General features: G+C 40.8%; 3 protein-coding genes across 4 annotated transcripts; 2 read left to right on the top strand and 1 right to left on the bottom strand.

The window, feature by feature from the left end:
• Positions 1-13,521: 13,521 nt before the first annotated feature.
• Positions 13,522-41,044, top strand: ADSS1 (adenylosuccinate synthase 1; the record flags this gene model as incomplete). Of its 2 annotated transcripts, none has more annotated exons than XM_081999815.1 (13): positions 13,522-14,015; positions 28,518-28,620; positions 30,039-30,101; positions 30,876-30,926; positions 31,271-31,337; positions 32,473-32,580; positions 32,943-33,024; positions 34,003-34,129; positions 35,299-35,453; positions 36,645-36,769; positions 38,754-38,851; positions 39,341-39,490; positions 40,992-41,044. In XM_081999815.1, exons 1-13 carry the CDS (start codon positions 13,833-13,835, stop codon positions 41,042-41,044), a joined length of 1,365 nt encoding a protein of 454 aa, XP_081855941.1. In that variant the 5' UTR covers positions 13,522-13,832. The 2 variants fall into 2 exon arrangements, with proteins under 2 accessions (XP_081855941.1, XP_081855940.1); XM_081999814.1 differs by having other exon boundaries at positions 30,039-30,105; positions 30,874-30,926.
• Positions 41,045-56,689: 15,645 nt separating this feature from the next.
• Positions 56,690-58,483, top strand: SIVA1 (SIVA1 apoptosis inducing factor; the record flags this gene model as incomplete). Its single annotated transcript, XM_082000825.1, has 4 exons — positions 56,690-56,807; positions 56,980-57,189; positions 57,602-57,758; positions 58,240-58,483. 4 exons carry the CDS (start codon positions 56,690-56,692, stop codon positions 58,295-58,297), a joined length of 543 nt encoding a protein of 180 aa, XP_081856951.1. The 3' UTR covers positions 58,298-58,483.
• Positions 58,484-77,201: 18,718 nt separating this feature from the next.
• AKT1 (AKT serine/threonine kinase 1) lies at positions 77,202-143,473 on the bottom strand (the record flags this gene model as incomplete). Its single annotated transcript, XM_082000698.1, has 13 exons — positions 77,202-77,281; positions 77,997-78,099; positions 82,859-82,946; positions 91,342-91,556; positions 95,807-95,935; positions 97,277-97,402; positions 98,125-98,193; positions 99,841-99,906; positions 100,073-100,204; positions 101,894-102,041; positions 104,655-104,766; positions 111,296-111,424; positions 143,428-143,473. 13 exons carry the CDS (start codon positions 143,471-143,473, stop codon positions 77,202-77,204), a joined length of 1,443 nt encoding a protein of 480 aa, XP_081856824.1.
• Between the last annotated feature and the right edge of the window lie 706 nt (positions 143,474-144,179).

Genomic DNA, 144,179 nt, shown 5'->3' with positions numbered 1-144,179 from the left:
ACTCCCGTGCTGACTCCAGGAGAGCCCCAGACTGGATCTGCCTTCTATAGAGGGAATCATCCACATGATGAGAAATATTGCAAAAATACAGACAATTATGCTGGGTTATGTCAAGGCAAGAGAGGCTGAAGGAGTGCTTTAGGGCAGATCGTAGTTTCAGATGAAAACAAAGGAGCTTCTGAGGAAGTGTTGGAAAATGAGAGATGAAAAATATATGCCGTGAGGCACTGGGCTTAAATTTTGCAAGCAATACAGCCACCCAGGCTCCGAAACAATGCAGTAGCACCACAGAGTCTGCAAAATAAACCTGGAAACCTTTGGCAATACACTTGACCCTTAGAGCTCCTGAAAATCTAGGCAGGAAGGTAAGAATTAAGAGTCAAGAACATCATGGCTCAGCATCTGTGAAAAGCTACACTGGAAAATTGCTGTGAAGGGTAAATCCAGCAACTGCAGTTCTTTTAAGAAACAGGCCCAATAAAGGTTGTGTAGTGTCCTAAGACACTGTCCTAGCTGCAGAAGATTTAAACTACTTTTTTGTGTGCTGCTTGTTCACAGCCAGGTTGAAGCAACTAGACAGAAGCTTCATTTTATCTACCCAACATATAAACTCCCTTTCATCCTACTTTCAGTTCCATTTCTCAGCAGCACCTCACCTCAAAGGCACCGTAGTTGTTAGCCACATTGTTTGCATCTCTGTTACCTCTGTTGCTGACCTGTAATGTAATCTCCTCTCCCTTCTTGCTGTACTTTCTCCCTGTCACTGTAGTAAAGATATTGTCTGTGCTTGAAACAGCAACATGCTGAAAAGTTGAAGGTTTTAATTTTTAAAGCATCTTTTTGGTTTGTGATTTTGATTTTTACGCTAGAAACAGCCACATGCATCATCTCTTCCCAGTGCCATGTGATGTTAAGCTTTAAGGCTAAGGTCTAACTTTTGAGATGAGTCTTCTGTGTAAAGCAGGTCTCTTAGCACTACCAAAACCATTACTGCTATCTTTCCATTCTCACATCAAATAAGAAGGGAAATAATTTTGATAAACAGTGATCACGGCTCCTAAACTTACCTAAGAGGTTTTGGTTTTGTTTTGCTACTTCTTTGGTTAAACAAAGTCTTTCTCCATTCCCTGAGGGTTCTTTCTGGTCTCTTATCCTTCAGGTAACAAAACCTGAGCTACACAAATGAAATTACTATAATAACAATCTGCACTCTTCCTCTCCATCTACTTGAAGAGATGGAAAAAAAAAAAAAAAAAAAAAAAGCTTTTTGAACACCCAAATGATACCCAAAACTGACACAGTGAAAAAGAGCTGGTTCGTCACCCAGGACAGATAACTGTTTCACCAATTCTCAAAAAATAGAAGGAGCAGATGGCAGGAGGAAGGAGATGGGGATAAAATAGCTTCCCAGCTCAAAGACAAAAAAATAGAATTGGAGATACACTGAGAACCGAGTTGTAAAATTGCAGGGGAAAACACCACTGTGTGATTATAGGGGATGGGGAGAAACATTTTATTTCCCTTAGCACTTGCAGCTGTTCAACGAGGGGAGCTCCCAACAAAAAGGCTATCTAATCTCAGGAAAAGGAGGAAAAAAAAGTTAAAATCTGCTCTAGGAAGTACTCGGTTGATGACAGCGGCTATACCGCCAGCGCTGAGTGCTGCCCTAGGAGAGCGAGGCTGGAGCAGCTGCTCCTCAGTAGGGTCCATATGGTGTTGGAACAGGGTGTGCTCTAGATAGTGTGGGGATAAGCAGTTGTCATGGAGCGTCTTTTAATTCAAAGATCAAGCAAGTATCTAACCCCACAAAGTGAAAATCCAAAGTGACACCCCTCTTTCATTTAATCTCATGCATACAGCTGCCTTCAGTAATCCAGGAGATGGAGAAGAGGTTATGAATATTCATTCCTCTGCCTTGCTACCACTTTACCTTGTTGGGCTTTCTTGTGTTGCAGAAACTCTGTTAACAGTGTGTTCGTGTCAAATCGTTATGTTGGGGTTTTTTTAAATTTCTCTGAACAATTCATCTCAGGCTTGCTCAATCCATAAATTTATTCCTAATGTGGTTTTGTTCTCGGTTCTGTGTGTGTGCTGCTCAAGTAGCAAATGTATCTCTGAATTCACCTTCTTTGTTTCTTGCAGCATGTTACATAGAGACGTTCTCCCAGGGTCCACAGATCTGCAAGTCTCTCAACAGCCGTAATATCTCAAAGACATGATGCTAAGACACAGCAGGAATTTATCAGGCAAGCCCGTAGAAGGCATACAGTGATGAAAGGCTTTTAGCTTCTCCATAAGACTTCACCACCTATACTTCATTCTTTCAGAAGCACCCTCCATTCAGAGCAAATATATAATTTTCTTTCTCTGTCAAGAGTATACCATTTTTCTCTCCTTTAGGCATCCAGTGAAGGTCCCCATAACATTGAGCCTATAATGCTCCTATATTTCAGAGAGACTAGCTCTATTAATGTTCACAAGTTTTCTTTATTTGTCTGGAAATTTCTTTGGACCAAAGGATCCTAGGCTTTTGCTTTCTATAAAGGCTCTAAGAAACTTGTGCATTTTCTTGGGACTTCTTCACGCCATCTTATGGAAATAGTGGCAGATGATCCGTAGCAATCAACCTTCTATCTAGCAATCTATCACTATGAGGGGAAAATGTCTTTGCTGCTGCCAAACTCTCTGAAAAGGAGACCAGACATGTCTCATCAAGAATGCTATCTGCATCAAGTCATCACCATCTTCCTGGACATTATTAAATTTTGTAATATGACACAGTATCCTCCTCCTCTTAACATCACAAATCTCTATGACAGCAGACCCAATAACTACTGATCTACCTACAACACGTAGATTAGCTACTGACTGGTTGCAATCAAAATCAGGCAAGCTTCCAGGTGGTGGCGGCAATGTTCTGATGATGACTGCAGCTCTGGATCAAAGACTGCATAAGCTTTTAAGAAAATGGCTTTTGTCATCATGATGTTCGGCTACAGTTACCCCAGTTGTTCAGAACTACCCTCTCCTATGATTGTGCTACTTATCAAAACCCAGAAATACTCTTCCACTGAGTAAAGGTCTTCCTTACTAGGAGTAATCTTTCAATTTCTTTCTCTTCCTTCTGTTAATCATATCATCCCAGTACCAGCAGCTCTGTGGAAACCAGAGTCCTGCCTATCTGTGTAAAGCCCAACGGGATTTATGCCATCCTGGCAGTTGTGTGACTGGTACCAACAGAGACCCAGCTGGGACTCTGACACTGAACACTAATGCAGAAATACAGCTGCCAAATTTAACGGGTGCCTGAAGAGAAACTGTGAAATGCTGTTTAACACAGTTGAAGAGTTCCTGAAATTTCTGGTAGAAATCCCTGAATACAAACAATATAAAATCAAGGTTGCTATGAGATAAATCTCTAGAATGCTAATTAGGTTAAACTAATGTTCTGGTTTCTGGACAAAGGGAGTAATTATGAAGAATGCATTTCAATCCATAGTTGAACATTCCAGTTAAAGCTAATGGAATAGTTTGCTGGTAAGATCATCATACGGAGAAGGCCAAAGGGACTGAGCAGGAAGCTCTGTTCTATTTGCCCTCAAACCCCAGCAGCTGAGAGTTTTAAGTGTGCATAGGGCATATTCAGAATAGCTATTCATTGCAAATGGAGTGTTTCTTAACCAGCTTTTCTTTCAGTAACTCCTCTTATTAATTTCTTTATTTGTTGTTCTGTCTAAATGCAGGAAAATCAAGAAAGGAAGGAACAAGCTGCAAAGTCTGAGAAAAGGAAGAAACAGCTTAAAGAAGAAGATACAAAGAGGCTAAAGGGAGAGTATGGAAAGAGCAGTACATTTAACAAAAACTAGTTCTGGTTTTGTTAGCCCATCTTTTGTTAATTAGGAGGTAATTATCTGTTTAGCTGTGGCTGATCTAATGCAATGAGGGATTTAGCCACTGATGATGTAGATGTCAAGCAGATAGTACAGTGATACATCCATTTTCAAGTGCATGTGAATGTTTCGAAGAAATCATGATAGGGATGTTAGAAAAAATATCACTCCCCATGAGCACGTTTTTGCTTAGAGGTGGCTGATTTCCTGCTATTGCTCTGAATAGCTGTTGGAAAACTTTTAGGGGTATAGAAAGTTGCACATACTTGAACTTCAAGCTGCGCTGTGTCACTGTGGTTGGCAAGTTGCATCACGTGTTGCTGTTACCACAACATTTTCTTTTTTCTGCTTAGAGGTCTGATTCCTTAAAGCAGTTAAGTGTGTGCTTAGAGGAGCGCCTGTGCTTTGCTTGAAGAACGGCTGATTGACATAAATGCAGAAAATCGTTTGCTGTGCGGCGCCTACCTGGGTGTGAAGCATTTCTATGGCTAACATGGGCATCTGTATATTTTAAAATTTTAGTTTGGCAAATACTTGACATCCACTTTGCTTGACGATTTCTGCCAGTAACATTTGGTTGTGATTCTTGATTCTTCAGAGAACCACTGCAAAAATGGCATTAGTAAATCTGAGTGGAGTTCATGTAAATATTACATTAGATGTTCACCCCTTGGAAGACTGTGTTTTTCCTTGTATCTGATGTCTATGTAAATGGCCTTCTTTTAGCTCCTCTTTCACAGTTGCTCATCTTTAGAAATATATTTTAAAAATACATAAAATTAAATGAAAACTGACAAAAAGTTTTCAATATTATCTTGACAAGCTGTACTGCAAATATATTTTACGTACTTTGCAATTGTAACATGCTTGATGTAAAGCTGCAGATTAAAACAATAAACCTTTTTGCTGTGAATACAGAAAAGTAACTTAGTATATGGTAAAATAAAATTCTAAAGCAGCTGCAAGGATTAAAGATGTGCTTCAGCCCTGTGAAGAGAAGGAGCACCAGCCCAGAAGAACCTTCTGCACTTCCAACACACAGTTTAGATGGAAATGTTGTTATTTTTGGTCCTTTGTGAGAAGGTGTATTTAATTCATGGGGTACAAACTTAAACATGAGAGAGCATTTAGACTCTGAATTATTTTTCAGTACTTATTTTAGAAAACTGTGTGTAACACTGGTGGCAATGAGAATCAGGCATTTTTTTAAATCTATTTTAATCTCCATCAGGATATGGTGACAAATTATAGAGGGTATCAGATCTAGTCTGGCAGGATGTTGGAGCTCATCTTAACATTCTTCAGTCTATGTAAAACCTCTTTTTTTTTTTTAATCATATAAGTAGCAAGTTAAGTAATTATTTTCTGTATTTATTTTCTGCAGGAGGGAATGAAGAGACAGTAAATCCCGTGAAACCCTATTAGCATGTGCTTACAGGATTATCAAGGCCTGGTTCCACAAAGAATTAAGTACACCTTTAATTTTGCAGGTATCTCCCTTGAAGCCAGCGATACACAGGACACGGGATAATCCTGCATGCAAATCTTTAAGGCCCCAGTGCTGCAGTCTTTGAGTCTCTGACCTTAACTCCATCCACATGCTCCGTCAGGGTCAATATCTGGTTTATCCAGTTGTCTGAGGATCATTTCTCTACAGTTGACAGCTCTGCTGTGGACAGCACACAGCAGGAAAGTCTCTTAGGGCAGGCAATAATCTCGCTCTCCTGAGTTCAAACAGAAGAGGTGAAGGCAGAAGCACCCATTACTGATGTATTATTAAGGATTACAAGGGAGGGCTTGCAGCTACTGACAATTGCTGAGAACCAAGCTGAGTCAGAAATTGTTACCAAAATTCAAATGTACAGCATGATTAAGAGAACAAAGTAATATCATACTTGATTCCATGTATTAAAAGCAGCTTTTCTGTGAATAAAATTTAAGACACAATTTCCTAAAAAAGTTTGGTGACAGGCTTCTGCTGATTCGAGAGTCTCAGATATCTAGGGGTTTTTTAGCTGCTCTGAACATATTTACATATGTATTTACATTAAAATGTCTTTTCCTGTGCTTGATAATGGATTAAGCAACTATCCTGCTTTATTCAGCTTCTCTTGCAGCAGCTTCTGTTACTGAAGAAATTTAAATTTCTTCAGGTGAATTGTATCAGATACTTGCAAAGACCAATTCCGAATATTCTTTCAAGAGAAATAACTAATATAATATAATATACATATGTTATTTCAGGAAAAACAACATATAGAGGTTTCTTTATCTAACCAAGTGGAAAAATTAGCTCCTTCTAATGAAAATTTGGGGACACAGCTAATGACCAGTGTAAGCAACAGAACAAAAACACTTTAAGAACAAAAAGTGTAAATGTGCAGTTAAATATCTGGTGAGAATTTATGTATGTAGCTCTAATACTGTAACTGCAGCAGAAAAGGAAATACTATTAAAAGATGAAGAGTGAGTAAATTTTGATGAACTGTACAGGAGTTCCACAGCATAACTACCATCGATACATATAGAAACCGACTGCAAAAGCAGACACCCCCAGTCCAATTTCTTATGTTGATATATTCAGCATCAAATACAAGAGCTTTTCTCTGGCAAAATTCTTACTACCTCTACACAGGACTTACTCATGTGGCTGTAAGTAACAAACAGATACATCATAAAATGCCATTAGCATAAATTGGTCTTGCAATAGTAAAAGCCTCAGGTCTTCAAGAGCTGGGGAAATAAGCAAATGTTCTGCTGCTAAAAGCTTGTGCTTACTCGGTTGTTGTCTTTCTTGGATTTGCTTTTTGAAAGCATGCAATAATGGTTTAAAAACTGTGTATCCAGGACATGTCCAATGTTCAACGCAGTTTAGTTACAACTGCATTGTACTCCAGTATATACTTGTAATCCAGGATGTATTTCACTTTTGTATATGTTCATTTTAGTAAACAGAGCTAAACAAATGTACCTGAATCTGTAAGGCTTATTCACTGTGTTTTTAAATCACGTACTAGCAAATAAGATCCCGAGCAACTGCTTTTCGTGTGCTGATTGTGAATACTGTTGTGGTATTTTTATTTTATTTATTTTTAAGCGCAACTGCAAGGATAGACTATCTGGATCTTAATCTCTTCAATAAGATGGTGAATAAATGAGAAAAAGCTTCTTAATTGCATTTGGCAATATAAAACTGGTATGCAGTTAAATTAATTCCACATTAATTCTAGAAAACTGCAAGGATTATTTTTTTTAAAAGCCTGACCCTGCACCCCAGAGTTCAATTAGTTTGCCACAGTTCTTTTACTGGGAGCCCAGCAGACTTCAGGCCGTGCTCTCACAGGTATAAAGGAGCATAACCATATTGCAATGCTCCTTAAATCTCTTTTTTAAAATATAAATTGCCCTGCAGAATCTCCAACTCATTATATTTGCTAAAGAGGTGACTCAAATTGATCTAATTTCATTAAAAGGTGGTTTTAAATCTTTTCATAGGTTTTATGCAATCTCTCAACCAGCTGAAATAATGTGAATCAGCCTCCAGTTTTGGTATCAGCTTGATTATTTGTTAGGCAGAGCAAGGTGCTACATAATTCAGCTATTAGAGGGCTCACCCTAGGATGCCAGAGCCTAAAGTTCCTGTTCACGTCTCTATTCAGGTGAAAAAAGACAGTTTTGAACCATGTCTGTCATATCACAGCTGAGACGCTTAACTCCTCAGCCAGTCTGTGGTGATGGTCCAAATACAATGGGGGGGGCATTTCCTCTGGTTTATACATTCATGGTTCGGGAGGGAGGAACCTGGTAGCACAGCGAATACCCGATGCAAGACCCTTCTCATAGCTTGGCACAACAAGCTGACCTGTGGGATAAATTGCCTGTGCCCACCCACAGACACCTAGGTGGCAGCTCAGCAGCTTTTTAAGTGCTGCTTAAGTATTCAACCTGGGTGTCTAAACAAATGGATACAGACTTTTTGAGGGTTTGGGCCAAAGTCTTGTCCCTACAGCACTAGGACTTAGAGTTAGTAAAGCTGGTCTAAGTCAAAGCAGTTAATGCTGAATCATTTTTGCCTAATCTCTTCTCAAAGAATGAGCAAGAACACAGGAATCCTGCAACCTGGACAAGCTGCTGCTGTGCTAAGATGGTGCTAAAATGATGCTGTTCTAAAATGCCATCCTTAGGAGTAGTGTTGGAGCAAAGCTGGTCTTACTCACAGCTTCTGTTTCAAGCTTAATAAAGCTTTATATGCCTTCAAATCCATCCACGTTTATCGGATCAGTTGGTTTAGCCTAGTAAAAGATGCAAACTCTTTTCATTTCATCCTATCCACCACAAAGAAAACACAATACCACTCCGTTTTAATTTGCAGCAGCCTTTTATGTATTTGGAGGCTGTTACCATGCCACCTCTGGTCTTTTTCTTCCTAGACTAAACAACCCCAGCCCTTTCAGTTTTTCATTCTGGGGCTTTCCTAGTGTCTTCATCCTAGGGTTTTCCAAAACTATGTTGGCGCACTTGTGGCACTCGATTAGATTTTCTTCAGCTGGATCTCACCTTCCTCAAAGTACAGTGCTGGATCTCCAGCTGGGCAGTTCAGCAGGACTGAGGAGAATGAAAGGACATCTTCCTGCATTTTACGGGTTGTTGTTCCCTCTCAGCGTGATGTTTGACTCCTTTTGCAGCCATATAACATTTTGACTCCTATTCAGAGAAACATCCTGGTCTCCAGCATGATTGTTGTTGCTTCCAGCTTCATGCCATCCGCACATTCAGTAAGTGCACTCTCTATTGCACGCTCCAAGCCTTTCATGGAAGCAGAAAAAAATTTGAACCACAAACCGAGCCTTTACAATTTGATGTGTGCTTTGTCCAAATAAATCATTCTTTACTACTCTCCGAATATAGTTCTTCATATGCTTTTGCACCAGTTTTTATCAGGGCTGTGAACAAACAAGTGCTTGGTAAAAATGTAGTTCTGAAAAGAAACAGAATGGTTTTGGTTAATTTATTCTGCAGTAAAACTAAAGTGCAGTGCTTTAATCATGTGGACATATTTTGCTCCTATTAGTTGCCCTAAAGTAAAAAGCACTGTGTTTTTTTATCTGAGAAGGCAAATGCTTGACAGTTTTTCTGTGAAATTGCAAAGGTCAAGTGTTGCCAGGTGAATTGGTTTTAAGGGAAGGCGGCATACCTGCAGCCCTTACAAGTCGCGTGTCACTCTGCATGATCTCACTGTTAATTTCATGTATTACTCAATTTAAAAGCCAAACATTTGCTTTTAACTAAGCAAAATCTACCCTGAGGATTTGATTTTTTTTTTCCATCTCACACATCAAAATGGATTTAAATCTATTGATTTCGGTGGACTTGAGTTTGCTTTTAAATTGGTATAAGAAGAATAAATCACTTCAACTAACGAACTGCTTCATATTATTTTTATGCTGAGTTACATGATTTGAACTTTTACAAAGCGAAGTCTTCCCTGGGTTGATTAGTTTGCTTGCAAAGCGTTCAGCATCTTTTTGATTTAAAACGGTTTACAGAAATCCAAGGTTCAACATTGTTGGCACTGGGAAAAAAAGTAGAGCTGGAGTTTCTGACAATCTCAGAATGACAGTGGATCTGATTACAAAAATGCTGAAGAAAACATAAAAAATATTTCAAGTTTGCTACATCTGTAATAATATAACTCCAGAATACTTTCATATAATTTCTGGCTATTAAGAGCACAAAAACTGCACCTTTCTTTGCACAAAAAACTGCAGAATTTTCCACCAAGCCAGTCACTTTGAAAATATATGAAAGTTATTAACATATTCTTTGTGGCTGACAGCCACAAAGAACAAATAGCTGAAAACACTGTCATCTGTTAAAAAGGCTAGATTCTGTCCTTAAGCAGGGCAATTCACATATAGTCATGCCAGGATGATTTGCTTTTTAAAAAAAAAAAAAAAAAACAGATAGAGCATAACCAAAAATCAACTAACCAAACAAAAGAACAGCATAACATGTGTCTGGAAAAAGATTTGAGTTCCTATGCTAATAGGTGTATAGTATGATAAGGAGAGGAAAAAAAGCCATGCAAGTATGGGATCCTCTCTGACTCCAAACTGTAGCTGTATACAGGTTCTCCTGCAGAGGAACAGCACCAGGAATATGTATTTCTTGCAGCAAAGGGGTTTTTTTTATATTCTATCTGTGTGGAACTGACTCACAAGCCGTCAGTTTTGAGGAAAATTAGTGTGTGAGGGAACTGAGTGACAGCACCGCTACACTTTGCTGTCCTTGGTGCTCATGTTTTCAAATTGTAAAAACAACTGTAAACGTAATGCCTGACAAATACTTATTTCACAATGAGATGACACAATTTTTATTATTTAATGGACAAAATGATTCTGTTATTAAGCAGCAAAAAAATCTGAAAGACTTGATGGAACAGTAAGGAAAGTTTTAGAGGAAATTTTGAAAGAAAATAAAATCCTGGAGGGGAATGATACTGGGATAAATTACAAAACGGATGAGCAGAAACAAGAAGTAGTAGTAGAAACAGATCACTCTGGCACCAGCTTCCTTTGCCAACTATCAAGATAGACTAAATGCATTAGACATGGACTTCATTAAGACAGTCAATGTGGGGCAGAGTATAGTGTGAGTACAGAGAGGACAAAGGTATCAAGTAAAGAGAAGTTTAAGTCATTAACAAGAACTTCTGTTGCACAGCAGGACCAGGCTGCAAATGATTGAGGAGATGACAGATGAGTGCAGAAGTTTTTCAGATGAGGTCCATGAGCTGTCAGTGCGTGGCTGTTAAGAGAAACATGGCCAGCACTGGCTGTTCCCATCTCAGGTGGAAAAAATTCAAGCTCGACTGGTCTGGGATGCTGGGCAGCTCCAGACTGGCTGGTACCAGGGCAAGAAGGCCAGAGTCTGGCGTAAAGCCTATGCTTGAGGAGTTGTGGCCAGACATTTAGACCACAGGAACCTAATGTCTTAAAAGACTTCACAATAACCTTCCATCGTTACAATTGAAGTAATGGTCAAAATAAAAGTAAAGGTTAAAATTCTATAATGCAAAATTCTGAAACCCTAGCTGGAGGCTTGTCTTTAGGCCGTGTTAGATCACACGTGGCATCTGGCTGTGAATATACATGTGAAATGCCACGCAGCTGTATTGTGCATGTGAAGTGCCAGTGGCAGAAAGAGGTAGCAGCATTTCAGCGTGTGAGATACCAGCAGAAGTGTGGGAGAGGAGCTGACTTCTGTCACGTATGTGAAACTTGAGAAGTCCAGGAATGTCTTCAGTGAGATATTTCCAGAGGAAAGGAGAAAACATTAATTCCCAAGTAGAGGGTAGTAAGGAACTTTAGAGTACAATTCTAGCTGCCTATATTCAAGAAACATGATCCAAATTCAGAACAGGTGCAGGGCACGCAGATGAGAATGACCAGCAAATTGAGGGCCGGTCTTTAGAGGAGAGGAGTAAAAAAATCTTGTGTTTTTCTGCCGAGCAAAACAAAGCCAGCACCTGGATGTAATTCCTCCTATAAATATATACACAGGAAAGGGAGAAGTATTTAAACTAAATGACAACGTCATCACAGAACATATGGATGTAAATTGGCTAAAAGCCTGGAAATTTGCAGAGGTTTCTAACTAGAACAGCTCTGGAACAGTTATTCAGTAGGAACAGTGAGGTGTTGTATGATTTAGTTGACTGCAGCAGTGAGGAAACCAGGCTCAAACACCAGGAGCTCCCTTCCAGCCCTTTCTTGCATGTTTCTCACCTCTGCTGATTGATGCTAAGTACTCAGCTGGAGCATACAGAGTGTTAAATCCTCCCCACCTCCTTTTCCTAGAGGAATTATTGCAAATGCAAGAAATGAAGCAGAGAAAATGTCTGCTCTGTTTGCCACCATGGATGCTTACAAGATGCTGGAGTCTGGAATATGTCCTATACCACTTCTACACATGCACACACACAAGCTCATACATATATGTGTATATACATGGGTAGATGCTTGTATACATGCATACACACACACATACAGAGCTCACCTATGTATGTGTGTGAAATGGGCTGTACACACTGTTCTGTTTCTCAGGAGTTCATTCAAGTATTCCAGCACTTTCTTTTCATCCTTACACCAGTGTAACGGACTGTACAAGCACCTATCTGCATTTTGGCCGCTGCGTACACAATGTGTTTGAGTGATCCCATAAATACCGTGGTACCTTGTCTGAGCCACAGTGTAAGAGAAGGAACGTTTCACTTCAAAATGTGGAATTTCTGTCGCTTGCTCTCTCAATAGGAATTGCATGTATTTGCCGGGAGGCGCGTGCAAGCAGTGGCTGGTGCAGTTCCTCCTGCCTGAAGCTGCAACCTGGTATGTTCTGCTGGTGTTCTGCTTCTGCGCATGCACGTGTGTGCAGGCGTGTATGTGCATATACACGCCTCGTACTAACACAGTTGACCATGCCTGAGACTCATCTGTAAGGTTATACTTTTCAAGCTGCTTTTTTTAAGGACGCAGTGCCACATGCCTGGAACTAGAGGACGCGTGTTACAGAAAAAGTCCCGCTTCGCTTATGGCTTGTGCATGGGGACGGGGTGGTGGGTGCCAGGCACTGCCTGCTCGCCTGTCACACCAGGGAAGCGGGTGTGTAATCTGTCCCCGTGACACAGCTCCACACGCTTCACTTATTTGTCTCACAGCGACAGTCCTGTGTTTTTTTCAGGTCAGTGTGTGTGTGGGTGTGCGCGTGTGCCTCACCAAAATGGTCTCAGGTGTCTCAGGCCACCAGGACAGGGCATGTATGTGCCTGTCTTCATGGCATGTGCCAGGTCAGTAACAACAGCCATATGTATTTTAGGCTAGTGCGTTCTGTCAAGCTCCGAGTGCGCCTGCCCGTGTCTCTCAGGCCAGCGGGTGGATGTTTGTGTCTCATGACCCATGTGTGCTGGAGTAGCTTGTGTGCCTGTCCTCCGACTGTTACATACCACAGGGCACTCTGGAGCGCACGTGTGCACGTGTCACGCTACTCTGCGTGTGCAATTCTCTCGGTGTCTGACAGTGACAGTCCCAAATGCCTCAGAGCAACATCTGTCTTGCAGTGACACACGCCCACGTTCCTCAGGCCAGTGTCTGTCCGTCTGGCAGCAACACAGGCTCACGCGCCTCAGGACTGTGCGTCTGTCTCACAGCAATGCAGCCCCTGTGCCTAAGACCGGCGCGTGCGTCTGTCTTGTTGTGTCACTGTCATACACACCTCAGCACTGCTCATGTGTCTCACAGCAACAGTCATGCACCTTGGGACGGCACGTGCCCATAGCCCGTGATGCAGCCCCACGGGCCTCAGACGCCATGACCACCACACGCTCCGAACCCATGTGTTGTGTGTCTCCATCACAGCCACACGCCTCAGACCTGCGTCAGTGACACAGCCACACATCTCAGACCCGTGCGTGAGCGTGCCTTGCAGCGACACAGCCCCGCGTGACCCAGCCCAACGTCTGTCTGTCTTTCTGTGCCACAGGCCCGACTGCCTCAGAGAAGCCCGCGTGCGGGTGACGTTAGCCCAACGTCCGTCTGAGGTGCCCCCGTCACACGCGTGCCTCAGCACTGCGTGCGCCTCGCGGCGCCGCCGCCGCGGTGCCTCAGAGGCCGGTGTGTGCGCGTGTGCGGGGCCACTGCGCATGTGGGCGTCTGCGGACCGTGCCTCTGCGCGTGCGTCTGCGCGCGGAGACTCGGCGCGCGCGAGCACGACCACGCGCGGTGGCGGCGCAGCCGGGCCCGCACGTCAGCGCGCCGCGCGGGGCGGGCGGCGGCGCCGTTAAAGGCGCGCGGCGCGCGGGGGCTGGGCTCGGCTCGGCGCGGCGCTGGCGGGGGAGCGAGGCAGAGGCTGCAGCCGCCCGCCTGCCCTCCCTCTCTCCCTCCCGCCATGTCGGGCACCCGAGCGTCCAACGACCGCAGCAGCCACCCCGGCGGCGGGCTGAAGCGGGCGCGCAGCGAACCGGGCGGTAACAAAGTGACGGTGGTGCTGGGGGCGCAATGGGGGGACGAAGGCAAGGGCAAGGTGGTCGACCTGCTGGCCACCGAGTCGGACATTGTGTGCCGGTGCCAGGTGGGTGCCGGGCCGGCTCTGCCCGCCGCTCCCCCTCGGCGCTTCCCCGCCCTGCGTTTCGTGCTCTCCTCGGCCCCTGCTTTACCCCCCCTTTTCCCTGTCGGGTGTCCCCCCTCTCTTCCCCGTGTTGCTCTCCCTTTTCTCCCCCACCCATCCCCGTTTCCCTCCGCCTTTATCTTCTGCTGCTCTTCGCCCCTCTTGGGTTTTCTTCCTCCCCTCCCCGCTCCTTATCCCTCCTCCCCGTCCGCTCTCCCGCAGCGAGCGGTGGGAGCCCGACGTGGCCCCCTGGGCAGCCATGCGCCCCCCTCCCCCCGCCCCCCATCTGCCCCTAGAAATGCCACTCGGAAAGAAAAAGCCCTGAACTATAAATATAAATAGCTGACCCTTCGCGATAAGCGACACAAGATCCCGAGGTGCCGGGGGGAGCACGGGGGCCGTCTGCCTGGGGCGGGCAGGCAGCGCTGCCGGCGGCCGCTGCCAGCTGCTGCCCGGCGCTGGGTTGTCTTGGGAAGCCACGCCGGTCGCTTGCGGGGCTGTAACGCTGCCTGCGAGGGGGTCGGTGGCCCCGGGGCCGCTGCTTCTGTGGGGAAAAAGCGTTGTGAGCCGGCCTGAAGAGCAGCCGCTAATGAGTAACATCAGCTTTCCCAAGTTCTGCTGCAGAGGCGGTTTTTTGGATAGGCTGGTTGTGTTCGTTTTAAAACGCCTGGCAGTTTATTCTAAAAAAAATATTTTGAAATGGAGTATGAGTAAAATGGAAGAAACAAGTTATGTAAAAGTACAAGATTTAAAAAGTTTGATGAAAACGGGAAGTGTCTTGCGTGCCTTTGCTTATATATATTTTTGAATTAAATATAATGCAAGGATTCTTAAAACGACCTATTTGCCTACTATAAACCAAATTAGGCACAAAAGTGATCCCAAGTAATAATAATAACAACTTTTAAAAGAACTTCTCAAACCTTAGTTATGAACATCTTAGATCAAAGCAGCAGATAATCTGTTCTGTTGTCCCTGTAAACTATGTGACAGCATGAATAAGTCAACTTAGTTCAGCTCACTTAGTATGTACCATGAAATTTATTCTGCTTTAAAATGCATGATAGCTACTGAAAAGGCACTGATATCCTTGAATCTGAGATGATAAATCCAAGGACGTTTCTGTCATTAAGTATATTATGTAAATAAATGTTGTCGTGCGAGTTAAATATTCAGAAGGTGGAGGAAGTATTTTCAGTTGGAACATTAAACTCCCAAGATCTTGAATCACCTTGGGGAGAAGTTTCCGTGCAAAAGTTAGCTAATGAATATGTATTATCAGGACTATAGCTACTTTTCCATCTTTATTTCTTCCCCCCCCCCGTTTGTTGCTAGGAATTTAAACATAATTGCTTTGGTGAGAAAACAAAACTGAAAAGTTTTAGCTGAGGAGGAGCATTTTATACAGGCCACAGTCAAACAGTGCTTTTTCTTGGGTTTACTGTTATTACTGCAAGAAATCATATTAGTTCTTTTAAACTCACTTTTGAGGGACACTCTGAGGCTGCTTTCAGGAGGGATTTGCTGTCCATCCAGAGAACTAATTTGCAAGCATGGCCCCCAGGTGCAGCCTCAGAATACCCTTTGGAGGATACAGGACGCTGCGTGCATGAGCGTGCCGGAGGGGTTAGTGTGTTAGCAGCAGGCTGGATGGTTCAGATGGTTTAGTATGCTGCCGGGCACATCTAGATCATCTTTCTGTAGCATGATGATGAGACCACGATGGACGGAAGGCAGGAGGATCTAGAAGAGCTCTGGACTCTTCAGAATAGTGTTCACTAGTACACGCATGCACACCGTGTGTATGAGACTACAATAGGATTACTAATACATTGATTTCATGGAAGTGTCTTCAAGATCAGAGTTTAGGGAAGAATATAAAACATCTGAAAGAGAAAACATGAATGAAGATTTACTTTTGAGTAGCAAAAATTATACAACTTAAGTGAGAAGTGTTTGGGTTTTTTAATATTTAAGTGGGGGTTTTGTGCATCAGGCAATTTTGAGGATGCTTTATAAAAAGATGACATTTTAATAAATTAATATTTCACACTTTCAAAGCCAATCATGCAAGTAGATAATGGTGTATGATTTTTGCCTCTTAGAACTCAGATGGGACTGTTAAGGTTTACTAAAAGATGTGCACATATCTAAGCATGCTGATGTAGTACTGATAGTACTGTAGTACTGATAGTACTGATGAGTTCTCTCTGTGATAATGGGAGGTCATTAACTTATAGGCATGAGCAGTTTGAGAGGGACTTCATTAATGCTGTGTATTGCCACGAAAAACCTCAGAGTTTGGACCAGAATCTTGCTTGCTTCACATTCCTCCTAGAAACTAAGAAAAACGCCTAGTGCAGTAGCACTTGTGTAGTAGAAGAGATTGCTTAAACAAGAAACACTGAATGTCTGGCTTATTAGAGACTTTAGAGAAATGTCAGAAAAAGTTCCATCAGGAATTTTTTTGTGGTTTAGAATATGGTGATTGACAAGGTTATTTCCTGATGTCCTATCTGCTCCATTTTCTGAGACATTGATGGAAATGGTGTTCAACAGCTTGTTTTAATCTGCAGTGAAATTAAAGTCCCGAAAGCTAGAAAATGAATGTCTGAAAGGGGAATGTTTATGACTTTTAAAACAATGTCTTGGTTAGATTAATTCTTCCTTGCAGTTAGCTCCACCCCTCTTCTAAATAGGAATTTAAATTCAGGGCCAAATTTGAGTTTGAAGAGCTTTCTCAAAATAGTATTTTCCTAATATTTCTGTGAAAGGAAATAATTTTCATTATATGTTTCTCAAGTATTTTTAGTGTGTTGATTTCATGAGAAAAGTCTGTGACAGCTAGATTGCTACAGAGGAAATGATATTTCCTGAGATACTGGAAAGAAAGGCAAGCGGGCAAATGGGAATAGGAAGTCCTTCACAGGCACAAGGGAGGCTTCAAATTATGTTTAATGAAGAAAATTCTGCATGAAATCCCTGGCCTCTTTAATTTTCCTGAGCTTTCAGAATGTAATTTCACGTGAATTGAAGAGTCTCAATTTGTTGATCATGTTGTTTCAGTCTTTCTCAGTACTTGGATTATACACAGCCCAAGTCCAAACAAATTGAGTACGCACCATAATTCACTTAATTTTTCACATTAGCGACACTGAAATATGTGACATAATTTGAATATGAAATCTTAGTCCACGTGAAGTAATTGATTTCATTTCACCTGTATACTTGAAGCATTCTTTGTGAAGGACGATGTTTCAGTAAGGGGAAAAGGTGCCCGGGTATTCTTATAGATGATGCGGAAAAAAGCTTTTCACAGGCTGCTTTTATTAAAATACCAGATACATGGGCACACATACCCATATAAACAAGTAGAAAAGGTATTTCTAAATAAATTAATAACAGACAGTTTAGGTCTGTTAAGGAACTGAGTAGGTTTGCCTATGTTTGGGTTATTAATGGAGAACATCAAGAACATGCTCCTTCAGCAAGCAAAGGCATTCAGAAGCAGAACGATAGAGGCTAATATTTCTTTCTTATTCTGGTCTCCTGGGGCATAGAACAGTCACATTATGCTATGCAATACTTTTAATCACTGGTATATTTTTGGGGAAGGGTACAATCAAAGAGTTCCACCACAAATGTTTCATTTTGATGTTTCCTTTAAAAACAGGTTTTGTGCCTTTGTTTAAAGCTGTTAACTTCCCTCTTTGTCTGACACTCTTATCAGTTCACTTTCTACCTAGTTTCTCAGCACGTTGTCATAGAATAAGAAGTTCTAATGCAAGCTTGAAGTAATTTGGATACATATAGCGTACTAATGAAGAGAGGTTTGGCACTGTTCAAAATGCAGCTTCAAATCGTGGTTTCTTCAGTGGCAGCTCTCATTCCAGCTGTACATTTCTCAAATCACTTCATGTGTTGTTGTGTGGCTACCTTCAGAACTAGAGTTTGTGGCTGCTTTTATCTGCCAGGGTTTTAATTAGATAATTTCTCAGATCTGGTTTGGAGCATGAGCAAACAAATAGTCAACTGTTACAACTGCCGAGGTGATGTGCCTCCAGAGGCACCACAAACTAGATTTGGTCCCAAAAAGTCATATGTAGAACTGCAGTAGTAAGTTCACGGTTAACTGAGGACAGCTGGTGGTCAAACAGTTCTCGCTGCTTCCTTAAGTTGAGACTATGTAAGGTATACTTGTAATAAGAATTTTTCGCTGAGCATATTTACTGTACAGCTCTGTATGGGTGTGGAAAAGGAAATAGTGTGCGTTGTATATGGCAGAAGTACCATGCATCTTTGCCAGTAATGGTAAATTACTCATGAAACACTTTCCCTTTTATAATTTAGGTGTATGCCAAGAATGCCTAGGAATTCCTGTTCTAATGGAGAGTAAACAATTCTTCATTTCCTGGTGAAGTTTTCTTGTGCAGTGAATTGTTTTTCAACAAAACATCCAAAAGCACTGTAGGAAAATGCCCCATAAACAATTTGATAAAAAATTTGAAGGGGAAGAAAGAGAAAAAGATTTTTTTTAAAAGCTCAATGTGAAAGACACAAAAAATATTGCTAGTAAATTAGTAGAGCCCCTGTAATAATAATCATTACCTGCAGTGCATTTGATCTCGGTTACTGAATAGATTGGTAAAACAATTGCAGCACAAATGCATGTCTTGCCTCCATTTCATACCGAAACCAGTGGCAATGATTCAGCAGCAGGGACTAGTCCAAAACAATTTTTAAGATTCCCTCCCCCCCCCCCGCCCCGCAAGCCTTCATTTGGCACTGCTGTTCCTGTGTTGCTCATGGCAATGCTGGGTGTGTCAGACCTGTGACACTTCTGCCTTCTGGAAGTCTGGAAACAATCTGCCTGATGTTATCAGCATTCCCTGAAGAACTGGCATTGAAGAAACAACACCAAACTGTAAGAATGTGATTGTAGTAAGAGGAGCTGTTACTAGATTTCTTAAGCTTCTCCTATTATGTGCTTTTATTTTTCACTAAATAGGCAATCACTTTTTCAAATGTTTCCTCTATCCAAGTCAGTGTACTTTCAAGTTAAGAATTGCTTTTGCTTTAAAAAGGAATCATCTGATCTTTTGGATCAGATGGACAAAAATTATAGTTGATGTGAACACTGAAGAAAAGTGGAGGAGATTGAAAAAGGTACCAGAAAAACTTGCTGTTTAGGTCTTTTGTGGTTGAGTAGTTTGCAGTCATTTGGACAGAAGAGATTTAACTGAGTTGTACAGCAAGGACATTGAGTGGCTGGCTTTCTCAATGTAGTGGATGTCAACAAGTAAGATTGAGAGGAGCTAACCAGTAAGAAAAGCCTAGCAATGTTTTGGGTTTGAGATGCCATTGCAACATTAGAGGATGATCTAGGAAAGGGTGAAGGGACATGACCAACACTTACGGTACAAATAATTGTGTGTTATTGCCAGCTTCTTTATTTCCTTGTTCTAATGAATGCAAAGTAAATACCATATATATTAGAAATGGTACTTGGAGGAATGCAAAGGAATATACTGTGGGCAAGTGATCAAATAATAAAACCCAAACATGTCAGCAATACCAGATGAGAAGTTTTTCTCGGTGGTTTAGGTGCAAGACAGGGCAGTTTCCTTTGGTCCTCTGTTGTGCTATTGACATGGCAGGGCAAGGCAGCCACAGTGTGACTGTCCCTGTTGGTCATGGGCTGCTGCAACCGCTTGCAGCAGGGATTAAATTAGGGCAGTTTTACGTGATGATTACGTGGAGTTACAGGGGCTTGTTGGCTACTACTTTTCTCTGTGTGTATGTATCATGTTGCTCTCCTTTCAGTGAGATTTAACTCTGATATTTAGTATAATTTTTCCCTACAGAATAAAGTAGCATGTGAAGACTTTAATGATTTAGTGCTTGGTGATCTTCAGTGAAGAGATTGATGACCTTGGAGTTATGACTGTGCAGTGACTGCAGGACTGTTTTTGATTTCTCTAATATTTGGGAAGGCTGATAATCCCATTTGCACATATGTGTACCTTCATACAGGCATATTTTGAAGTAATTTTTTGCAAGATTGCCTGCAAAGAAGGAAGTAGGTTTTATTTTGCTATTCAACACAGGAGAGGATACATTGGGAGTGATTTCCTTAGCTGCAGTAAAGAAGTTCACCCTTTAAAAATTGAAACTTTTTTTGTAGCCATCTGTCACTTAGAAGGTATTTTATCTAAATTTTATTTTTCATTTTGCTTATACATACTTGCATGCTATCCTGTATCATTTTAGGCTTAGAACAACATGGTAACATTGCTATTTTAAACTAGCCTCTCCTTTGGGCATCAGTGAGATCATCTCAGGACCACCAGGATTATAAATACTGTATGAGAAGGTCAGGTTTAAAGTTTCCAGATCTCCATAAGAAAGCAAGCTTAATTTGCAGTCCCCTTTATAAAGCCTGATAAATTTATTATCCTCTACAAGCATCAGAAGAAAGCAGCTGAAAATTAAACTGAAATGACATCTGTTCTATTTCATTCGTGTTGTAACTCACTAGCTGTTGTTAACTTGTTTACAGATTATAAGAAAAGTTATGTTCATATCCTTGGATCGTATTTCCCACAGGGACATGACTATACTTCTTCAGAAGATAGGACTAAAGATCAGCAGTCGTGTCTAGGTTTTTCATGTTTGATTTCCTTTATTTTACGATTCTGCTAACATTAGTCAGAATGCTTTTTCCACTATAGCATTTTCTATAAATACACTGTGCTTTTTTTTTTTTACATCTTCTGCTGGAGTTAAGTGTGTGTTTTGTTGTAGTGATCTGTCATAGTAGATTGTTTTTATGTCGTTTGACAAAACTTTAAATTCAATTCTCTACTGAGAGAGAAAATAACTAGAGTTTAAAAGTGTCTAGTTTGTCTACACTGACTGCTGTTTAAAAATGTATTTGGATTAGACCTGGCTTTTCCAGTTCCCTTTTTCAGATATTTAGGACCAAGGTCTCCATATAAGTTAGGGTCTCCCTTAATTTCTGGTAAGGGAAGAATACTATATCATTAGTGCAGAATAAGATATGAGCTTCCATTTTATATGTTTGCATTAGAAATATTTTATATATTTTAAAAGGCCAAAAATTTTTCTCAGTTCTTAAGAGCATTTGTGTCTATAATCATGCTAATAATCTCATTAGGCTTTACAAGGTCATCTGGGAATTCAGGAGTTTCTGAAGAGATCACTATTGTAGTTAGGAAGGTGCAATCTCTTTATGAGACAGTGAGAAGGGACACAGCAGGAACACACTTGAACAGATACAGGAATCGGACATAGCAGTTCTGTGCGGAGTTGTTCTTCAAACTGTTACTGCACATGTATTTGGGAAGAAGAGCAAGGCAAACTAGATCTGGCTGATGAGGGTTGGTGTCAAGGGGTGAATACTTGCAACTCACTCCAGCTCCTTGTCACCAGCATAGTTTTAAAAATCACTGGTCCCTCAGTTCTTCTAGTCTACTTCAGATTATTCCCTAACCCATCTCTTTCCAATGACTTGGGTTAGGGAAAAAAAAAAGTCACGATCCGCTTCTTGGAACTGAGTTGGGATTAGAGGCTGTCCGGCCATAGTTTAACTGGAAAAATTAGCAAGAAAAAAACTGCAGTAAAGGAAACTGTAACAAGAACCTATGACCCCAGCCTCCCTGCAGAGCACTTCCAGTCATCTGACAGAAGCTTTCACACAGGTGACTTTGTGACACTGTGTCTAAGGGTCTGACTGTTCAAAGCACTTAATGCACTGCATTTGTCTGTCTTGCACTTTTCTCTTGATTTACATCACTGGTTTAAAAAAAAATACCATGAAAGGCAATGGATTTACATTATTATATCATCGTAGTAAAAGTCAATTATACTGGTAACACTTCAGCTACACTTACTCAAGTTAGTTCCATGCACTTGCTAATGTAAGTTAGAAATAACCATCATTAATTGAATTGTAAAGAGAAAGAAGAAACAATTTTCGTAACAGTCCTCCTTCTCATTTATTCAGAATTACATATGAAATGCTGTAAATGGAAGAAAGTTGCTCAATCCAGATAAGAAAATGGAAGTATTTAATAGTCTGTTTTGTAGTACGATGAGAAGTATTTGGTCTGCAGATGCAATTGAATGTTAGAAAATGTTTTGCTTCATCAGTGGATGGAATCAATAGACCTGGGACCCATACAATGGAAAGAGATGGTCAGGAATTATAGCATTTGTTTTCAGATGCAGACTTCACAAACTACTGGTTTGTAGCTGGCAATCCAATTCATAGATTATAAATGCATAGATTATAATGCCAAAGGGGATCATGTAATCTTGTCCGAGTACCAAGGACACAGTATTCCAGTAGCAGTTGCACCACTGCAAAGCGAGAGGTAATACAATCCCTCTACTCCTACTTGATATTCCCATTTATACGTGCGAGGTTTGCCTCAGGCATATCAGCCAGTACTGAAACTGTGTTCAGACATCTCCACATGCATCCTAGCATAGATAACTCCCATCCAAAGTTTGGCCAACCTTTTTGTTTCTATATCATTTATTCTAAAGCTGGTTGTGACATTTTGGACTTTCAGTGCTTATACCAGTTGGCTAAGGAGCTTGGGCTGCTGCGTACTGCTGGTGCACCACTCAAACCACAGTGGTGTCAGCTGCAGATCTTCAATAACGAGTTTCTATTTTTTCCCCCATTGCATTGATTAACATTGCTAACTCTTAAGAGAATGAGAACTGGTCACTGTGGGACTCATCAGAAACATACCTGTTTCATCCTCTAGTTAAGATTTGAAACTTATCTGGTTTTAAGGCATTTTATATGTGCTCTGGTGATTCTTCGTATCAGTCTAGTTTATTAAGTTATGTTTGGACATTGTGGGAAGCACTGAGCAAAGGAAAGATGTACTACCCAGTGGAAACCAGCAGAGCGTCTGGAAACACTCCTCCCACGTATGCAGAATGCCATCTCCTGCACATGACCTGGCTGGCAAAAGCAAACATATATATCTGAGCATCAGGACACATTTAATTCCTATTCAAATATGTATCATACGGCTCACTGGGAGGAAGAGTTCCTGTTGCAGCTGAAACGGTTGTTCCTGAACAGCCTCACTGCTGCTCTGAATAGAAATTCTGTTGCTACTTTGGGATGTTTCCGCTGCAGAGAACAGAAGAGAGGATTAAAAAAAAAAAAAAAAAAACACGCAAAAAACCCACCAAAAAACCCTCCACAGAACAAAACATCAGCCTTGAGATGTCCGAGCTCTTTAGAAAGTGGATTTGTGTCTTGATTATTTTGTAAGTTCTACTAACAAGATAAAGACTGTTCTCCTCTGCCAGCTGTTCATAGTAATTATTAATTCCCTGAAAGACAGTATTTTTACAAGCATACAGTTGTTAACACTGATAATATGGAATAGCGTCTCAATTTAGTGTATTGATGCAATGCTTATGTTCACATACTACAGAATAGTAATCAAAGTACATCAGTACAAGAATCCAATATCACAAATAGGTCAGCACATAAAAACCTTGGAAAAATATTTTATTTTTTAATAAAGTACTTGAAAAGAACATTCAGATGTTTTAAGATACAGCTTAAGTTCCTGTAGCTCCTTCTGGTACTGGGACAACATGTAGCTTTACACTTTGATTTATTAGAAGTCTGAAGACATAGATTAAAATCTTCCAGAAAAAAATGCCATTTTTATTTGAGTCCAACTTAAACGTTTTTTAAAAATACCCAAACCTCACCATAAAGGATTACTCTGCTCTGAAAATAATGCCTGGCATGTTTGCTTTTTAACTCTTGAAAACAACATGTTGCAACTGTTTCCATTAACTTAAAGTCTGTTTTCCAGCCTGGAATGACAGGCATTTTAGTTTGTTGAATTTAAACCACATTGCTGGTGGTCTGCTAGATTTTAGAAGAAACGAGGCATAACTTGCAGCACCACAAAGAAAAAGAGCATTCCTTAGGCAAGATATATTTAAATAGGTATATTTCATGTTGTTAATGGAGCCTCACCTTCTAGCGCTTTCAAAGTTAATAAAAACGGATTTGTTAAGCGATATAGGTACTTTCAAAAGGCTGAATACTAATTTTTCACTGCATGCTAGGAATGACTTCAGTGAAAGTTGTTTTTTCTTAGGTGCCTGATTTAAATGTGAGGAATTTGTAACACCTACCAAATACTGTTAGAAACAAGCTTTTATCTGTCCTAAAACTTCAATATAGCTAATACAAAGAACAACAGCTGTGGCTGCGCAGTCAAAAAGTATTGCTCTATCTAGGCAGTGCCTCAAAGGAAGGATTTTTGTGTGCTCTTTGGAGATGAGCTTCCTCAATGATATTTAGGTCTTTTTATTACTACAGTAAGATACTGATCATGTTGTCTTTGGCATGCTTAATACTTTCTAGTTCTCAAGTCCCATTTCCTTGCTGCAGTTTGCTGTAATTGATAGCCTGCGCCTGGTGGGTTTCCTGCATTTGGTACAGTTTTAATAGAGTCACTGAAGATTTAAGTGGCTTAACAGAAGGGACACAAGTGCTACTGAACATGTTGGAATCACTGCAGGAGCAGTAAGGAAGGTTTCAGGTTGAAGTGAATGCTAATGTTAAAGACACTGCTGTCATCTCAGTTACACTCTTGGCCTTCTGGAGCTTCAGCAGCTCACCCCATGGTTCCCTCTTCCCAACAGAACTTCCCGTGCCAGTGGTTTAATGGGAATGCCCAGGCTTCCCATATTTTGGAAATGAATGCTAATTGTTATTTCTGGTCATACCATCATTTTGCAATACAGATGATGCCAAAGTGACACTGGCGATTAATCTGTCCCAAGTTGTTGCCTTAACATTCCCTTAATTAGAGAAGTTTTTGAAGAACCACAAAAGAAGGCAGGCACCAGCTCTAGAGACCTAGGAAAGTGCAAATGATGAAAGATAAGTAAAATTCAGGTGAGATCAGTGGTGCACAGCAGAGATTCTGTGAGCTGGGTCTGGATATTGAATGGAAGCTCATTATGCAGAGCTGCTTTTGAAGCAAGAGCCAAGCAGAGAAACCAAAGGTTTCTTGGTCCAAGTGGAAGCACCCTGAGGGTCCAGAGAATACTGTCACTAGGTGTGTTAGTGTTGACACCACTTTAATTGAATAACATTTGAGGAAAAGAAGGGAGCTTACATAGTTGCAGTGTACCAGGTGGTTCTCTGCACCTTCAATCATGTAGTCTTCAGATTAAGCCCATACAAGCTTTTAGATTCCCCTTATACTTCATTAGCAAAAGAAATGGCTCATATAAACCCTATATTGACTCTTTAGAACTCAAGTAAAATTAGGAAAGGAATAGATGTCTTTAATATCTGAGCTATTAGGCAGCCAATATGCAGTTAGAGTATCTATGAAACTGAACATGAGAAATTACTTAAGATGACCAGATAATGAATAGAAGGTATCTCATCAGACCAGCAGTATCTTTTGCAAGTTAGATCATGTCTGTCAGACAATTCAATGCTCTGCTACTGCTTTATTTATATTTGTAAAAATGTAATTAATTGAGCTGTAAAAATATACTCAGAAGACACTTGTTTAGGAAATGCAGGACAACATGAGCAGTGCACAAAACCAGTTCCAGAGCTGTCAACACTAGCTTTAGATTAGAGAAATGCTGTTTTATAAGGTCTGTCACTGAATTCTTGGTTTATATTCTCTGTCCAGAGGGACTGAAAGTGGATTCAGAGATTTTGGCAATTAAAGGATGTATCATATCTGCTGATATTTCTGTGCTTCAGCTTTTCTTTAATGTATGGCAGCTTTCACAGCTGGTTGATTCATGTCCCTTTTTAAGCATTTGCTGAAGAAAGAAACAGCATTTGTCTGGGTATCAGTAGTTCAGGAAAATTTCCAAAATCATAAACTATCTTTTTATAAAGATTCTCATGCTGATATATCCCACCTTCTAAAATACTAGGATCCAAGAAAACACTTCTGACTACAATTTAAGAGTGCTGTGAGTCGTCAAGCCTGATTTCATTTGTTCATATTCATGTTGGTTAAGAAAAGCAGAATATAACTGTAGTATTAGTGACAACAGATACTTTTGAAGGAGCCTGGTTCCCTATTTTCTATGGAAGCGTGAAAAGTTGTTCTTTGTAGTAGAGATTAAATCAGTGTTAAATGATGGAGTTCGTTCTTTTAAAGTTTCCCTCTTGCCATCTACTATAGGCAAGCAGAAAAGGAAAGCTGATTGTCTGTCCTGGTTTCAGCTGGGGTAGAGTTAATTTTCTTCCTAGTAGCTGGTATAGTGCTGTGTTTTGCATTTAGTATGAGAATGATGTTGATAACACACCGATGTTTTTGTTGTTGCTAAGTAGTGCTCACACTGGTCAAGGACTCCTCAGCTTCTCGTGCCCTGCCAGCGAGAAGCTGGGAAGGGGCACAGCCAGGACAGCTGACCCAGGCTAGCCAAAGGGATATTCCATACCATATGACATCATGCTCAGTATATAAACTGGGGGAAGTTGGCCAAGGGCACCACAGCTCAGGAACTGGCTGGGCATCGGGTGGTGAGCAATTGTATTGTGGGTTACTTATTTTGTATATTCTTTTATCATTATTACTATTTCCTCTTCCCTTGCTGTCCTATTAAACTGTCTTTATCTCAACCCATGAGTTTTAACTTTTTTTTTTTTTTACTTTCTCCTCCCCATCCCACTGAGGGGGTGTAGGAGTGAGCGAGCGGATGTGTGGTGCTTAGTTGTCGGCTGGGGTTAAACCACAACAGTACCTCGGCAGTTACTAGCCTCTTTCTCAAGCCTGATACCGCTATAATGAAATAAATGAGTGTTTCAACCAGTGTAATCCATCCAGTCTCCGACCTCTTAAATATGTTGTAAGGGGCTCTCCTGCATGATTTATTAGCCTCCTAGATCCTTTGGTACCTTTAACTAGATCCAGGTTCCTACAACTGGCTTGTTGGGAGTCTGGGAGGCAACCTAAATACCCAGGACGGTTCTGCTTTTGCTGAGCTCGCGTCTTTCAAAACATGATAAGTACTTTTGTCATACGTAACGGCATATTTCTTAATGTTTTCCTCCACCCCACTGCTTAAAAAAAATTGACCCGTAGCTTTTATTTTCTTAATGTTGTGTTTCAGCATATGTCCACATTTAGAAGGGAATGTCGATTGCCATTTTCCGTTATATTACATGCAAACAAATGGGCGAATGAGTAAATGAAATGAAACTCTGGAAGAACGTGTTTATATTATTAATTTTTATAAATGACTGTCCTTTCTCAGAGTTTTCATAAAACAACTCCACTCGTTCAGCCAACAGTCTTCATTATTTGCAAATTACTAGTGACAGTCTCAGTTCTCCTTCCAGCAGATGCCCTCATTCTAGACATGGATGTAATCCACCCAGTCTTCAACCTCTTCAGCGTTATGTAAGGGGGTCTCCTGCATGATTTATTAGCCTGCTAGATCCTTCGGTACCTTTAACCTTACCCTTACATTTAACCTTAACCCTCTACATCATTCAGACCTCCTATCGTATCCAGGAAGATTTGTAATCATTTTGGAAAATGGAAGGCCTGTAGCACCAGAGCAGACAAGCAGTCAGGAGAAAAAGTTAGATCAGGACAGAACAGCAACAAACATTAAGCTTGTTGAGAAAACTGGACCTTTAATTTTTAAAACTCTTTACTGTTTCTGTTCAGATCAACTCATGACCGTGATTTACTTGCCTCTTCCCAAGTTTGTGTGTTGTCTCATCATTGTTTTTTAAAACCATTTGTGAAACATCAGTTTATTTTGGAAAGTACCAGCTCCCATTCTCAGATCTGGTAGGTGGTCATATTATAAGATATGAATTGTAGCAGACTCCATAAAGTGATGGTAGTGTTAATTGGGAAGATCATCCCTTGACAGGGAGATTCTGTGGAGCTGCAAAGACTACACATCCCCCGACTTCATACAGACCTTCCATCTTGAACACCTAGAGAAGCAGTAGCTGTTGGTGGGTGGCCAGGCAGGAAGAGCTTCTATTCAAAAGGGAATATTGGGCATTGTAGGCTTAAACCCAAAGAAATGACCATGCACAGAAGATGCAAAAAGGATGCAGGTGGTAGTTCAATCCAGTTTTGTTCCAGAAAGCTTCAGTTCTCTTCTAGCTTCTACCACCACTCCTGCATTTACGCTTGCTCTGCCCCAATCCTGCCTTGACTCCATGAGTGCTTTGTAACTTTACACGGTCCCGCTGAAATTCCGCAGCCCCTTAATTGTTCTGTCTGAGTCCTTTTTGCGATACTATAGCACTTCAAGAAACTATAATGTGGAGAAAGCAGCGATCTAAGACATGAATGTATAAATAAAAAAGATGATCTCAAATTGCTGAGAGTTGAGAGTGGTGGTATAAGACCATTAATCTTCAGGTGTTTCTTTCTGTTGCAGGGTGGGAATAACGCGGGCCATACTGTGGTCGTTGATGGGAAAGAATATGATTTTCACCTGTTTCCTAGTGGTATCATTAATCCAAAGGCAATTTCTTTCATTGGTAAGACAATTTTGGAACTTGTTAAATAAAATAACAATTCATGGTGGGTAGCTGCAACCATATTTTATAGTAGCAAGCAAATTAAAACATGGGTGACTGTCAGTCGGATTTGCTTTAGCTTCAGCTGTCTGACTTTTATTTCACTGCAGCTTTAACATGAAGAGTTATTCTACTTTCAGTGTCAGTTTAGTTTCTGCTACTGGAAACCTGAAAGTAAGAACCCTCTCTTTCTATCATGTTGCTCTTTCTTAGACTTTATGGTACAAGTTTGGATCCCATCCTCTTACTTGCACATTCCTTTTATACTGTCAGAAATATATATGCTATGTTTTGAGGACACAAAACCCAGCACTTAGGCTAAATAAATAATATAATTTATCCGTGGCATCTCTTTACTGACTTTCCAGAAATAGGCCCCAGGATACAGGTCTCTGCTTGGATAGTTATCATTCAGTCTCCTTTTGTTTGCATTACCAGCCTTTTCAGGTGATGTATTTCACTCTAAAGGTACTCGATGCAGATGTCATAATAAAAAAGTTTGCGTTGCTTACTGGACATTAAACTCATATTTAAGTGATAGGAAAATTTAAACCTTTTACTTGTCCAAAATTATGATTCTTTCTGACAGAAAAAAAATGTATACAGAATGTGTAAGTTTTAGTGAGCCATGGAGTTTCAATTTTGTTCCATTTCATAATCTCCAAATGGATGATTGAAATATATGAAACATATTTTTTCTCTCTGCTAAATGTGGTATATTGTCTTGATTTCCAACTTACTCCCTTGTCAGATAGTAAAGACTATAACTTAAGTTATCCTAGATTTAGGCTGAGACAGACTCTTGCAGGTATTTCTGATGTTCCCAAGAAGGAAGCAGCAGCTGTTTCCAGCCCACAACATCACTAATCCTCCACATCTCATCAGTAATGCTCTGTATTGCTTGTGGATTTTATATTGTAGCTCAAAAGCAGGGAGAAGGCATTGCTAGTGTGTTACAGCATAGCTTGAGCTGAATTTGAAACAAATACAATATTGAAGAAAATTTAAATACTGTTTTGTCAGTGTTGTAAGGCCATGGATTTTTTTGAGCTTTTACCAGTGAACAACTGAGGCTGAAGTTGTGGTACAAAGTCCACCACAAACAAAGACAAGAATCCGCTTGCCTCAGCTGGCTTCAGAGCAGGCTTGGTATTTACATCTGAAACAAGCAAGCTCTGTTTTTTCTGATTTTAACAGACTTGTAGCTGCTTACCCCAAATGAGGATTTATTCAAGAAGTTCTCAAAATCACTTTGTGAGAAATGTGAGAAACTTAGTCTCACTTTTTAAATAAAATTTCAGACAGCAAGTGTTTACATGCCTTGCATCCTATGGGTGTTTTATTTCTTGCTTTAAAATAAATCATTTATGTTCCCAAAGGTAATGGAGTGGTTATACATTTACCAGGCCTGTTTGAAGAAGCTGAAAAGAATGAAAAGAAAGGTTTGTATCAAGTAATTTTTAACCTTTCTTTATGTTGGCAGCCAGGTTGAGGGGGTTTTTAAGCCTTTGTTTCTGACCATAAATAATCGGTGCAATAACATTCTGGATTTTAAATAATGAGGAAAACAGTGTTTAAAATGTTGAATGGTGTTATAGTCTCCAGGCACATTTTCTAAAGCAGTCTTTTCGTGGGTTTTCATGGAGTTCTATGCTATTTGATACCACATTAGAAAATAAAATCCTAAAGTGTGTGGTAAAGCTCCCTTTAACCTCAAACTGAGATGAATTAACCCAGAGTTTTTGTGTCCCCATTTCTGTGCCCAAGTGTAAGCTCAGATGGTTCTGCTTTGAGCGATGCTTTGGACCAGATGACCTTCTAAGGTCACTTACATCTTAAATTGTTTTCTGATTCTGCATATATAAATTCTCTATTTTCTGAGGCACAAATAGATTTTAAGTGATTTATCGTAGAACGAGTTAAACAAGAAACTTTCCTTAAAATAAGAATTGCGTGTCAGCCACAGCATTCTGACATTAACAAGTGAGTATCTTCGTCCATACCAAAATGAGAAAGCTGAAAAAATGAAAAATGAGAACAGATTTTTACCAAAAACATTGCTGATATTTGCTATTCACTTATGTTTTATCCATTTTGTCTACAGTCTTCTTAACAAAAAGATACATAACTAGAAGACAGACATAGAAAAACTAAAAGCAAATCTCAAAGTTTGACCAGTCAGCGCAGCTGAAATCTTGCTTTTCATCTTCTGACAGGTTTAAAAGATTGGGAGAAAAGACTGATTATATCAGACAGAGCACATATAGGTAAGTGATAATTGAAGGGGGGAAAAACTCACAAATGATTGCTTAGCCCATGGTGCTAAACTACATTATTACTCCACAGAGCGGTCACATATTTGATCTAATGTGGCTTCTTTATATGTTGTGTATGTGAACCATAATAATGGAATTTGTATCCACTAAAGAGTGATGTTTTACATGTTTTCACAGTGTTCAAGGAATACTCACTCTGTTTTCACATGAGGAGGCCTGTGCACTATCAATGATAACAAAGGAACTTTGTCTTGAAATTATATCACATGTCTGTGATTTAAAGAATGTTTTTCTCCTTTGGTCTCCCACTATGTCCGTTTGATTTTCCATTGCAGTGTTTGATTTTCACCAGGCAGTAGATGGGCTCCAGGAAGTGCAACGGCAAGCACAAGAAGGAAAAAAGTAAATATTTTCAGCACCTTCATTTCATTAATAATTATGCAAATTTGAAAAATTGGTGTAATTTTGGGAAACGGAAATGCATTGTATCTCTACAGAGCCTTGCTGATGTTACTAATGCTGTGACTCTGTTCTGTTCCTGCTTATGTTAGTGAACAAACTCTGAGGTATTAACGAAAAGGCAGGGTATGAATTCTTACATATTTCCGTTTTCCAATTCTCTGCAATGTATAGAGACATTTTGAAATTCCTACCAAATCCTCAAAACTAATTTCCATTAAAATCATATTTCCAATCCAGTTTGATATCAGACTAGTGATGCTCTTTTGAATCAGGTCTGAAGTGTTGGCACAATTAGGTTCCATCCTCGTAATCTATTATTGTATATTGACTTATAGTTCACGGAGGTATTAGTTTCTATTTTAATTTTAATCTTACACTTTAGCACAGCATGTAACAGTTCATACTTCATTATTCTGGTTTCTGAAAGAACAAAGGTTTATGTGAACACCCTGTATCTTTCTCTCTGTTAGTCTGTTAGTTTTTGACCCCATTGGACAATTTCAGCCAAACTTAACATACAGAGATCTCAAAATTACTGCCTTTCTAAAATGTACATGAAAATAGGCATGCGGCTAGGGAAACCATTTTATTTTTATCCTCATCAAGGTAAAGGCTGCAGCAACAGTTCATAGGGACAGAGATGGTATGAATAATGCCAAAGCCATAAGAAGCCATAGTCTACAGCTATAGACAGTGCTGCAACTGTGAAAATGTGAAAATTACATTTGTTTCCTATTGATTTTGTTAAAGAATGTAGTATTACCACAGGATAGTATGGTAACCGTTATTACTGTATAATATATGTATATACACACATCGTTTCAACTAAACTTGTCTCAGCCAGACTCAAGGCTTAATGCTTTACTGCATACCATGAATGTTAGCAGTACTTATGCAAATCCACTGAAGCATGAGAGTTCCTACGTATTTGTTATTATAGAACTTTAGTCTTTTTCTATGTCTCAGATCTTCTGCCCAGTATGTGGTATATTGCAGAGCTTTACAAAATTACTTAACATAAAGCATATTTTTGCATACACTTATACATGTTTTGGGGGGGGTTCTTTTTAATTAGTATTGGCACAACAAAGAAGGGAATTGGACCAACATATTCTTCCAAAGCTGCAAGAACAGGCCTTCGAATTTGTGACCTCCTTTCTGACTTTGACGAATTTTCTTCAAGGTACAACTATTTTCATTTCTAAATATTATGTTAAGGAGTGATGCATTTCGGCTGACAGTTTTGCTTTTAAGGAGATGTTTTTAAAATATGTGTCTGAATTTTGTACATAAATTGTCTAGAAGGAGAAAAAAACTGGAAAGAATGTGCGCGTGTGTGTGTATTTCCTGTACTTCACAGAGATTCTCATGATTTGAAATGTAATTTTGTACATTGCTAAATGCACTAGTTGAGGAGTTCTGGGTATTTTCTCCCTATAGCTCTCAGTGTATACTGTGTATAATATAAGCTGAGTTCTTGCCAAGGGTTCTATGAACAGTAACTCAAAAGATATTCTTCATAGATACAATTTCAATATTTTACAGATTTAAAAATCTGGCACAACAATACAAGTCAATGTTTCCCACATTGGAAATAGATATAGAAGGACAATTGAAAAAGCTAAAGGTAAGGATTTAACACCTGTAATATTTGTTCAGTTTCAGGGAGAGTATAGAAGAAACCAGTAATATTTATTTTAATTTAAAAAAGTAAAAATGAAGTGTACCAGAACTACTACTTATTACAGTAATTAATTTAAATGAAAAATTCATATCTTCATTATTATAAAACCTTTTCATAAACAGTAGCTGTGCTTTGTAATAGAATGTTCTTTTATTGTGGGCATTAAAATAGATGTTGTGAATTATTTAATCCTCCTATAACTCTTTGCTTTTTTGGCATTAAAAAACCTGTTATATTAAAGTAGCCAAGAGAATGCAGGGTGACATTTCCAGTTAGCAGTCTACAGCCATGACTGATCTAGTCTGTCTGAGAGGCTTCCATGCTTACTGAAGAATTGTTTGTGGAAGCTGTGTTTCAAGATCCTGGTATTACAAGAAAAATGTCTTTTTATAAATAAATTTAGAGGAACCACTGGTGAAACATCTTTCCTGAACGTGTAAGCAAAGAAGATGCTAAAAAAATCTCTTGCCCTTTCCTATGTTTTGTCTGTTACTTGTTCCGACCTGACACCGTACCTTTACAGATATTTTTTTTAATATTTGTAAGTAGTGATTTTTTTTTTCTTTTGGAGCTTGCATTATTTCTAAGTCCTACTCTCCGTGTCTCTAGACTATAGACACGCTATATAGAGACTATATCAACAAAATGAGGTAGGTATACGACATGTCTGTGAATAGAAGTAGTACAGAAATGATGGCATTCTAATGCCATAACAAGTCATGTTTTCTTATGTGAGTGGTTCAATACATTGGTTTTTTGTCAATAGAATATAAGATAATGGTTGTATTTTTCAGGTGAAACACAGTTATTGAAGCTGGCATGTTAGGATTATCTGTGTGTTCCATGTTTCAAAAGTGAACACAGCGTTACTTGCTTCCAGCTGTTGCCTGGGGAAGTTGACATTTCTGCTCAAATTTGCAGGGATATGCTGAAAAAATAAGACCCATGGTTCGAGATGGCGTGTATTTTATGTATGAAGCTCTTCATGGCTCCCCAAAGAAGATTCTTGTTGAAGGAGCCAATGCAGCATTACTTGATATTGACTTTGGTAAGTTAAATTCTAAACTCAATTTAACTCGTAAGAGATTAGTTTTATTTTGATTTGTGTTGATATCAACTTTGCAAGAAAATAGAGAAACAAAAGAGTCTTTCCTTTAATAGGAACAGATCTCTCAAAGGTAAAACACAGTAAGCCAGAGATTGGATCATTAACAGGATTAAGTTCTTAGGGCTTAAATATTTATTTTTACTGAAGTTTATTCCAATGGAGTTGAAATTTCACTCCAGATATTCCTATCTTTATTACTTCTAAATGTGTGTGTACATTGCCATACATTCCAGGCACTCACTGCAGTGCTGCTGAGATAATTCCTCTGCAGTGGACGGAGGATTAAACTAGTGCAGGTAACCTGTAAGTCTAGCTTCTTCAGTTGATCTCTGCTCTACTTTCTTACCAAAAGTCTAATTAAACCACTTAGGTCTCCATGAAGATGAAAAGAAGAACTGGAGAGATGCTTCAATCCAGATTCACAGTGTAGAGATAAGCTCTGAAGGCTTAGAAAACTTGCTGCAGATTTTCAGAGCGACTTGTGTAGAGCACTGGGCATGGCAGATTGTGACCTTTCCAACAAGCTCTCCATGGATGTTGCAGAAATACTTTCTGTGATACACAGGACAGTGAAAAAAGCTTTACACACCAGCAGCATCCTGTAATAGATCCAGTGTCTAATGGAAGGAGCGTTGAGATGCTTTTAAATTTCTCCCTTGTGGGCAATCCTCAGTGAAAGTTGCAAAGGATGAATGCAGAAAAGCTTACGCATTGGGACAGATCACACATGCTTGATACCTCTTTAAGTGTAAGAAAGTAGTATATTTTCTTATTTGTCTTGCTGACTAATAATAGGCTTATACAAATTGCCAGGATAAGTCAGCTATTTGAATGGAAAAAATCCTTCATTTTGGGGGGATTTCTGTGGAGCTTCAGGAATCTAAATACATATTATTCACTACAGGAGGAAACGATTTGGGGAAGAACAGCGTAATTTGTTCTTTTGAAAGCAAAATGGGAAGAATTTGCCCTGCTCTTTGTCTGCTATTTCAGTTTAGCTTTAAAGCCAAACATACAGGTGAAAATGTCCTTTCAACTCATAAAGCAGAATCGGTCTTTCTTTCTTGTCATTGCTGAAACAGGGTTGTGCTGTTGTGTTTTTCTGACAGGCACGTATCCTTTCGTGACTTCATCGAACTGCACCGTAGGTGGTGTATGCACCGGGCTTGGTGTTCCTCCCCAGCATGTTGGTGATGTGTATGGTGTGGTGAAGGCGTATACTACTCGGGTGGGAATTGGAGCCTTCCCCACTGAGCAGATTAATGTAGGTTTAATGTTACAAAATGCAGTATATACAGTTGCCAAAAAATAAGGTCAATGGAATGTGGTAAGGGTATACCAGTGATAAATAAGCACCATAATAATAATGACAAGCAATTGCACTCACAAAGAGAGAATTACATTATAGACTTAAGGTATTTTTCTTCAGAGGAGAGAAACATGAATGTGATGATGTTATATTACAGTGAGCACACTTCTGTTGTAACGAATGATGTGAAAACAGATTTCGTAATTTTGTGTAATATCGTTAGGTGCACTTCAGTGGCAAGAGTTTGTTCTAGACTGGAACTGGCAGTGCATTGTAGGAAAGTTTAAATTACAAGACACAACTTCCGTGCCTAACAGCCTGTGTTCTGTGTTATTTATAAAATAAATGTGGTGTGTGCATCAGCCAGTCATGCACAAATTGATCAATGAAAATAAGGGGAAAGATTTTGATTCTTTTAAACTGTCTATTATATTTTCGTTATCAAGAAACTAGAAAGCTCAGGGTGTTCATTATGAGCTATGCACACAGCATTCTCTTAGGTCAGAGATCCGAATCTAATTTAAGGATTTAGTCACTAAAATCTTTTCTCTAATGGCTCAAATGAATTGGTGATATCCTTTTGTTTTATGAATGATGAGCTTAAAGTTTCTTTCTTTATTTTTAACGCATTATAAATGCTGCCAGCCCAAAGGGAACAGTTGGCAGTCTCATACTGTGGTAGAACCAAGGAGCCCTAGGCATGGTCGAGGAGTCTGTTGACCCAGACATTGTAGAAGCATTGATTTTGTCCCAGGCATTTACAGCCTTGCCCCCCAAAACAATAGATGCCAAAAGATCAGATGAAGAAAGTAAACCCATACAAAATTTTAAAAAGGGATGAATTGTCAAGGAAATCTTCCTACTAGCTGAAGAAGGAAGAAAGGGTGTCTCCTTGTAGCATGAAATAGTCATATTAAAGAAGTATTTTGGAAGCGCTAGTGATTGAAATACAGAAATCCTGTGCACGAGGGGCTTTACTGTCCACCTAAGTCCCCTCCTAATAAAACTTAATTCTTTTTTTCCTACAAAAAAGCCTTGGGATTGAACAACTGTATTTTTCTTGCTATTCATCTATGTTTGTTTAGATTTTGTTTTCCTTCTATTTTTCAGTTAAATACCATCAGCATTCTTTCTGTCTTCCTTTAGGAAATTGGAGATCTTTTACAGTCCCGTGGCCACGAATGGGGAGTAACTACAGGGAGAAAGAGACGCTGTGGCTGGTTAGATCTTGTCATTTTGAAATATGCTCATATGATCAACGGATTCACTGCGTAAGCATCACAGATTTTGCGCTACATTTGGAAGTGATAATTTTGTGCTTCGCAGAATAAATATGTAGGTAACATTAATGTAAGTCCAGTAAAGTGTTACATTTTAAGCAATAAAATAAGTCACAATGGGCAACTGAAATTTGTATTAATGCTAATAATAATCTAATTCTTTTGACCTTTTTTTTTCAAATCAAGTGAATTTACAACATTATAGCAGTGATTTTTTTCATACATGTTTTCACCTTGCTTACATCAGATGGGCAATGTAGACTGAATCAACGTATCCGCTTTCTAACAGTTTGCTCTAGTGTTCTTGATCCAGTGCTTTCATGCTGATTTATGTCATGATCTAAAACCCACTGGTTTTGAGCTTTGGTTGACTCTAGGGGATCATATTTGTAGGACCAATTCTGCATCGTTCAGAACCACTACCTCTTTATGTGAAATAAGTGGGATAACATAAAGTGTACAGCAACTGGTATAGCTTTCATTCCAGTCCTGACAGGTTCATTTATTTACAAAGGTGTAGTCTAATATCGTATTATAAATGCTACTTTTAATGGGCTGAGTTTTATTTTCATTGCGACTGAGCAACTTACTTGGTTGATAAATTATTTTGTAATTCTATATATATATTAAATTGACATTTTAAAGGAAAAGTGGCTGTTTAAAGGAACTGTTCAAGAGCGTAATGCCATCAAGCTAGCGTATGTCTAATGCTGAAATGCTAGTAACTATCACAAGCCATTAATTTGTAACTAATTACCAATCTGTATTGTCAGAAAAAGTTGCAAAAGTTTCGTTACAGTTTTGTCATATAAAGTGTAGACATACTCCTGCATTCAGGCAGACTTGTTCATATATGCAAACACATAACCCTGGGCATTTTAATACCTTATAAATTGAGACTTAACTTAATATTGTTTATGCTCCTAATGTTACAAAGGAACAATGATCTTTGTTAATTAATTTGTCAGAAGATTTTTGAAAAATTTTTTTATACTTGGGTTTATATTTTGCTTTAACTTACACAGCTCTAGTTTATGTGGAAATAGTATTAGGAAAGCATTATGTTTCCTTCCATTTCAGTTCTATACAATTACTGCACTTCTATCACTAAAACTATGTCATCTCTGGTAACTGTGAGTTAAAAACCATGGGGAGACAAAAACTTAAAAGTTGAAGAACTATGTCTACACTGCTTCTTTCCCAAAAGGGCTTTTCATTTAATTGTTGCATTCATCCTATATCTACTGAGTACATACAGCATGGACTATTAAGCATATATCTGTGTAAATCCTTAGCTACTCATATTTTTGCCAAGCTATGTCTGGCGTATTGTTTCTAGAGAATTTGACTAGTTTTAACATGCAGTTTTATTCTGATCAGTGAATACTATGGTGTCTTTTTGAGGTTCCGTTTTTATGTTCCAGTGTGTTCATTCACAAGATGAAAAAGGTTTATTAAACTGACAAACCTGATAGCACAGCCCGGGCACTGAAATTCAGGCTGGGATCCTTCCTGCTGAACTGTATACGAGATTTTAGTAGCCAGATTATGCTTGTGAAGTCTGTTTTAAACGTGTAATTTAGCAAATAAGTCTGTCTTATAGTTGTTGTGAATCAGTAGGAGTAACAGAAATAATCGCTAGTAGTGACGTAAAGTGACATACCGTCATACACACCCAAACCAAATCCAGTAAGTGCCACTTTACGTAGTCAGCTTGCATTTTCATGCACTGAACACTGTGCACCTGTATGAGCAGCCAAGCGTTTAGAACTGTGTCTTTCAGTCACATATTCATCCCAGAGGTGTGAATTTAATTAACAGTGTTCATAGTTTAATATATTTGTGTATTTCTGCTTGCTGGTTGCCTCAGCTGTATTTGTGAATACAAAACTAGAAAGGGAAAAAAAATGACAGGTAGAAAGTACTAAAGAGGAAATTCATCATGTGTGTGACTAACCAATGTTTTTCTGCACAGTTTGGCATTAACAAAACTGGATATTCTCGATGTCCTCGATGAAATTAAAATTGGTGTTGCTTACAAATTGGGTGGAAAAAGAATTCCATATTTTCCAGGTATGTTGTTAAATATCTGTGTTCATTTTTCTCTTTCCTGCCTGTTGGGAAAGACTGCTTTTTAAAATCAGGCTTGACTTCTTTTTCGCTAGACCTTCTGTAGAAATTTGCAGGACTGTAGTATCAGTATAAAGACTGCTGTATCAGTACATTAGCATTTTCCATTCACTGTGCGTCTCTGTATGTGATGAGAAGAAGCTCAGAGCAAATGAAATCTTGTGTTAGGGCCTTATGTCTTGTCCCATTAGATTTTTTGATTGGCAACACCAGGGATTCCTGGGTCCTCTTAAATCAGTTATCTTCCTAAGTAACAGAACTTAATCTAAATTAAGAATTAATGAATGAATGAACCAACCAGTAGAAATACTGTTTTTTCATATATCAGATTTTAAATGTTGACAAAAAGTCTTTGTTGGTCAAGAACCACAGGTATGTTCTTTTAAGATGGAGCAGCTAAAATTAACTGTGATAAAAATTGTTCTCCCTCAGCTAATCAGGAGATACTACAGAAGGTGGAGGTAGAGTATGAAACAATGCCTGGGTGGAAGACTGACACAACCGGTGCACGAAAATGGGAGGACCTCCCACCCAAGGCCCAGAATTACATCCGATGTGTGGAGAACCATGTTGGAGTGCCAGGTAAATCTTTCTGTAGGTGTGCATTTGAGGATGGCACAGCAGACAGGAACAGCTATGTAAAAGTGCTCAATTCATTAGTCAGGGAGTGGCTTGATTTGGGCAGGAGGCAACAGAGGCACCTGTGGTTGGGCTGATGATTGTAAATGACAGCTTTCCCAGAAGCAGCAAAGGGTGGTGTTCTGCAGGCAGGTCTGCACTCTTGCAGAGAGCTCCAAGCTGCTGACAAGGCTTTAACCAGAGGAACAGTAAACATGTCCTGTTCTTGGCAAACTGCCACTTTCTGTCAGTGAAAACTTTGGGATCTTTGCACCGTGCTTTAGTGCATCATTAGGCTAATGTTCTCTAATTTATTTTTACTTTTTAATTTACTAATTTTAATAATCAGTTCCTTTCACTTTACTTCCTGCACTGCATCCCTGTTTGAACATAGACTTCTCTTTTTTCTTATTTTTTTCCTTTCTTCCATATTTACCCATATAAAGCTATGCGTTGCGTAACGGATACAAGATTGTTTAGACCAATTTTGCTGCTTTGGGAAAAATAAGAATTTTAACATGATCATCTCCAAAATTTAAGCCGTCCAGTTTTTTTGCAAATCTAATTGCTAGAGCTCTAGAGGTGCCAAGAGCTAGGTATGGCATGAATGGTGGAGTTTGGAAAGGAATTTCCACAGTAGCAAACTCAGAAAGCTAGTATGTGTGCTTTTGTTTTCCATAAAGCACCTCAAAGGTCACATTTGGGAAGTGTGAGCTAGTTGCAGCTGTGGCAGTTCCAGCATTGTTCGTGGATTAGGAAGCAGATATGGCAGATGATAGCAGAGTCTGAAACTTGGTGGATGGCCTGTGTGTGGTCATGGACACAGACGTGAGTGATGGGATGCGTAAATAAAGCTCCCCTTACCTTATTTCTGAGGTTCTTAGTGTGAAGGCAGGGTGTCTTGGTGGGTTTGATGGCTAAAGGAGACCTATCTACAGTCAGTTCTGTAGTATTCATGGGCAATAAAAATAGTAGTGGGACAATTATAGTACAGTATTTGGGGTGGCTGCTCACACTGGATAATGTTTTTAATTGCAGCCTTATGTTTAACAATATTATAGCATGTGTGCATCATTGTCTCTTGGTCCACATCAAGAAAACTTCAGTCTGGCAGAGCTCTCGCTTCCTCTCTGCAGGGATTGAGCTAGATATCCTATCACACAAGACAGCAGCAGTTAAACCTGCAATAAACATGCTTGACCTTCTGTTAGTCCTTCCATCTGCAGTGCTTTGTGTTTATGGTATAGTTACTTCATGCTTTCAGACTTCAGTATATTGCACTTCTAGTCTGGTAATGCAACAGGAGCAAAGTGATTTTTTGAAAGTAAAACATCCCAGCATTGTGTTTCAGCACAAAGTTGGCCAGTTTGTAGTGAAGCGTAATAAAAGATGAAAATTATTCCAATTCATTGTTCATAATATTTACTCTCAGTAATTGATCTAATAGATGTTTTTTCTTCCCTAGTTAAATGGGTCGGAGTTGGAAAATCAAGAGAGTCGATAATCCAGCTATTTTAAACAAATGAAGAACTTCAGTGATGAGAAGCACAATTTAGGTTTCATTTGTTCCTTACTGCTTCATCTTTAAATGGAGATGTTATTTAAAACCATCATGTTCTTCTAGGAATTGAATAGAAACAAAACATATATTCTGTATTGTAACATTTTATTTATCTTTAAGTTCTCAGTAAATTCAGTGTAAAATATATTTGGTGGCCATCATCAAAAAAAAATCAGAAAAAATATTCTTAACAAAGTAAGGAAAAGATATTTTTTTAAATGAGCTATGTTACTATTTGAAAGTATTTTACATCCATATAGAGTTATTTCTTCTTGCTGAAACCAGTATTAAGCTTTTTCCAGTAGTTACTGGGTGACTTTAGAATTGTGAAGCTTGGATTTGTTCTTCAACTTCAATTAAAATATCTATGTATCTTGGTTGGCAGTAATAAGACAGATACTGTGCATTTAAATTGATGGGATTATACAGATTTTCAGTTTCTAAAATACAGTAAAGTTAGGTAGGTAATTTTGTGCAAAGCAAATGCAATTCTCTATAATTTTTATATAATGTTTTTTTAATACCCCATTAAAATGAATGGAGAGCAGCTAAAGTATTTTTGTTGCAAAGCCTATTCTAGTAATTGAGATAACATCTGTAGAGGGGCCAAACTGGAGAAAGTTGACCTGTCTGATAATTCTTTCACATAACCTGTGTACTAACAGACAATCCCTGTGGAGACTGTCAGGTGTACAGTCTTTATTTTATGCAGTAGGGAAGGAGTGAGTGAAGGTGGAAGGAAGGGAGTCCTCAGGGTACAAAACACATGGGGAGAGTGGAGCTGAGACGGTAGAGCTGTGTTTTCTCAGTGAACCTGAGACATTTCTTCCTGCTAATGCAGTGATTGTAACTTCCAAAGTTTTTCTCTAGTTATCTGTTGAGGAACATGGGACTTGCAGCTCTCTAAGGCAGACTTGCTTCCACAGCTCCTAGGTTTCCAAGAATAAATCAATGCATGACTTAATGATGACTGCTGCAGTATTTACACCCCTCACACATTTTGACCTTCCTCAGCAAAATCCCTATTTATAGAAGGGGATGACATGTGGCAGCCAGGACTGGGACATGTAGAAGCTGTGGCTCCAAGAATCTTCAAGAATGCACTTGGATTTCTTTGTGGATCTTCTAATTTATAATGGTTATACTTCAAGAGCTCTCAAAAAAGGCCTACCTCTTGTAGAGGAAAAAGAATACATTAGAAACGGAGTTATTCCATAACTGTGGAATTTTCCAAGTAAATGTCCCTTGTCTATGTATGTCTCAGAGAGCTGTAACAATATTTTTGTATCATTCCCAGGGGCTGTGGAAGTGGCATCACAACCCCAGTAATGCCATTATGTAGTGTTTGAAAATATCCCTTTTCTGAGGCGGTAACTCCAAGGATACAAAATGGCGACATTCTTTGCATCAGAGATGGGGAAGAAGAAAAATCTATCTGGAGAATCTTGTGTCACACTCATCCTCTTTGTCTTTTCTCGCTCAATATTAAGTAACAGTTGATGTTCAAATGCAGTTGTGTCAAGAAGCAATTACAAAAGTACCGATACAAGCATGTAACAAGCACTAAATTTAACTATTTATGGATGTATTGCTGCTTGTAGGGCAGAATCCTTAAAACCCTCTGGCTGCAGTGCAGTCCCTTCGTACCCTGGTTCACTGCAGGCTGTGGCTTTATGCCACAAGCAAATACCCTTTATCTCTTAAAAAAAAAAAAAAAAAGCGCCCAAAGCTGTGAATCTTTAATTCAGCTACAAGTCCTTTGTCGATCTTTGACAAGTTGTTTAATCTCCCTGCTGCTGTTTTTGTAGTCTGTAAAATGTCAATTAGGAATACATCCTCACCTGTTTTACACTTTTTCGGAGGTCCGTGGGTCGAGCCCTGCAGTCCTTGCTCTGACATTGATGAGGAAGCTCTCCCTGTCGTATTTATGGGTGTTCTAATGAAAGAGCAATGAGATTTCTGACCTTATTTAATGTTTGCAAAGCCTTTCTGAAAGGTGCCTGGTAAGTGCTAATTATTAGAAGCACTGTGAAATGTCCCTCATTGATACGCGGTAATTTAAGCAAAAAGATGGTTGGAGGTACAGTAATTAAGTTTTGTTTTCACGTGGCTTAACCTTGTGACATTTGCCTCCTGGCTGATCTAGACCTGTTCCTTTTCTTGGCCCCATCTTCGTCACTGCATTTGTTCTAGGAGGTTGCTGCTATATTTAAGCTTTGGTTGATTTATAGGTAAAGTCCACAATGACTAACAAGCCACTTGGTGTGCTGAATAACTGGATTAAATGATCAACTCTAAATGAAGTTCTTGGCATATTGAAAAAATCAGTTTTTATAGCTTGATTTTTGCAGGATTACTTTCTCTTGTTCACCTAATCTTCTTATTTTCCATTTAGTAATTTTTCCATTAAGTCTCCATTAGATCCACATTGTGTGTCTTTGCATTCAAGGATTCGTCAAAAAACACAGTGATGTTGTCAGTGGGCACGATGTAATAGAAAATTACCCCGTGAATTATTCTGTTACCATAAAAATAATATCATGCATTTCATTTCATAGCATGGATTTTTTAAACCAAAGTTCTACTCCTATTGAATATAGTATGTATTGTCGTTGCGCTAAATGTGAATAAGTTCAGGCATTTATCGAAAAAGCTCTGTAATCTACTGAGTGACACTGCTTAATAAGAACATTTTTATGTAAATTTGCTTTAATTTTGGCTGTTTCCTATGTGTATTATTTTGTATTGTTTGGAATTCCATTTTAATAACAATCACTGCGATGAATATAATTTCTTCTTTTTCCCCAGCCAAATGCAATAATAATGACTAAAACTGGTTGATGCATCATCCTGTTAGGTATCTGGATGGAAAAATAAGGATAAACATCTACCAAAATGGCATGATTTGTGGTAAAGATTATAGTTTTTTTTGAAGTAGCAATTACTGATTCACTCATACATTAATATGTATTTGACATATTTTCTCACACTTACCCTTACAATATGGCCTTCATAGTCAGGTGTGTGCTTCCTAACACATGCAGGATAGGATTTTGAAGCTTTTGTAATTTTTAATTTGGCTGTATATGGTCTTACAGTTCTGGCATAATGCACTTTATAAAAGGAAAGAAGATTAAGCATTTCCATAGTAATGTGCAAACTATACTTAACACCTTATGCAGATTTTTTTCAGATGAATTTTGGATTCACACCTGTTTATTTTGTCCTGAAATACATATTAAAACCAATTTAAGGTAACAGCGCTTGGTCTATTTTGCTCTTTTTTTTTTTTTTTTTAACCCACTTCATACAAAAACCTGGTTCAATATTTCATGGATTTAAAAAAAAAAAAAACTAGCAACATTACTGAATGAATGGATATTTTCTTTTCAATCTACATATTCTCATCCTTTGGCCTTTTTTTTACATATTATATAAACTTTGTCACACTTTCCCATTTACAAACTGTGTGGGGATCCACCTTTACCACTAGGGATTCATGGTTAGTCATCTTTAGTTTGCTCACCTGATTGTGCAATGGTTTTATGAAGGAAAAAATACATTTTCTAATACAAAAATGTTCTTGCCATATCAGCTGGCTCAGAAAAACTGGCATGAGCTCTTTATCAACAGCACTGTGCTAGAACGAAAAGGTAGATACTGGCTCTGATAAATAATTATCACCTCTGAAATGTGGGTGGGTTTCAGACAAGTACTGTTAGGGCTTTCAGAAGCCTTTGTAGAAATCACTCTTTTTCTCATTCTTTTTTAGAAGGAGCCTGTAACAGCAGGTGAGTGACCTGCCCAGTAAATGATAGAAGGCTAATACACAAATACACAACTTGGGGCAATGTCTGAGAGCTGTATGAGAACTGCTCTGCTGATTAACTACCCTTTCTTCATTTCTTTTGCATCAGTTACATACATAAATTAATGTGGAGTGGTCTTTAGTAGCTGAAGCATCTGAAGCAGTTTCATTTAACTCCACGTGACCCAGGCATTGCCCAAGGCAAAAAAAAAGGACAACCCCCCCCCAACCCCAAAACTGAGGGAGCCTCTCTTTGCTGAAATTACCCACTGGGAAAACACTGTGGTTTGTTACTGGTCCGTTTGTCTGTCATGTGGAGAGCTGAGTCTTTTGATTAGGAGGGAATAAAGAAAATAGACAGCCTGGTAAAAATGGGAAAAATGTGACTGTCTTGCCTTTAGAGAGCTGCAGTTAATAGATGACTTCTGCCCCTACCTTCTTCTAGTAATGCTTTACATGGGGCCACGCTCTAGCCCATTCATTCCTTGAAGCTTGGCTCAGCTTCCTGTACAGTAACATCCCATATCCATCAGAGAGCTGGTTTCAAGGGTTGGATGTTTGCAGAAAAGATGAGCTGGCATCACCCTCTTAACTAGACATCAGGCAAGAAAAAAATCCCTCTCCAGCCATCTTATCTTTAGAAGAAGTCTCTGTTTGTGGTATCGGTGCTGTATCAAGGGAGTAGCCTTTGGATTCGTTGGCTACTAATTTAAGTGAGCTTGTTAGTGCTGATTTTATCTCTTTATTAGATCCGTGTTACCAATGAAAAACAGGGTTCCTGAGGCATGGAGCCTGCCCGACTGTCACAGTGCTACATGGGATCCATGGTGTGTGAGCAGTGGTATTGTACAGCCTGCTGCAGGCAGGTAGGAGAGACTCTTCTTTCCTTCCCAAATCACAAGCCCATCACAAAGGAGCTTTGGTAAGGAACATCTTTTACTCTCGGATGGGGCTGGCTGAACCCTTACATAATTGCTCAAATTTAAAGTAAAAAATTATCCATGTAGATATCAGCCATAGAGTGAGGCATTAAAGAAGTAAAATCTAAATAAGGATTTCAAGATTTTGCCTTTTAATATCTTACATACTTACAGGAAATTAGTTGTTCTAAAATACCTTCAGGTGCTATTAATATCTGTACATTTCTGGAGTAGAGACTGTGCATTAAATATTTGCCCATCAGCCCTATGAGACTGTCTATAAGAAGGAAAAAAAAAACACCAACCCCCTCAAAAAAAACAGGAAAGGTGGTCTTCTGTAAGCACATGCACTTTATAGCTTCCTTTATTGTAGAAAATTTTGGCCAGCAACTGCATTTTTTTGGTGGTTGGAAAAAGTACAAATTTTAGTACTCTCTACAAAAATGTCTTTGGCAAGGAAACGTCAGGAAAAACGGTCAGGAAAAAAATAACACTCATATTTGAAGGTTTTCACAGTCTTGAGATAATGTACCCTTCCTTTGACAGGCATTACCTTTTAGAAGTTGAGTACCTGCACCAGAGCTTACATTACAGGCCTGTAAATAGTGCCCCAGACGCCGGCGTTAGGTTTCAGGCGCCTTTGCCGCGCTTGGTAAGTGGCGGAGCACTGCCGACAGCTTGCGTGGGGCCGAAATCCTTAAAATGCCCTGGGCAGAAGCCCTGGAGACGCGTTTCTTGAGGACCGCAGAATAGAGTCAGCTACACGTGCCCTTACAGCAGAGCTGGCAGCATGCATCTGCATCTTCCCCTTTACCAGACAAAACTTTCAATGCTAACTGGGCCTAATTCTTCAAACGTGTGGAAAAGGCGTTTGCCGCTGAGGTTTGGGGAAGCCCGGCTGGCCTGTAAAAGTGGAGACGCTCCTGTCAAGCGGTGCTGGAGTCAACCTTTGCTGAGTCTGACAAAATGACACACTTGATAAATACAGCGTATTGCCAGTCACTATCATAAAAAGGTGTTTCATGGTGTTCTTTGCTTCTGAAGAGGAAACTCCCAGTTACAAACATTGTATTTAAGAGTTTTGTTTCCACCGAGATTCTTAAAATAGCGCAGCGCTCTGCCATGAATGGAAACCTGTCCTTTGATGAGTTCTGGATTCAGGAATCGCTGGTAACAAATGGCAAAGACCTTGATAAGCTTGAGGGCTAGGCAACAGGAAGCTGGTGAAGCTCAGGAAGAAGCGCAGGGCTCCCCATGGTTCCCCATGTCTCAGCACAGACTGGGAAACACCTGGCTGAGTAGCAGCTCTGCTGAAAAGGACCCGGGGTTTACCGCAGATGCCAGGGTGAACATGAGCCAACGATGCACCTGCAGCTTGGATGAAGCAAGTAGCATACTGGGCTATACCAGCGGGTAATGGCCAGGAGATGGAGGGAAGGTATTACCCATTACTCATGCTGCTGAGTAGTACCCTTCATTTGTGCTAAATGTCCGCTGGTGTCTGTTGCAATGGCACATTTTGTGTCCTTAGTAAATGGGTGAAGGAGAAAAGGAGAGTCAGGGAGATGATGGGACATTCTTGTTTCAAGAATCTGCCTTGCTACAGGTAAGACTAGCAGTAGTTGCAGTGCACAGTCACATGTGGTTCAATACTACCGTTAGAACTTTACTGCTTAGTTAGCATCCTACAGCAGGAAAAATAGGCAATGCAATTCAAATTCTGAAATTTGCATTTCATACTCCATTCTTTTTCTTCTTCAATTGTTCCAGCCACCGAGACTCTGCCCTCATGGTGGCTTCATCCTGCTCTCCACTGTTGCACTCTGTAGTAGTGTCAGCATGGAAATTGGGTTCCTTTTGGATGAAACTCCGGAACAGATGCCCCTCCCATGCTTCAAATGCTAACCAGAGTTTAGTCCATGGGGCCAGACAAAAGCTGGTTAGAAGCAACCCTCCACCTGCAGCGTGGATATTGGGTCATGAGCACCAATGGCTTTGCATATTTGTTCCTGCACTGCTTGCTAATGTAGACACAGCTTTTGAACTTCAGCCATTCCACCTCCCCTTATCCAATTCTTTGTTCACTTTATACTAATCCCTAACTGATAACTAATTATTCCCTGTATGGTTCTATATTAAATGCTTAATGAAGTCTAAATATATTATAACCACCACATTCCCTTTGTCTATAAAATCAGCCATTATCCAAGATACTCAGGGATCATCTATTTTTAAGTCCATTTTGCATTTTATCACATTTTGCATTTACCTCCATGTTTTTAGCAAGCCTTTTCTTGAAAACATTGCCGAAGTCTTGCAAACTACCGAGTGTAGACTATTAACCCTCTGGCTGTCAGCATAATTTTTTCACTGCCTTACATTTTCAGTTGTCAGATAATACAATACTACTGTCAACTTGAAAAATTATTTGAAGCATGTCTTCCTGCCTTGCAATTGCATAGACCCGTTCTTTCAAAATTCAGGAATGCAGTTCATATCGTACCTACAGGGCCATAATCGTGTCTATGTGAAATAAAATATAGTTTGAAGACATTTACTGAGCAAGTTCACAAAAGGTTTGCCTTGCCATTCTGAAACAGCATTAAGTTTCTATCTATAGCTTCTGAAGATTACTGGAAAAGGTAACTAAGACATCAAACCCATTTCCTGAGGATTTGGTCCTCTGATTTTAAGTAGATAGGTTCTGCAGACAAAATAAGAATGATCAGTGATCTCTACTTTCCTGTATTGCGTGGTGAAATAAATAGGGGGCTGGACAAAGAAGCATCTCCAACTTTGCCAGAAGAATTTATGTTGGAATAAACCAGCAGCAAGCTCATCAGAGCAGTGCTGCGTGCTGAACTCGGCCAAAAGAACAACCAGTGTCTGGGACGAACACTGGAGGGCTGTGAATTCTGAAGAGCCTAGAGGAATGTCAGGCTACTTTGCTCCATTATTCAGTCAATTATCCAATGCCAAGATTAGAGTTTTATATTTGCACCAGTTTCAGCGGTGATATATTTGTATATGTAGGTGATTCTTCCTGGAGTTTTGGTAGTGACGAAGAATCTGTATTAGAAATGGAGGCAATACTGAACTTTTTCACCATCAATCTGGAGATCTTCCAAATCTTCAAGGTAGAAAAGATACCATAGAAGAAAAGAAGATATGATTGTGTCACATCGGTCTCTTCTCTGAAATTCCCATGCAGAAAACAAAAGAAGACAAGAAAAAAGATTAATGCATATACATGGCAGGAATATACTGAGCATAAATACATAGAATAAGTTATAACACCTTTTAATATACATGAAAAAGAGATGAAGTGGAAGAAATAAAAGATGTTAGCTAGTTAAGGCATTACAAATGGGATAAGACATTTTGTCTATTAGAGAGTGATTTGCACCAGATGACATAATTAAAATACCAAAGCTGGTACTGATGGAAGTCTGAGCCCTACGCAAAATGTATTGATGATTTCCATCCAGGGGAAACATGCCAGCAGCACAAAATTCTCGTTCTATTAATTGGCACCCTGGATGGTAGTCCGAGGACTGAACATTACTTTTCACAGCTTCTGTCACACCACTCGTGCAAACTGCTCAGCAGAGAGCGAAGAGGTAGAATGAGCGCCTTCAGGACTTCCCAGTGTAAACAGATTTCAACCAAAAAGGCTGTACTGAGAAAGTTTCCACATTACCCCTAGTGATGGTCCCTGTGGCTGTAGCTGTGACACGTTATCCTGGCAACATTCAGGGACTCGTGTTGCCTCTGTGCAGCTTCTGCTTTCTGGACAGAGATCTTCTCTATCCAGGACTGCCAGTACAGCCGTACATATTTAAAGGAAACACACTTTGTGGGCTGCTGCTGGGGAATCATTCGTTAGAGATGGTGAGGCCCGAGAGCCAGGTTCGTCACCAGCGATAGTCCCTGCGAGCTGAACGGCTGTACCCTGGGTCATTCCAGCTAAACGGCTGCTTTCAGGTGTGGATAAAAGCAAGCATGCGAGGCACAACGTACAAAGCTGTCTTGAAGCAAGGATTCATCTCCACAACAAAATAAGGAGACCAGGGCTGGATGCAGCTGCAAGGAGGAGGGAGGAAGGCTTCGCCTAGCCCTTCCCGTGCCGCGTGAGGAAGAGGATGTTTTGTACTCTCTGGAACTAGTGAAAGGGCAGAGGGACCTGTGGCGTCTTCCAGGTAAATCCGCACTGAATAATGAAGTAGCATTGTTTGGACACAGACTTAAAGAATTCGTAGGACAACCACCTAGTATTAAATGAAAAACGTTGTCACATGCAGAGAAAGAAACCAGAACACCGTGGCACCACGTTAGGTAAGGAATGGCAGTTACCACTCTTGGAGCTCAATTTCCTTTTTTCTTGATAGATTAAAGTAATCTGGAAAGAGGCAAAATAAAAGGAAACTGGAAAGGTCAGGAACAACAACCATACAAAAAATCCCCTAAAACTGGAGGAAGCAGCCCCTTTGCAAACCCTGCACATTGCTGTCAGCAGAACAATAACATCTTTGCAACAGCGATAGCTATTTACAGTCTTGAGAGTGCCCTCTAGTGTAAGTGGGACCTTCGAGTGTTTTCTCTGCTGAGCAGAACTGGTGTATCTCATAGCTGGCAGAGTATCGTGCTATGAAATTCAACCACGCCATGCTAATTTAAGAGCGAGTACTGGCTGCCGCGCCAAGATGGCAGAACCTTGGCTTAACGGCAGCATACTTCAAGAGCCAGCCCTTAATCCTGCACATCACTGGCTTATCAAATGTTTTTTGATGCGCCAACCAACTCATCAAGATGAGGACACGAACTCTGTTGCTAACGAGTCGTAGTAAAGTGACCTGCACTTGCGAACAGATAACGTCTGAACTGTGCGTAGCCCTTTGATCCGAGCTGTAAACATGTTGTCTGGTAAGGCTGACGTGCTACAATACGGTACGAAAAGTAAAGGGCACAGAAGAACGGAAATGGCCCCGAGCTATTCTAGTAAAAGCAGGTTTATTCAAGGAGGGGTTTTTTAATCTTTAAATGCATATTGAGGAGCACAGAAAGAAGAGTACGGTGGGGTTGCGTGCATGGGGCGCGGGGCTTTACTTCAGTCCTAACAGAGGATGTGTGTGCATCCTGATGCTCCGGCCGACCGAACACTGGCTGCATGCTGGCGCACGGCCAACTACATCAGCTGCTATAATATATCTTCCACTTAAAAGAATTTCCAGAATATTCCTTTCACCATTTTATCATGAAAACATTAGAAAAGAACCAGAGAGTTGGCCAAAATCCATGCTTTTTACATCAGTACAAATTGAGAGAAATCATTAAGGAAACTCTTGTTTTAAAATTGTGGGGTTTTTTGTTTAAAGAGTCCCACCTCTAGGTATCGTGTTTTGATTTCTTTCTCAATGGCCTAATAGTGAAAGAATGGAATAAATGGGGAATCTTTACTACAAGCACGTGGAGGGAAGGGCTTTGGTATAAATGAAGCTGGAGAGAAGGGTAAAATATTTTTAAGGCCCTCCAATGTTTATGGGAACCTACTATTTAGGCATAAGAGTTTAAAAGCTAGTATAATTACTGGATTGCTATTTATCTGCCACTTGTTCCAAAAATGGAACACTTGTTACAGTAAATGGATAACAGTTGCTTGCAAAATAAGGCGCAGACAGGGAGAAGTAAGACTGATGAATATTTAGATTTACAAAGCTAAATTAGCTGCTGTGGATATTTTGTCCAACCCTGCCTAGAAGGCAAAATTTTCCTCAGTTTGTTCTTTTCCAACTTTATAAGTTCTTTTCCTTTTAGGAAATTATCCAGTCTCAATTTGCAGTGTCAGTGATTTACCCTGTCTGTAATTTTTATTTCTGTCTACCTGTTCAATTATGTTTTGGAGTAGTTGGAAGCATTGGCTGACATTTATGTAGTTGGAAGCATTGGCAAACATTTATGATGATTGCCTTACAGATGGATCAGAAACAAAAATCTTAAAATCTGTCATTGCTTACTGGAGTATTTAAAATCTAAATCTACACATTTTGTAGGCAAGATCTATTGTAGTTCAGGTCTGAATGTGATATAATTAATTAAATTGTTCTCAGTGCGAAAGGAGTTCGATCCCAGTTCTTACCAAGGGATCGGTGTGACCCTGGGCACTGTATGTCAGTATACCTGAGGAAGCTTCTGGCAATGCAGTGTATTTCTAAGTACTCTGAGGAAGGGAGATGAGCAGTGAGGTGTCAGTGTTTGCTGCGTTCTTGCTAAAAATCAAACCTAAAAGCCAGCTGGGAAGAGCTACAGCTCTGCCTTTTCAAAGCTCTTGCTATACCAAACAGGCAATAAATTGGCAATGTCAGTAAGTACACAGTAACACACGTGGGGAGAAATTACCTCGGTTAAATACATAGAGTGGTGGGTTCTGAATTAAGTGATTAGCACTCAGGGGAGTTGTGCTGGGAGCCATTTATGAATAGTTCCCTGAAAGCATCGGTTCGGTACTTCAGTAGTAATCAAAATGATGAATCAGATGTTAGGAATTATTAGGGAAGGGACCAAGAAGAAAACATCTTTAGATTGATGCTGTCCAGATGCATAGCACGCCCGCAGCTGTCGCGCTGGCCACCCAGCTTCAGGAGGGACATTAGAGACTAGGAGAGGTACGGAAAAGGGCGTCCCGTGCTGTCTGTACCCTGCAGGTTAGGTACACGGGGTGCACTCGGCCGCCTGGCCGCTGCTGCCCAGAGCCCCTGGGGCAGCCGGGGCTCCCTCCCTTCCCACGCGCCCCAGTCCCTCTCCAGAGCAGCAGCGCGTTGGGGGCTTCCCGCGCGCTGCACCGGGACGTAGCGCAGGTGATGTGTCTCGGGACACGCTGCAAAGCAATGCTTCCACGTGAGAAAATACTGTGGCTTGAATAAAAGGAGAATGATGTGGCAGACACCTTGGTAGTCATGGATGTTATGCAGAGAGTCAGTAGGGAATGGCTATTCGTTATTTTTTATAAAACCAGACACAGCAGACACCCAAGAAAATTAACAGGTGGCAAACCGAAAACGAACCAGATGCATTTTTTAAAAATAATATATTGCAAAGTTACAGACCTTGTTAGACAAAATAAGAAATTAAACGTTGCCAGTTTTGAGAAGTGGACTGGACAAATTCATGAAGCGTGGGCCTACTGACAACTATTAAATAATAAGATCCAGATGGAAATTTTGACTTGGAAAATTTCTGAAGTCTAAACTGCTAGAAGTGATGAAGGTGAACTATGGGCAGAGTCCTTCTGTGTCTGCCCTGACTTTCATGAAGCACCAGTAGAAGTAGAAAATTAGGAGAGACGGACTTAGCAAGCATAATCCAGTCCATTTTCCTCTTTAAAATTGCTTACTGAAAAACTATTGGGAAAAAAGGAAATGCAATTTTTCTTTGTTTTGTGAGAAAGCTATCAACCAGGCAATTTGTCTGTAATATTCACACAGGCACAGGAGACACAAAGCAGCAAGAAAATTACTGTCATTTTTATTCTCTGCTTTTTTTACACAAACATGTTCTCAAGGATAAACCAAAGTCATCGTATTTCACAATTACTGTTAGTGGTTTGAGATTTGTTTGGGTTGTTTTTTTTCATATTCAGCAGCTGTGTAAGATAACAAACAGTCTCACTAACTAATGTGGGAAATTGTCAGCATTCATTTTCATGAATGCTCGAATGCCAGCAAGCTTTGCCAGATCAGATCTCAGCCTTTCTTCTACTTCCAAATCAACAGTGGATCTTCCTCTACGCTTAGTGCTACGAAACTAATGAAACACTCAGAATCATTCTATTGAGTAACCAGTCAACAGACTGGCAGATGAACCAATTCCCTCCCTGTAGGTTGCTAAGGTACGTTGGCACAGACCAGGTGGAATTATTTTGCTTTTATTACAAATAGGCAATAGCTGATCAGTAACAGATGTTGTTAAGGTTGAGACTTGCAAAGCAATTAAGAGGTGTCACCACCTGAGGCTGACTCAGATAGCTGCAGCAGCAGATTTCTGCATCTGCCCTGCGGTGGGGCAGTGGTGGCACCCAGTAATTGTAATGAGCCCTCATGGAAGGTGCCCTTAAATTTACCCTTCAGTGACAGCACCAGCAGCACTGCTGCAGCGCATGCGGCTCACTTTCAAATCTACTTCATGTTCTGAGATCAGTGTTTCAGAGCACTCCTCCTAACTCTTAAGCATGAAATCCAGCTGGCAGCCGGTCACAAGCGGTGTTCCCCGGGGCTCACATCTTTATTGATGACCTGGATGAGGGGATTGAGTAAGTTTGCAGATGACACCACGCTGGGTGGGAGTGTTGATCTGCTGGAGGGTAGGAGGGATCTGCAGAGGGATCTGGACAGGCTGGATTGATGGACAGAGGTCGACTGTATGAGGTTTAATAAGGCCAAGTGCTGGGTCCTGCACTTCGGCCACAACAACCCCATGCAACGCTACAGGCTTGGGGAGGAGTGGCTGGAAAGCTGCCTGGCAGAAAAGGACCTGGGGGTGCTGGTTGACAGCCAGCTGAACATGAGCCAGCAGTGTGCCCAGGTGGCCAAGAAGGCCACCAGCGTCCTGGCCTGTATCAGAAATAGTGTGGCCAGCAGGAGTAGGGAAGTGATCGTGCCCCTGTACTCGGCACTGGTGAGGCTGCACCTCAAACACTGTGTTCAGTTTTGGGCCCCTCACTACAAGAAGGATGCTGAGGTGCTGGAGCGTGTCCAGAGGAGGGCAGTGAAGCTGGTGATGGGTCTGGAGCACAAGTCTGATGAGGAGCGGCTGAGGGAACTGGGGTTGTTTAGTCTGGAGAAGAGGAGGCTGAGGGGAGACCTTATCGCTCTCTACAACTACCTGAAAGGGGGTTGTGGTGAGGTGGGTGTTGGTCTCTTCTCCCAAGTAACTAGTGAGAGGATGAGAGGAAATGGCCTCAAGTTGCGCCAGGGGAGGTTTAGACTAGATATTAGGAAAAATTTCTTCACCGAGAAGGGTGGTCAAGCATTAGAAGAGGCTGCCCAGGGAGGTGGTGGAGTCACCATCACTGGAAGTGTTCAAAAAACATGTGGATCTGTCACTTCAGGATATGGTTTAGTGGGCATGGTGGTGTTGGGTTGATGGTTGGACTTGATCTTAAAGGTCTTTTCCAACCGTAATGATTCTGTGATTCTGTGGTTCTTCATGAGCAGAACAACGCTTTTAACTTTTTCCTTCATATTTCATCCAGTTTTCAGACAGTTGAGTTCCACCCACACTTATCCTATGCCATTTTAATGAAATATGTATGATCTCTTCTATCCTGACAGGGCTCCGTCTGACTGGGGTTACATCCTGATCCACTTATGTTCCTCGGAGAGCTTCAGGGACATCAGAGTGTATATCTAATGAACATTTACAAAGAAATTTCCTTAGAGAGAAAGAAAAGATGATGAGTTTTCAATGTGCGGTGAAAAATTGTCTGCTGAATGTCTTTAAGCATGCATTTGCAAGCACATGCAGAAAAAGTAGAAATCTTCACAGCTAAAGAAAGCATGGCAGGGGTCAGACTTCCCAGCTCAGAAGGGATTTTTGTGAATTACTGTGCATTACAACCGTAGCTTCTGCTCCACAGACCACAAGGCTGGGCTGATCATAGCTACAGAAAAAAAAAACAAAACACATTAACCTTTGTGAAATTGGTGTGGTTTTACCTGCAAGCTAACGGCAGTTCAGCAGCCAGTGGAAGCACAGTTTTGTGTTTATTGATGGAAAAATTATTCCTGTACTTGGTTGTGATTTTGTCCAGAATCCTAGCACACACAGGTGAAGGTTTGAATTCACAAACCTCTCGAGAAGACATACAGCTGTCCTGACTGATTAGGTTCTTCAAACGACACAAAACATTGTGTCAGGAATACCAACACCAGGTTTAAAGGTCTTGTTTGCCCTGAGGAAAACAGTGCATTTTCAAAATATACATAGTAACCAGACTGACTGCTACTTGGAGTTGAACACGAGGCTTTTAATCCATGAAACTATACCTAGACTGCTACAGGCAGCTGAGCTATAAATAGGAAATTAATTGTCGTAATTCCATCACAATGACAGGAGAAAGTCTCAGGGGGGTCAGTGATTTAACTGAGCCCAAGCATCAGTCGTGGCACCCCACCGAGCACCATGAGTCACGAATCCGCTCTTCTTCTTAGCAGGTGCCCAGGACCCACCCCTGGCCAGCCACAGCTTCTCCAGCCTCCCTGTGGGTTTCAAAAAAAGTGAATTCTTTAACTTGTGCACATTTTCGTTGGGTCTATAGCACTCAGACAGCTAAAGCTCTGTCAGGCGGTTTAAGTTTTAGGAAGAACTACCTGAGCCTGAACACAAACGTAACCGGCAGGACTTGCGGAAAGGAAGATGGCTCTGAAAACGCTAATGGGGAAAGGTTTATTGACAAAGGCGACTTTCAAAGCCTTGTTTTGCTTTGTCCTGCCGAGTCGTTTACACCAAGGACCGGACTCACGGCGGAGACGACTCCCAGCCGTCGAGACGCGTGAGGAGCGCCGGCGGGTGGAGCGACAGGGCCGGTCGGGCGCCGCAGACAAACCCCGGCGGGCGGCAGCAGGCCCCCGGGAGGTGGCGGAAGCGGAATATTCCTGCAGACGAAGCCACCCGTTCCCTGCGACAAGAACCGAGCGCTCCCGGCTCACGAAAGACCTCAGCCTGGGGAGGGGAGGCGAGGCCGGGCCTGAGGCGACGCCGGCGACGCCTCCGTTGCCCGCCCGTCCCCTCGCGCTCCCCCCGCCGCCCCGCCCTTTGGCCAGGCGCGGCGATGACGCCAGCGGGCAGGGGCGCGCGGTGGAGGCGGTGCCGGGCTCGCCATGCCGAAGCGCTCCTGCCCCTTCGGGGAGGCGGCCCCGCTCCAGCTGAAAACCCGCGTGGGGCTGCGCGAGCTCAGCCGCGGCGTGCGGGGCGAGGAGCTCTGCCGGGAGGTCTTCGGTGAGGGGCGGCGGAGGGGCGGGGGGAAGCGCCGGCGCCCAGCCAGGCCCGGCCTGGCCTGGCCTGTGCCCGCGGGCCTCCCCCGCCGTCTCTGCCTCCCCCCGGGCCTGGCGGCGGGGCGCGAGGGAGGGAAGAAGCTGCCCCTAACTCTCCTCTCCCCTCCCGCCGGCAGAGAGGACCCGGCGACTGCTCTTCAGGGGCGCCCAGGCGTACATGGAGGGCGCCTGGCCCGCCAGCCCTGCCGCCGCCGCCTGCGCCGTCACCCGCTCGCCGGAGCCGGGCGGGGAGGCCGAGGGCGGCAGCGCGGGGCGCCGCTGGAGCGGGCAGCTGCTCATCGGCCACGACGGGAAGCTGCGGAGGCGCCCCGCCGCCGCGGAGAAGGGTGAGTGGCCCTGTGCTGTTGCCTGAGGCGGGCTGCGAGCGCTGCTCTCCGTCCCCCAGGCTTCCTGGCAGGCGTTGTGGGGGGGGGGGTCCCAACCTAGGTCCGCTTTATTTTCTGTTTTTTTTAAAGGAAGCGTTAGACTTGAGCTTCACTGACGTATTTAGAAACTGTTGGCATGTGTGGTCGGCTTGAGAGTCTCGCAGTGGTCTTGCCACTGAGCAGAAAAGGAGCCAACAAAGCAATAAGCAGTGGGCCCCGTGCTGGTGCCTGCAAGTGTCTTCTGCAAAGTGCTGCCACCTGTGGCTGCAATGCTGAGTGGAGATACCACACTCTGCAGTTCATAGAACTTCCAGCTGCTTTCTCTGTTTTGCTGTGAAGTACATCTCTCCTTAATTGCATCTTTTCCAAGCAGTTCCACCTGTGGGAGTTTCCAAAGCCTGTTCATCGTGTGTAAGGACTGCTGATGTCAAGGAAGCGTGTACGCAGTGTGACCGGTTTGTGTGCCAGAACTGCAGCAGGCTCTGCAGCTGCTGTAACGCAGTTACCTGTTCTTTGTGCTCCACTATTGAGTAAGTGCCTTCTGAATTTTTAAGCTTATTATTTTAATTATAAATGCCCTGAAGATTTGGTGTAGCATATGAAGATCCAACAAGATATATCGCTCATCTATGTAAAGGACTTGAATTCTTGTTGCTTCAGCAGCAGTCTGAAATGTCTGAAAACTGTCTCAAATGTGGAAAATAGAATGCCTGTGTGAAGTAATCTAATCGGTCTTAGTCCAAGTCTAGTTTAAATTTTATTTAAATGCTCCAAGAGGCAAAAATTCCTCTTGCTTTCCCACCAGCAATATAGTATGCTGGCCAATGGCCAATGAATGCACTCTCAAGGAGTAATCATAAGATTTTGCTGTCACTGTTAAAAGTTCTAGGATACAAAGAAATATTGAAAGTCTTGTGTGGAAATAGGATGGCATTCTTTGTTATGTTCCAAAAACAGTAGACACACTGACTTGTTGCTTTTGGTTTTCTTTTTTTTTTTTTTTTCTCCTAGTTATGGTGATGTGGGAGAGCAAGTTCTCTGCAATGGTTGTTCAATATTTCAAGTCTGAAACTTGATGAAACAGCCCTTATGGCTAAGATGTCCATAAATTTCATGAAGTCTTCTCCTTACGGCTGGTTAATTAATCCTTTTAGCATGTGAATTAATGATGGGATTTCTATGTTTTATATCTTTATATTGTACTTTTTAATATTGTAGCTAAATAAACATTTATATTTTGAGGATTTCTAGATTATTTCGACTCAACTTTCTGCTTTGTCTCTAGCTGTGATATGCCTGTCATGGAAAGGGCCACTTTGTGCTCTTACCTGGTGTTCCTTATGTGATACAAAATTCAAAATACCCATTCAGTGTCTCTCCACTTGTTACTTGTGTCAGGGCACCCTTTGTGGGATCAGAATAAATCAGAATAGCTCCTCACTTTCAGGTGAGCGTAAATCTAGTCTAGACACACAGCCTTTTGTTTGTGAGCTAACTAGGAAAATAGCTCAACCCTGAAAGCTTTTCCAAGTAGAGAATTTGCTGATTTCTGGTTAACTTTTTTCTAAAGTCACAAGCATCTTATGGTTACTGACAGTTTCAACGGCTTTAATTGTTATTTCCATGATAAATGTGATAGAGCAATGGTATACCACGCTTTGGGCAAAAAAGCTTTTCTCAGTAGTTTAAGTATCAAAGACTAATTTTCTTGTACCTTCCTTGCAAGGTCGTTTTCTTGGAAAGCAGCTTGTTTGTATAAATAAATAATCTACGCTGTGAACTTCATATTGTCCTGAATACCCACTCAAAAACAGCTCATGAAGTGGTCTGAAAAATGGTCAGCATTCAAGTGTACATTTCCACTAACGAGCTCATTTCTGTTTTCCTTTCATATCACTGCAGAGACCAGTTTGCTTAATATTGTTTGTGCTGTAGGAGTCAGACTATCATTAAGTACTACTGGAAAGCCCCTCAAAGTAATTTTCTTTTACTATCTTTCCTATGTTTTTAAAAATTAAAAAAAGACCAGACTTTTCATCTTGCAAACCAACCATATGTAAGATGAAATGACAGTGATCTTTACCTCAATGGTGTCTGATTTCAGACTGTAGGGAAAAATGAAGAGATTTGAGAGAACAAACAATTCTCATGGCACTCATAGCTAATGCTGTTTCTCACATTATTTGCCCTGAATTCCCAAAGCAAAGTCTATACTGCTTGTGCTTCCCAGTCTTCTCAATTGTGATTAGTATGTTTTGCATGGAGTAACTTTTTTTTTTTTAACCTCTTCCTCTCCACTTCAGCCATTTGTATTTGAAGAAACGGAAAGGCTCTCAGTAGAGAGACTTACTTCTCTCTTGTGGCAACATCTTTATTTGGCATGCCGTTGAAAGCATACTGGGTATTTTTACATTTCAGAATACTGCAACTAACCAAATGGACCAGTAAAAGCTTTAGCAAAGGGTGAGGTGACAGCCATTGTTGAATAGCGGTACTTCTTTAGAGCTGTGCATTGCATGGCTTTGGATATATCGGTACAATGAAGTGCAGGATGACAGAGCTGAGTTTTATGAATGGGAAGAATCTGTCAGTTACTGCACTTAAATACTAGTTTTAGGAAAGAATTTTAAAACTCAGCCTTGTTTCATTTGAAGCTTTAAGCAATGAACAAAAATGTTTTTCAGTTAAGCATATTTTTTAAACTGAAAAGTTTATGTATGTGTCTGGTTTTTGTCATTCTCTCCTGAGGGTGAAAGACTGAAAATACTGTTTTGCTTCTAGGCTTCTGGAGAGATGAGACATGTTGTATACAAATGACTTGTGTTTCAAAGTAGTTGATAGATATGGGGTTTTTTAGCTCGTTTAGTCACTGCTCTATTTCACAGAAAGCTGCTCTCCGTAAACAATGACATGGATTTCATGGCTTAAAGTTCTTATCTGTTATCCTCTAGTCTATCCTTTGAAAGATGGTTGTTCATTGGAACATATACCTGATATGGAGTGAAGAGCTGGGATAAGAAAAAAGCAGGAGGGCTGGAAAAGAAAGATCAGAGGCTGGGAGGAGCAGGGCAGTAGGAGCACAGAACAGAGCAGTCACCCCTTGCATAGGGGTGGTGCATCATACATGGAAGACATTTTTTTTCAGTGGTTACCAGCTCATTTGCTTCTCTGGCTTCAGAAGGTGTGAAAAAACTGCTTCTCATGTGCTTGTATCTCCCAAAAGACTCAAATCTCATTATTGAGGAAGGTTCCTGCTCTAGTCCTGCAGTTCTTAGATGAACAACGGGAGGTGGGACTAGAGACTATTTTTAAATCTTTATATTGCCTACAGAGAAGACCTATGGGAAGGGAAGAATCTTTGGGTGAGAGGTCCACAGATGTTTTTCTCTTTGTCTAATTAACCCCTACTCACAATGCCTTGTCTGTTGCTACTGGTCATAGAGCCGTACATTGGGTACTCCTAGGACTGCATAGGAGAAACAGAAAAATTGTCTGGTTTATTAATCGAGCAGGAAATTGTTTTTTACCCTGCGCTTTATTGTTATCATATGTTCTTGCCCTCCTATTCAGTGCAAAATGTCAAAAATCAAAGTTTCAGTTAAGAGGAAAGGAGATCCTCTGAGAAGCCAGCATATTGACAGGTAAAAATATCCTACAATAGTGATTTTACAGATGGGTGAGAAGCCTCTTCTGAGGCTTGTGTATCATTATGGGTGAAATGAATCTCAAAGAACACTGTTTTATGTCTAAAAGGAAGTCAACTGATCTGATCAGGATAAAAAAATTTCCTTTAAGCCTAATATATGAGTAAACAATAGAAATATATGGCTTCAGAGATACCAGATATTCCTTTAGGGACAATCTAAGGTGGTAAATTACTTCAGTAGTCTCCAGTATCTACAATGTACATTAGAACAAACCACACAATGTTGTGAACAACTTCAGTAAGAAGATCAAATACACTTGATTTTATCTCCTTCAATAGCATTTATCCATTACATGCATCCCTCATAGCAGTGTTGTGTTCTTGGTGGGTAGATCAGATTTGGTGATTACACAAATAACCTTCGTCCTGTGCATGGAGTGAGTAGTTTCTGTATGTTTTGTAGATCAGGTCAGAAGCCTGTTTGCTTTCTAAGAGTAAAGCAAGCCATTACACAGATGATCCAGACACCCTAAAAATAATACAAACCAAATAAAAGACACTCCTCTTAGCTTAGCTCGGGACACAAATCTAACCAGTGCCATTGTGTGATTAATACCTCTTGTTTAATACAGCCAGCACCTAAACCTCTTCCCCTCCTTTCATTTTAGTGTCCTACCCATTTGGACCCTGACTTGTAGCCAATTCACAGCCTTTTTGGTTTTTCTTGTTTCTGGGCAGGTGATAACTAGATTCAGCTCTATTTTATCTCAGGACAGGGCATGTAACCCAAGTTATTTAGGTTTAAATGAAAGATGATGTCCTTTTTTTTTCTTTACGAATATGGGTAAGATATTTATGCTTTGTTTCTGTGTTACACCTGCTACCATCAGCTGTGAGATACTAAGAAGTGGCAGCAACCTACAAATGGTTTAAGTCTTCTGAATCTTTTCTGAAGAGGTGCAACCAAGAAGTAGAAGTAGAAACAGTATCTTTGTCCCTAGGTTTGTAAGTCTGGTTCTTTTGAAAAGGCACAACTAGCCTGTAGGTGAATTGGTTAGACAACAGCAAAGGCCAGCACTATGCGACTATACTTCTGTCTTTCACCATGCAGGATCCTACTAGTAGTTGCATCATGATTTTGTGTTTTGACAAGATCAGACTGGATTAAAAAATTGAATCCTAGCAAAACTCAACCGATACTAAACTCCCACCTATGCTGTATGTGTATAAACTTATATATATGGCTCCCTTGTAATTTTTGGTTAGCTGTAATCTTGTTTCATCATGGCATTGTGCAACTATTAGCTATTTGTGCTGCCTTTACCTTCCATCTAGATTCTAAAAGTGCTGACTGCCTAGGCATGAAGTCCTCAGCGCTTGGGGAAACTCCAGACAGGATAGAGTGGCAGTTTATTCTGTATATGTCAAGCTTGTCCTCTGCTCTACGCAGTGGTTTGCCATCGATTGTCAAACTAAGCTTAGATCTCAAGCTATTGTAGAAATGTGTGGGGTTGTCCAAGCAGAGGGGGGAGAAACTCAAGCCATCCAACAGAAGCACGCTACCAAAGGGCAGAACAAAATTGCTGCAGCCACACAAAGACTGTGTAGCCACGCTTTGTCGCATAATGTTGGCTATTACAGCTTTGCAAATGTGAAATGAGAGGGTTGGTGGGAGGCTCTTCCAAGAGAGCGTCGTCTTTCACCGGGCTTTTGCATGAGGACAGATAACACTACAAAAGATCACATGTACATGTTGAGTTTCCCTGTGCTGTTTCTTTCACTCTCTTTAGGGTTTTTCATTACTGAATCTTACAGGGGAAGGTAGCAAAGCTTTGAACATGGTTTTGCTTGTATTGAAGCAAATTGGCTAACCTATTAAAAGTAGCCAAGAGGCTTCAGAAAATGTTAATGCCTCTTTAAAAAAATAAATAGGAGCTATGTAACTCAAAGACCAGCAGTGCTTGTGGATAGAAAATTGGAAGAAAATTATTCTAAATCTTACTTTCTATTTTACATTAATAAAATTGTAATAGAGTGAAAGTGATCAGTCACTGTATATTTTATAATACTTTAACAACTATCACAGTTATAAACATAACTCTTCTTTTTCTTTTGTAGAGATACTTTATTTCTAAAGAAATTGAAATGTGGTAAATATTGTAGTTGCTCACAGTTTTAACTGCTACCATTGTAATAGAAATCTTAATGATATTTGCTAGTATTGTGTATTCTGGGCTTTTGATATTTTGTTTTTTCCTTAAGGAAAAACCTCAGCTGGAATCAAATTACTATAGCTTACACTTTTATTACAAGTTTTTCGTTCTCATGGTTGTGATTTCCATTACAACCTAATGATAGATGTTATATTACTTATCTCTTGCAGAGGTGGTTATTGCTTTAATGTTTTGTGGTTGCAGGATTTACTTTAAACTTTAGGATTTGTTTAATTGTATTTTCTTACATTGCTTTACTCAAATGCAATAGTTGGAATCATGATCTCCTCATTTGTTCAGTTGTCGCTTACTGTGTAAGATACAGATGTTTCTCTGTTTCTTTCCCTGACAAATCCAGTTGTAGGTACTGGGGCCTGATGTTCACTTGGTAACCTGCACGGCCATGTCAAAATCAACATAATTTCACCAGGTACTATCTTGATCTGTTCTACACACACATGCTCTTAAACTTGCACTGAAGTTCCAAAAACTACCAGCAGCTCCTTGTGCAGAAGTCCACTTTAATCTGATTAGAGATTTACGTTAAAACATAACCACTCATCCTACCTTTTCAGTAGTAGTTTCATGTTACAGCCACAGGGTGGCATCACTAGGTTAGTTTTGTGTATATTGTTACCCGAGTTCTTACTTTTTTCTAAAGTCCTCTCAGCTTGATTGATACTGTTATATTTGGACTGCTAGTTTGGGGGTGGGAGGGTGCGTTTTAAGATATCCTCCTCATAAATCTGTAGGACCAAAGCAGAATTTTTTTTAATCCAAAACTACTATGTACCATTCATAAAATATAGCCTGAAATTCAAAATTGACTATTTTGATCACATTATTTTTCTTTAAGGTATCAGTATCATAAACAAGGGTATTTAGATGCCAGTAAATATGTAAGTTCTATCACTCTCTTAAAAAAAACAAACAAACAACTGAACAACAAACCAAAACCAACCAACCAAAACCCCCGAACACCTTATGTCGCATTTCACATTTTGTTGCATTAAATTAACATATTATGTACAAGTTCTTTCTCCTAAAGATGTGGAAGTGTATGGTGATTGCTATACCAATAGTAGACCTGTAGAAATGGAGCGGAGGGTGCTGAGCGAGCAGGCTAACATCACTAGAAGGCTGCTGCCCATCACCTCTGAATGGCAGTAGCAACTGGGGGGTGGTCCTGATGACTGAGAAAAGATGAGGGTTATGCCATTCTTGGAAGAGAACAATTTGAGGAATTACGGGCTGGTCAGTCTGACCTCAGCCTACAAGTTGATTATAGTGTGAATCCTCACAAAAGCTGTCCAGCACTACATCCAGGCACATGAAGGCCAAGAACACAATTGGGAGTGGTCAACATGGGTTGATCAAGGGCAGATTATGTCTGAACAAGCTAACTGAGCATCACCCTTTGAAAGAAGTGGATGCCACTCACCTTGACGTTAGCAAGGCTTTCAACACAGTTTCCTGAAGTACTGTTGTAGAAGCTGTATTGGAGAGGTACAGTTTGGACAGGTAAACCATGAGGTGGGTAGCAGCTTTGCTGGACTGTCAGATACAAAGGGCTGTGTCAGACAGGGAAAACCCGACCAGCGACTGATTACCAGTAGCATTCCTCGGGGGTTGTTAGAGGAACTGGTGCTATTGGATGTCCTTGCTGATGACCTGGATGATGGGACAGAGCAGACCCTTAGCCAGTCCTTGAAGGGTGACAGCAGAGGAGCCTCAGCAAGCCACAGAAGTGGGCTGGCATGGGCCTCCTGGGCTCAGTGAGGGTAAGAACCTGCACTAGGGACAGTCATGCCATCCATAGCCCAGGCTGGGTGCTGACTGATTGGAAAAGAGCTTTGCAAAAAAGGACATGGGTGTCGGGGGCATGTTGCACCTGAGTCACAGTGTGTCTATGCTGTGGTAAAGGTGAGCCATGCTGGGCCGCGCTGGCAAGAGCAGAGGCAGCATGGTTCCTCTGGCGCGTGAGATCCAGAGGTGTTAATGTCGCACTCAGGGTCTTTAGCTGACCTGAAGACCCTACAGGGCAGAGAGACAACACGGATAGACAGGGAGCCTGGCGACGTCCAGCTTACAGATGTGGCCTTCAGTCTATCAGAAGCACAAGTATTTTATGATTTTTCTTGGGACCGCAAGGCAGTGTATTCATGTATGCTGATTTTGAATACACTGGGCAATTTATAGTACTGCTGAAACTCTTCAGCACTCTTAGACCTGCTGCATTCTTCCCCTCCGTTCTCCTATGCATTGATTACTGCTAGCTGTCAGAAATGAGGAACTGGTAAAAGGATATGTGGTCTGAGTGTGTCCACTCTTACATCCTGTTTACTCTGCTAGAACTACTGATATGATGAAACTTACTCATATCCTTTAAGTGTTTTGGTGGTCTGTGCTGTGGAGTATAGCACTTTGCAGAATACAGATTTCTGAGCCTAAAGAAATAATTAAATTTTCAACCAAGTAGCTTACATACATCAAAGTGCATTCATTTTTGTATCTCAGTCCCTGCAAGTTTCACTTTAGGAGCTTGATTCTCCCACGCTTTCTTGCACTGAGTAATAGCTTGCTAAATGAGTAATCTGATTGTTCTGATTTCTCTTTCCATGATAGCAAGATTATTTACTAGTTTTTAAAATATTTTTAAACACAGTAAAAACAAGCTTAGAAACCTGGGACTGTAGTCATTTTGGATGCACAGTATAAGGAATTAAAGTACAGTAAAATGTAAGGCTGAAAGTACATAGTCAATGTGCAAATTTTCATGGTCTCCTCACAATTTTAAAAGAAGAAAGCCAGCTCAAATACTTGTTTCCTATTCTGCCGGGTGGTTTAACTCCACATTGTTCTGGTAGTCCTCACTTCTCTGAAAATGAGAGAACTTGGTCTCGTTTGAGTGTAGTCACATGTATTGCTACTTACGGAGCTGGTTTAAGGTAACTCTGTAGGCAGGTCCATTTTTCACATGAATGCCGAAGGTTTCTTCCTCAGCCATCGTGTGGAGTAAGGAAGTTCTATAGAAAACCGCTTCATTCATGTGAGTTCGTATCAGCACTGTTCAACAGAAGCATCTTTTGTTCCTCACCTATCCAAAATTGGACTGCACTGTCTTAGTGAGACCAAGAACTAGAAGTTACCATTAGAGGGACTTCCCCTCTTCACTGGTGCAAGTCTTCCACTCTTTGTTTACTCCATGCACTTTCATATATCCATGTGTTTAAGATCATCGCTATAACCTTTTTTTCTTACATCTTGTACTGACTTTGTCCCTTCTGTGCTGATGCTACAGACGGATACAGCAAGAGCTTGTGTGCTTCCATTCACCTTAATGCTAGTAAGTTTTTCCATTTGTGGAAGTGTAGTGCTCTCCCTGCTCTGCTGAAAAGATCATTGAAGCTTATGATGTTGTCCTTTCATTGCTGCTGGTGCTTGTAATCTGCTGCAAAATGATGTGATTTGGGGTTCTTTCATCTTTTCCGTAGTGCCAGATACTGTCTTTGGTTGTGTTTTACAGTGCAAGTATAGCTTAATACACAAGAGTTGTGGCTTTGAGCTGTATCTGACATGTCTGTGATATTAATTTCACAGGTAGTGTCTTCTGCCCAAGTTAAATGAAAACTTTCATAATAATTTGTGCTTCAGAAGCACTGTCAGAAATGAGACTACCCTTCAATGTTTAGTGACATACATCACTTGGACATGAAAACGAAAACCTTTAACACTTGTTCTCTGTATTTCCTCAAGAATTTCAGTTCTTGTGAGGTTTTTAACATTATTCCTCCACTCGGAATATTTTCTTAGTTTGCTTAACTGGTGCTACCATCTGTTGTTCAGTAACTACTAGGAGCCAAGACGGCTGATGGAGATCTGAGTTCTCTTAGATCAGCACTTGGCACTGTGAGCTTTTTCACAACCCAACAAGCAGTTTTAACAGCTGCATGCATGAATCACTTAAGTTATAGTACCCTGCAGCACCCTGTAAGAATGGGTTTTGACAATCTGGTCAGATGCCAAACGAGCAAAAGTGCAATGAACTGAGCTCCTTGGAAGGTGCGACAGAAATTTAAAATCATTATTTTGATGCTTATTTTAATGTAATGTGCTCTAAAGTTTCATTACTGTTCATCAAGCTTTGGGAATATGTAGATTGCATGTAAGAATTTACCAGTTACCAAAAAAATTCAGTAGGCTGGAGGGGGGGTGTGTGTATGTTTGTTTGTTATAGCAAACTATTCTGACACATTCCCTATGGCATTTCGCATTACTGAGAGGCAGTTTGCCCCAGCAGTAGAACCGCTCTTCACATGCTTTTGACTCAGTCTATATTTAAACCTGTCTCTAGCAGTATTTTATTTCAGTTGTTTTAGTCTGGTTTGCTTAGCTGTGGATACGCTCTTGATTATGCTCTATGTTTATTGAAAGTTTTGCTATCATGTACTGTTCTTCTGCAAACTCTACAAAACATCATTTCATTCAGGATTGAGCAAGCTGCAAGAGCACTTCTTTAAGGTTTGCAAGAGGATAGTGTGGATTCCTTGTCGGCTTTGTAGCAGTTTGCTCTGCACCAATGCCAAGCCCAAAGGACCAGTGTAAATCACTCTACTGTCATTGGGCAAACTGAGCTACACAGCTGAGGATCTTGTCCTGCAGATAATTAGTGTTATGCTTGTTGTTATTTGTTTAATGATAACCATTGCTTTGGCTGAGTGTTTAACAAAAGGCCATTCACAAAAGAATTTATGGAGTCCGTATGTTTGTATTTCACTTAGCTGCCTAAATAAGGGGGGAGGGAGCAATATGGAGGTTATATTGTCTCGATTTTATTTTGAAGCTGCATCTGCAGACTAGCTGGAGCCAAGCAGGGTAACTATAGGATGGGACAGTATCATCCAGGAATAGGGTGTTGAAACTTCTTGGGCAACTTCCACAGAGCTGCCTGGCAGGACTTCCCCCAGTTCCTCTTAGAAAATCAGCTCAGTGGGGTCCCAGGGGATAACGAGGGGTGGGTGCCAGAGGCAGAAAGCCTCAGTGGTGCCGCAGAAGTCGGATGGGAAAGGGACAGGATTAAGTCTTGTGTTCCACGAGTTTAACCCATTTTGTTGAGTTGGACTACATGCCTTTCACAGCGCTAGAAAAGTGGATTAAACAGGCCTTGGGATGTACAGGCTGTGGCAGTGAACTTGAGGATGCTGAAGAAGGCCGCTGTTAGTTTCCCACACTTTAAAGAATTCTTAAAAGTTTATTAGCATTTTAAAGAGAACATGTAAATGTTTTCTATCAGCAATTTTCAGTTAATGTCTTATCAGGGATTTAACTCCGTTTTTATAGGTTAAACTTGATAGTTCATACCACAATGAAAAGATAAGCTAGATGAAGGGCAGAGAAATGGTCTGTCTTGTTTTTCCCAAGTTTGTAACATTTATCAGCTGGAAAACCACACAAGTTTAGGGATGTCCTGCAACAGAAATGGATTCCAGACAGTGAGGGATGACCAGTTTTGGGGTTTTTTTAAGTAACTGACTCCCTTCTAACTCTACTAAAAAGTGGATGTGACGAAAGGCACTGAGCAGTTATCTCCTCTTCTTAGCCTAATGATTTCTAGTTGTGCTTCTGCAGCAGAATTGATGTTAAACATATCAATAGGAATAGGAAATCACTTCAAAACTCAATGAGACATATGCTCTTTTCTTTGGTTGGGCCAGTATTTCATGCCAAAATAGATCAGTCAAGATTCTACAGGAAACTTGAGGATGGAGGCTTATATAGACAATGTAAAATGGCCCTATAGGTTTGGGTCAGATAGATAACAAAATTCAACTCACCCAGCTTTGCTACATTAAGGAACTGTAGTATCCAAAATAAGATTTCATTGATAAAATCGTGACACCCAGACCAGCAGCAGGCACAGTCCTGACCCACACTGTGGCCAGGACTTTCTCCCAGCCCATGTGCCACACCAGATAGTGCTGTGGGAGAAGGATGGATTATGCTATAGGCAAAATCCTTTTGCTCATTAAATCTGCACTTGTCTGAGAGTCCAAGGAAAGAGGGGCTTGCAGCTTCCTTTTAGCATTTAAAGAGGAGCTTAACTGTATATTGGGTCTCCACAGAGATCCAAGGAGCATCCAGCATCAGGACCCTGCCCAAGAGAAAATAATTTTAAAGTAAGAGATATTATGTCAATTCTGAACACACGCTCTAGAAGGAACTGAAGAAGATCAGAAACAGGCTAAGGGAGCACAAAAAAGAATGAGAGAAGGCAGGGGAGAAGAGGAAGGAATCCATTGTTTCTTGTCTGCTGGGAAGAGATGGTAAGGAAGGAGGTGTCATAAGGAAAAAGGCAAAATAAAGAGAACTGGGATTCAGACAAAACTGACTAAAAAAAGGGAGAGAGGACAGAAGAGAGCAGCCTGGTCTCTACAGGTAACTCCCGGCAATCTGCATGCACCCTCCGTGCAGCAGGGAAGTGAAAGCCCACCTCCGTGTGCCAGCTATTTTTCTGCTCCCAGGAGGGGAGATCTGCTCTGCAGAAGACAGACAGATGGCATTGCCATTGCCTGTGCTCCTGTGGGGGATTTTTCCAGATGGGGAGTTGGAAGTGTCTTTGTGCTGCTACAGCCTTCCTCTCCAGCAGCCCTCGAGTGCTCGGGGCTCCACCGGTCTGCGCACCCGTATCATATGCTGCTCAGACATGTGCGTGCATGCATCATCTCAGTACTGTGAAAATTTCAGCTGAACCTGTTAGAAAAATAGGTGTATTTATATCTAGGGTTTTATCCATGTTTGAAAAGTATCCTCGACTTTTCCTTTCTTTTAACACGTGCCTGCCTGTGTTTTTTCATTATGAAGAGATTGCTAATAAAAGCTGGGCCACCGGCACTGATCTGAAAAGAAAGTCAACATGACTGTTTAGCACAGTGGAACGCCAGACAACACTGCGTCACTCATACACTGACTTCATCAGTCAACTTCAGTGCTTTCCTATAGTGTTAGGATACTGCTCCTACCTCCAACAAAGCACAGACGTGGCATGTTTCTCGCAATTACCTGCAAAACCGGGCAGCTCAGAAAGCATCACCTGCATCACAACTTGGTTTGCTGCTTACTAGAACTAAAAAAAAAAAAAAAATATTAAAAAAAATCTCTTAAATATCAAGCGGTCACCTTTGATCTCCACTTCCTTGACAGCTCTGCAAATGAGCACAGAAAGTAAAACTTTGGAAAGGTAACGTGATTTCAAGTTTTACAATCAAGTAAAGGGAGATACTACATTTAATCACTTTATCTTAGTTACACATTACATTTATGACAACCTCACCTGTGTAATTAGGTACAGTCTGTTCTGCTTTCTTCTACTTCCCTTCCTCTGCAACTTTCCTGTCTGCATTTGCACCAAGTGACCTTGCTCTTTCCAGTTCGGTTTTTATTCAGCTTTTTTATTACTGGACCACCAGCAGGCATTGCTGTCTCCCTGTTTAGTTTCATTTCCCCTAATAATATCAGAATAAGGAACAATTGCAGCAGCTGAACATATCATATGGAGAGCTTTCTATATGCTACAACCACCTTAAGAATAGCATAATTCCATTTTCATTATTAAAGTTCATTAAAGGGCTTATGTTTTGATCTTTCTGCACATCCATAAAGTCTTTAAAATTATTGGAGCAATTTATCAAATACATTAGAAATGTTCATTAGCTATTTAAAAAGGAAAAAGAAAAAAAAAAAATCAGTCAAATGCTGTATGCTGTCCCCACATGCCAGGCCTGTGTGCGGGAAAAGGTGTTGCAGTTGTTCTCCAGAGCCAGATTTGCACTTCACTGAATTAAAAAGCCAGTTTCAGGCCAAGGAGCCTCTACAGCGCAGACCTTGCCCTCAGCCACTCTGGGGCTCCTCACCGCGGCGCTGCTGACGTGTGGTGAGCTGCTGGATTCAATTCTGTCGGAAGACTGGAGTCAAACTGGGATTTTCAACAGCAGTTGGCAAACTGGAAGCACAGGCAAATCCATGGGGTACAGCTGCGCAGCTCCAGGCGGGAGCTGGCGGCTCCAGCCCGCACTAGCAACAATTTCTGAGTGACCTGTGTCAGGCAAGTGAAAAGAACATTAAAGGAAACTCCTTTGGGCACGATACTGCGGAAAGGAAAAGCTGCAACCACCAAAACCAAGCAGAGATGGAAGTGCCTGGTGGTGATGCTGTTAATGCAGCCTTTCGGGAACAGCCAAAGGATCCTATTAGAGTGCAACTCCCAGTGCAAAGCAGACATCGCCCTTCACCTCAAAGAGCAAATATCGCTCAGGGTTTTCTCTCCAAGCTATGCCAGGAGGAAACCTGAGTATCCAGCCTGCCTGCACCCACCTCAAGCAACACAAGGGCAAGTGTTGGTGTCCCTGCTTTAGAGGAACATGCTGACAACCTCCAGTTCAGTAAGTGACAATCTACTAGAATACAATGTACTCTTCATATCCCTGAGAAAATTACTTACTTACAAAACTATAATGCAATAAAACATGTACAAATTCAATAAACACATACTTAAGGCAGTTAAGTGCAGTGAACTTGGGAGGACCAGAGCCAATGACATCAAAGAAAAGGAGAAAAATGCGGGATTTGTGCTACTGGAAGCATCTCAAAGCAGGATGGTGCAGAGTCACATAGATTGTATGAGAGCAGGATATAGGTTGTGTCATTCTGGAAATATAAATACATACCAGAGATGATAGGGAAAAAAAAAGAAAAACCTGTGAAGAACCTCCGTCACTAAAGCACATGCTCTCAAATCCAGGACCTAAATCATTAAATAGACTCACAGACTAGTTAAGGTTTGCAGAGATCTCCCAGTGCCCCTGCTCCAAGCATGGTCAGCAAGGCTTCCCCAAAGGAGTCCAGTTTGTTCCCATCACTGTACTTAAATAAGCTGATGGAAGAACAGTATTACTGGTCTTGCTTTTTTCCCAAAACAATATAATGTTTAAGTACATATTTTCTGATAGTTTTCATCCAATTTCAATGAACTCCCAGGCACTGTGCTGAAGATCACAATCACTATTTGTTGTTCTGATAAAGGTTCTCTCAGGACTAGACAACGCTTTTCTGGCTAACAGCATCAATACTGTAAGAGCACAATAGTGCAAGGAAATAGATATGGTAGAGTTTACAGACAACTAAAGATCACATCTAGGGTAGGGATTGTCTCTCCTCTGTTTCTGTGAATTTTCACTCTTGTACTCAAAATAATTACAATATCTTCTGTGGGCTGAAAGTTATGTATTGTTTTAAAAATGTGCAGAATTTGAGACACAGTCAGAATTCAGCAAATACAGCAACGGCCGTCTATGCGGTCATTACTTTCTTGAAACAAGCTCAAAAGACCTGATGAAGATGCAAAATACAAGCAGTTATGGTAATATGACAGAAGACATGAAGCAACAGTGTGGAAAAATCCATAAAAATGGAATTTTAGCAGAGACTGGGGCTACATTTAACACAGGAAGAAGTTCATGAAGTCCATTTCTAGAGAAAGAGGTAGTGAGCAGTAACAGGCAGACAACCATGTGAAGCAATGCTCCGGCGAAGGAGAAACCGAGACCCGAGCTACGAGCACGCTGAAAAACCAGAGAGGGGAGTAGTGTTGTCATATACAAAGTCCTTGATCTCCTCAAGAAGGAGCCCACCATACTCACAAAAGCTGGATGGTGACCAGCAGGTACAAAAATTTAAATTACAAAAAAAAAGGGGAGAGAGGGAAAGGTAGTATGCAGGGACTACTGTAACAAAATGGTTTTGTTTAAAATTATTTCAGACACAGAGCAACTAGTCATCACCTGATTAGAATGCGACATATGTTCCATTAGACAGAGCTACCAAATGTCTGTACACTCAGCTGCACTGGGGATAATAAGCTCCCATTTGCTATAGGCACTGTGTGTTCTTTTCGTTTTACTTCTAGTGGCAATTAACCCCCCTGTTATTAAGAAAATTGAGCTAAAAGTGGAAGACAAACACACTCATTTGCAACGCTGAAGAAACAAAGATCCTTTTACATTTACCCACTCCTACAAATGGGCTTTTACCTCTGAAACTTTTAAGATACAGTGAAATAAATTAAACCTTCTTCTTGAATTAGCATTTCCCAAACTTCCCAGGCAGAAAACCCACACAACTCACAGGCGCTTTAGGAGTCTGGGCTTCCCTTCCGCAACTTTGTCTCCTTGGAGTTTGCGTTCCAACTGTAGGTTGTGCCTCTAGTTTGGGACCACCATCCTAAATCCTGCTACTGGAGATAAAAAGCTGACTTAGCATATGGTCTCTAAAGGGTATTTTCTCTAACAAAGATTTAAAAAAGCCCCACAAACACGCTCAAACATGAAGAATACAGTACTCTTGTACTGAGTGTTCAAATGCATGTAAGCGATCCAAAGTCGCAAAGTCGCAGACAAGAAAATTCGGCCCCAGCTCAAGCAAAGATCATCCAGACAATCAAGGAAAGATTTTACCCTCAAACCTCCAAAAACTAAGTTAATTTGTTTCTTAGGTGGAAAACCAGGAACAAATTCAAATAGCGGCCAAGATGATGCTGGAAGCCTGGATGAGAGCAGCGCAGCAGCTGGAGAGCACATGGAGGTTACCTGCTGGAGGAGTGATGGCATCAAAAGAAAAATAAAGAGCAGTTTATTTTATCATGGGGAGTGAGAGGTCAGTTTGTGCAGAGTTGGGGAATGCTATAAACCGTGGTGATCTTTGCCCAGTGTAAAGGGAGAACAGCCTGCCATACCCCAATGGGATTGTACTGGATGTTTTAGTTACACAAGAGAATATAAAACAGAATTTGCAGAATTACCTGGCTTCTGCCACTGTCTCTTAACCCCAGACAGCACGAGCAGCAGTGTAGCTCTGTTTTGACCAGTGCTCAGGTGGCCTCGTCTTCTGACTGCAGTCAGTGGCATGCAGAGAACTGCACGCTACATATTTGCTCTTGCAAAGGGTTTTTTGTTTTTTTGTTTTTTTTTTTTTTCCTGCTTTTCTCCCAACCGCGTTCCTGGGCTGCAACAGACATATACTACCAGTGTTCTGCCCCTGGGATGCACCATCTTTGCTGCAATGTGTACCACCAGCGCGAGACGGCATTTGTCAATGCCAGAAGGAAGAATAAGGAGGTTTTGGCTGTACAGATAGTTTTAAAAGTTTTGGGTTTTCAAACAAAAGAGCTAAAGGAATGTGCAAGATTTAAGCAGTCTCTGCATATATGGTACAAAAGCAATCTGAGGGGAACAGCACTTAGGTCACACTTTTGTGATAGGTAGGGAAAGACAACAGGATGCTAACAGTGATGGATATGCTGCTACTCCTCATTTTCTGAGCTAAATCAAAATTTGAAGAACATACTTTATGTTTGCAGGCAGACAGCTGTAATGCTGGTAACTATTCAATTACAGACAACAGGCAAGGTGTTCTGAATAATCACAAGCAAAATGAGGGAGAATATCCAAAAGACTGCATTCAGGTGTGGCCCTCACAGCTCACTGTTGCTAACAATACTAAGATTCCCAGACCTTTTTGGCAGCTTTTTTTTTTTTTTTTGAAGTTCCATTTTATATATGGGAATTAAAACAAAAATCCATTAGCAACAACTGGCAGAAAAATACTGTTCTGAGACATAATCAGCCTCAACAGAACAACCCGATCCATGTCTATTCCTGCATTTGGAAGACCAGATTTTCCTGGGGCAGACAATGGTAACCTTTGCTCATTCATGTTGCCTATATTTGGATGCACGAAGTATGTTAGTTCAGAACTTGTCAGGGCTTGTAGACTTGCAGAAGAGTTCTTTGGACTTCATCCCCGGGCTGGCTGCAAACTCAGATGAAGGCTTGGAAGCAAAGGAAGGAGAGCAGTCAGGAGATCAGACTTGCAGATGGGGAGAGGCTGTCCAGCATCAGTGCAAGGTGTCCTCTACAGAGACACAGATCCCTCCTTTCACCTTCCCTCCTCACATGAAATATGACATAAATTCTACTAGGAATTATAGCCTATTTCCTTGAACTGAAAAATGTTTTGGATGTTTAATTGCTCACTACAGCTGCAACTTCTGTGCTTCGTTTGAAGCACACTGCAGTTCCTGGACATTCTTGTATTTTTCTCTGTATTCTTGTTTGAAAAAATGACATTCCAGCCTTGTTTAACTACCTCGTAGAAGCAATTAATATTAGTCCCTAGAAAGGAAATGCAGTATTATATATTGTACACTGGCCCAAGTGACTGGAACAGAAATACCTCTGAAGATTAGGGCCTCAGTAACACAATCACATTGGTATCAGGAGGACAGCAAAACGAGGCCTGTCCTCATTCACCTCAAGACAAACTATTTCTGGCACAGGGTGTACTTCTTTTAACAAACGTTTTCCAAAATTATCTTTGCATAATGATCAGCGCAGAGATGAAACAACTGAGGAGGGGCGGAAAAGCCTAAATCCCTCAGTGATGTGCACATCACACTCAAGAAACTGGAGCAGTTGCTACATCTCTACAAATTCAGAAGGGTCCTACCACAAGAAATAAGAACCTAACTTGTTAAAGCAATTTTTATTTAAGTATTTGGAGGGAAACTTTCATATAATGAGTAAAAATACTAGAGTTGAGCGTTGTTAAAAAAAAAAAGTCAAGATGATGGGCTCTCTGTGCAAATGCAGCAGTTTCTGATGGAAAGGGGAAGCGAGGGTTTTTATAACATACTCCCTTTCAAATAAAATAATTAAATGCTAGTTAATTGCAGTACATGTAATTTTTTATACAGTCAAGAGAGTGGGAAAAAAAGCGCAATTTAAGAGAACGCAACCTACAATGGAATAAATTCATTCGCAGCAGAGACAGAATAAGACTGCTTTTATGAAAATTACAAAGAAACATGATACAACAAAAATAGGGCGTGGGGAATTTTCCACTAAGATTAAAAATGAAAAACAAAAAAAAATTTCACTTTTTGAACACCATTATTATTCAAACACATATGAAGTTTCAACCTAGTTTTTTTTCTTATACATGGGAAACACTGTTAAAGTGAATCTTCCAGAGTGAGAAGGCACCATGAACTGTTGGCTGATACCTTTAATGCACACTCAAGAAAGAAGAAATGATCTGGCATGATGCAAAAAATCATTACGTGTTTATATATATTCATATATCTTTTCATTAAAAAAAAGCGGCAACAAGTCATTACTTCAGTGCCAAAATGTACTTTTGTCTGGTTGACTCACTCATTAAGATGATTTCTCAATTAGACCTGTATGGTATTTTTATACAGTGGTGAAAGTGGGTGATTTTGCGTTGTTGCATTTCATATTAGGTTGGTAAATCAAGCATTTTCTAGGTTCTGAGAAACCAATCCTATGAAGTATTCCTAAACTCTACACAAATGGAATAATTAAAATGCACTGTCTAGAATGGGATACTCATCTGTACGACGTGGCAATTCCACTGGATTCAGTTTGATATGTAATGTCTTGTAGCAGATGTTATAACAAAAATAACTTTTGCTTTTTGATTTACCTCACTGAGGCCATTAATGCTGTTCCTATAGTTGGTTTTCTGGAGTTGGATGACACTTCACTGCTGTCCAAAATGAGTTTGAACCTTAACCCTCCAGAGTTTGTTCACTTTGTTGCTTACATTATTGCACTAGCTACTAAAGTCTTATATCTTCCTATATAAATCTAATTGTTCAGAGTGCAGATTCTATATTTAGATAATGAACTGTATGAAATAAATAAAATAAGGGGATTTTCTGGTCAGAGTTGCTGATATGTTGAATACCTTAATTATTTCTAAAGTAAACAGTTTTGGTGTATATTCTTAAAAACCTATGGTCATTCAGCATAAAAGCCTTGACATAATACTTTAAGAATGGATTTGTTTTCCTTCTCAAAAATGCATCAAAGAATTGTTTTAAATACAGAATCTGTGAGGCTTCCTACAAATTCATCTAAATCGTAATACAAACACAGTTTGTAATTCAGATAATATAGAAAGTTCTCTAGTGTCCATTGAAGTAAGGTCCCCAAAATGCAGTCTCTTTTTTTTTCTGAATGGGAAAACATTGCAAAACATTAAGCGGTTCCACTGGCTGAATAGGAGAACTGAGGAAAATGAGGTCTTCTCTCGTTATCTACACAATCCATGCTGTCATCTGAAAAATGAAAAAAAGCACAGTAAACAACATTTGCTGCCTTTTAAAGTAAACAAACAGTAAGATAATCCACGGTAAAATTATTTCAGAAAATTTCACTCTCGCCGCCTTCTTCCACAACTTGAAAGGACAAAGAAACGGGAAGTTTTAAATCTCCCCCATTAAATGGGCATCACAGAAGATCCCGATTGTTGTATGTAAACGGTTGTTCAGATGTCCACTTAAAATTGCTAGGAGCTGCATTGCTTAAATCCATATTCAGAGTTCTGAATTTCTGGTAATTGCTATTTCAGAGCATCAAACGTGCTCAGTTACCATGAAAATAAAATATATTTTGATTGAATATGGACACTAGTCGATACGCAATTGACTGCTTGCATATACAGAGTGTGCGTGTGTGTGTGCGCGTGCACAGATGTATGCATGCAAAACTCACGAACAAAATTATTTTCCAGTGGGAATGTGCAGGTTTGGAAAAGACAACAGTACAAATAATTCCACTATCTTCTAAAATAGGTTTTTCATTTCCTAAACTGGAAAGACATGTGGAAGGTTTCACATCAGTTTAACAACTTATTGATCAAATACATATATGGAAAACCAGCAATTTTAAACTGATGCTTTTTGACATGGTCTAAAGAGACCAGGTAGAATTACAGCAAATTATTTCTGGTCATCTGGAGAACACAGCAGGCAACATTTGGGAAAACTTTACCTTGGTCAGGAGGAGTGATTGTTATCATCTGTGCTGTAAATTCTTCATCAAAATATCTTGTATCTGTTTCAGATGTAACTTGTGGCTTAAATGGAGGTACAAGCTATGAAAACAAAAAGAATACTGTTCATTTTCACAGGTTCTTGCAGTTATGTTTGAAACAGGTAGAATTTGAAATACGAGTTATAAGCTACAGTGCCTCTTCCTATATTCCTAAAATAAAGTTTAAAAAACGCCAGTCCATAAAGAAGGAGCCATATACAGTAGAAAGTATTTCTTTAGCGATGCACTTCCTATTTATGGGGCATTTAAGGCATTTTGTCTCTAGGATTTAAATGTATAAAGAAAACCCTAGAATCGTAATGTTTCTTCAAGTAACATGCTTACAAATTTTAAAAATAATAGTATATACTGATTGCCCACCTAATTATATGGAAATTGTCAGCTGCCTCTAGTCAGATTTATCCTTGAGGAGGATGAAAATGAGTAAGAAAGATGCTCAGTGATACCAAACTGACCAGCTAGACTTGCATATGACCACAAGGGTTGTAACATTCACCAAAAAAATGGAGCTACAGAGCTACTGTGCCCATGCAGCTCCGACTGCAACTGTGCTGTAGGTCAGAGAAACCCGTGAGAATTTAGGACGAGGCAGCAGCAACATTAAGCATTCACACTCCTGGTCCCCAAAAGCGGTTTGCTATCAATTCTGAACTTAGAAAATCTGGAGGGCTTAAAAAAAAAAAAAAATTGAGCGTGTTTAGCGGTGAACGTTCTCCTCTTGTTTCACCAAGAGTCTCACTATTTGGGGTTTATTCTTGACGCTCACTTGGGCAGACAGGCTAGAAATCATCCATGTGTACCTAGGCAAGCTCTGGCAAGAGGAACTCCAGATGGAGCGGAGCTGCTTGATTGGGGCTGGAGGAGGAGCGCGCCTGCGAAGCGGGGTGGCGGAGCTGGTTACATACAGATGCACAGAGTTGGAACACGTACAATTTTGGAGGGCAACGGAGCTGGGAATCAGCCTCGCTCACCTCCCTGCTGCACGATGCGGTAGAAACAGAATGTAAACACTGTTCTTAGCCATCCCACAGAGGACATATAATAGCTCTCAGCGCTGGGCTTCGGTTCGCCCACCACTGGGGTTAAGCATGGACATCTTTTAATAGCACAGAGATGCACCAGGCAACAATTTAGGAGCGTGATTGAGGAAGTATATGGCTTCCAGTCTGAAACTGCAGGGAAAGGTTTATCAAGGCAAATGGTAAATTGTGCCAACAGGAATTAAGCAGTGACCCTGAGACTGGCACTTCTGTTCTTACAGAAATAAGAACGACACCAACAGAAATCACTACCTGCAAAACATAAGCAGATCTTAAATGTACAAAACACCTCTTCCCCACCCCCAACTCTTCCTTCAGCTTAGATCTTAGAATCATTTGCTTGGAAAGTTGGTAAATAAGAAAAGCACTAGCTTCAAGCTCCCCATCACCAGGATCATCTTTCTGATCTGTTTTGAAAGCACCTACCAGAGTGTTGTCCTGTCTTACAAACAATGATCCAATAAAGCTCCTTCATTTTCAATGTAAAGACTTTAAGAAGTATAATCCACACATGTGATCTTTCCAGATACAAAGAAATATTCTACAGTTTAAAACCAATCTTTAAAGATTAAGGGACATAAAAACTTTGTTTGTTATAAGAGAACACAATTACAGTGTATATTCATAATCTTTTTTTTTAACTATTAATGATCCTCTGTGCCCAAGGATGGCTTGAAGGAACCTGGCAAATGCTCCTGTCAAAGAAAATTAGGTCCTTAGAACTGGTCTTTATGTCCTGAATTTAAAAAGGTAAAGGAAACAGGATATCCCCAAGCCACAAGTCACTAAACCTTACAGTCCTCCTGAAGCTATTGAAGAGGGAGTGCTTTGCATTATAATGTTAGTAACACTGTTCTCAATCAAGCCAAACCAGCATATTACATGTAAAAACCCTGTTGAGGATGAGCATTCTTTCTTTCACATTTTAACTTTTTCTCCTACAGCAGTTTTCTGCCTACTCCTTAAAGCGAGCCTTGGTTTGTTTTTGACAAGCTGTGCGTGCACGCCTGTGTGAAGTTCTATCCGTCCTTTTAAGCTAATGGGGGTTTTGGCACTCACAATGCTCCCAGTTGCTGTAGCTTGCTGTGCGCAGCAGAGTGATTTAGGACTTGGGCACTGCAGCAGACACCTGAACTACGCACATCGGAATGACTCTGAGCAGCAATCCTAAGTCAGAACACACGTGTAATGGGCTAGTGCTGCCTGTGTAATTTTCCCTTTATTTTAGTATCTGTTAAAAGCAATTTGAGACAGATTATGATGCACCCACAAGACAATTTTTTTCCTCCTAGCTGTCAAATTCAGAACATTAAGCTGGAAACAGAGGGGAAGCCGCAGAAAGCTCTAACGCTGCCTTTACCAAGGAAATATGTTGCTTTACTGAAAAGCTGTCACTGCAATAGCTTTGCAATTCAGCTGGCAGAGAGGTGCCACCTGTAGCCTCCCACTGCTGCAGACCAGCATGATACCCCCAGGCTTATGTTGGTTTAAGAGACAAAAAAGACCAGGAAAAAAAAGGTGATTAAAGTCTCATTGCATGTGTTTCGCTTGTGGGTGGGCAAAATACTGCAAATTAAATCGCACCTTTCTTTGCACCAGAGACAAATAACAACACTCTTCCAGGAGAATCTAATGAATATTTTAAATTCTTGGGAAAACCCCAGTTATTCAAAACTCCTTATAATTCAAAGCAAAGCTATGTTTCCAAAAATCTTAATTACAAAGTAAGTGTTCTCGATTACCCCAAGCCTATATTCATAAACACATTCCCCATTATCTGGAAATAGTGGGTAACCAAGCTTAGCACATGAACACCTCTAGGCAGCTGACAAAATTCAGCTTTTATCCATGAGACTGCATCTCAGGTAAATGCTGCAGGATCCTCTTTGGACCACCCAGAATGTAGGCAGCGATTACGCACAGGCTTTCTGAAACCTCTTCGTTTGCACAGCGTGGCTGTTTCTAGAGTAGGTAATGGTTTACATCTAATTGCAGATGCACATGCTAATGGGACAGGACTAAAACCAGAATCCAGCCTCCTTGGATATGCCAAGGTCAGAAATAGTCTCAATTAGCACACTGTTTTCTCCAAAATATGTAACATTTGGAATTTCCTGGTAGTTTCCACAACAATCTGAGTCAGTACTACTAAGGGACAATTTACAAAGGCTTTCTCAGTCCTATGGATAAATAAATTGCCTCCAGCTTGTGTGATTTCTCTTCCGTTCAGGGAAGCAGGACTACCATGAAATAACAAATAACTTCACTGAAGATATTTGAGACCTGTTATCAGCTTTTTACCTGAAACTGCAAAAACATAGCAAAACCCCAAGTATTCAGCTGGGTGAAAATGGATATAACCTCCTGTTTAGAACAATAATTCAGATATACTTTTTTATATTACACTGAATAAACTCCATACAACTCCCTCCTGCCCTCATGGCTGCACGCAGCTTGCTCTCTAGGGATGCTTTGAAAGGACAGAGGTCTAAACGATCTACACTTTCAAGGCACAAAAAATATTTTATGATGTTTCAGTTCCTTTTAGCCACACAAATCTGTGAGGAAGTGAAAGAAGAGAAGGTAACAGAGCAGTCTTTGCAATTGTATACAAGCACTGGACAATTCTCCCACTACAGCATGGAAAACAGCAGTGATATGCTCTATTTTTTTAAGAATATAGCAAACATTGCTAATACACCATTGTATTAGTTTTACCAAAAGAACGCAAAGAATTAAAATTCAGTTTCTGGTAAGTTTTTTATCTCCTCCCACCAACTGGAGAGAGAACTAAACTGTGTTTAGAGACCAAACGAGATCTGGTATCATGAGGGGCTGCAGGGGGAAGGAGAAAAATCAGGAAAGACTGAGATTGAGCGAGATCATCTGGCATCAGTAGTTGGGATCCTTGAATCACCAGACCCACATTTTAGTTAGCTGCGTTTCACGCAAGCGTTACAGAAAATGTGGCTGGTGAGAATCCAGTGGGAGAGGACAACAGCAGATCACCCTGAAAGCACGAAGCAGGGCATCTTGGAGGAGTGGAGTAAGTTATCTGTGAATGAAGGGACAGTGAGGCACAAGACAGCTGATGAAATACACTCATACAGAAAGCGCTGGGCTCTTTCAATTCAGTGGCTCCCACTGGAAAGCCTACAAACTCAGTGGGTCTCAAGCAAAACCAATGAGAAACACTATGAAGTGCAGACACTTCACATCAGCCCTCTGTCACCAAAAAAAAAGAAACATATTAGGCTTGGATTGATGTACTTCTCTGCACTTGCCTATTCAGTCTAATTTCATCATTCAAGACAGGAAAAATGCCAGCAGCCAGCCCAGCTTCCACTGCTGCTTCTAGGATTGCTTCAAATGCTCAGGAACCAACAATAACTCTGGGACTCTCAAGGGATACGTCAGTTGACAGCAAGGAATAGCAACCAGAATTCACAGCAAAAAACATTTTAAAAGCTTATATACTGTCTAAATTCAGAAGCAATTCTGGTTACATCCTATTTATTCAGTCATAGAAACAAGGATCTCATTGAGAGATACTCTTCTCGTAAAAAAAAAAAAAGCTTTGGTTCAGAAGTAATCTGATTACAGCGTTTTAAGAAACATGAAGCAATTTAGCCTTGTTAAAAACAACTGCAAACCTCTTCTGTGGAGGGCTTCTGTGTACCTTACAGAGGGCAACAAAATTTGAAACATTCGATATATCCACAGCTACAATTAACGTTGGGAGAACAGTTGTACAAGTACCTTTTTCTCGTATACATCTTGCCAAACAATGCCAGAAAAGAATTTGTGCTGCATAATCTCCTTGGCATCATCAGGACCGCCACCTAACCTGTTTGAGGCAAAATAAGCAGTTAAATGTTTGAGTATAGTTATTCTTCTCATACAACTTTTATTGAACAGTAGTGAAGAAATTCTGAGTTTATGTAACACATTTGGGAGCAGTTCTAGCATTTGCTTCACATTTGGTTTTGTGCAAGGGCTGCAGGATAGTCTATTTTAGGCTCCAACACAGTTCCACTGAAAGATTTGAAAACATGATATCAAATAGAATTAGAATAAAGGTCTCTCTTAAACACAGAAAAAATAACAATAATCACAATTCAAAAGACCTGCCTTTCAGGAAAGATGCTGTCCTGGGGACCACAGCAGATCCTGCAAGTAAAAATCTGAGCCACACACCCATCTCTCTTTCTACATTAACAAATGACTACCCTTAAAATTTTCTAGAGCCGAGTGATGCCAGCAGTAAAACTGAATTTGATTTTTGAAGTGTAAGAGTCAAGGATTTTTAAGACAAACTGATTTATGCAACCTGATGTAAATTTCCATTAAAGAAAACAGTTGACAACTGCAGTGATGATATCGTGTTGTATGCAAATCTTCCCTCATCCTTGGCTTCATGAAAACACAAAGGGTGTTTTATCGACTTAACGTATATCAAGATAAAACGCACTTATTCCAAAATAAAACTGTCCACACAGCTTATAGATGCAATCAGTTTAGTTGCAGTCTTGAGCTAACAGATGCTTAAATTTTGCTGTGGAGGTTAAAATGTTCTCTAAAAGGCTGAACCCCATCTGCAAGCAAAGGCATGCACTGAGAAAACACACATACCGAGCAATCAGCAGGAGACTTCCTTACAGGTAACAAGGTTAAGACAACGCTCAGGATTTTAAGTACAAGAGGTACCACCATGTTCATTAAGGCTGACCCTCTAGTATCTGCCTGTTCTCTGACTGTTGGTGCCACTGGCAAACTGAGATTATTATCCCTATTTTAAGAGCTTGGAGCAATGGCTCTGTGTCGGCAAGGCTACAGCTATACCGCTACAGAAAAAAAGAGGACAAGGACTGCTCTTTGAACCTGAAGCCAAGCTGCCTGGTCAGGCCTCATCCATGCTGCACAGCAGTTGGCCCTGAATCTCCTCTGGGCCACATGTGGTAACCCTGCATCCCTAATGCACAATTATTTGGGTCTAGAGGGGAGTGTTTTGGTTCAAAATATCAGAGATCACATGAAGGCTGTGCTAAAGTTCATTGAAGTGGTACTTTTACAGCTTGAGACTGCACTGCATGCTCTGGGACGTAGCTTGAGGGCACAATGCTATTGGGACAGTGCTGGACGATTGTTTAGCACGAAGGAGTCAAATACGGTGACACTTTGTCCATACTGCCAGCTGGGAATGGAACCTGCTGCATGCAACCCTCTGAGCTATGCCCGAGCACTGTCTTCAGAGAACGCAAGCTGGCAGAGGCCATAGCTGTACCAGAGCGACCAAGCAGCAGAGGTGCCTGGCAGTTCAGAGTCCATGCTTGCTTCCTGGCCCTCTTCCATTTAGTGGCACAGCAACCAAAGGGGTTTACTCCTTCACATTCCTTCAGGAAATGTGAAGTGGAACAGGGAACAGGTCCCCAAGTCTTCCAGTAGCAAAGTGCTGGCTGATGCTTTTCTTCCCCAGGTAAGCTCTAAGACCAAGCCTAAGTTCACTCTAGAGCCCCACAGGCCAAACCAAGCCGGATGAGGGCTCTCCCATGTGCCTGGCAGCAGGTATACAGCTGCACAGCAGCCTGGAACAGAGACAAACTCCAGGGCAGCCTGGGAACAGACACAAACTCTGTGAGTAATCATCTCTCGGCTGGTTCCCCACCGGTCTAGAGGCTTTGCCAAGTCTCTACCATGCTCCTTATTGCTTCCCCAGCGCAGATGATGGTGAAGAAGAGGGTGGAGTTGATCCTCTTTATCTATGGATGGAAAGAGACTGCACTTCTGCACAGAAGTTTGGGGGTGATGACCATGAGCTAAGAAGAACCTCAATCGTGTTTTGCAGAAGCATGCAGGAAGGCTGGCTGGCTGCAGCCGTGTACGAGTGCTTTGGAGGATACGTTATCTAATAGGAGCCTTTGTTCCATGAAGGGCAAACATATACACAGGGAAATGCCAAGAAAAACCCCAGATGTTTTACTTACCTTTTAAAAATCTATACTACTACAACAAACCCATTCAAACTGAATGGGGAAACGACAGAAACCTCATATTTTGGATATGGACTTATTCCAAAATACACTCTTGTTTTTCAGAATTATTATTCTGAAAGGACCCTCTCAAGGAGAACAAAATTACATCAGCACCTAATGCAAAAATCATGGTTAAGCACCACTGAGAACTGAAAGAGCAGCAGGTTTGTCTTTTGTAAGGACATGCAACAACTGAAGAAAAATACAGCAGGAACAGAAGTCCTGAAAAGATGCCTGTACAATGAAGTTAAATTCTGTGCATTTAAGTCTTCAGACAGAACCCAGAATAGAATAAATAGGTCTTAAAAAGAAAAAGCTACTGAAATTTACAGTATACAAGGAAAAAGAACAGAAAGTGTAGAGGCCAAAAAGCAATTACACCTCCCTAAAACTCAAAACCCAAACTTCTGTCTAAATTGGACTCCTTTAAAAATACTCGCCAAAAAATTCTGGTTATTCATTTAACTTCCATCAATATTTGAGCGCCTTTGTTTCTACATTTCGGCCAAATCCCAAGGAGAAAATGACTACTAGTCAAGTGCAACATCAATATTAAACAGAAACCATTTCCACATTTGTAATTTTTATGACACTGTGTATTGCTTGCAAATTCCTTTAATCATTTAATGACAAATGTCTCTGCACAACAAATCAAGGGCAATCAGCTATCATCCCACAGATAAGTCATGTCCAAATATTTTTAAAAATTTATGTACTGTATTTTTTATATACATACATAAAAATAGAAATATAGTGTATAAAACACACAGTCAACAGTGAAAGTATTACTGTCACAGGCCAAAAGATTGCAATTAATGGATCACAGGAAAAAAACCCTGTTTCTCTACTTGTCCACGTAAAAGTCAACAGTGCTCAGCACCCAGGTCCACTCCCAGCTCTTTAAGAATCACAGAATGGTAGGGGATGCAAGGGACCTCTGAAGATCATCTGGTCCAACCCCCTGCCAAGGCAGGATCACCCAGGGCAGGTTGCACAGGAATGCGTCCAGTCGAGTTTTGAAGGTCTCCAGAGAAGGAGACTCCACAACCTCTCTGGGCAGCCTGTTCCAGTGCTCTGTCACCCTCACAGTAAAGAAGTTTTTCCTCGTGTTGAAGTGGAGCTTCCTGTGCTGCAGTTTATGCCCATTGCCCCTTGTCCTCTCACTGGACACTACTGAAAAGAGACTGGCTCCAACCTCCTGACAGCCACCCCTCAGATATTTATAGAGCCCCTCAAACTTCTAGTTTTATAGTTAAAAAGTTTCTACAGTAAGGGTAGCCAGGCTCCAATGCAGGAAAGTGGGCAGCAACTGCCTTCCCTCTGCCCTGCCAAATAATCCCATTCATAAGCTTGTGCTTCACCATATTAGGAGCCACAACACAAATTCTGACTGTGGGCAAATCCTCATCTGAAGAGACTGTCCTACTTTTAGGTGACAGATTTCTGTTGTTTACAGATTTGCACATGCACCATCCTCATCTGAGGAGACGGCCACAGTTTTAGGCACCACTTCTCTTGCCGTTCCATCTTCACATGATTTCTCTGACTCCCTCCTGCTCTCAAACCTGGTTCTACAACAGTGCAAATATACCTACCAGGCTCAAGAAAATCAGGTCAGCAAAAGTTATTGGTGTTCACCAGCTCAGAGCACACAGGTGCATATTTCTCCTTCTCTGATACAATCGGGATGGAGACTAGTAACTTATTTTACTATGGCCCTTTTCTTCAGAGCATTTAGGAACTGCATCTACATCACTTTCCTGTGACCAGCACTATCAGCACGGAGAAGCTCTGGCTGGCTTTGGGAACAGCACAATTTGATGACTCCAGATTTGGAAGGAAAAGGCCACATTCTTCCCAAAGTCCTGTACACACAGTCTTTGGGGGCTTTCCTGTTCAGAGATTAAGACTTGTGGAAAGTCTAATGCAACTGCCAACTCTGTGCTGAACTTTACTTCCACACTTCATTGACCACATGTGACACAAATGTAGTGGATCCAGTAACATAGGAAAAGCTCCCACTCCCCAACATTAGTAACCACAGCATGTTTGAGGATGATCAGGCTTGGGAAGTCTCTAAACTACCAATTTCTAAAAAGCTGGGGGGGGCAGGGGGGGGAATCGCTTTAAATTTGCCTTTTATGGTTTCCTCAGCTTCAATTTAGAGCTCTTATGGGTGAACTGTTTGAGTTTGTCCAAACTCATTCTGAATAGCTTTGGACTGAACTGATTTAGACTAAAATTATCATACACACCAGCTAAATCTCAGTCTACCTCAAAGCACCTGGTGACACATGTATGAAGACTTGATGAGCACTCTGCAGTTCAAGCGATACCCAGGACACTGGAGTTGTCTGGAGACAAAACCACTTTTGTACTCAAGGCACACACATTTCAGAGCAAACATACGACACTTGTCATGTGTGGCTTCAAAACGCTGGATGCCCACAAGGCATGAAGTCTGCTGCCTAAAAGGACTAGCTACTCAAGGTTACCTCCTCCTGCCTGCCACCAGCTAGCTGGGACCACCTCCAGGCCCCTGCAGTCCCCATGACTGTCACCTCTACTTCTTCCAACTCCTGCAGTGGCTGCATGGGCTGCAGACCTAGCTGTGTTTGAGAGCAAGTTTGCTCAAGCCATCTACCCTTCCCATAGCAGAGCACATACAGAGGACACAGACATACATCTCAACTATAAATTGCTTCCTTTCACAAGGAAAAAAAAACAAGGAGTTTGGTTTTCATGCAGGTAAAGGCTTGACTGACCCCAGTATTCTGGAGCATCTGCAGCCAAAGTTGCACTCTGGATGTGGAAAGAACCGCCATCACTAGAAAGAACAAAGTGCCAGATCTCTGTGTGGCTGCAAGGACTGATCACCAGTTCCCAGTGACCACCTTCAGCATTCCAAAGCCACAACCACAACTCTGTGAAGTCACTAAATATTTTACCAGGCATTTGTCAAATGCTGCATCCTCTTCCTCTCCTTATTCCTGAATGGCAAGGTCCAACAGCACCACAGAAGACAGCAGTAGATGAAGCAGCATGTGACAAACCCCACTTGGAAGAAGTTGAACAGCCCTGACCTATGACAGGGAGCACTAAGGCATGTAGTGAAAACACATGATGAAAATTCAGATGAAACCATCTTGAAGTTTTCTCAAGTTTAAAACCTGCCAAGATTCAGAGCTTGAGAGACACTCTGCTGACTACAAGCCCACCCACCCGTCTAAACTCAATCCATTTATATGGAGCGCTCTGATCCATGCCCACTTTCACAGGCTGCAGCCTCTGCAGCCAGAGAAAGAATAATAAAAGTTAAAAACCTTGCTTTTTTCTGTGTGAAAAAATGTTCTGATTACCTCCTTTGATACGATACATGTCACAATGCAGTGAAGGAGAATTTCAGGACACATTAAAAGGAAATATTTACAGAATAGATTTTTTCCTTCTTAGGAAAATTAGGGCTCACATTACAAGATTAATAAACTTATATCAATCCCAAAAGAAATGTCAAAATTCCTTTTCTCTTACAAAATGGATTTTATATGACCAAATTTAGAAAACAGCCACGATTAAAAGCAGAATGCAATTTATTGTTCTTCATATTTTCTCCATATGCCTGTGAGTTTGAGACTGAACTGGTATTACTGAGCGCAAAGTGCTAAGCCTGCTTCTATATCTCAAGCTCAGGTACAACAGGTAATTTTAAAGATTTCATTCACTGACACAGGTCACAATTCCCTAGCTCCTTGATATTTAACTTAAAATATCTTCATCACTGAGCTTCATTATATCAACCTTCTTTGTTGTTGGGGTTTTTCTGAGGATTTTACGGGAAGGGGCATCATCTCCCAGTTTCATTTTTCTCATGGTTTTGGCTCTCCCCTCCGTCCCACTCAGAAGTTCATCAGCAGTTACTAAATGCTGCCAATTCTGATGTTTTCTGCCACAGACAACATTACGATGACACCAACTTCTGTCCACCACTGGGCTTTGTGGAAGAGGGGATTTCTGTTGAATTACACAGTGGTTCCCCAAAGCATCATCAACAGGCTAATGTTAACCAGACTACAGCAGATCAGCTTTTCACTGGATGTATTTTCATAGCTATCTGGCTGTTTTTCTTCAATATGGCTCCATGAACTCACTATGAGTCAACTACCAAGTATGCCAGGCGCCCACTGCCGCACACAGACCACACGGTAAAAAGAACATAAAACTACAAAGCCAGGACTCAGGATTTCTACCCCTAGTGCTTCCAGCCCTGTTCTCCATACTGCCTGAAGCACAGGGGATTTGCAGAATCACAACTTCAGTAAAAAGTTGGGTTAACGGTGATTGGCGAGAATTTAAAAATGATCCATGATCCAAAAACCTTGGGAAGCACCAGTGTAATTAGCAAGCTGTGGACATGTGTGCAGGCTTGCCTAGTCTATAGTTATTTCTATTAGCAGCATGAAAATCATCTGTCCAACAGATCAGAGCATCATTGGTTCCAAGCCTGCAGAAGATACATGTGAAGAAGTGGCTATTTGTATAAAATGAGCATATTGTGGAGTAATTATTGGCATTGGGAAAACCTTGTAATTAGAAACAAGTGGGCGTTCTTTGTTTGTAAACAAACTGCATTTTGGTTCATCAGAGATGCTCCTTTAAGAACAAATTACAGCAGATGCTGCTTGTGTTTCCAGTGATTGAAAGGCCCCACCTGAATAAGCTACAAAAGGGTCACAATTGTATTTAACCCACCGCTCTCCTGGACAGGAATCCTGCTGGCAGGGGCTGCAACCACGCTCGCAGAGCGGAGCGCCTCGGGGGCTGCTAATCCGTTACACAACCTGCTCCTGGTCCCCTTGCAGCTCCCGCCGGCTTAGGAGGGGTGTGTGGCTGTTGCCACCTAGTACAAGGCTGGCCATGTTCCTGACTACAACTGTGCCCGGTTCCCCATGTCACCACTAAGTTGAATCCCTCAGGAGTACAAACTGTGATTTTGTGTTACAAGACCTCTCAACAGGATTTTGCATCAAAAACAGTGATGGAGTAGCCTACAGTGATGACAAAAAAATCCTTGCTGCAAGTATCCATGTACTGGCAAAAACCATTTTCCTGCTATGTGCACGCACACCCAGACTAAACAAACATCAGAAAGCAAACCGGAATGCTCTGCTCGCACCTCACATGAAAGATTTCCTACTTGGGGCCCATTGACAGTGGAAGCTTCACAACAGGAGATCGGGGGCAGAGTCACAATATTATTTGTTTTAAAAATGTCTGGGTTGACAAGATGGCAGGTTTTTAAACTGATGTTTATATTTGTGTGAAGGTCAACATCCTTTTTGGATCTTGTTCTATTTTCTGTTTGTTAGCCATTAAGGGCTTGGGTTTTTTTGTTTTTTCTGTTTTTAAATCAAGGGTTACTTTTTAAATAATACAGCATAGCAAAAAAAAAAAAAAAAAAAACACAATAGGAGGAAATGGGAAAAGTAGATTAAGCATGGTATAAACTCCACCACCAGCATGGTACAAACACCACCACCTACTGTCCAAAGCAGGATGCTAAACCACTGGCACAAATTTAACCGAAAATTCAGAAAACAGACAGCAGTCCGAACTGGGACAGAAGGTGAAAGCATTCAGTGCCGGGCAGCTTACAACCACAGCAGCCATCGGATTCATTATGACCAAAGGCAGGGTTAACTTGTTTTGTGCCAGGTTATAGTTTTGCGTTAATGGCAGCCATTGTGTTCTGAAGTTCAGCCTTCTGATCACCAAAGCTGCTTCACGTCGCTGTTTGCAGTGTCAGCTCATGTCAAAAGTTTAAACAAAAATGAGTAGGTCCACTTGCTGCGTCTTGGTGGATGATCATTTTGAATAGATTAAAAACAAAACTACCATTTTGTTTTAAATACCCTCCTCAACTTTAAAAAAAGACAAACAACTGGCATGCGTGCATTCAATACCCCTTTGTGCAGCACCTTTTTCAATTGTTTTTCAATGATGGCGATATGGGCCTTTCATACAGTAGCACAGAAACAGTCACTTTTAAGTCACTTCTCTTGAAGATAGTTCCCTTTCATAGACATACCTCTGCATAGCACAATTATTAACTTCTTTGTGAAGACTAACAGAATTTTTTTTTCCTTTTTTCTTTTTTTGGTATTTCTAAAGGCATGAGTGCTTAAAAGTGCGACTATTAAGCAACAGTCTCACCTTTGCTTAGGATCTTTCTTCAGCAAACCTGACAAGAGAGATTTTGCTTCAGGTGACAAAGTGCGTGGAAATCTAATCTCCTCCATTAGGATGAGTTCAAAGAGCTTTTCGTGATCCTGATTGTAGAAAGGGAGCCGGCCACACATCATTTCATACATCACAACTCCTAAACCCCACCAGTCCACTGCACGACCATAGTCATTATCTTCCAGCACCTGCAGAAATGTAGGGAAAAAGGCTTTAGAAGAAATTCCCAAACCAGGCATGAACACAAAACTCGAGGCAAAATCTACCCCAGCAAGTTCATTTTTTAACATGTCACAGCCAAATCCAGGAGCAGAGTATTTGCAGAAGATCCATTTGAGAAGAGTTGGCATCCACATTCACCACGCTAGGCGAGCAGCAGGGGGAAGAGGAGGCAGTGGGTACATTACGGCAGCTTCCTTCTCTTCTTCCTCCCACCCTTCCTCACATTATGGTTATGGTAAGCAAAACCTTCAAAAGCCCAAAGGCTGAGAACCGTTCTCACATTACAGAGCCAGCTGTTAAATTCTCACTTATTCATCACAAACTGTTCCAAATGGGATCCATTTTTTTAGAAAAACCTCAAACCACCAAGGAGCCAGTTTGGGGAGAAGAGAGAAGATGTCAACCTGTTACTTCACAAGTCACAAGCCAAACATCCCCATCATCTTCATACCAACCTGCACCCCATCAAAGGGTGGCTCTGCACATCCTGAAAGACCACCCACAAATACTAAATGACTAATCTACATTAAGCACCAAGAGCCAGAACGCCACTCCTAACATTTGACCAGCTGTAAGGCCGTAAAACACCAGCCAAATTGTCTGGAAATGTTTCCTCTCCTCTCCCTTGCCCCCCTCCAAAAGCACTTGCTCACTAGCTCTAACACTCCTGACTCTGCTAAGACGGCTGCAAACCCAGGAATTGTCAGTGGGATGGACTTCTGCCAGGTCTCACAGCGGAAGGAGTCCAGCACAATTCATTTTTCCCTTCCCCTGGGCAATTCCACCTAACAAAGCTCCAGCTGGAGCAGGGACTCGGGACCCCAGCAGTGCCCTCCATCTCTCCTGCTTGCTCTGGAGAAGCCCTGTCATAGTACATTTCTGAGCTTCTGCACTGAAGGTTGCTGAAGGGAGTGGGGAGTGTTTTGTGGCTTGCAGAGTGGATGTTACGAGGACTTCTCTAGACTTTGTGTCTCCTACGCAGTTGTCCGTAGCTGACACTAACAGTCTCATGTTCCAGACCCTGTCCTCAGGTTTTAGTTGTCATCTTTACTCTTTTCATGGGTCTGCACTGAACTTACTCTTGCCAAGAGCAAAAACCACGATCGCACCACCATCATGTTTCATTGTCGCATGGTGTCCGTGTGAGCTTTACATTGCTACAATTCAGAATGCTTTTACACTCGAATTTAAAAGGGTGAAAGAGCCAAAAAAAGTTGATGAAAGTTCAACAAAAGCAGGTTCTGAACCTCGTACAAACATCAACAAAGGTTTTGCACACAAAAAAGAAGCATCAAGACACTCCATGTAACAACTCTATGCACTCTGCCTCTCTTTATTCACTAATTATTCCCCTTAATTATCTGAACGAGGGAAAGAGCCTGCAGTAAAAATCAAAAGGCTGCCAGGTATTAGATTACCCCACATTGGTCTATTTACAGCATCCCCTGCCGTATGATTCACACCAAACGACAGCTGGCTCTGCAGCTGCCCTGTATATGTATACGGCCGACACAGCTGCCAGCCGGACAGGATTCCAGGAGCTGGCCCCGTCCTTCCCGAGGCATCGCGACCCTTCAGCTCACAGGAGATATTGTGTGACAATACAGTTACCGCTCTGAGTCACCCTGTTCGATCAGGGCTTCCTGTTCACACTCCTCTACACTTGGGTTACCTAAAATAAAACAGTCACGGGGCCTCCGATTTTTATTTTTTAAACTGCTGCAAGAGATACGACAGGAGAGGACTGAAAGAAAAACAAAACTGCAGAGGCCTTTGTCATGTATGTAATAAATGCTACAGGTGCTTTTGAAATGCAGCAAATACTTCAAACGTTACTTTAGTAAACATATTAATACTCTGTATTATAATCTAGATTACTAACTACAACTCTTTCCTTCACCTCCATTAATTCTGAATAGAAGATAAAATGCTTATTTCTTCAAAGTTCTTTGTCACGAGCATAGACTCATATCAGTGATTGCACAAAACAGAGCAATGGTGTTAGTATCAAAAATACACCATAACAAAAAAGGTACTGCACTCATCCATGATCTATTGCAACACGCAGGATAGCTGGGGAACAGTAAAGTAACAAGGTCATTTCACTTAAATTAAAGGATCATAACTTCCTAACAAGCAGCTCTAGACTGCTGTGAGATGGAATTTGAAAGAGAAGGCACAACAGCTGTAAACATCACAGCCATCGATGCATCTGACACATCAAAGTTGACATGGTTCACTCACTGTCATCCATGCACAAGATTCCAGTATGAACCTAAAAACAACGATGCAACAACTGTACAAACACACTGCTATGCCGGATTCAAGTTACAAACGCAGACAAGGAGATTGAGACCCCTGCTTTTCAGGATGTATGACCTTAAATGCACGGAATATCACTCGCGCACAATTTCCAGATTTTTTGCATGCTATCGACCAGATGACAAAAGCCTCCAGAATTTAACACTCCAACTCACAGATGGGATTTGCAAGTAAGGGAGAGAGCTGGGCTAATCAAAAGGATTTGTCCTTCAGGGTTTAGGATGAGCCAATTCATCATAAATATTAAAAAGAAAAATAATAGCAAATAATATTAACAGAAAAAACAACATAACGCCTGCACAGGGAATCCCCACATTCCAAGTTAGGAGAAAACAAAACCAAAACAATAAATATTTTTAGTCTCCTCATAAAATCCTTGATAAGAAACTGAAACTCAGCAACGGATTTCAAGAGGGAAGCTAAAATAAAAGCCATGTTTATGAATAATAAACACTCTGCCGTGCTGCAAATTATTCCCTGCATCAGTAAATCTCAAATTGTGGTGCACAGACCCCAATTTAGATTCACTGAAGACTTCTGGTGATCCATGGAGCTGGCAGCTATCATGAGACTGGCTCCACCTCCTTGCTGCAAGCTACTTTCACAGGTGCCCACGTTCTTCATTATTACGAAGACACTGGAGGCCCTTGAAAGCAGCTGGGAGTTAAAAAAAAAAGCAAACAAAAAAACAAGAGCACACTGCCACGGATATGCAAGAGGAGAGTGCAAAAGCGCTGATCAGCAAAGACATCAGCTCTCAATAGAAATATTCCTCCTCCACTTTGGGTTTCCATACTTTGTATTTCTGCATACTTCAACTCAAGAAAGGTTTGCAATGCCCAAGTCTCCCACCTCAGAGAAAGGCTACACCCTGGCTGTGCCAGCAATGTATAATCTGCCAGCAGCCCAAGACTTGCTTCTGCCTGTGCTCCGAGTTGGATGGAAGCCTTAATGCCATGGGTAGCAAAGCACCCACTGCAAAGCAACAAACCCTTCTGTGAGGCACACCGCGTTGGCTCAGGCTTGGTGCCCTACTAATACAGGGAGTCTGCTTCCAGACAGCTCAGAGCGTGGGCAGAGAAAACTAGCGTCTGCCTGCAAAATACCATGTATACATATATCCTCTATCACACAATTTCACTTTTGATCTGCCCATAACTAACTCATGGCTATAACACCACCTGTGTTGCACAACTCTCAGGAGTATTTAAGGGATGAAAGTTGCAAGCACACATTTGCTTTTTACATTTTTTAAAAAAAAAAGTTAGTACAAAAAAATCCCCAAAACATACATGTTGGCGACTGAGCCTGCTTGCATTTATTTCCTCTGAAATGGAAAAGTTCAAGTTAACATTGAGAAATATCTCATGCTCTTACAGTCACAAAACAATCAGCATTTTTAATGCATACCATGCTAAATATTGCAGAAAAACCTTGTCCTGTCCTGTTTCTGAAAACACGTCGCCTTATACTGTCTTCAAAGAGTAAAAGACTCGGACAATACTTTTACTTCTTAAGTGAAGTCCTACTGATAGCTTTCAACACACAGCAAACAAATTGCAAAACAGTCACCAATCCATTAGGTAGTATTTGAAGTCATTTAAAAGGTTTTTTTAAAATTACGTTTCTGACACAAGAAGCAAGCACTGTTCCAGCAGACTGTAAATATTCCCTGAAGTGAAAGGATAATACTGCCCTGCCCAAAACTTATCACATACCATTATGCTAAAGATTGTTCCAGAACATGATGAATAGAAGATTCTCAGTATGTGTTGTTATATAACAGTAGTTACTGTATGAACACATTACGGCACAAGAATTATTCCACACCGCTACTGCTATCATGGATGCCATTTAAGAAGATAATTTAGTACAATAGCCAACATAAACATACCTCTGGTGCAAGATACTCTGGAGTGCCACAGAAAGTCTTCATTGTTGCTCCATCCTTTATGCCCTCTTTACATAGCCCAAAGTCTGTTATTTTTATGTGCCCATCTTTATCCAGCATAAGGTTTTCCAACTGAGAAGACAATCCAAATGAAAGACATTATTACGTATAACAGACACTACTTCTGAGCAAGTCAATGAAAGCCGTGAATTTCTGCAGATCAGTTTTCAACCTCGCTCACACTGGGGTCAGAATCATAGTAGCTGCCAGAGAACGCATGATATAAATATATATTTATATCACTTTCCTCAGTTCTTGAGGGAATATTAGGTAACTAATTTGCAGTCTTTGGGTAACAGATCATATATACCAAAAGAATACAGAATGTAGACGTTATATTTAGGTTTCTACAATATTATCACCAACAGAATGCCAGTTCTTTTAAAAATGTATTAAGTATTCCCCCTCACACAGCTTCATCCCTGCTTTTACTCTAGGTTATTTTATGAAATATTCTGTACCAGTAAAGGATAGCAAATGAAAAAAAATCAAATGCAAGGCTAAGGAACCACTTCCAAAGAGACCCTTTACATGAGAATCAGTTGATACATTTACTCAGCACGTGGTATTCATCCTAGCCTGTGCCACTTATTTTTGAGAAAGCCGTCCAGGTTTCAGGACAGAGTTTCCACTGTATATGAAAAAAAGTGCACTTTCAAAGGAATCATGGTGATATGGGAGACAAAATCCCAGCAGAAATCCCAAAATGACTTTGACGTAGCCTGAAAACATTACATAGCATGCTTCATTTTAGATTGCTCCTAAATGAGCTACCAGTACCCCCTCATCCTCTCCTGAAAACACTTCTCAGAACAAAAAAACCCAACAAAACAAAACAAAAAAAGCATCTTCCTCAAGAATTTCCTAAGTTTGTTTGCCCTGAGATTTCTTGTTTGGTTGTTTGGGTTTTTCTTCCTCTTCTCTGCTCACCAAACAAATAAGCAACTCAAAGCTTATCCAATTTTCTAACTGCAAGCAGGTATTATGCTGCGCATAGTACAGCACATTGTGTGCTCAGCACATTGCAAGGAAGCACAACGTCCACACAGTATGAATTTGCATCTATCTGATAAGACCTGGGATGAAGAGCCTAGGATTATGTTCCACCATGCAGAATAGCCAGCAAGGTTTCTCTTAGAACATGAGCAGGCAAGTGAAAATGCAACTCAAGTAGCTCAGCACCCCTTCATATTCTCTAAAACACTGCCAGGGTCCTGATAAATGTATTACACAACCTCTTAGACTGTAAAACTGTTTAGACATTCTGTAAAGTCAAGTCCAACAGCTGCAATAACTGTTACGTTGAAGTTCAGTCAGGAAAGGCTTTCTTATAGTTCAGGCTCATTTGCTTTAGTGTCTAACAAACAAAAAGTCAAAAAACAAAAAAGCCTATGAAAATATTTTTCTACCCACCTTCAAATCTCTATAAACCACATTCTTCTCTGAATGCAGGTAATCCAGTGCTGAAACAATCTCAGCTCCATAAAACCGAGCCCGGTCTTCAGAAAAGACACGCTCTCTTGACAGGTGGAAAAACAACTACAAGAACAATAATTTGTTACCTTCAGATTGCACATGCTTCTCAGTTATGTCTTGCACTTCGCAGGCCATCCTGCTTGGAATGCGATATTACCTAAGAGAAAACCCCTTTCCATCCTCACCCAGCTGTGTTCCCAAATGTGTTTAAAAACAGCATAAATTAAATGACTAGAGAGTTATATTCACAGATGCACACTGATAGTCAGTTTGTGTGCTGCACAGTTTTGTATGTACAGAAACTAATAAAAACCCGTTTTGATTGAACTACAATTATATATTAAAACTCCAGCTTAATGCATGATTTAGAGACATGTTAATATTCCACCTTTTCCTTCTTGACTGTCTAACAGTAGTTTGCTGTTTCTAGTTCTCCCTCCAAAGTAATGCATGTTCACAGCGTTCATAAAAAGTGTTGAAAGTTGGCTGAAGAGCAACTAGAAATCAACCTTGCCTTCTTGAATTACTAAATGTCAGATTACAATACATTGCTGTCATGTAAAATATGAACCTACACCCAAAACCTCTATTCTCTAAAAATGGAGTTAAGAAAATTAAGAGTCTTTATTCTTAATTTTAATTAAGCCTGCAAACAGCTCTGTTTAACTGGGACAACTGGCATTAATTAGAATTGCAAACATGGACCTTAGCTAAATAATGTCAAGCAGAATTAGTAGCAGTACAGGAAAATCCTAAAGTATTAAACATTATTACATTTCTCTTACCTCCCCTCCATTAGCATACTCCATAACAAAACACAAGCGATCATGTGTCTGAAAGGAATACTTTAAAGCCTGAAACAGATTTAAACCAAAATTCAGAAGACAGATCACACTGACAGTTATAAAAGCATTTGTAACAGATTTTCAGAAATACAGACAGACATTTTAGTGGACTTTTTGTCCTTGAATCTTACAAAATACTTACACTTTCCTGTTGCAGCTGAGGACTGATGCATCGCCAACTTACTTCATTAAATAAATGTAATAAAACATTAAAACAATCCCTTGCAGAAGCTATCAGTAACACCTATAATGCTCTTAAACAAAGTTCTGGCCCATTAACAGTGATACAAAACATACCAATAGTGGCTCTGAAGTTTCCTCCCCAGGCCACAGGCTCCTGCAGTTTTATCTCACAGACAAGAGGCCACAACCAAAACCCAGAGCATAAGGTTTTACCGCACTGGCTACAAGCCCTCTTACATGAAACACATATATATTTACACACACCAGCCCCATGGTCTCTGCCCTGCTGCCTGCAACTGCTCCTTATTGACAGCCTGCCAGTGGATTGAGCAATGCTGCCAGTATCAATTTGTGAGCAATTCACAAAAACAGAGCGGACAAAGGGTGTGATGAAACATCACAAGGTGCTTTTGTACAGTCTTGTCACGTGTATTCCTGTGGCAACAGTAACATCAACTTATTTGCCACAGTCTTAAGTTTCTTGGCCATAACACAGACTTGTAGCTGACTTCTCAAGACAGCCCTTTTTTTAGATATTTGGGTTTATGAAAGCATTAAAAAAAAAACCACTTGCATATGACATCATAGTCTTCATTACTAGAGGTGGCATTTTTAAACCAGTCATATTTTTGCAGGGAGAGGGAGGATCGGGTTTTAGACATGCCAACAAACATTTACCAATTTATACCCAATATTTACTTCCAGAGGTCATGCTTAAAAGTCTAAATGCCAGTTTAAGCCCTTGTGTGCCTGGATAAAGGAAACAACTGGGTTCCTACAAAGAGGGCTTAAGCAGTTGGAAACAATTCAAAGCCAACTTATAATAAATACTAGAAACAAAATCTTGAGGTGGAGCTTACGTATCTGAACTCAACCCAGAGAGACTACTGGCATTGGAGGTCTAAGCCGAGAGTATGGTTTGCTTCTACAGCTAAGCCAATCCTAAAGGAAAGCAGCAGATAAAAGCACGGTCCTGCTCTTCCCTGTCCCATCCCACATGCTCCCACCACTATCCCTTGCCTGGCATCACCAGTGCTCTGATTCCATAGTGAGCTGCTTCTTGGAGCTTAAAAAAAAAAACAACAAAAAAAGGAAAAATTAAAGCGGTTTTCCTCCACTCTTTTTTCCTGAACTTGTTTGTCACAAGATCTCTGATCTCTGCTACAAAGAGGAGACCAAGCATTTGGAGGACAAGGAAAGCAGATACTTCTCAGAGATAGCAAGCCTCAAATGGGTGAGCCATAAAGTCAAACCACACCCTGAAACACTGTCTTCAAGAGGTAGTGAGGACCTGCTCTGCAAGAATCAGAAGACTTTAAAAAGCATTTTAATTTGTGCTTCCCAAAAATGCAAGGGTACAAAAATACACAGCCACTCTGAAAACACAGATCTCAGATGTATTACATAAATAAAAAATAAGGGAAGTCTTGGTTGTCATGATGTCGTTACACTCAGCAGAGGAAGAATGCTTACTGTTAAGAATGGATGCCGAGAGTTCTGTAAAACACGGTTTTCTGTCAGCGTGTGTGCTACTTCATCCTGAAACACAAGCAGAAGGAAATCAGCAAAGTGATTCTCCAGATCAGGGGTCCATTTCAAACACTAATGGAGCAATTATTTACAAGTACTCAGAGAACCCTTGATATGACTTTCCTGAAGGCTGTATCAAGGGTGAACCACATTCCCAAGTTTCCCATCTACTCACCTTTGCTACAATAACTTCCTTCTTCAGAATTTTCATAGCATAATATCGTCCAGTTGCTTTTTCTTTAACCAAAATGACCTTTCCAAAAGTGCCTTTTCCCAATAGTTTAAGGTATTCAAACTCATTCATGGTCTGTTAATGATACAGATAAACAAGAACTGAATTACAGGAACTAACAACAAGTATATCATTCTCAGACTAGAATTTCTCATTCACATGAGAATACATTGCATATGTGATTTTTTTTTTAAATCCTTTTGCTTAGTAGAATTCAGAAGCAGAAATGATTCTTCCATAATCATGAATACCAATGCACTCCCAAAGGTAATCAAATCAAACTATTCATGGAAAACCATAAGCTTTCAATTAACAGAACGCTCTTTCACATGACCCAACACTCAACTGTGCAAATACCATTCAACGTATTATTATTAATCCATAGATATTTTGACCACTTTGCCAAGGCAGACATTCACTAAAACACACGTTGCTCTGATTCAAGGGATTAAATCCATATCTTTTTTTCTGGTGTTCCCCACCTGTCTAGGTGACCAGCTTGCTTGTGCTTCATTGAGCAGCCCCAAAACCCACAGACAAAATGACTGCCTCACAGATTAGCCTTATACAGCCAGAGGCTACTGCAGCCTTGGTTGGGGAAAAATTTTAAGATGCTCCCAACAGAAAACTTCCCTCATATTCTTCCCTAGAGCTGGCTGAGGAGATTGTCCGCTAATTGTTCAATACAGTTGATACCAGGACCCCAATAATCATTTTAGTTACCCTCCCTAACATGCCCAGAGAGAATGTATATATTTGACCAATGAGGTGGTTCTTGCATTTCCATGAAGAGCTGCTCAGCAAGAGCAGTATCCGTTCAGTCAAGGACACAGAAGACTAATGGTAGCTACAATTCAGAGTGACATGTGAGTAGCCACCCACATCAGTCTAAAATCGGTGACATGACACAAGGCTGGCACACATACTTAGTGATGACACTGGTGAATGGCTATCTTTTTAAAGAGTAAACTTCATCAGTTTTCCCAAAACTGAAACAAACTTATAAAAGTACGTGAGGATAACAATGGTGAGATAAGGACACAAAAGAAGTGCCTTGGTACAATCCACAGACATAGTATTCACATAGGAGAAGGTTTTATTAATTCTTTCTTAGAAGAGCGGGTGGGAATCCTCTGGAAAATGGAAACCCAAAACAGGAGACACAAGGGGGTAGAAAGAAGTGAGGAGAGGTTGAAGACAGATACCTAAAAGGGCTCCACAGGGCAAAGATGTCCTCTGGCACACACTCCTTTCATGGAAGGCCATTGCTGAGCTGGCTCTGTGCATTCAGACAATGCTGTGCCTGATGCAAAAACCTGAGCTCTAAGAACACTATGGACAGACACTGCAGCGGCTGTCTGGGAGTTAGCCTAAACCTTCATCTGGAGCAACTAAATCCACTGAACCCACCCTAAATCCTGCAAATCCACTAGAATTTTTTGCACCAGCCTGCAAAGAGTTTACACAGTCACACGGTCCAGCAGGAGCTATGATTTCAGGCTCTGTACCACAGGAAAATAGGTAAATCAAATCCAGACCTGAGCTGGCCTTGAAAGCCATCCAGTAAGGACTTCTGAAATCAGAACTCCAGTGGACCCAGACAGGCCCTGCCTGGTACCTACTCAGCTCAGACAATTGTTCCCTCCAGAAGCTGCATCTACAACCAACTGTGGAATTGTTACATGAACAGATCTGTCTTGATGACTATTTCTTGTCTACATTTGAGAAGACCTAAAAAATATTATTCCTGCTATGCTCACTTACCACTTTGTGTTTTGGCTTTGTCATAGAAACTTCCATTTCTTCAGCACCTGAATTATCACTGGGAGAGCCAGATCTAAAATCCATCATCTCTTCCTCTTGTTTCTTGAGGCTGTCTGCTACTGTTTGGATGGCTTTTGTCCATTCTTCCCTGGCAAAATATAATCAAAGACATTCATTACTTGTGACTTTAGATTATGGTCTGCCATGGCAAGGGTCACCAAAGAATATAGAGTAACTAATACTCTCTGATGAATCAATGCAACATACAATGAATTATGTGTATTTTCAAGCACTGTGAAAATGCGTTTTTAAAAGCACTTTTAACATATACCTTTATTAATAGTACTAGAAACAACTGAAGTCCTCGCAGTCTGGATACAATATAAGGCTTTTCAGACAACAGAATTTCTAATACGCATTCAGTCAGCAGCTCAAGATATGACCTGGTGATACAGAGATTTACATAACAAAAACAGACTTGCCAAAACCAAAAAGCAAAAGGCTCCCATGCAGCACAAAGCAATTAAACATAGCTTCTCCATTCCTGTGGTGTACTGAAACACATATATGCAACTGCTGGGGGCACTATTCCACCTCTTCGCACATATATCCTGAATTTTAATGCCAAGGGTGTTCTAGGAAAAGGTATTAAGGCCCAGGATACTTAAGTTATTCCTCTGTTGTAAAGACAACGACAGAAGTACAGCAATTCCCATGTAAGGTTTAGCAGAATGTCAGCAAAAGCAGTGACATTTTATCTTAGGCACTGGTCTTGGTTACAATAAAGTTTCCACAGCTGTTTCAGCAGTGGGTGCTCTAATACTGACCCCTTTGACTCCTTATGGACACCACTTCCACTCCAGTGTCCTTTGGGAAATTTCACACCTTTGGAAACTACTGAAGTGAAAGTTCTTGGCCTTCACTTCATTTCACTGCAAATTTATTGAACATAAAGCATACAACTCATAAGGGCTTACAGAGTTTTGGGATGGGCTTTAAGGCATACAGGGCCTGAAGACATGTTCAGTGGACTGTGTCAATTTACCATGTTTTACTATCTTTCGTATCTGTAAGGAACTGGATGTAGTGGTTTAGCTGATATTTTTTGGTTAAACTCTTCTCCCAAGGACACCCCAGGTAAAATACTTCGCTACTATAGCGGGAACCAAAGTAGCTAATGCTGAACAACTCCAGGCACAACCTACAGTGAAGCTATGCTATCCTAATCAATGTCAAATTTGTCACTGGTTCTATGAAATTATTCTTTAAAAAAAAAATCATATCTGAACACAAGAATTTCAGTTTGTGATGGATGGAGAGGCAAATCATCCCCCAGAGGAAGCAAAGTCCACCTGAAAAAGTACCCAACACAAGATTCTAATCAAACACATTCTTTTATTTCCTAGTCATTTTTCCTATTCAGAACTATTAAAAAAGAACTTTTTCTTCTGTGTTTCTCTCTCTCCATTTCTCTCAAAAAACAAATGTTCGTTTTAAAGGCACAGAGAAAGCTAAAGACATATCTACCTTCACACCTCTCTCAAGATTTGTTACTGACTTGGTTGAGATCTCAGCCCTCCTGAAGTGAGTATCTTTGATTTCTGGGAGACCAGAATTTCACCCTCAGCTGTTATGTCTCAACCATAGACAACAGAGGTGACTAACACTTTGAGCCCTGAAGTGTCACAAAGCTGACTTAATTGGTTAGGAGGGAACAAAACAAGACTGAAATACAATCTTCCCCCAAGTGGAAACCGTTACTCACTCCCTTTAGGGTCACTGACCACAAAGCTACTAAAAGAAACAAGGACAAGTTTATTTTTCTTTGCTTTTAATTTGATTTCGCCTTCTTCTGAGCCTTGTAATAGAATCAAAAGCAATAAATAGGAACCTACTTTAAATCAGTGCATGCAAAGGCTACAGAAGGAAAAAAGCAAAGAATATTAGATAGAACTTGCTGATCTTAAAAATAAACATGTACCAGTATCACATCTAGGGAGAACAAGAGTTTTAAAACACCCCTTCCCCTAGGGCAATGGTACTGGAATAATTTAAGTTCAGTTCCTGAAGAGCAAGTAAATATTTAAATACTCTCTAGTTGCAGAATAGATGTGCTGGAAAACTGTTCTCTCAGGAGGAAAGAGATCAATTCTCCAATGATGAGAGCACACGATGCATGCTCTTAGCTTTGTTTCCTAACAGCTGAAACAGAAATCTGCACCTGCAGCAGATAACTATCACCTTTATTGTCTAATTTGCATAAAACATTAGCAATCAGCAATGATGTGACTAACTTTTTTCCCTTAAAAACAAGGTGTCCAAAAAGACTTTAAAAGGTCAGTATTTTTATACAACTCAACTTTGCCTGAATCTCTATTTCACTTGTGCGCATCATTCCAGAAACTCCCAGGTCAGAAACCTTCATTTCACATACCACAACATTTCCAGCGAGAAATGAACCTTGAGTTTCCAGAAATAACTACCTGTGTGCTGGTACACACCTGTCCGTTTTGCATACCCAACCTAGCAATATTTAATTTATAAATACTACTCAAAATCCAGTCTCTGAAACCCCCTTTAAGGTATCTTTTATACTGGAACATGCACTAAAACTGAGGCGCTTAAAAATTATTTGTCACTTTTCAGTCTAGACGTACATCATCTGATAAATAAGAGCTTCAGCAAAGAGCTCACTATTAATGCTGAACACTTGCATCTGCTTTTGCAAGTAGTTTATGTATTAAATATGAATGAAACATACCGCTCCTCTGGAGTCTCCACATGAAATGTTCTTTCAATTACTGTGGTCCACTGGAGGCATCTAATGATAAATGTGTTTGGTTTAGGTCGTTCTGTCTTCATCAGCTGGCACTCTACCACAATCAAGGAAGAAAGAGTCATGGTACATAAGCAGGTTTAAATAATCATTTGTCTTTATTCTTATCTAGCAAACTGTTGCAATTAATCAGCCATAGAAATCTCTGTAAGTACTTCTTTAGGAGACTTCAGACAATTTACTGCGTTGATGAAACCAATAAATAGCTTGGGAGATAGTCATCTAAGCAGCACCAAAATCAAATCCTGCTTAGACAGGCTCCACATTTGGTCTACCCAGAGAGGTAAGTAGAAATGTGATGTGATGACACAGAAGCCATTCAGACTCAGCTCCTACACTCCAAAGGTCATCCCGAGCAGAGCACATGGACAAAGCCAGCTGATAATGCAGCAGTTACATCCACTGAAACCAGAGACAAGCCCCCACCTTCCCTCCCTTTGACTTGTCCAACATAAAACCCTGTCCTTGGCTTTCAAGGAGTTGCTAGAGAGCATGTTTGGTCATTTTGCAGCAACCTGATGAAGATTAGACTCAGCATTTCCAGTCCTCAAACACTAGAGGGAACATCAAACTGCAGAGGCACCCCCAGAAAAGACCCCGTTCAAAACACCTTCTGGACAGCTGCCAGAGTCAGATGCCGTACAGACACGCAGCTAACAGCTTCCATCACTGCCAGCATTTAAGCACAACCTAAATAAGTCTACAGAAGTACAGTTACATATAAAAAACACTGCTTCCTTCATAAACATCTCTCTCTCAAGCTGAGCATTTTTTTTTTATTTTTTAAAAATCACACCTACTATTTTAAGCTTCGTAGGATGTGTTTATCTTTCAAATTTGGGCCTCAAAATGCACCCGATTAAGGGCATACTAGCTACACTAAAAGAGAGGATCTGAAAAACAAAAGAAAATCAATGAAATAACAACAGAAGCCAAACCACCACATTTTCCAGATTTATATTAATAGAAAAATCTAATGCTAATGAAACAGCTCCTGTTAAAGAAAAGCCAAATTAAGAAACCAAGGTGGGGGAGAGGGTTTTTTTTCTTACATTAAACTCTTCTCCTTGCAGTTAATGAAACCACAAGCTTGCTACCATTTTGTCTTCAGGTTCTTAAATCAACTTCCAAGTAAATAAAAAGGCACTATGAAGAATGCTAGAGCTCTAGCACTGCTAGAGCTATGAACATCCTCCAGCATCAGCAACAAGCAAGTGGAGGACAGACTCCAGCCAGATTAACAGTGCACATTACTAAGGCTACACTGCTATCGTTAGGTTAATTTTATTATTGTGAAAATTTAGAATGCTCAGATTTAAATTCAAGCTCTTAATTAGCACCAAGATAAAATATTTACTGCCAGTGCTTTTGGGCGCCGTATTTTTGGCAATATATTTCATGCCTCATTTGCTTCTGGAATTATAAGCTTTTCAATGAGTAACTTTGCATTTTTCATTACTAGAAAATCTAGTTTTTCTTTAATAGCACGCTGAGGTTATACTGCATCTTACTAAAGCACCGCAATTAGATATGAGAAAGTTTATTAATGAGTCATGAAAAGGTCTTAGTGTGATAAACGGCACTCCTTCATTCACCGAGATTGAAGAACTTCCACAGAGCGCCGCAGCCTTCCAGCTACCTCCATCCTCTTTTGCAGGATAGCAGTTAAGGCCAAACACAACCGCACAAGCTGGCACAGCCCAGTAAGCCCAGTTCTGATAAATTCAGCTCAAGAGGTCTCATTCCTGCTCCCAGATAGTCCACTTTAACTCTGCTGCTTCTTTTATTGTGTGTTTTCCTTGTTCTATCTCCCATTTTTGCCTGCTTAACATGATTAGATGAAAGCTGGGGTTGTGCTCTGTGAACCTGCACAATGCAGCCCTAACAGATAACGTATTTGGACGAAGACCCAACGAAGAAAATCAGGCTATTTCTAACCTCATGCAAATGCAGAGCTGTTCTCCTATACTTATCCAGAAGTGCAACATGATGAAGAAATACAGAGAGGTTTTGCTTACTTTTTAAAACAGCCTTTAGCTTCACATTTAGTGCCTCAGATTAAGTATTCTGAAGTAGCAGCACAGATATTTAAACTACCCATGAACTCTAAACTTTAACCATTTAATTTCAGCATAATAAACCACGCAAGGCATTTTCTGTCATAGAAGGGGACCAATTAAACCTCACCACTTTTCCCCTAAATCAGCACTGTCCATTGATATTTGTTAAGCTTGCTGATCCAGCAATCTTTAAGGCTTACAGCAAGATGAATAATAGAGATTTGTCAGTTAATAACCACTATAATTCAAGTATGTCACATAGAAGTGTTTTGTTTAGTGAACAATATGCTGTCTAATTACCCTGCTCAATCATAACAGCACATATAAAGAAATACAGAAGGCTTTATTTTTAAATTGCTTTACCAAAGTGCTGTACCACAATAGGTTTCAGAAAGTTTGACACTACCACTTAGTTCTCCCCATATATGACAATCACATGGATTTTATCAATGAAACGATGAAGCAGCAAGTTTTTTCTTACTTTTAAAACCGACTCTGTGCTCTTTACTATAGTTGGCAAGCTAGAGAAGGACCAAACTTACCTTCTATAATCATGTACTGCAACATGCACCACTACAGCAGAGCACTGATACAGATGCTGTATAATACTAGGTTTGATTCATGGCATGTTTGGGGGTTCTGCTATAAAAGCATTCACATTTCAAATATCGGCCGAGGGTCGCTTACCCACTTTGAAGACACTTTTTCCTGTCAAACAGGACGACAAAAGTATTCTCCATTTGCAACAAAGTAAGCACTGTAAACAGAAGCCTGTTAAAAATGATTTAAATTGCTCTAAAGAACCTCTTGATTCTTTACTGGCGTTTGGTCTTTTAAAGTAAGTAGGACAGAGAAATTGTTCCTAACCGGAATAGACACCAAGGCATTCAAATGTAAATTACCATTTTGTATTTGAAAGACACTTAGTATTATCCCAGTGACTTTCCAAAATGTCACAATATTTGCTTCCCCAGCACTTAAGCTAAAAGGCAGATTACTCGCGATGAAAGTGTCAAACTCTGCTCCCTATATAATGATATCACACTCAAAACAATAATGTCAAGGAAGAATCCTTCCCGTTCCTGCTTTGCTTTCCTTAATGAAGGGGGGGAATAAAAGGTAAATCAGGCAAGAAAAATTATGAATAAATAAAACTTTGGAAAGGCAAACAGGAATATTATGTTGAAATGCTCCTTTTCTGCTAGCACCATCAGACAGATTTGCCCCCAAACAGCTCAACATGGCGAAAGTGAGGAGGAGGAGCTGGGAGCCCTGAGTTACAGACCTGGACTAAGGTGGCCCCTAGTAACAGCAGACACAGAAAATCTCTCCGCTATCTGGCCATCCCGTGCCCCATGATAAATGCCTGACTGCAGACATGCAGTCCTGTCCCAAAAGGAGCACTCATATTGTTGAGCAATTACGTTTTCAGCTGTACAACAAAACCATCACAGTCCACCCTCCTTTTTGACAGTCAGAGAAATAATCCCTTCTTTCTAAACAGGAATAGCCTCTCTCTCCATGTGGTTTTTCACAATATACTGCTCTTCTCAGCTATATGGTTTTAAAGGCTTATAACCTAATAGGCAGACATACATGATAATCCGAGATTACAATCGGTATGAAGGCTACTTATCTCACAGATTTACAACACAGGCTCTATTGGTTATTTATGTGCAGGGTCTTTAGAGCAGGACTATTTACGTACAGGCTTTTTTATTCCTTCTATCTTACTAGTGGTGAAATACAGAACACAAAACACAAATATGGCTCAAAAATGGCAATTAAATGCACAACCACCATCTTTCAAAAGTTTTGCCTTATTTATTTGGGTTGTTTTTTAAATAAATCACCAATAGGTAATTTCCAGGGAAAATAAACTCCTTAAACATACCATTAAACTACAAGCATAGATATATGGCTCTTTTAAATGGAAAATTAGGCAGAGAAAAAGATACTTTAAAAAGTGAGCCTCTCTTTACCCATGGGCAACCCTATAAACAAGTTTTCAAAGATGTATGATCAAAACCTTCACAGATTGAAAGGAAAAGGCTAGTGTAGGAGAAAGAAGAGACCGTCAAGCACATGGAAAGCAGACTGTATTTATTGCTAGTACTTTCTTCACACTTGTTAAGGGAAAAGACAAATCATCATTAGATGTTATCTTCTTTCACTCAATTCTCCTGAATTGAGTATTTCCTACCTCTCATGGGTTGGCAAAAATCACAATATCAATTTAGGAAGAGTCCTCTAACCAGAAAAAACACCCTTTTACTTGCAAAGATAAAAAAGCCTACATTATTTTACAGCAAAAGAGGGCAAAGATTTTAATCAGAAACATGGGACCACTTCCAAACAATAGACTGACAGAGACAGCCTGCCATCTCATTAAAAAAAAAAAAAAATCTAGTTCACTAATTAACAAAAATTCAGGGCTATCATGGTCTCTTGGGAGGAAAAAAAAAAAAAAAAAAAAAAAAAAAGGATGAATTTTTACAAAACATTTAAGCTAAATTCCCCCCACCTTTCCCTGGCAGGAGGCTTCTGCAGGGTGCCTCTGCAGCACGAGGCTGCATTCTGGCCTGAGCCTTCCTCCAGGCGCAGCTCGAGTTCGTTCACACTTACTCGACAAGTCAACCCAAACAAAAGTACCAAGCAAGCAGGTTCAAAGGGAAAACCTGTGGTGCAAAACGCATCTAAACAATACAAGTGTTGAGAGTACCCAGAAGGGAACTGCACATCAGGTGCTGGCAGCACTGCATGCCAGTGCCTACATGAGAAATTAAATCTTGTTGGAGCAACAGCTGCTTCAGTGAGCCCAAAACCACAGTAATGACTCCCAGCAAGGAAGGCTCCCTGACCTGCCACTGGTTCACCAGGCAAGAGCCACTGCTAGGATCATCCTTCCACCCACCACCCTCCCTGCCATCCCTCCTATGGGGGCTATACCTTACTGTATAGGCATGTGTCGTGTCTTCTTTGACAATGCTCCGATACCATGGTAACAATCTTGTTTATCTATAAATGCCAAGACTGATAGGCTCAATCTGCCAAAAAAAGCAGCATATTCCTGTTGTGAAAACCCTTTCTGAAGGCAACTTGGACAAAGAGAAGGTTACGGACGCATCTTTTTTTACTCCTTAGCACTGAGCTGCAGTAAATAATTATGATAAGTAATGCAGTTAGCAGCAACAGGATGGAAGAGTCCTGCAAAAAGTGCATTTGTTAAAAGTGTCTGGCTACAGACCAAGTACTGAATTAATTTATGAATTAATGGCTTTCTGCTGCTTTTCTTTACCTTCTTGATCCATAAGGAGATACCAGTCTAAAGAGGAAAGTAGCATGTCATAACTGAAATGAAAACACTACAACAATTCTCTCCCTAAAACAAGACACAAAAAAACCCCCAAAGCACTTTTGGCATGCTGCACAGAGGCACCAGGCAACAGCACGTCCATTATTTATTCACATCATCAGTCAGAACAGTTATATGTTGCTACCAGTGGAAAAAAATGAACATTTGCATTAATTCCTAGTGCTGCCCAGCCCTCTTCCAGGCCCAGGGTGTTCCAAAATAAATCTATCTGCTTAAAGGTCAACTACAAAGATGAACCCCATATATTTCAAGCTACCCTGTAACAAAGAGGGAAAGTCTCTGCCCTTCTTTCTGCAGAACTTCACTTCCACCAGTCATCAGGAACAGATCATTGTTAATAACAGGTGCCACAAGGATCTATTTTTAAGTGGTGGAACAAGACACAGGCAGACCATGAGACAGGAAAGATTAAGAACAGGAGAAAATAAAAGCTGGAAGTACACAGTGAAAGGCTAAAAACATGAGCAAGAAAAGGAAATAATCTTCAGATTCTTCTATCACATTCTGTGCTGCAGCACCTGAGCAAAGTCGGAAATGTTAGCACAGGACAGAGTGCAGAGCTGTTGTTGATTTCCAAATCTTTGTGTTGGCTCTAATAGAAGAAATAGGGTTTTGTGTTCAAAATGAAGAAAAACTTCAGTGTCTTTCATTAAAAGCAGTGCTCGCTCCATGTTCTCTTACGCTAACAATCAAATAACTTTGACCTATGTCAGTGCCACTTGAATCCAGAACTGGTGGCAGAACAGAGGCCGAAATGCTGCGGCTGTGCCTATCTGCCAAGCACAGAGACATGCACCTAGCTTAATTTTCCCTTTAAAGCAACTTGCTGAATAACAGCCATATAAAATATTGACAAATAAACCCATTTTATTCTATCATCAGAAACAGTAAATTAAGAGGAAAACTGAAAAAGAAAAAAAAAAAAAGAAAAAAGAAAAAAAAAAGTAGAGCATCGAACCTCCACATCACAGTTGTTCCTGAGAAACACAGAGCAGTTTTATCATCTCAAATAAACACATTTACTCTTCAGATACATCGCTCTGGGCAGATTCAAATGTTACTGATGCAGCTTACCGGCGCTATGACCACAAGAAGACATCGACCCTCAGATTGGATGAGGGAACACTTACGAGCTACTGAGAAGTTATTTAAAGGTGATTCCCGCTGGTCAACATCCTGCGGTCGCTCCTTGTAGCCAATGAACGTGCCATCATTCTTTAAAAGAAAATACCGTGGCCTCCATGTTTTTATGTATTCTCCTGGGAAGAAAGTATGGGAGAGATCATCAGAAAACACCCCAAAATACTGACTTGCCCACAATTAGGGGTTATTTTTTTTTTAAGTACTGAAACTGTATGTCATCCTGACATAGCAGCAGTTTTAAGAACATTCAGTTCATTCTGATACAAACAGTGGAAAAATGCAGGCACTGAGTCAGATATTGTTAGTGATGTTAACCACAAAAACGGGACTTCATAGAAGGTAAACAGCTACGTTTTGTTCTTCCATCTACTCCGATTTCCATTCAAATTCTGCAACATCTGCCTTAAATGCATTTTAAATTTTTAAAAAATCAGAGCAGATGTCCTATGTATTATTTTTGCTATTGTCATTTTTCATACTGACAAGTGGAGAAATTTTTTTCATTTACATTTTGCAGCGCAAGTGTTTTAAACAACAATGGGTAATTTACTAATTAGTCAACTGCTTTATCAAACCAACAGTCACTTTTAGAACAGAAGAAGATAATTCTCTGCTTAAGTTACATAACATCACTCACTCCTCTCACAATATCTCAAGCATGAAACACGAGATGATATATCACAATATGAAGGGGAAAACACTGGATGATGTATAGCCACCACACGGAAAACAACGAACACCTATTCTGAAAGATATTCCACCTTTGTCAGAGAAAACATCCCTTGCTCACACCATGCTACTGTTCATCCGAGCACCCTGCGCAGGTACCAAGTCGCGTGACTGTGTTACAGCCACGTTCAAAATCTCCAGCCACAGAATAGAGAGTTGATCAAAACCTCAGTTATTTACTGGATTTACCCAGGTGAGCCTCAGGGAGGAAGACAGGGGTTCCACCTGTGGCTCTTCTAGGTCACTGCGTCAATGTGCCTCAGTTTCCCCCTTTGCTCATTGCCATGTTGTCCTCTTCTCAGGCAGTCTCTCCAGAACCTCAAATAGCTTTACATGGTGTCAAGCTGTGCCTCTAGGTCCTACAAGGACCTATTCAACTGAATCATAAAAGCCTCGTTCAAGGTGGTATTCAGATCAGGGTACCAGCCACACTTTTCCAACTCTGCTCCCCATGACAACAACTGCTTTAAAAAAAATTTTTAAAAAAGCAGTCACTACAAAACACCCACAGCTGGGCAGCAGCTATTCCTCCCTCCGGTATGGTTTCTTGTTTCTTTGTTCAGCATCAGGGAGAGGACGAGGCAGCAGACTAGGAGCCAAGCGTCTCTCCCATCTGCCTCAGCAGGAGATTGCCTGCGCTCCCTGTGAGGCTGCCCTTGCAGTGGCTGGTACCCAGTGCCCACGGTTTCACCTGCTGGCAAGCTCTTCAACCAACCACCAAGAGCAGGGAGAAAAAAAAGCTCCCCAGATTTATCGGCTCTGGCAACCTTCTGCTGCTCTCCTGTTCTCCCAAGCTCCGCTCACACCCTCTCTTCCTGCTGCTTGGCTCGCTTCTGCTGGCAATTTCTCTCCCAGCGATGTGCACCCTGCCCCAGGAACTCCCCTGCAGCTGCTTTGCCTCCTTCCTCTCCCCACAGAACTCCTTCTCCTTCTGCAGTTTCAACCTGCTTCGGGCACCAGCTGTGTCATTTCTCCTCCGTTCAGACTCATACTTTTCTCTCCTGCACACAGAAGCACAAGTAACGCCAACACCCACGCCATGAGGCCATGGGTGCACGTACCCCCACCTGCTGCTTTCACTTGTTTAGCCCTTGGTAGGCTTTTCATTTTCTAATCTAAAGCAATAAACTAAGAGCTACCAAACCAGAGGAGAGAGTGATGCAGAGCTACCTTTCCAACAGCAGCCATGTCTGCAGAAAACACACATTTCCACTGATGAAACAGGGTGCAAGGCAAGATGAGAGGAAAAGGAATGAGCACAAACCTTCTCAGTCTTTCTTTGGGAGACGTCTGTTACAGCTGCAGGTGTTATACTAACCTATAAGGGGTTTACAAAAATGTCATCGTCGCTTTAGAAATTTCAGAAGAACTCACCTATAGCTGTCATGGCTTAACATTTATAAGCAAGGCAGTAAATGTAGGTGGTTTTGTTGTCATCATCTTTTTAATTCTGACCTTAATTAAAAGCTGAAAACTTTCTGGGATCAGTAGGAGATTATGAAGTTTAAATTACCAGTCCAACTCAGCCCAGATCAGTGAGGTTACTCCAGTCTCATTACTATTACACCACAGATGTGACTACAGGGACAAGAAGATACATGGCACGCTCAGCCTAGCTCTTGCTGAGAGGTTTGCCAGGTAAGCAGGTCGGGGAGGTGGCTGCCCAGACTACCGTGATTTTGGAACGCACTGTTACATACCTGACTCATTGGCATTTTCTTCTTGCATAAAGCAGACCCAGGAACCATTTCATACCCCTTAGCATACCCGCATTTAGGACTAAATCCAGATTGGATGGGAAAGACAAAGAGTTTCCATTTCCCTTACCTAATCTATGCTACACATCTTCCACATCGGTATTACAGAGGAGACATTTATTTTTTGCAGATTCTGAAATTACTATCTAGTTATTTTCAGTGAAGTATGCATAATTTTACACAAAATCACACTGTACAAGAGACTTCCTCTTAGAGGCGATGCTTATGTTTGGCGCTCATACTTTTACAGCTTTATTCCACCAATCCGTTTCTCTGTTAGAAACACTTCATCTAACAGGATTAATCACATAGTCTTTAAAATGGTGTTTTCTATACATACACAGCATCCTCCTCCACACTCACTCTTCCTTCACTCTTTCTGTGTCAAAAATCAAGGATTTCATTACTGCCAGGAATTTTGCAAGGACCATTCTACTTGGACCTTCCCTTATCCATTACTTCAGCTGGTTCTGGTTCCTGATCCACCTTTTTAATTTGCAAGTAAGTTACATGATTTTAAACTTCTTTTTCCACATATCTGGAGCTTAATGAATCCTGTAATACAGCAAACATATATATTATTGATTATTGCTCTTGCCAAGGACAGTATGAGGCACGCTGCAGCATCTGTGGTATAAATTTTACTATATAACACACTGGGGTAATACTTCTGCATCTTGCAGCAAAGTGGCAAGATATTGCCTGGTGTGTGACTTCCCAACCAGATAATCCCTAAGTATAATTTTACATTCAAGCCTGAGCAAACTATCGTTCCTCTACAGAAGTTCTGAAACACAGATTCACCAACACAGTCATTGAGAAAACATACAACGTGCATATTCTTAAGAAACAAGTTTATATTTTTATAATTAGCTAAAACACTACATAAACTTCCTACACCCTGTGAGAAGGAACACACTGATCCTGACAGCAAATAGGAGTATTTTAGGCAGAAAAGGAGTTTGTTAATAGAGACAAAAAATAATTACGTGGAACTGCCAGGACAAAGCTGACTGAAAAACATTAACACCTTTTCCTTCCTCTGATATACTCAGTAAGCTGTCATGCCTGAAGAGTGAACTGAGCTGTTTCAATTTTTGCCCTGTGTTTTTTGTTCCTGTTGTGGTTTTGTTTTTAAGAATCATAAGCAAGAAGTTACTTAAGTCACTAATAGTAGTTATGCAGTCACACTAGAAGACTTGTACCGAGTACAGTAAATGCAAGCATGTGTGGCAAATTCTATCAGACAACACTAAAAAAATAATAATAATAATAATGATCCACCATGGAAAAGTGAACAATTTACAAAGCAAAACATTTTTTCCTCTGTGATTCATTGCTTGTGTAATGCCCTGGCAGAGCCTTCTTTGTTTTCAGTAACAGAATGCTAACACTGCAGAGACAGGAAAGCAAAAGCATGGGTTGTAAATCCTACATATAAAATCCTGGAACCAAACAGACTCCTCTGTAGCTTGCTAGCTTTATTATTTAAAATCTTTATGTACCATTCTGTTTACTCCAAGCAATTTCCAAATTGCAAAGATTCCCAAACTGTATATATCTGGAAATATACCCAAAGATTGTTATAGACCGATTTCCCTTTATTGCCTTGTGTCTGCCCCCACACACTGCACATTAAAATACTTAACACACACTTAGAATGTAAACCCATCTCATGCCAGAAGAGCTTTTTCACAGTAACACACACTGCAAAGCACACTTACGCCTGAACATTTCAGAAAAAGTTAAGCACAAAACTGGTTCATGAAAAGTTAATTCTACTGAGGATTTAAAATAATGCAGGGTTAGGTTATTTTCCTCTCCTCCCCACAACAGTATCTCATCGAATCTGGAGCTGTCTACCACTGATAGAGTGTCTAACATCAGAAACAGCTGCCACTCCCTGGGAAGCTCACGGGGTAAGTGGAGAATAATGAGCAGCAAGCACCAGCAGAACAAAAGAAAATCCATCTTTATTTACCAACTGCTGCATGCTTGTTGCTGCATCAAGCTCATTCAGAGCCAACACCACACCCTTTAATTCAGAACAGACTATATTTAAGAAGTCTCTGCCTTTTTTTTTTTTTAATCAACTCATACATACCAATGGTTTGAAAAAAAAATCATTAGGTTAACCAAGTCAGCATCCAATGATACCCTTGATATTTACAAAAGCACTGGCCCAACTATTAACTTTCTTATGCCTCAAAGTAACCAGAACAAGCCCAGAAGCACCGACTGAAAACAAGGCCTCAGTTATGTAAAATGCACTCGAGTGGCTACCACAAATCTATGGATAAATAATGCATTAAACTTTCTGCTCTGAGCAACAGAAGTAGCACCATTAATTACAATTCAGGTTAACACTCAAAATAGTAGAGCTTTTGAGTTATGCAAGCCTTCTCTACGTTCCCACACGCTCCCAAGACGTTCGACATTCCTTGATTGTACAGCCCTGAACCGTCCGACGGAAGAAACACGCAAGTTACGCCAATCGCAGCGCTAATGTGCCACTGGTCAAAGGCGGAATGACTCATTTCGCAGATTTCAATGGCTGCGAGAAGTGCTCTGCATCCTGTCGGCCTAATAAGTTTCAGCGAAAGAGATGCCAGCTTCTTTAAAGATGGGAAGCTTTCAGGAGCTGCCATCTCGTGCGCGCTGAAGAGCGGGATGCGGATTTCCAGTCAGTTTCTACTGCTCGAGTAAATAGGGTAAGTGTCCGCTTGCTTCAAAACCAGCTGAAATCAAAACAGATTTGGAAAAAGAAAGCAGGGATTGAAAACTGGTCTTTGCATTTCTAAAGCCCTCGGAAGCAAGCCCTTTCCAAACTCAGCGAGCTAATTCTGGATCTTAACGACTTGACACCAAACAATTAAACAAGTCTAGGTGACCCAAATGAAAACTCTCAGTTCAAATATGGTTTTTTTATTTTTAAAAATAGCAGCGCAGACACCCACCAGGCTGGTGCAGCACCCTTCCCTCTCCTCAACAAACTGTCAAAACAAGATATTTAAACACAGTGCCGGGTTTTCGGTAGGTTGGGGAAAGGAAAAAGAAAGGAGGAAGAAAAAAAGGTTATGCTAATGTCTTTCCCAACACGCTTGCAGAGAGAGGAGGACCTCTGGTTTGTCTGCCTATTCAGAGGCGCAGCAAAGGGGGCCGGTTCTTTGATGATGATTTTTTTTTGGCCCCTCTCTGGACGCCTCCTCGGCCGCCGCCTCCAGCGTCCAGCTGCGGAGCCACCGCCTGTGCCCTGAATCTCAATGAGACGGCCGGGGCTGCCGCCGGAGCTGCTCCCCGGCAGGGAGGTCAGCCCGCCGCCCGCAGCCCACCCGGGCCCGGCTGCCCCTCCGCAGCTCGCGGCCCCGCTCCTCTGCGCCTTTCACAGCCCTCACGCGGGGTCCCGCGGTCGCGATGGGCTAATCTGGGGCACAGCAAGTCTGCTCCCCGCTTTATTCTCCTTCGGGCAGCTGGACGGTCGTGCGGTGCACCGGCAGCCCGCGCAGCCGTGACTGACGCGACTGCCAACAGGTTAAGAAGAAGTGCCTCCTCCTCAGCTCCGGCTTTTCTGAACCTACTGCCGTTTCTCACGCTCACACAAAGCTGCGATACAGGGCACCTGCTTCATTATCATATCTTGGGGGAATTTGGGGAGGGAGGAGAAGAAGAGGACAGAGAGCTGGAAGTGGGTGAAGGGGGATGGCTGAGGGGTCTGGCCTTAGAGCAACACAGAAAGCCGTGCCAGGACTGCTCCTGGTCACCTGGCACCCCACATCTGTAAGGTAACTTCAGAAGGCAACAAACAGCCTTGGCTTAGTGCTTCCCACAAAGCTCTATGGGCACGCTGCATAGAAAAATAAGCATATTGGAAGCGACCTGTCTCCAGTTACACAACTGCACGGGTGGGAAACACCTAACAAAGGCAAGGAATGGGTGCTCTGATTCACAAAGCTAGGCCACGGGAGAGATCAGAAGCCAGATTACAGAGAAAGAAAAACAGATTCTCACCCAATACTTTCTCCATGCAGGGGATGGACAACTACCACATGCTCCGATTCCATCTTTGTCAAAGTGTTTGAGATCACCAGCCAACACCACCACTACAGAAGATGACACCTCTGTGTTTTTTACCACTGTATTTCAGCTGCATGGTTATGAAACATGGAGGTTTATCTTTTCCTTTTTTTGCTGAATTTCAGTTTAGAAGGTCAAATATGTTGCCATATTGCTTACAGCAATCAATTTAAGCAATACCAGATATTCCCAAAGGAGTGAAAGAGAATTAATCAGCATGTAAAAAACTCCTTACTCCTACCTTTGGCACAGCTTAGTCAGGCTAGTCCTAACCTACAGCTGTCTCCAGTGGGAGAAGATGTAAATGAAGTTTCATTAAAAACAGCAGTTTTGAGGATAGCTACATAAATTACAGGAAAGCATAAAGCGATTTCTTAAGCTACACTGAAAACAATCTCAGAGTGAATTGTATCTCCACTACCTCACATCATGGGAGCAAAAGGACTTAAAACTACCACGAGGGGTCCAACACAATTAGAGAAATCTTTTCTCTAATATGCTTGCAAGCAGCTACAGCATTTTAACAAAATAAAACATTCCTGTAACAGAAAGTACCACCATATATTCCTCTGCTTTTGACAGGTGCCCAACTCTCTCATTTTTATAAATAAATAAAAATGACAGAGGAGGTGTTCAGAGTCACTGAATTGAATTAAGCATGCTTGGAACAATTATTTCTCCCCAAGTCATTTTTACCTTGACACTATGATGGAAAATAGCACAAGCAGCTTACAAGGCACTTAAGCTTACAAGCCTCTGCAACTTTTTTAATATCTTCCCTTAGAGGAGGGAGGTACCTACAACTATTCCTCGAGCTCAATCTGAAGTTAATACAATCAGTATTTCTGCAAATCCAGCTCTTAAATACACTGCATGTATTTATATAAAGGGTGTGACTTAATCCTCCAAAGATTTTATGAACTCTACTAAAAATACAAAGAAAAAAAAAACAAACCAAAAACACCAAACACGCCACACCCTAGTGTATTTGAACAAGGAAGGGCTTTTCTAGACATCATCTAAAAACTGATTTAATTATATTACCTCTTAGCATAAGCATCCTTAGCTGTGATTCTTGCCCTTATCTGAACACATACCTTATTTGAATATGACATACCCAGTTTTGTTCTTCAGTAAATCCTGTCTAGAGACTGACAGATAGTGCAAGAGGGGACAAAGCAAAGAAACGCACACAAACCAAAGCTCCTCCAGAGATTAAACAAAGTGAGTCTGAAAGCACAGTTTTAGCTTATATTCCTAGGGCTGCCTACACATAGATGATGTTCAAGAAAAGCATCATTGATTGATTAAAAATTGATTTTAGGTCCCTTCCCCCATGCCCCATTAAAAAAAAATTAGGAGAGCCTAAGACTCAGGTGAGGGGAATTTTCATGATGCATTTATTTGCTTTGCGAACACTAAACCTGAAAAGTACTCAGCAGAGACTCTCCATTAAAATCCCAAAGTTGGTGAAGCTGAGAGGTGAGTGGGTAACTTGGGGGGTGGGTGCACACGGGAAAGCAAGAGCAGGGGAGGGAAAAAGCAGGACGCAGCCGTGCAGGAAACATCCACGGTGAGGACTCACGAGTCCCTGGCTCGCTCTTCTAGGCTCCCATTACTAGATCATTGTGTCATTCACAAAGCAAATCAAAACCTTGGGGAATTGTAAATAAATGGTGAAAAAAAGGCTGAGGGACATTAAGGGAGATTTATGGAAACAGCAAGCTTTTCTAAAACAGATGATATGGACCAACTTCAGAGGCGGTTTGAAACGGAAAAAAAAAGCTCTATTTGTAAAAACCAAGCTGCAGAACATGGACTTTTATAAATAAGAAATTTATGGAGGGTAAGAAATTAACACATCACATTGTTATCCTTTAGCTTCTGGGTTTGAGTCCTAATTTTCAACATAAATACACAGAGTTGTTTTAGGCCACTTACAATAAATGCTCTACCAGTAATTGTATGATCATGCTGTGCATCAGGAAATTTCTTAAAAGTGCCAAGAAAAAAATCAATGCAGAATTTTAAACATGTTTATACAAACAGTTACTGGGTAAATATTTCATAGAAAGATGCATAAAAGCCAAGTTAAGCAAATAGTTCAATGGCAAAAATAAGCAGCAATATAAAAAAAGGAGTGTGCTGTTTATATGGCTGGGGCTAATTTGGATTTCCCTTCTTCATTTCATCATGAACAAGTCTCCAAAGCCTGGAGGAGCACATGGAAACCACGTTAGTTCTAATAAAAAGTTTCATTTACCTTGAGCCATTTAATGGCCATCAATGCAAAAACAACAAGCACTTCCCAGAAAGCAAGTTCTAATATTTGTTATCATGGCAACCTCCTGGTTACGCCTCCAAATTTAGTATTCCACAGATAACTTTTACTGAGTCACTACTCCAAACTCAGCAATGAAAGTCTCCTCCAGATAACAGGAGTGCCAGCCTCAGCTCAGAGGAATTTTGCAAAGTAACTTAATTGCATACTGAGAATTTATTAAACCAACTTCACCACTGGGTAACATGAAAGCAAACAGCCACTGCAGCTCTGGTGCTAAGCTTAGCCGAGTAACACAGGTGTAAAAAAATTTGCCAAGGATTTTTGTGCCTTGGACTGAGGTGTGTCATCACTGTAAAGCAGAGCACAATCCACACTGCTGCCTCAACAGGGTCACAGGGTCAACTAGACACACTTCTGTCACCTTAAACACTATTAAAATTCATTTAGTTTAACAAAACACAGTAAAAATATTGAGTCTCAATATAATCAAAGAGTGAAATTCCTGATGGATTTCAGTGGTACCACAATTTAGCCCAGTGATATTGAAATATATGCATGTACTACTAAAACCACGCATATAACTGTGACTATTATTTTTTGAACCTCAAAGTCATCTATTATAGTAAGCTCATCATACCTCTCCCCCTAACAGCTCCAAGGTCCATGAGAGAGGCACTCCAGACAGTCTCACAAAAATCTGTTTCTTATGCAAGGAGTAATGAAATAAAGACCCACCTGAATAAAGACTGAATAAAGTCTGAATAAAACTTGACATTGTTAGCATGAATTAATTTTCATGTTGCAACAGCATCCTGCCACGTTAAAGCCACTTTTCATTTTTAAAAAAAGCATCAAAAATATAAGGTATACACCACACAGAAGTGAAAAGCAGATGGGCACAGGAAGATGGGAGCTTGAATTACACTTTCCAGCCTGCAGTGCCCTATACTGTTGTTTTGAGATGTGATGGCCAAAATGCCAAATTCCCAGGGGAAAAACATACATCAGCCCCAGCCAGTCCTAAACTCGCACCAGTTTCTGTGGCATCAGACCTGGCACTTGCCCCACAGGCTTTTCAGAGGTCAGGGACTGCTGCGTCGGCCCCACCTTTCCTGCACACCTGATTTTCCAAGCACAGTGCACCACACGACTGCTCCTCACCACACACATCCACTTTATCACCCAAATCCTAAAAGCCCCGTCCCATAACTGAGTACAGTCCCCCCTCTGCAGTTCGTCTTGCCACTCTTACTAGCGTGTCCCCAAAGAACATAAGCAAAACAAACACCAAAACACAATCCCTTACCTAACCAGGTTACAGCTACGCTTCAGGTTTGTAGGAGAACTTGCAACAACTACAGCAGCTGTCCAGGAAAGTTAGACTCCCATACCTTAAGCGTGAGAACACCAGAAAGCCATAATAAAGCTTTAAACTTGTAAGAGTGGTTTTTTTGCTTTGTCTTGTTTATGAAATATATTTTAAAAAAGAGAGAGAGAAAAACCTACAGGTCACCTGGGGTAACGTTCCTGAAGAAGGTCATCTAGGGCCACGTTTGTGCCTCAGACACTTCTGCAAAGGGAAGTACATGCACACGTACAGAAAACCCTGCATGCAAACCCTGCTTTGTCATTCAATGCTTAGTGTATGCTCTGGTTACAGCATTTTCTTCCACGGGTCCCTAATCTGATGCTATCGGCTCAGGCAGCACCTGCTAGGGGTTCCTCTGCCACCCCAGGGCTCAAGCCAAGCAAGGCCACCCTGAAAATCCTGCTGCTGCTGCCAACAAGGCAGGAAGGGAGCAGGAAGAGAAATGGGGAGGACAGAGGCACCTTGTGGAAGGGAAAGAGTGTGGTAAATATGAGCCAAGATGTGGCTACCACAATTCTGGCTGGAGCCTGCTGGCAAAGGGATGAGCTGGGGTGTCCCCTGTGCTGGGTCTCTGTTGGGCAGGGGGAAGGCGCTGGGCTCCTGAGAGCACAGGCAGGGCAGCGAGAGGAGGCCAGCTGTGCCTGTGTCATGCCAGCTGTGCCTGTGGCCATCACCAGTCCTGGTCCTGGTCCTGTCCCAGCAGCAATGGGGGCAGCTGAAAGGGCAGGTTCTGCCCAGCCCATGGGGAGAGTAATGCTCCCCATTCAGGGCCTTGTTCTTGAAATATGGCCAAATCCAAGCACGCTTAAATAGCAGAGCTACATCTTTTAAATACACACACACGTACGTACATGCATTAAGCAGAGCTAACGCAGAGCCTGGCCACGAGCACACAATATCGCTGCACTGAGCCTGCTCCTTCACAGGCAGAGCCAACACTCATAGCGAAATCTTCCAAAAGTCAGGCTGGCCACAAAGACTCAGCCCACCCTCTGGTCTGGGGAACCTATAAAGTTTAGATTATTCCCAAATTAATGCTTTCATACTTTTTTTTCCCCTCTCCATAGTGTGAGAAAATAAATTTAACATCAGGATTACAGTTTCAGTATCAAGCTGAGAGACAAAAAAAAGTATCCAAAAAGCAGTCACTGCACACTTGCAGTGGCTAATCTGCAGTTTCCATTTATCTACAGCACACTAAATGAACCTCTGTAGTGGGCAGGCCTTCTTACAAATTACAGCTTTCTAAATGAAGCCATGCTTGGGTACAGAAGTCAGAAGGTACAGGTAACACCCACTTTTTTTTTTTTTTTTTAAAAGGGGAGGGGGGAAGGGAGGAGAGAGGGCGAGAGAGAAAGAACAAAGCACCCACATGAAAATTACTGTCCTGATACTATATTTGGTGATAAAATTGCAGTTCAACTACAAAATTAACTAAGCACAAGTCAACTACTGGGTGACCATCATTGGTTTGAGAATACGTTTTTCTACATGCTTTGCTTCTCCTCACCATGAATTCAAATTTCCTAGTTTAATCCTCTTCCCTTTCCCAAAAGAAATGGGAGCCTTTTTAAGCAATGAAGACATTTATTTATTTAACCACAGGGGCAGTACAAGATTGAAACTGATTAGAAAAATTAATCCAAACTAAATGTCTCTTATGATAAAGTTTCTCAATGAACCTTAAATCAACAGGTTCCCAATTTCAGGTATAATACCTGATTGAAACTGCTGCTGCTTGGCAAAACTACTGCTTTCTCCTGCCCTCCTTACTAAAAATGCAGTCCAAATTGCCATTTCCATAAAGAAATATGTCCGATATTGACAGGAGTTCTTAGAAAAATTCTTGTACTTAACCCAAAGGTAAAATTTACAGTAATTTATCATACAAAAATCAACTGCTCTGCAGATTGGGGCTCCTGTTCCATGCTACAGTTGGAATTTCTACCAAACAGGTGGTGGTGGCAATTAAATATCTTCATTTGCAGTCCTCAGTTCTTTGCACCCAATTTGTCACAGCACACAGGACGGAGAGAAAGGTAGTTAAGGTACTCTATATGCTTCGCATTTCATCAGGTATGCTTCCCTGTTTTAATCGTTAAAAAGGAAACTGTAAACAGTAAGCTGCAAAAAGGTTGATGATGAAACAGCAAAAGACAGACAGGGTGGGGGAAATAAAAGAAATTTTTAAAAAAATGGGGTTTAGCATTACAAACATCATCGCCTTTTAAGAAGAAGGGATCCAGCCATATTTCCCCCTTCCTTTGTACTGAAGTTTAATAAACATTTCCTCCAAGTTACCAATTTTGAGAAAATCGCTGGATAAACACTTGTGTTAACCCAGTTACATGGCTCAGTGCCAAATGTAATGCCAAACTTCCCAGTTGCAAAACGAGCTGTTTTTACACACCAAAGTAACCACGCAGCAGGCCTGCCGAGCCTGAAGACAGCTGACAGAGATGACTGTTGCTGTCCCCCCATTGCACCGACATCCATCCAAATACCAACATCTGCTGTGCTACAATTTACTTTTTACACAACATTTAGCAAAACAGTGCCTCTGACTGAAACATCATTAAGGAAGTAACAACAAATAAATCGCAAAGTCCCATCAGACAATTGTAAAATTAAAGCGTAGTTTGTCTTGCGTATGCTGAGCTTTAGTTCAGATGTATTGGACTTCAGAAATAATAAGCATTAGAATCTGTTTTCTTTTATTAAACACACAAGACAAAATTCTGTAAACTGTGACAAGCGTAATCCATCATTACAGTGAAAATTACAGTTTTGAGGATATTGACTTGACTCAATAGGCAGAGAAGCAGATGCCTGTGAGGCAGCCTGGCCTGCCCGGTACCATCGCAGCAACCCAGACTACGAATTGATTACACCGTGCCTGGTGTACTCTCAATTTGGAGCCCACTTCTTTTCAAACACCCAGAGTGTGTATTGTAAAGTAAGGAATTAACATTTCTAAAAATTAAAGGTGCCCTTCGGTTTAAAAGCAGGGCAGAGCATGGGGGCCAAGGCAACCGGATGCCACCCTGCAGAGCTGAGGTGGCAAGGCGGGCTCCAGTAGCGAGTCCTGTTACAAATTCATAGCCTGGGGGTTCAAACTGGGATTTAAGCTCCTCAGTGAAAGCCAGGTTTGGTTAGAGGTTCCACTGTAACTGCCCAACACACCGCTCATCTCAGAAGTGCCTACATGATCTGGTGTCCTCCAGTTAGGTGTCCTCCATGCCTGTGCCACCCAGGGTGCGGCAAGGCAAAACAGGGCAGCACTGCCACCCTGCCATTGCTGCGGGGCTCGGGCTTTCGTCACCACACAGGCGAAAGAGGAGGAAGAAAGGAGAATTTTAATCCTTAAAATTGGGACTGGTTTTCAAAACCAACTCTTTCTTTCTCCTGTCCTGCAGTAATTCTATGAATGCAAAAACAAGCAAGAAAAACAGAACAAAAAACACCCTCACTTTCTTTGGAAAAGCAGATACTGAATGAAAAATTTCATCAAGGAACAACTTGAATTCTGTTAGGCATCAGTTAAGGAGTTTTCCCTCAGTATTCCTGCTCCTCATCATCACCTTGAACACAACCTAAAAATCACTGAGGTTACAAAAAATGAAATTTTTTGTGGGAATAAACAGTCCCCCTATACGTCCAGACAATGTGCCTGTCAGGAACGACGACATACCCAACACTCAGCTCAAGATACAAGAACTTGGCAGGCTGTATCTCAAAGCGGTTTCACCAAAACAATACAGTTTCCCTCAAATCCCTACCAGCTTAACAGTGGAAGACAGTAATTTTTCAGATAACATAGGCAGCAAACGTTCGGTAAGTTCAGTGGACATTCTTTATCCAATTCGCAGATAAAAACAAACATCCACAGCTAGATTAACAGAAGCACTTAACTAATTTGGTGCTTAATTCATGCTAAAGTCAAGGGGTTAGGTGGTTAAATACTTCTGGGGGTTTTGGCCAGTGTTGATTTGTGGCAGACTTTATGACTATACATAAAGATGCCCATCATGGGACACAGGAGAAGCCGTTCAAAGCACAGCCTATGCATAGATCCTCTCCCCAGCAGGGACTTGGAGGACAGCCTCCTCTGTGCTAGCGACCACACATTTGCACAACAGGAGTCAAGGTCCATCGGAAACTTATCTGAAGAGTTGCTCCTGCGCAAACTTTAGGTTCAACTTCAGAGTTCAGAACTGAAACACTGCTTGTTTGTCCATTTATCCCCTGGCACGGTTGGCTTTTTGTCAGACAGATGTATGCCACATGCAAGTCATTTCCCAACCTCTCTGCTCCACCTCCCTCCATGCACTCTGCACACACTCTGACCCCTCAGCAGATGTTATAAAAGAGGAGGAAGTGCTTCTGACAGTTTGCATACTCTTCACAACAATTTTATTGCAGGGTATAAATGTTTTCTCCTGCCACCCAACCCTACTTGTGAGGAAATAAAGCAAAACAAACAAAAAAAATCCACCACTTCCCAAACAACCAAATGCCCTAAACCCAGTGGCAGGAAAGGAAAGGGAAGGGAAGGGAAGGGGTGAAGAGGAAAGGACAGAGGGGATGGATTACACTGCAGTTATTTTTGTCGTGTTCAAGTGGATGGGCAGAGGCAACTAAATATAGCATTTATCAAAGCAGGTGAACAGGGAAGATGACATGAGCCACATGTTTCAAGGAGCAAGCAATAAATGAAGTACACTCCTACCTCCTGGCCCAAAAAGCTCCCCAAAAACACACTTCAATTTGCATGAGCAAGATTTGATTGAACAAATATTCAACTCACCGCAGCCTTCCCTTTGGACTTGTGACAATGTAAATGTTAAGCAGATAGGTTTCCTGTCTCTTACCTGCTTGTACTATATATAAACAAGCACTACAAAGTCCACATTAAAACAGAATGAGGTTTGCACTCTTCTGTGGTGTCTTTAGACAGAAACTCTTCTCAAGAAAGTATGTTTTCATGTACAGCTAATAAAGTAATAAAGCACCGCTTGAAATCAAACGTTAAGGAATGTTATGTTGTCAGTGGCAACACAAAGGATGTGGTTTCTATGAAATTTAACCAGTTATGTCAAGAACAATTGCTTTCTTCTGGTCAGTCTGCAGTCCATGGCTTGCTCAGAGTAACTGCTACAGTAGTTTGAATTTCACAAGTAAAAATCCATTCATACATACTTTTAACTCCTTCCAGGGTCTGAGCAAGTCTGTGAAGTGCACTGGGTGGCTGTTGCCAGAAGCATGTACTCCATTCAGTCACCGTGAGCAGACCACGCCAGCAAACACACAAGTCGCAAGTCTCACCCAGGCTCTTGGGCTCTCAGAGCCTCCAGCCAAGGATGCAAACAATAGCATTTAGCAAGGATGTTAAGTGCTTCGCTGGTAGGCACACAGTAGCAAGCAAGGAAACATTTGGGGAAAAGACATGGCACCAGTCAAGCCATGACTTCAGTGGAAACCACACTCACATCAGTGCTGTAACCTACCACTGGGCTTAAAGAACAGAAAGATTTTATGCAGAACATTTCCCTTCTTCCCTCTGTGCCCCCAGTTACCACAGTATCCAAGAGCCCCACAGCCTGAGCTGCATTTGTCCTCACAACATCCCTGAGACGTAGGGAAGTGCTGTTATCACCATTTTACAGATAGGGAACTGGGGCACAGAGAGATAAAAATAACCTTATCCGAGATGATCACACAGGAGGAAGTTTGTGGCAGAGCAGGGGAGGACTGGCTTCGATTCTCAGTTCCAGGACAGTACTCTAATACACCAGCCACTTCTTCAGCTTCTAGATGCTCTGCCTTCTGTTTGACCTACCCATCTTCCCTGGGCCACAAGGAACAGCAAATGCCTACACCTTTTATTAACAGCATTTCCAGCCCAGCAAAAACGGAAGAGGGTATCAGATGCAGGCGTTGTTTGCATTCAGAAATCCAAAGCTGAACACAGAAAACAATTTCCAAAATAGTCAGCGCTATCCTGGTATGTGGGAAAAGGAAGGAAGATGCATCAAGTTTTCAAAGTAGAAAAATTAAAAAAAAAATCCACGGCAGGTCATAAGTACAATTTTAAAATAATTAGTGAAAGTTTCAATAGGAAGCTGGTATTAGACATGTATCCTTCAATAACCTCCCTGTTCTGGAGATTTTAGGTTGTAAAGAAGTAAGAAATAAAAAAATCCTTTTGGAACTACAGCTATCTCATTTCAGACACAGATCTAAACACAGATCTGATGTAGTTTCATATGGAGACCTTGGCTCCAGACTTCACACAACAATCTTGTCTCAGATAAAACAAATTCCAGAGGCTGGAGACTACTCAAGGTTTCCCATTTCTGGCTGAGCCAGACTTCAACCCTGCCCTCAAAGGCTCTCTTTTCTAAGTGAAATGGCACATCAGGTCTAAAATTTACACTGTCCTTTGGGACTCCAGTTGCAGCCATCCAGAGCACCAGTTGTGAAATAAGCTTCTACAACTGAATGGCATTCATAAAGCAGCATTTAACGTCAACTGTTTGAGGTGGACCTGGAACAAACAGCAGAGATCTACGACCCTACGGAGCACCTGGTTCATCAAGTCTGACTCTAAAAGGTGTCTGCTCATCATAACAGCCAAAGAATGACAGACCGCTGCTAAACCATCACGAACAGGACTTGATGAAGGACACGGTCACTAATACTGATTGGGACAAAGGAAGTAATTTGTGAGTTGGTGCTAGTGCTTGAGGGCACCAGTTCAGCCATGCTCAGCTTCCAGGTTGCCACTGCTATCAGTAGACTATCGTGTCAATCACGGCTGATAAGCTGGACCTTATGGCCCATGCCTCTACTTTTGTAAGAGGCTGTTGCTGTAAACTTCAACCACCAGCAACACAGTGTGAATCTAAAGCACAGCTGCCCTGCCATGGTCAGAGTCACAAGGAGCTGCAGTCAACCAGCTATTGCTGAAGGTGACCATCAAGGCACCTAATTCAACTTCCATCAGTGATGTAAAACAACTGAAGCCTTGCTTGGAGAGGACCAGAAAGAACAAATCTAGCCCCACCACACAGCCTGCTACCCCTATTTCTCCCCCTTCTTTTATACCAGGACTACAAAAGAGTGAAGGAGAAAGGCTGGCATGAGGTTAGAAACATTCCTACTTTCTGACAGCAAGCCTCACAGCAACAACAGCCAACCAGCCAAACAAAAGAAAGTAAAACTCCCAGCAGCTTCACAGCTATATAGCAATCTTCGTAAATGCAACATTCTAGTAATTACAGCAAAACGCAACTTTTGGTTCCAAAGCACAGACCCAGAACACTAACAACAAGAAGTAAATTAGCGAGGTTTATTTATTATTCTATGTTTTGAATCTTTTCCTTGAAAAAATCCCAACTACTGTATTTGAACAGATTAGCCAACACAGAAAAATGAAAAGGCCTCTTGACAACAGACGAACTGCTATTTATTTTCTGTTTGACAGCCATCTCAAGGAATATCAAAACTAAAACCAAACACCTCTACAAATGGAGATGTTATTCACCTTCAAAATCAGGCTGGGCTTTGCATGAGATTCCTGATATCAAACCAGTCAAGAATCACAGAATACTTGATGTTGAAAGGAGCCATTAGAGGTGATCTGCTCTACTTGTCCACTCACAGGAGGGCCATTGAAAACGCTACAAAAGAAATCCTAACACTAATAGTACATGTAGGTAATTCAAGAGAATTATAAAAATATAAAGGCAAAAAATAGAATTAATGTAACTTTATCAAACTGCAACTTTGAACTCAAATTCAAGAAACAAAACCTCAAGTCTGCTTGGCCATTTGCCCTTATTTTAATCTCCTTGCCTCCAGTAACTGGTTTGAGGATTGTAAGAGTCAGCAGAAAGATGAGTATCAATAAACTTTCTGTGTGTGTGCTGGGCATAAAAAGGAGAAATTAATTCTGTGTTCCTCCATGTTTTATTTCACCACATGAATGATGAGAGAGATAGCACAGAACTGTACGTGGTCAAAAAGGTATGTACAGCCTTTGAAGTGTGAACATGTATCTACAACCACACATCCTGTTGTGTGTCATTCCACTTCTAAAATAGTGCCTGAAAAGAGAAAAATCTCCAGAAATGTAAGATTTTGCAAAAACATACCCAGTCTAGTCATGGGTAACCTCTCCCAGACACCAACAAGAGCTGTTGTGAAGTAGCCCATTCCTAGTAGTAGCCTGGAGCAGCTACTAGGAAAGCAGCAAGCTTTCCTCTGGCCATAGGGAGGAGTATTCCTTAAAACGGGAAGAAAACCTCATATATACTGACTTTTGCACAATTCTGACAGTAACCTGTCAGAGGAATAACACAAAAACACCCCCACCCCAAAACAAACACAAAAAACCCCACCAAAACACAACCCTTAAAAATGAATAAAGCTTATCGCACTAAATCTGATTTTCTCCCCCTATTTTAGATACCGCTTTCTATTACATAATGATTTGTATTACTGCAGTACACTGCAACTTCAGACACACATCTGGAGCTGAGCCACCGGCTGTACAAATAAAACAGTGAGACAGTCCCTGTTCTCCAGAGTTTACTGTCACAGGACAGGGACAACCGAAGGCCAGACAGACAGACACACAAAAAAGGGAGACCAATACTGGGCATCGCAGTGAACAGCAGTCTCAGTGCACGTGCACTGCAAGTTCATCAAGGCCTTTTATAAGCAACACAAGGAGCTAGTGCTTTTGAAGAGGATAATAAAGCAGTACGGCAGCTGTTTACAGGGACGTTTCCCAAGTGTGAAAGGGAAGAGAAGCACAAGAGAAACCACAGAAGTGCCTGCTTGCCCCCTCGTCGCAGTCACAGTATAGAGACATGCTAGCCTAACTGGAGGCAGAAGTTAACGTCTTAATAGGAAATTAGAGATGGTAAAAATAGGTATGAAAAGCAAAAGCAGCTGGTTTTGCAGCTCAGTGCAACAGAAGAACTAGTAGATAGCAGCAAAGCAGCAGCCCAAAAAACAAGCTCTGCCCTGTTCAGAGCAGCACTCTGAATGGGACAAGGTTACATGCCAAGCATACAAAGATGCAAGATGATGCAAACCTTCAAAAAGTATATTCCCCCCTTCCATCTTTTGCTTTTGTTTTCCATTTTCATTAATAACACTATACTCCAACAACTACAGCAACTTTGAAAACAGCGACTTCCTCGAGGATCAAAAAATACAGTCTGCAGACGATCCGGTTATAGTTGTTGTAGAGCCGAGAGAAGTCACTATTTCAGAAAGAAATTTGGCCACCTGCTGCTCTAAGCAGAGAAGGCAGTATACATGCAAAATCATGCTTTTCTCCAAAATTACAACTGATATTACCCAGGAAACACAGACTAGACTGGGAAAAAATGCATTAACTCCTAATGGCACAGTTACGCTGAAGTGAATTGTACACGGCTGACCAGTAGTTTTCACTCAGTTGTCACAGGTTTGCTCGTCTTAAAATCATTTTATATTATTCCCAAAGAACAATCTACTACAGCCACTTTAGACCTCTGGCTTCCTTTCAAGTCAGAGGCTAGATATCACTAAGGCTGGGACATCTCAAAGCCCCAGGCTTTAAAGTAAAAAAAGTTACTATGCATAGCAGTTACTATGGAAGGATGAAACACCTACAGTACAAAAGGTTTCTACCGCAGCAAGAACAGCACATTCTAACCTAATAAAAGCAATCACCAAGGCTAGTCCTAGAGCTCACTCGAAATCAGATCAGTCTATATCAATGACAAGGTGTAAGTTTCAAGCAACTGCTCTTAATGCAGCTGAGCCACCATGGCTGAAAAGAAGAAGCTGCTTCACTGCATCTGTCTTTAACAGGGCTGTCTACTATGTTCAAAATGTGAGGCCAGATTTGGCTGCTACATCTTTGCAACCCCACTGCGTAACGGTGGGGAATTAACCCAGCTTGTAAAGACAACAGTCTGGAGGAAAAATGCCTCATTCTACCTGAACATGATGAATCTGGCAAGAGCTGACGGTCAGGGAACACACAGAACCCTTTAAAAATACACAACATCGTTTATTACACTGGGACAGTACTTCATGTTGCACAATCCAAGCTTTTGTTTCAAGCAAGAAAATGTTTTCTAAATATTTTGTCACCATGACAGTCTAGCCTTGGACTTGAATTCTGCCCTTGGTTACTCCAGAAAACCCCTGTGAAGTCAACTGTGTCGTACAGCTTGCTGCCGCGTCCCAGGCCGCCGGGAAGGCTCACCTGGCAGTGCAGCTACCGGCCCTCTGTGCTCTGTGGCTCTCTTATCCCAAGCTGTTTTGCCTACCCACAAACACTCAACGTGAGATCCACGTGAAGAAACACCGTATACAAGAGGAAGATGGTTTTGCAACTAAGAAATACTAAATATCTCCCTGACAGGTTCAGCTTTATCTGAGGAATACAGGCAAAACAAAAACCATTCCCAAGATAGCAGAATGAAATATTTTAAACACACAGAGAAAAAGAGACATAGAAAAACATCCTGGCTTTGAGGGCCTTGCTCCAAGTGAAACCATTTCTTTCAGGGACATTAATTCAGCAAACTAAACCTGAGCAGATACAGCCTAAGTTCCACAGCACAGCCCCGAAAAGAGCAGCAGAGCATTTCTGTATGACTCAGGAAGACTTCTGCAGAACAAGATCAATAGGGTGTTTATATACAGCCAGCAGCGTCATGTGAACGGGCAGTTTAGTTTGTGAAATGAATGTTTGCACTGTCATTTAAAAAAAAAAAACAACAAAAAAACAAAAAACACAGAAGCCAAAAAACACCCTCTATTCCACACTTTTATGTTTCCAACATTAAAAACATAGCAGGGGAAGGAAGTACTGCAGCAGCCCAAATTTACAAATTCTTACCATAACTTTGGCGCAGCAAACTTGTCCAGTGTCACAAAGACCTATTCTTCAGGGGGCTTGGTTGCTGCCTTTTTTTTTTTGGATGGACTAATCCATATGTGAAAGGCTATTAAAGAACACACATACAAAATGCCAACAGAAGCATAAACATGCACGTTTTTTCTGTCTGTTTTTAAAGTTTTATCTGTCTTTCCTTACACAGAAAGACACCTCAGAACAGCCTGAAGGCAGGTATTTCTGCATTCTCTCTTTTTACTAGTGAAGCTCTGAAAGCTTTTTCCTTTCCTTGCCATAAAATGGCAATGCTATTTTAATTCATTCAAATCAGTGACAGATTCATCCTCATTAGTTGCAGTCAGCAGACAGATTTCAAGAATTTAACAAGAAAATGAGGATTTTAATACAGAGGGGTTTTTTGGTTGGTTGGGTTTTTTTTAGGAAATTCCTAATGGTAACTTTTTAATTGTTTGAGAGGCACCTTACTAGAACCTCAAAGAAAATGCTAATGCTCTAAGTTGCACTCGGCATTTCTGTGCTGCAAAAACAAATCCATGCTCTGAAAGTCAGCACTTTTTCCTCTTATTATCTGATGCTATATAAAAGCCCTAACACAGATTCAAAAGAAATACAACAGAAAATCTGGCCTGATCTAAATACATAGAGCTGAATTTATCTTTCAGTTTTTGAAACACCGCTTAGAAATTGGGCGTTTAGAGTTTTATTCACTGGCTAGAAAAAAACCCAAATGGTACATTTTAAAAAACTGACTTTGAAATATTGTTATGAGAACAGGGACAAGCTATGTAAACCCTAAAATTCTGTGGGTCTTTGTGTTCATGATTATTGTCACAAACTAAAAGGCTCATATTCCCTACTAAGCAAACATTTACAATTAAATCCATTCTGCACAAGGCATTTGCATTTTGAGATAGACCAGTCAGTTGTTCAGCTGCTGTGATTTAGATGGATTGGTTCATTATTGCTGCAGTTCGTTTTCAGCTACACTGTATAACAAAGGAGTGCCAATGTAGTCTTGAATGGCTTTAAAGCTAAGTATGCTGGTATTCTTCCATGATGATGTAATTTAACAATCTCCCCATCTCTCGGATCAAGATATCTTGACTTTACAGGCTAAACTTCAGCGAAAACAACAGAAACAAGCTGTCACAATAGTGTTCAATAGGCAATATCTCCGCAAGTCAGCTGAAGGCCATTGCTGGCAAGTTTGCAGTGATTTTCCATGTACACAAAAGTAATTTTTCCCTAATTCTTATTTAGAATAAATACTTTTCCTATCATGCAAGTAACAACGCAACTTCAACTTCCACACCAGGAGATACATCAGTTATACACCTTCAAATATTCATGCTATAGTAAAAATGTGTCTGTACCAGAAAAGAAGACCTAGAACTACAATGATCTCTGGTGCAAAGAAAATTTCAAGTTGAGAAAGTCAATTACTATCCTACTCTTTCACTACCTGAAACATATCACCAAAGGCAGTATTAAAGCAGCAAAATCATTTTTCTACAACAGCCATGTAAAAAGGCTAGATTTCTTTTTTTAAAAAACTACTGAAAAAAAAAAGCCATGATGAATAGCGGTGTTTAACCTCCAATCTAAAGCACAGTCAAGACACTGACAGAGCAACACGAAGAACACTTACCACAGAGTGACTTGATTACTTATAGTGACAAAGGATTCATATCCTATGTCCAGAAATCAGTTTCCACCTATAACCTACTTCCGAGCCCCGCGACCAGCGGTGTCACGACAGATTATCACAATTGGATTCTAGCCTGCTCCATGCATAAACTTGCAGTAGAATATAGCTAAAACTATACAACTACACATTTAACTCAAGTCTTGAATTAAGAAATAAATGCCTTTGCTTCTCTTGGTGTTCTCAAAGTTTTGTTTCTCCTTAATGAGGACAGGAGGGGACAGAGACTGCATGGTCAAAAGTTAAAAATTAAAACAAACAAACAAACAAACAAAACCCCCAAAATCTGTGTTACAGAGAAAACACACTAATTTAGTTAACTGACTGCTATTTATGGAAGGTTTACAGAGAGCAGGCAGGCACAGGGATATGTATGACCCACAAAAACATCCCAATCCACACAATCCACACCTGGAAGTCCTTCAAAAGCAAGTAGCAAGTATCAGGTACTACTCCCACTTTGCAGGGATAAAGAGGCCTGACAATGGATTTTGAACTGCTTAGCAGTTTTCTTCAAGGGGGTAACTTCTTACTGACACTTTAGCTGTGAAGCTCCAACCTAGGCATAATGGTAACAATATATAAAGTAGTGTGCATGCTTGCATTTCAGGGCATAAACCCTACTTTGCGTATTTTCCACACCAGTATAACTACATCATTCCAAACAAGTAGCATTTATTTGGCAGATGTAATATGGCATGTACAAAGGTTCATACAGAAACACACGGCAAAAATTTGAAGTAAGTATTTTTTCTGTTAGATCTTGAGATTTAGTTTAACTGGAGTTTGATGGATAAAAAAGCAGTTTGAATATAGCTTCATTTGTATATTTCCATTACCCATTAGACCAGTCAAGCCTCTTGCAGCAAATGCAAAATTTATTCTTTCACATCACTTGCTGTCTGAAGCGTAATCGGGATACATTTCTTGATCCCCAGGTCCTTGGACAGAATTGCAGAAATACTAGGTATACTGCTAAAGCTGGGTGTTCAGAAAAATAAAACCACTCATTATAAATTATTTTAAATCATATACTTTTTTGGTTTTCTTACTAAAAGTAATTAAACAGCCCTTTTTCCTCTCCTTAGTCTGAACTGCGAAGAAGGCACTCAGATTATGTTTTCCAGTTTTTCCTCTACATCATGAGGATTAGCACGCTCCTCTGCTTCAGAAAGAAACAGGCGAAACCTTCAATATCTTGGGATTTCTACAGGTGGGAACCGATTTATAAAACCACAGCAAGGGCTGCACTTAAAATTTGAGACTCAGCACCAATTGCTGTAAGCAGCCCTGGCCCCTATGAGCACCTGACATCCGCTAAAGTAACACCAGCATGAACTTCATGAGTTAGACTTTTTTATCAGCATAATAATGCTTGTCTTAAAAGACCTCTTCTATGAAGAAAGGCTGAAAAATCTGAGGTTCTCCAGCCTGGAGAAGAGAAGGCTCCAGGGAGGCCTTATTGTGGTCTTTCAACATATAAAAGGGGCTTATTAAAAAAAAAAAAAATACTCAGAGAGAATTTTTACTAGGGCCTGTCATGGTAGAACAAGGTCTATCAGTTTTAAACTAGAAGAGGGTAGATGTTGATTACATATAAGGAAGAAATTCTTTACTGTGCAGGTGGTGAAACACTGGAAGACGTTGCCCAGAGAAGTTGTGGATGCCCCATCATTGGAAGTGTTCAAGGTCAGATTGGATGGAACTTTGAGCAACCTGATCTAGTGGAGAATGCCCCTGCGCACAGCAAGGGGGTTGGACTAGATGATCTTTAAAGGTCCCCTCCAAGCCAAACCATTTTATCATTCCAAGACCTCTCACAACAGGTAACTCCTATGAAGGTGATAGTTCACGACCAACACAAAACTCAGTTCCCTAGCATGCACATTCTGTGGTCCTCATTAAGAGTACATTAGTAAAGCGCAGGCAGAAGAGACTAATTTCATCGTCCTGTAAATGATTCAGATGCTGCACTCAGTCTCAATATTAACATGAAATACCACTGCAGTCATGCACAGAACCACTGACTCCAAGGCGTATTTCTACATACAGTTCACCAAAGCCCTGGGCTTTGGACAGCACTTCAAAACACACTCTCCCAACTTACCCAAGAGACTCAGGAAAACAGTAACTGACTTGCCCACAGTCTGTGATGGTTGTTTACCTCTGCTGTCCTCAAATATGACCATGCACTTTTGAATAAATTGACAAATTTCACAATATTGTTTGACCAGCTATCTTCTTCACATTTTTGGCTCAACTTGAAGAGGTGGGAGAATAGTCCCAGAGTTCCAGAACACGTTTTCCAACTGCACTCAAAGTCAGTCTTCATTATTTCCCCCTTTCAGTTGCAATAAATATTTCTCACAGAAGCATACTACTTCACACCTAATATGGTGTTATTCTTTCTCCATTCTTTTTCTTCCTCTTTCCTCATATAGTTTCCTGGTTTTTGTTCCCTCTTTAAGAGGCACATTGTACCTGCAACATAATACATCTGAAAATAATAATCCTGCCTCTGTCTTCCCCCCATGAGAGATGACTTTTTGAAAGATTTAACTCATTATTTTTTTTTTTTTAGTAAATCAGTTACTTCAATATGTAAAAGGTGAAAAAATAAAATCAAGGCTGACTGTTGGATTTTTGTTTGGTTTTTTACAATGTTCTGTCTTTTAAAATGTATTAAAATTAAATGTTCAAATGTTAAGCAAATCCCTCTTTCCAACATATATTAAGGTTTGTTTCCTGAATGAGCCTGAGACCAACTACCACCCTAATTAATGGAATTATTAGTAACATAAAAAGTGGATAAAAGGAGATACACTACATGACACCACATACTGCTCTAATAGCATCAAAGTCCTTGCCAGCTTTTTCAGATGGTAAAGTCTAGGGCTAAGAATGCTAACACAGAGCAAGTTTAGGCAGGGGAAGCCGTGGGCACAAGCAAGGAGTGCAACTTGATGGTGCTTACGCAGGGGGAGTGCCAGCAGGGAACGGTGGAAGGCAAGGAACCTTCTGGCATCCACACAGAGGCTGCAGGGGAAGACATTTTCAAGTGAGGATGGGGCGCCAGATTTAAAATGCATGGCACAGCACCTTGTCTAAAACCACTCCTGCAAAAGCAACAAGCAAGCTTTACTCTCTTGATCTCTCTTTACCTCAAAATAGCATACTCACTTAGTACTTCTTTCTTCCTAAATCCAAACCTGATGACTTCTCAATATGCCTACTGAGAGAAAAAAAGAACAGAAAACCACACGTGGACAACTTTTTTTTTGCACAGGCCTACCTTTTCCTTCTCGAAAATAAAGGAACCGTGGAAGAGAGAATCAAAGCCAATGCAGGCAGCTTCTGCATGATCCATGTCATCAAGCATTCCCAGGCTCACTTTAAGAGGGCTTGCAATGTCCTAGATCCCTCACTCTCAAATCTCTTAATGACAAGTAACAGTAATTTATGATGCTACCCCACTTTTAGAGATAAAATTGAGACCTCGTTTGTTTCAATTCTGATGTACAATGAAACAGAATATGAAAGTAAACTTCCAGGACTGACATAAATCATGTGGGCATCAACACCAGAGCTCTTCCTCTTTGCCACTCAAAGTGAGAGTGTGTTTGGTGTCACTTGCTTGTAAGTTCCAGACAGTCAGTTTACAAACAAGGAGAAAAACATCTAACCTGGCATGACTTCTCTAAAGAACTGAAAGTATTTTGCAAAAACAGTGGGGGAAAATGTTGGAATAAACAGTTTCAGGGAGTAATTTTTTCTGAAAAAAGAAACATTCAGATGTTGCCCTTCAAAAACGTGAAGCTGTGGCTTAAAGAATGGGTTTTCCTACACAAAAAATGTTCTGGAAGAAAGACTTTTCTAGAAGGACACTGGAAAGTAACAAGGATGGTCAAAGACTTAAGTAGTCTGCTCAGTGGAAGGAAGTTGAGCAACCTCTAGGCTTCGATAGCTCTTTCAAAGATGTAGTACTGTATAGTTACACTGTGCTAGGCAATTCTCAACATCTGACTTCCCTGTTATCCAAAGTAGACTTTTTACAGTACACAGGATCCAGCCTGTTTCTTATGATCTCTCCACAAATAATTCCATCAGATGAGATTTACCTTCCAAAAGTCTAGCTGACTAGCCATTATCAGCTCATATTTCTCCAGATGTTTTGTGATCTCATCCTTTCTTAATGTCTCTAGCATCTTGCCTACCACCAAGGTCAGATTTATTGGCCGATGATTTCCTGGTTCCTCCCCAATCCCCTTTCCCAGAACAGGGCAAGCAAAATGAAAGCAACCGAGAGCTAGCATTGCAAAACTATTGCCCCCTGTGTTGAAAAAGAGACACACAAGAAAAACCACAAACTGACACAGCTTATCTTTTGTTTCCAATAAGAAGAGCAACAGATTTCCCTACAAACCCAACCCATCAGCTCTGGAAGTAGCACCAGCTTCTTTCCCTCTGTTACAAACTTCCCCCATTCGTTCTTTGTTCAGCCCCTGTCTTGTTTCTTACCTTTCCTCTTCCCCCCAGTTTTTCCTCTGAAGCAGCTGTGCCCTCTATAGCTGGCATCTTCAGAGTTCAGATGTGTCTTAGGATCCTTTGTATCAAGTACCACAGCCACTCCTTTGAAATACTGTGAAAGCCAGACGATCTTGAACTAATCTGAACCTCGAAGGTTCTGGTCACACAGGTCATCAAGAAAATGCACCACTACATCTCAGGGACAGACAGAAGCCAAGGTAAAAAACAAAACACACCCCAAAATAAAACACACACACATACAAAAAGAGGTAGGGAACATGGTGAGAACAGAAAAGAGAGAAGAAAGAAGAGGTGAAGAAAAACAGCAACACAAGAGACCCACTGGCTTTAAGAAAAAAAAAGTTAACTTCTGCTCATACCTCATACGATCCTGTTTTGATTCATACTAACAGAATACTGAAAGTATGAACCTGTGCTCATAACAAAGCTAAAGTTCACTGTCTGTGCCATTCCGCTAGAGAAAGTTAAAAGAGCAACAATCAGCATTTAATTCTTGGCTGGTATTTTATGTATGCATCCAGCATTCATTTCATGCAATGAAGCTACAGGAAGACAAATCACTACAGACTACTGGTTATTTATTAGAACATCTGTATCACTCCGTTTCATTGCAGAAGTAATTCTTTAACACCAAAAAAAAAAAAAAGAAATTTGTATTTCCAGTAGTGCAATAAGTACTTTCGTGTAATTTCTCATTTCAGGACTTCTAGTAATTTTGATCAGCTCACATTCCGAACTAGTCAAATAATTTTGTCTGCCAGAAGTCCACATAAATTGACATTTGAAGGACAGGTACTGGTTTTCATAGTCAAAATTACCATGCAGCATTTACATACTATTTAAAAACAAATGCAAAACATAGCTCCACATTTGCTGCTAAATACACAGGTCTCTGCTGCTGGTTAGAATTGCTTCAGAGTTCTCAGAGTGAGAAATCAAGATTTCTATTTCCTTTTTTAAATGTCAGTGTACATTTTTCCCTCCCCCTCTTTCCCTGTGTCCCAAAGACTCCTTTTTCCATAAAAGTTTATGCCTTAATAAGAAAACCGGACATACTAGGGAAGACAGAGATGACAGAGTATCAAAACGCACAATCCCCCTCTTTGTCAGCCTTGCAGAAAGACTTAAAAAAAAAAAAAAAAAACAAAAAACAAAAAACACCAAACAGGATGAAGACTGAAGACAATAGAAGGACCTTTATAAACAGGGACCAGAGCAGAAAGATGCGAGAAATCCAGTGAGATCTTTAAAATGGATCAGTAAAATGCACTCGAGCATACCTCTTTTATCCAAAAAGTTCCACAACACACAACCAAAATTAAGGATACTCATGACATACATCCACAAAACCAGTAATCTCAGAACTCAACAAGCAGCAATTTGGGCAGATAATTTTCTCCTTCCCCCCTCATATTCAGTCACAATTATAGCACCTCTGCATCGACCCATTTCCCCCATCCTTACCCACTAAACAAACCTTCAGCGTAACACAACCAGGGACTACATATTCTGGACACACACATACAATACGCCAACCCCAAGTCTGAGTTTCTTCACGTTTTCCATGTGTGTGTTGGAACACTCCAGCCACGCAGTTATGCAAAGAGTGGTTAGTATTTTAACTACTGTTTCTGTCTTCATGCAAGAGTCTATCGCCTCATTGTGATTAGAGTAACAGCACCAAGTGCTGCCAACAGGGAAAAGGGATTAAAAAAAAAAGTTCATTCATGAATTCTTCTATTTCTGCCTGGTTGAGGTTCTCCATGTCATGGAGATGACTCTGGCCCCTGCACAAACAAACATCTGCACTAGTGGAAGTAGAGCTTCCTTTAAGCGACTGACTTACAGAACTGCCAAGAGCTCTCGGCCAGGCAGCAACGTTTAATTTCATTTCTCCATTTGTATTTTTAATCTTGGAAACAAAAACAGAAATGTAAAGCATGCTGACAGAAGAAAATAACCCCACAATTCTAGAAAGCCCTGCTATTTCCCTGCCAGGCCAAAACACCTGCTCCTGCTAATGACAGCTTTATGCTTACATACACCTGCCATCCAGAAGGGCTCCAGAGCACTTTGCAGCCTGATTTATATGTGCACAAATCATTAAACCCACCAAAATTAAACCACTGCTGGGGTGAGATGTAGCAACTGTTTAACTGCACACAGCGATGCTGTTCAACTGCTCAGGACATGAACTAAGAGACACCATATCCAACCGAAGCTACAGGGGGAACGTTAGGTAGAGAACATCATTGCCCAATCTGGATTTTGGCCAGTCACTACTTAAAATATTTGCATGTGGAAAGCCCTAGGATCTTTAAAGAACACATGCAATGCAACCTTCGGTTTTATAAATGATCCAAAAGCCAAACAATATACGTTTCCTATATCTAAAATCCTCCTTTAGCAGTCCCTCCCTGTAGTAATTACTGTTTATGCCTTAACTTCAGAAGCTCAACAGTATCAGACATCAGTTTTGGAAACATCCTGTGGTTGAAGCACTTGATCTTGCAGAGCCAGCAAACTGATAGGGTCTGGCAATAAACGTAGACAATTTAAGAAAAAAAAAAATCCTTTATAAAACACACACACAAATGGATCAATGCTCCCCAACAAGCACCCCCAGCCAAAAGAACTTAATTTCTCAACCAATCTCGAAACCTTTGAAAACCGAAAGAGTAACAGAGCTGACACACTGGCAAGCTGAGGAGGACAGACAGCACTGCTGTCCAAAGCCCTCCTCACATGGACAATGCCAAAATAACAGTTGCAAAGTCAATGAAGTGGAATGAAGTAAGTGTCACCGCACATACTGAGAAGGCAAAAAGGCATTGGGGAACAGGTTAAAAAGATTAGGAATCTTGGCATCTTTTGGATGCCAGGTTATGTTTAACAGTTTGGGCACAAATTTGCAGTCTCAAATATGCAGAACATGCACAGTAACGTTTTGGAAATGGATATGTGTTCAACACATAATCTCATCATAATACTATCAGCAAACCATAAGAGATAATAATCTGTTTCTCCAAGGTGATTTGAAAAAAAAAAATCAGATCAGGAGATCAGGGCATCTTTTACTAAAACCTCCTCCAGAGGTCTCCTTACTTGATGGTAGTTTTATCGTAATCCTAAAAAAAACAAAAATTCAATTCTCAAGAGTAAATACAGACAAGCTTGAAACAGAACATGACTGTTTTAAAGTTTCACACACATCTGCCTCTGAATAATCCTGACAATGCCATTTTCATACTTTTTAAAATAAATGTTTTTCCCCCAGATCTTTGTACAGTGCTCCTCAAAATAACAAAATAATTTTTTTTTAAAGTTACAGGTAGGTGCGGAAAGAATAGTAACAACAGATGGTTAAAAAAAATTCAGCCTAAAAATATAATTTAAAACTAAAAACATATCTCTGATTTGAAGAGTTTCTAGATAAAAAGGAATGGGAAGCGTAATTCTGTGTGTCATTCTCCTGTTTTATCCAAACACAGCATAGTTCTCAAATACTTTATCAGAACAAGGTAGCCTGGGTACACCAGCATTATCAAATGAGTTATTTAAGATAATGAATGGAAAGGTGTTTCTAACTGAAATAAACCAGAACAACAAAAGGAAAAAAATTTATCAAAACAATTTTACATCAAGCAATTTGCTAAACTAAGCTGTATAACCAGCTGTCAGAAATATATGTTTCCACTCTTTTAAAACACAGATTATCAACAGGTTTTCTAAATTCTTAGAAATTTCTTAGTGTTGCAGAAGAACCATCAGCCTTTATCGACGTTATGATAACGTATTTCCATTTTCTTCCAGAAATAATTATGCTACAACTTTACACCTTCAGGCAAGTTGTTGCAAACCCTCTAGAAAAATCCTGAGTCTGCAGAACCATGCAAGCTTCCCTATTGCTGGAGCACACCGATTCTGGTTTTGGTCCAAAAAAATGACGATATTACGGAAAGTACCTAACACTGTTTTCTCCTTTCCAAGAAACAATAGTAGAATACAAAGAAACAGGTAAGTCAAGTACCTTATAGGAGCAATGCTGTAGTACTTGAAAACAAACACCCCCAAAAAAGAACAAACCCACTGTTTTGGAAATAAAACATTCAAGAATGCAAAAAGTATAAAAGTACATGGAATTGTGTTATTTCAGTTTTGCCACCCAGTCACGAATAAAGACTTTTTATAAAAATCAAATGTCATCAGTGGTACAACAGAAACACAGTGTGCACAAACTCAAGGCTATTCTTCCCATCTAGGACATTGGTACCAAAAGCGGTTCAGACACAAACAAAATAGCACATTCTCCAGCAAGTCTCTGCAAGAGCACAGCACTGCTCACAAAATATGGGCATATTTTTCACCGTTCGAATGAAGATTCACCTCAAGATAATTCTACCTTGTAACACAAAAAGAAAAGCTGAAGACCTAGGTATAAACCAAAATAATGTGATACAGTTTAACCTTTAACACTCTAAGTAGCATCTCCTTCCACTGCTATCTTTATCATCATTTTCAAACCAGTTTTCGGTGAATACACACACACATGCACACACCCAAAGAAAACTCCTTATATGTGCGTTTTCTCAAAACTTGAGAGAAAGTCATGCACGCTCCTTACACGCCATTTCCCGTGAGGGTGAATGGAAAAATAACGGCCTATTTCAAGACATGCTGCTAAAGGACAGATCAATCTACTGTCCTGGAGGGAAGAGACACTTACCTCGTTTGTGAAGCCACCCTTCCTTCACTATTGCTACTTCATTCATAATGGCAGGAATGTCTCTTGAAAAACCAGTTTATGCCAAAAGATCACTCTGTTGAAATTCCTGAACTCCCGCAGAAGGTTCCACAAAAAGGATGGGGTTTTTTTTTCCGTTTTTCTCCTTCTCAGCTATTTCTAAAAGGATCAAAAGAAGAGTGCACCATCATTTTGAAGCATGTCACACACGTACAGTAAGGGATACAACAGGGAGTAGCTTTCATTGCTGGGTTGTTGGTTTGGGTGAGTTTTTTTATTATTATTACAAATCCTAAACAGGGCTTAGCTCTTCACAAGGATTTTTATATCTCAGCGAGTGGAGGTGCCAAAATATGTGCTTGCTAAAGTCCTGCTTCCTCACTGAGCCCGTTGATCATGGGCAGACTCACAACATTTCTAGATGCTGTCTGTATTAGAGGTGGATTTAAGACCTTGCCCAGTAGACCTCCATCTCTCCAACAACACCTTACACTCTCCATAATAAAAATTCTGAGCTTTCATAAAGTTCAGTTTAAATATTTCCTGCTAAGAAGACTTCCAAGAAGGAAGTCTGCTACACATCAGGCTGTAAGAAAACCTTCTGGAAGGTTTCTTTACGGCCTGATGTATAGGAGTGTATCAACTAGCACACAGTGGAGCTTAGAGATAGACCTCTGACAGTAAAAATTCCCAATACTCTGCTTCAGATATTCCTCCCTTCAGCATTATGCTGT

The sequence above is a fragment of the Phaethon aethereus genome, assembly GCF_964289735.1.
Source record: "Phaethon aethereus genome assembly, chromosome: 5".
Lineage (NCBI taxonomy): Eukaryota > Metazoa > Chordata > Aves > Phaethontiformes > Phaethontidae > Phaethon > Phaethon aethereus.
The sequence above is the reverse complement of the archived record's forward strand: the minus strand, read 5'-3'. Positions and strand labels throughout refer to the sequence as shown.